The sequence below is a fragment of the Buteo buteo genome, chromosome 3 (genome assembly GCF_964188355.1).
Source record: "Buteo buteo chromosome 3, bButBut1.hap1.1, whole genome shotgun sequence".
NCBI classification, from domain to species: Eukaryota; Metazoa; Chordata; class Aves; order Accipitriformes; family Accipitridae; genus Buteo; species Buteo buteo.
The window spans coordinates 71,755,554-71,899,732 of NC_134173.1; positions in this window are offsets into that span (position 1 = coordinate 71,755,554).

Consider the following 144,179-nt stretch of genomic DNA (forward strand, 5'->3'; position numbering starts at 1 on the left):
AATTATATACTGTTATTTAGTGTTCTTTCCTTCAAAGTTCAAAATAGCTGCATATGTTAAAAAAATCTCTCTGCCTCCCTCCTGCTTACATGAATGTTCCTGCAGTGTTATGTACTCTTTAAATACAAAAAGTGACACTTGCTTGGGAGAGAAGAACCCCTCTGGTCCCTGCACTCTTGGAGGTGTTATGTACTGCTTATTAGACCTCCAGGGGAAGGCAGTATGGGAGACGCTCTCTCCCAAATTATCTGCTCAATAAAGAGAAACACAGGGAGGAGTAAATGAGGCAGGGAAGTGGCCCTTGCACAACCCCTCACAGGAAGCCTGTGTTGCAGCCCAAGCATCTTTAGCCTCATCTCCACTGAGGACACCAGCCAATGATGCTTCAAACTGCTTGCAGACCACAAGCCTGTCACCTTTTTCATTAAGATGAGGATGTTGATGGGATAATGCAGGTACTAGTGCTGGGGCAGAAACTGCTGAGAACAGATCTGGCTGCTGCTTTTTTAGCTCATCCAGATCTCTTAATCCTCTCTGGCATTCTCACTCACCAGAGGTGTGATGGTGGCCAGCAGGATATAATTCTTGATGATTTTCTCTGAATAACCTTTCCACAGGTCAGCCTTAGCAGAGATAAGACTGTCTCTCTAGAGAGAGACAACCACTGATATATTTGGGTACTTAGCAAACGTGCTGTCTGAAGCACCTGTCACTGATAGCAGTGGAACAACACTGGTGCAGAGCTGCTCAAATTATCTCAGGTTCTGAATGATTTTTCAGTGCTATCCACTTCACTGTTTTTTTCTCAAGAGGCTTTTCAAATGTCATATCATCCCTACTCTTTAGCACAATACTCTTTATGTTAAAACTAGCTATAAAAATCAGCAAGCTCTACCCGGGAATGCAGGCTGTGCATATTTCACAGGGGGGCAATACAAAATGAGAAGCAGTCAGTTACACTCTTGTTGTTGCAGCAGTGAGAAACTATTATTTAAAGAATGGAGGCAAACTGAATGACAAAAATGTCTTCAAAGGAAAGAAGAAAAAAAAGGTTTGCATCTCTGCTGGCTCTTTAAATGAAGACAATCTGTGGTATAAAATTCTACTTTCACTCCTTATTCATACAGAGGTTTGTACTATGTCAGATGTCTCAGATTGACTAGATCAGCACATCCTAATGGTCTAAATCTTAAGGCTAGATGCAGTAAAGGAATAAAATCACAGAAGATAGGACCTGCATGGCCTAAGTGGGTCTTGGCCTCTCGACCTGCCTGGAGAGCATTGTGACTGCCAGGTTCTCTGTGTGGGGAGACTTGGGGGCCTCAAAATGACAACCCAAACAGTCAGGCCCTGAGGATAGAGCAGCTTGGAGCAAGACAGTGGGAAACACTGATGTTAGAGATGATTTTAAACTGATATTCCTCTCCCAAATGCATGTAACTCATCCAGTCCCAAACCGATATCTCAAACTGAAGCAAAGCTAGCACAGGATTGTCCTTCTGAGGGCCAATATCTCCTTCTGCTTTTCCAGAATAAAAACTTCATCCTCCTGCAGAAGAGCTTCATGGTTTGAACAGTCATTTGGGATGTGAGGGAGGATGAAATTCAATGCCATTTTTAGGCTGAAAGTGTCTCAAACCCTACACTCACATGTCCCCAAAGAATACCTTGACGACTGAGCAATATGTACCTGTCACTGATGTTGAACTGAGGGCACTTGGGAGTGCCACATTATTTGAACCAACAAGAAATAACATGGGGCATAAGATGGTAAACCCTCGTATTAGGGCCCTCCAGGACTAAGGTACTAATTAATAAGTAAAGTTTAAAGAAAAATATGTGCAAGTTCCAGCCTGTTCACATCAGCATTTACTGCCCTGCAAAGTTACCTTTTAAGTCACACAGTTCCTGCCTTTGGTGATCAACCTGAGCTACCTCACTGCTACATCCCAATGAAAAGCCTCCTCGGGAAGACAAGACCAATCTTCGCAGGCAGAACCAAAACAATTCAGTGACCTGACCTCTGTGCTATGGGGATAAATAGGTCAGCTTCTGTAAGGCCACTGATCCTGTGGAAAGCTAGAAGACCCATTCCTGTAGTGTTCTCCACTGAAGATCTTTTAAAGCCATAGGAGAATGAGATACTTACTTTTGCCTGTGGACTGTAGCATGGTTTTGTATACCAAAGCAGTGGGTAGTTCCTAGTGTGAGTGTTCTCTAGAAAAAGAAGAAAACAAAGAATTACACTCTGAGTCCTTGGTTTGCATCATTGATGTTTGAATGTGAAACTGTGGCATTTTTTATTTCAGTGCCCAAGTTCTAATCACTGTTAGTGAGGACAGCGCTTCATCCATGAGGAATTATGCCATTGATTTACATGAGAGTTTTCCTAAGCTTTATGCTGAGCTGTATAATTTTTACTCCATAAATACATTTAAATCTTTTTCTTCAAAGCTAGAATATAATCCAAAGGGAAAACAAAATCTTTTGCAATGATAATTTCTTTTAAGAAAAGTTGCCTTCCTGGGTCTATTCAAATGATCACAGAATAAGAGATTGTCTGGCAGAATATAAAATCACATAAATTGTTATGCCTGGCTGGGGACTCTTCTATTTACTAGAGGATGAAAAAGTAAGAACCAAGGCTTCAGCATGAACTGGGAAAAAGTAACTTTTCTTCCTTTCAATATAAACATCCTCAAATGGTTTTTTCTCTTTACTGATGAGCATATGTCCCAAGAATATCATGGGAAGATTTGGTAGGATATGCTTGGATACATCTAGGGTATAAAATATATCCATGAAAAGATAGGTCTGTCTGTATTAGTACACATGATTCCACCTGGCTGAATCTTTCGTATGATGTGTAAATCCATTGTAAATAGGTATAACATTGACGTTCCTAGAGGGGTTCCAGTTCTTCTAAGTTAGGCAAATGCACCTTCCTTTCAGCATTTGTTTACATTCATGAAGATACCTCAGTGAAGTGTTTTAATACTGAATACTGAAATTCTGCAATTTCTCACAGCTAACAAGGCAGGCTGCCAGGATATATGTGAATCAGACGGTGGTAAAATAATCCCTCTCCTGTTCATTTAAAAAATGTATTTTCCCCTAATGTGGTTCCATCAGCTGCTACCATGAATAAATTATCATATGCCAAAGTACAATCTTCTTCTTGTTCCTGTTCTTTTTATTCCTAATTGGTCATTAATACAGAAACAATTCCTGTATGGAACAGTTTTTGGCGTTTTAATTGTAAAAGAAGAGATGACAAAAATTATCAGGTGCTGCTGATTTCCTACCAAGGGTTCTGAAACTCCCACAATGCTCTCCTCCAAATCCCTGGTCTTTAGAGGTTATAAAGTGATGTGTGACATCATCTCCTTCTAAGGTCAACAGAAGTTGAAGGCACTCGACATTTCACATAGTTGGGGTCTTACACTCTAAACAAATAAAAAAAAAAGAAAAGATCCCCTCATGTGTACCATGTCTTCTGTTCATAACTAGATGGTGAGCAATGAAAGATTCCTGGGCACTTTTCAGAAAGAGAGATGCACTGTAGTTATCTTTCAGAGGAACATACGAATGCAGTGGTTAAATAAAATATATAGTGGTGACACCAGTATTTTGTCTCAAAGACTGTTACTATAAAATATTGTAATTACTGTTTCCATGTATTCCATATACTTTACAGCTCTGGAAAAATCAGCTCTACTGTAGTAAGAGTGCATTTCAGCCCTTTTTCCTTTAGAGACTCACCAGAGTATTATGGATTATGAAATTATTATGGGCCACACAGAAAACTGGAACCTAATTTTTCTTTGCTGATTGACCTCAACACCACCATTGCAGGATACCTACAGAAAAGTTAAAATGACAGTTTAATAGCTAGGCTGATATTGATCCACAAAGATGGAGGTTGGAAAGCCTAAGAGAAGCAAAATTTCATCTGTTTCATTAAAATAGTGCAATGCTGACCTCCCCCCACCAAAAAAAGGGGCAAGAGAAGTCAGTATCGTTTTACAGTCATTTTTCCGTAAGAATTGATATTTCTACATTCTAGCATGCAGCCCCTTCAGAAAAAAAATTTCTTAACATTTTCTTCATACAGAAAAAAAAAAAACCACCAACCAAAAAACCCCAAACAAAACACTCACAACTCTTTAGAGAAGTGTGAATAAGTATTGGTGATTCTCTCTCCTTCTTATCACAGGAGACATGATTCAGGGTGTTCTGTGCCAGAAGGTAAGTCCCCTGGGTTTTGTTTTGGCAGTTATTGTCAGAAACCTGTGATTTCTTTACACACATTTAGTATTTTAATCTGTGTTTTTTTCTGGTTTTGTTTTCTTTGCATACTGAACAAAACTTCTTTGCTTCAGATATTAGAGGATTGCAGGGTGTATCTAAACAAATTTACATCCCATTTAAAAGAATCTCACAATAATCTAGGCAACAAGAAGTCAGGTGATCCAACTTCCTGCTCAAAACAGGTCTTGTGGCCTCTTATTGCCTCCTGTCCTATCACTGAACTTCTGAGAAGAGTTCCGCTGTGTTTTCTTTACACTTTACCCTTAGGTAGATGAAGACAAAACACAAGATCTTTACTTAGCTTTCTCTTTTTAGAAAGAAGGCAACAATTCCCACTCTTTTCAGCCTCCCCTCATATCACTTCTATTTCTTTTCTAGTTCGATCTTGACCCACAGTGCATGTATATTACTTTACATCTGATCTTTGATATGGAGTAAAATAAATTTTTATTTTCGATTATAGTTCCATGCATAAGGTATAAATTTCACAAGGCCTCTTTGAAGGGACAGTTTCTAATGTAAGCATCAACTATATTTTTTTCCCTAAAGAACAGGGGGAGTTGACTATTTCAACACTTCATAATAAAAATGTTATCTTGACTTGACTAAATTAATTTAATAAGCAAAATGTTTGCATAAACTATTACATGGCATTTTATTATAATTTAAAATTCTCTTGGTGAAAGACAAACAGTTAACAGTTGAAACACTGTGATAATATATTGTGACATAAGTATTAGCAACATTTTAGAAAACTTAATTTCAAAAATCTACAGAGAAAAAAAAAAATTTATCCAATTAGGGTCACGACAATTTGTTTCTTTGGCCTGTTCTCTGTCATATTTACCAGCAGACCAATTACAAGGAAATATTATTTAGAGAAAGCTGCCAAAGAAAATATTCCATAGTCCACTATGTGACTGTATTGCTGAGAGAAAAGTTGTGTGGAAAAATCGATGGTTTAGAGTTGTTTCCTAGTGATTAAATCAACAAAACAGTTCCCAGTCTCATCACCTGGGGATGTGACTATGAATAAACAGTTGAAAAGTTATATCCATTCCTTTTGTTTAAAATATATAATTTCACCTAAAGTTTGCTGCTTTGTAATGACTGCAAACACTATATAAACTGTGTTAGACTGGTATTTCTATATATTGGTTTCAAGCAACTCACTAGCCAATTTAATCTTCTTAGTATTAAAATTCACAGCTGCTACAAGCTAAGTTCTGCACCCCCTTTAATGGTCTCTGTTGCTGCAACTTTCTGTTGGGAACTAGGGAAATTATTTAATTTCCTTATGACCTCAGTTCCCAGTCTGTATGCTGGAGAAGAGAGTACCTTGTCACCCCTTTCTGCCACACACCTGCTCTGTTTTCTGCACATTACAGGAAAAACAAATTGCTGGAAGCCAAGAAGTTCTCCGACAAAGTCAGTCACTTTATTCTTTTTGTGTTATCACCTTTGTTTTCTAAGCTTTTTGTTTGGGCCATTGTCAGCAATGAGATATAGCATTAAATGGTCTGACACAACACAGCTACTCTCATCTTTTTATAATCCCAAATCATTGCCAACAGCAATGCCGTTTGGATTAGACTCCTGGTTTAAAAGCTTTTGAGGAAAGAAATGTGAAGAAAATAATAGGAGTCTTCTACTTGTACTGCCAATTACAACCATTACATAACTACGTAAAATTATCATTCATTATCAGTTTCTTGGCAGAAGTACACAAAGAACAGAATTATCCTAGACTTACTTTGGATTTACTGAGAGCAAAATTATATCTTCATTTCACTAATTTGGTTTGTAGGCATCTTTAAGCTTTCATACTGCTTAAACAGATAAAAAAGGCTAGCTGTATATTTATTCACTCATTTATTTATTTAAAATAGAACTTGTTTTCATCTTTTGGTTTTTTGTAGATGGAGAATACTGCTATATCAAAAAACACTTTAAGCCATATTTAATACTTGGAACAATTAGTCACATATAGTAATATTATCTTAAGAGAGGCGAGTGACTTTGTTCAAAAAGTTTTTGCCATTCAGCCTGTATTAGAGGGAACACGCAGGGCATTGCTGATAATGACAGGTCTGCTGCAAAAGCCATAGATTATCAAGATGAGAGTGTCCCCCCAGATAAATGGTAAGTGATTAGTATTTCATAGGTTCTTTGTCAACTTCAACTGTATTTTTTTTGAAAATTCTGTTTAGACAGGAACGTTAGAAATGCTGGATTTAGGGACCTAAGTGTTAATCACGTATTTAATATAAACAGATATCTGTACATCAAACAGCCTTAATGTTGCAATTACCAATTTTAGAAATATTCAGATATTCCTAGTCTTCTACAACAGAAATTAATTCCTCTAGTAAAATAAGGCCCCAGCAAAAGATGCTGTTATGCTGTACGTGCTGAGATTAGCCAGAAACTCCCTAGCACTAAGCCATTATTATTTACTAGTATGGATTTGAGGACAAGCTTTTCAAAGCCACTTAGGGGCTGAGTATGCCCAATTCTCATTAATTTTATAGGTGACTGCGTATCCAAATCCCTTGGAAAGCTGAATAGCTCATTTTCTGAAAGTCCAACAGACATCTGTGTCTGGATATTTCCTCTTGGGACCATAATTTGTATGTGCCCTAGACACCTGAAGAATGATTTTTTCCATTAACTTTTGATGCAAGAAGTCGGGACTTGACACTCATGCAATATGTATATGAAGCTAAAATGGAAACTTTTATCTAACAAGTCATGTGATATGAACAAAGATAGAAAGTGAGCAAGGAAAAGACAGGAAAGGATTTTCCTTTCTGGAATTTATTTTACTTCAGGGCAGAGAATCCTCTATTAGAAGGCAAAATGACCCCTGGTCATTAATACAAAAGCCATAAAATTACAAGTAAAGCCTGAGTTTATTCATTTGTCTGTTTTTCTCTCAGAACCCCACACTAAATCCACAAATTCTTACAAGTATCTTACAAAGGTGTTCTTAAGACAAGTTTTTCTACCTCAGAAGGGGGAGTTTTCTCACTTGCCTTTACCAGGAGATATCTTGGTATGAGTGAAAACTAAGAGTTGTAATGCTAAGAAAAATTTCTAGCAGATCTGTTATACTTTACTGTTAGCAGTAAGGTAGATTGCAGACAGAGTACTATATAAAAAAAAAATAGTGATTTCTTAGTATTAGCATTTTTCTGGAATTTCTGTGTTTGTAATTGCTGTGGTTTTGGAATAAAGCAAGGTTCATTTCAGTGGAGCAGGTGATTAATGAGAAGTGAGTGAATAGTATATTACCAGAAGTAGAGGTTCAATAATTGACTGTTACACGCTTGAAAATAATAAGATTATTTTATAAAATCATAACATTAAAAATAATAAAGGAAGGGGTTTTTAATCATTTATGGGCATTCTGGGAAACCTTTAATTTTTTTCTCAGTTATCTGGAATGTTGTTTCTTTTTTTTAATAAATGTCATAGTTATTTGTTCATAGAATTTGGTGCTTCCAGTAAATCCTTGTGGGGTGACATGCTAGGGGCTGTCAGTGCCCTGGCTATAGCCTAAGTCCTATCCACAAGCTGTAACTTGTCCAGCAAAGAACTGGCCATAGTAGATGACTTAATGAAGGAACATTTGGCTTGATCAATTAAGTGTCAACCAACTAGTCTTTCTCCCTGACCAATCTTGTTTCCTTGCAGGTATCACTAGATACTATACAAACCTGCAGAAAAAACAGATTAATTTCTGAAAAAATCTGGTCTTCTGACTCCAGTTTTTGCAGGCTGAAGAGTGGTTATTGGAACTTGGAACCACAAAAACAAAGATAGAAAAAATGAGAAAGGCTTATTTTTTTCTTTTTCTTTTTTTTTCTTTTCTCTCCGCGCCCCCCCCCCCCCCCCCCCCCCCAAAATCTGACTGTAATCACTTTGGGAAAAAGATTGTTTCTTTGTCCTGTATTTACAGGGAGATCCACATCTCTGCCAAGCATTCAGCTTCTGCACAATTCTTTGCTCAGGGCAGGGTATAAAGTGCTACTCTAACCCACAACCCACAGTGTGCAGTGGCTTTGTGTCTCCCACACAGCACATCAGTTTGCACACATTTCTAATTAACATCTAATTTTGGATTAATTTCTGATTCCCTCCTCTGGGCTTTTGTAATGAGATCATGAGTTACACTGGCAGAAGGTTTATACTTAAAATGTATCTATATGGTAGAACTTCCTAGGTAGTTAACTGACAATAGGATTTAAAAAATACACAAAACAAACAAGCAAAAAAAAAACCCCAAACCTCCCTATTTGTTAGACATCTGAAGTCTTATTTTTTAATTTCATAAGCTATAATCAAGGAAAGAATCTAAATACTTTCAGCTCCCAGTCATTTTTTCCTTGCCTCTCTTTCCATGCGTTAAGAATTTGGGTGTTATGATTAAGTTGTTCTTATTTTCCTTCAGTAAGCTGATGTGGGAAAGTGTACAATTTTACTAAATAAAAGGCCTGCAGTTCAAAATCTACATTCTTAAGTAATTGCTTCTAAATTATTTGGTAAACCCTGGAGCATTTGGGGAAAATACATACTTTAAATATAGAACAAATGCAAAAGTTAAACATTAGATGAGTTGTTCTTATTTACCTATCCATACGCAGGAATGCACCATTGGAAGTGTGGTAGCAAAACTGGTATTCTTCACAAATCTTGGTATAGATTTCTTCAAAAGGCCCAAATCCTGAAAGGTACCCAGTTACCTTTTCCACGTTCACACAGTTTGTTTAAAAAGAGATATAAGGCTAAAGTACGCTGGTGGATCTTGAAAAAATAAATGAATTAACACCTAAGGGCTTCAGTAGTAAAAGGATTTTAATGGATGTAGGAACCTATACTTTCAACTCAGGCACCCAAATCTAAAACTGACTTCATATCAGCCAAAGTTCATATGAGCAGTTAAACTTCAAGGTCCACCCTTAAGGCCATCCTTTCATCCCATTCACCTTGAACATATAATTACCAGAAACATATGAGGGTAGATATCCTAAGCTTTTTCCCACTTACTGTGGGGAGATTCCTTCAGAAAGCATTGCAGACCTTTTGTTGACTGGATCACCCCATAGAGACATTTACTGATTGCAGCGTAAGCCTGAAGTATGAATAGATTCCTGTCTTACTTGCCAGAGGGAAGTGTTCAATATTTCCTAGGTGCAATCCACATTTAGAATTTCAGTTTTTCTACAGTAGCTAGTTTCAGTGCCTAAAGTATCTGTCTGAGATACCAGAGACTTGCAGATCTGTGGTTTGCTGGAGCAACCAGTGGAGGCCAGCTGAAATATCCAAAGGCACACAATGACACTTGACATTGAAACTTGCCATTATCACATGCCCCTTGCACTTTTCAGGCACCTGAATTTGCCTAGGTTTTTTGTGCTGGCACTGAATATCTATGCTATTCCAATTCCTCAACACAGATGAAAGAGCTATTTCAGACAATGAAGGTTTATAGTTATGGGAGACGCAGCACAAGGTGTGTGGATGTATGGGAGACATATCCTGCTGGACCAGCACCTGGAGCCCACACAAGATATCCCTCTGTTTCTGAAAAACACTGGGCAACAGAATACTGCCCTCCATCTCCTTTGTCCTGACGTGAAATCTTCAATATTCAGCTCACATGAAGGCATTCATGCTTTGGTAGCTTATCATCAAAATGAATACCACCCTGCATATTTAAATATCTGCTTCTTTCCCTGTTTGATAGAAGTCGATAAATTCAGTAGCCCAACAGAGGCAAGACTGCCACAGATCCATGCCTTCAGGTCCAAACAATAGCAGTTCTCAGTAAGAACTCACACACAGAACACATATATACAACACATCTATACATATATACCCAGACAGCCAAAGAGGTAATACAGACAGACACAATCAGCACTCATAGAAACACAAACAGCACCCATGGCCTCATTTTGTTCTTCTCACTATCTGATCAGGATGGAGGTACATTCGTGAGAGTGTAGAGATACACACGTACAGTGTGAGTCCCTACAACAGTTCGTCTCGGACACTCAGTCTGCCCACTAGCTGCCCTTGGGTCCCGGTCCTCACAGCTGCTGGCACCTGGGCATTCAAGTTGCTCTACATCTTCTGTGTGCACAGCAAACCACACACACACACGGACACAAACACACACACATACGGACACACACACAGAGACACACAAGGATACTCCAGTAACTGGGCTTACATGCACAGTCCGTCTTGCAGCTGGTCCTGGATCCTCATTCCCCCTCGGTGCCTCCTGCACAGACACAAACACACGCACAAATGGGTCTCTCCGTTCACTTCCCGACAAGGTCCCGTCTCTCCAGGAGCTCTCCTGGACCACTGGCTCTGTCAGGTAGCCGGGTCCTCCAGGGGCCTCACCCTCAGACACACACACCCCCCCACCCCCGGCTCCCAGGTCTGCCTCCACACTCACCAGAGCTCACACGCCCGCGCTCGTCCCAGGGGCTGCACCACGGACACTCGGGTGCCGTCAGAGCAAAATGGACACAGATACTGAGAGACCCCAGGGTGCGGGGGCTCCGTGCCCAGGCGCCGGCAGCGGGGCTGCAGGGCGGCCTGTGTGAGGAGAGGCCGGGGCTGCCCCGTGCCGGACACAGCCGGTTCCAGCCGGTCCCAGCCGGCTCCAACGGCCCCACCGCAGGACACAGCTGAGCCCCTCAGCCAAGATGGGGGAAAACAGGTTCCAGAAAGGGCCGAAGGCGGCACAGGCAGAGGAGGAGGAGGAGGAGGAGGAGGAGGAGGAGGGCGGGCGGCGGTGCAGGCCCGCAGCAGGGATCCATCCCCTGCAGCCCTGGAGAGACCCCGCTGGAGCAGAGACCCCCCCTGCAGCCCGGGGAGGGCCCCACAGGGGCCGCAGCAGGGGGATATTTCCTGCAGGAGCTGCGGCCGTGGAGAGCCCGGGCGGGAGCAGGTTGTCCCTGAAGGACTGCAGCCCGGGGAAGGGCCCGCGCTGGAGCAGGGAGACGTGGGAGGAGGGAGGAGCGGCCCAGAGGGGCTGGGGGGGACCCACCGCAACCCCCGGCCCCAGCCCCTGCGCCGCCCCTCGGGGGGGACACGAGTCGGGAGGGAAGGGGTGAAGCTGGGAATGGGAAAGAAGGTGGAGGGGAAGGTGGTTTATTTTTCGTTTTGTTTCTCAGTAGCGAAATCTAGTTTGATTGGTGGTCAGAGCAATTAATTACACCAAGTCTAGTCTGTTTTGCCCGTGATGGTAACTGGTAAGTGATCTCCCCATCTTTATCTCAACCCATGAGCTTTCTCATCCTGTTTTCTCCCTGTGCACTGTAAGGAGGGGGAGTGAGGGTGCAGCTGGTGGGGTTGTCTGGCTGCCAGCCAAGGTCAACCCGTCACACGCATAAACACACATGCACAGGGAACAGACAGACCCTCATCCAGAAAAATCATTAGAAAGAGATTTAATAAGACAATAAAACTTCCAGGCACGGTCAGACAAACCTGCTGACAACCAAGTTGTTTACATGTGGCACTTTTATCCCCATATCCCTCGGTTTTACCATGCTCCTCAGATCACCTAGGCCTATCTATTTCCATACCTTTGTTTCCTTCCCTATACCCACATAGTAAGTCAAGCTCAATCCCAGGACGCTCTTCTCCTGCATTCCATAATGTATCCCATGACCCTGGGCAGCAAACGCACTTAGTCAGTGAGGTTACCCAAAGTGCTGTTCCTCTTGCCCCATAGTGTGGGTGCCACCCCTGGCCCATGGGACTGACGCTTTCCTTGGACAGCACTGCCAGGGGCCAGGGCAGGGACTCGTGTCTCTGATTGGAGTAATGGGGCTCTTCTGCCTTCCTTGTGCTTCTGAGCTCCTCTGTGTGTATGGAGACAAGCTTTATATCACATAACCTGACAGTGTTAAGCAGCTTGACTTCTTTCTCACTCCAAACCTCTAAGGCATTTACAGCTCAGACATCCCTCTGTCTTGCCCACAGACCTCAATCTCACAGTCATTTTCAGAGTATTCCTAGGAGATTAGACTTTGTGAAAGACACGTGGACAGTAAGCACCTTTATAAGTATTTCTGAGAACACTGTGTCCTTGTTGTGTAAGAGGGAAGGGGCAGAACAGATAACTTTGAAGCATGAAGAAATTTGCACCCAGACATACCAGGAGAGTATTCAACCAGCCTGACTATAGAATAGCATAATAGACTGGAAGTTGGGGAATCCCATTCCCTCCTCTTAGAGCTCTTCTATTTTAAATAAGTCTTTGATGGAAAATAAAATAAAAACTATGAGAAGCAGTCTATGGAACTGAACATACCTGTCCCATGACAGAGTTAAAGGGCTGAAGCCACCATCTTCTGCCATGGTCTGAAAAAAACAACTGAATACTATGATTTTTTGTAAGAGGTATATCAGATACCTGACTCCAGTAATCAGTTTAAGATAGAGGGCCAAAAGGGGAAAATCACATCTGAACTACAGAAACAGAATATATAAGAAAATGTCTATTTGTTCTTTGCAATTCCTATAATGATAGATGACTGACTTAAACACATTTTTCTTTTCCCTTAAGAACTAAATATAATGCCCAAAAATAAAAGTGTTTGTCTTTATGTATATTATGAAGGACTATGAATTATCAGAGATAATTCTTCTAAGTTTTTAAGTATCTGCCGTCCTCTGTGTAGATCTTCTGTAGTTTCCAAACACTATTGAATTCCACAGTGCAACTCCAGAATGTGGGTGTATTTCCATAGCTATTGTACGTTCTTTGAATCTAAAAGCAACGTTATCTTCCTGGTAGATCCGATGACACAGAGTCACAAAGGGCTGAAATGAAATGCCATACAGCAGGCCAGGACCATGACTGAGACTAGAGCTAAGGTTTTTGGTGTCATTGGTAAAGGTCTAGTTACAAGTTCATTATGCCCTCAAGATATGCTTTTAAACTGCACCTCTGATCCTGTAGCAAGTACTGTCTGCCTTTGTTTTTTGGCTGTTTTTTTTTTTTTTCTGAATGTCTCAAATTCTTTATTTTCTCTTTCCACTGTCAAGCAATTAATTGTGAACTCTGAACAAATACATATTGTAGGGGTGGATTACAGTGGAGATAGAGGAACTGTCTGCCATAGGTTGCTTTTTGGAAAGGCAGATTTATTATAGATATAAAACTGCTTTGCAACTTTTAACAGAAGGACATTTAGAAGGAAAGCTGAAGTGATTAATTATTACACAGTAGACAGTTAAATATTTATTAAATACAGGGGATGCATACTGCAGTGAACCAACTAATATGCACATGAATTGAGTTTATTATCATTATGGCAATAACTGCATGCTTAAATGGAGCTAGACGACTTGCAAGTATTTAAGATGCCTGTTCCCAAGAGAGTTTGAAGTAAAATGTGAAATATGTAAAATATTAAAGCACAGGTAAATCCATTTAAATAGTAGACTAAACAGTCTTTGCAGAAGGGACTACTTCTTCCTGCACCAAGCACATTTGACTTCCTCAAGCTGATATCAGAACATACAAACAGAGCATTTATTTGCATATATGTGTAAGACCAAACTACAAAATTCTCTGGAATGGCCTCAAACATATAACTAATGAAAGCCATGAACATCTTTTTCTCAGTGGCAGAAAAATTTTCACCAAAAGCCATCTTTGGCATCTACCTCTTCATCCCAAAAACCTGTAAAAACTTTGTGGGTCTTTATAGTGCAAAGAAGCAAAACACACAGATTACTGAATTCTAAAAGTCACTGGTTTGAAAGAAGGACTGATTTAAAAGCACTGCATAATTTTCTACCACTTCTTTAAATCCTGTTAAGCCTTTCCCAGAAACACTAGTTACTATCTCCAACTTTTCCAGAGGGACCAAGGTGGGTTAACTGTGGCTGGTTGCCAGGTGCCCATCAAAGCCACTCTGTCACTGGCTCCCTCAGCTGGACAGGGGAGACAAAATATAATGAAAAGCTCATAGTTTGAGATAAAGGAGATCACTCAGCAATTACTATCACAGGTAAAACAGACTTGACTTAGGGAAAATTAACTTAATTTTATTACCAATCAAAATCAGAGTAGGATAATGAGAAATAAAACTAAATCTTAAAACACCTTCCCCCCACTTCTGCCTTCTTCCCAGGCTCAACTTGAATCAGTTCATCACACGTTGCCTCTGCTGCTCCTTCCTTCTCACTCTCTTCCCCTGCTCCAGCATGGGCTCCCACCCACAGAAGACAGTCCTCCACAAACTTCTCCAACCTAAGTCCTTCACATGGGCTGCAGTTCTTCATGAACTTCTCCAGCATGGGTCCTTTCCATGGGGTGCAGTCCTTCAGGCACAGACTGCTCCAGCTTGGGTCTTCCATGGGGTAAACAAGTCCTGCCAGAAAACCTGCTCCAGCATGGGCTCCTCTCTCCATGGGGCCACACCTGCTCTAGTGTGGGCTTCCCATGGGGTCACAGTCTTCTTCGGGGGCATCCACCTGCTCTGGGGTGGGATCCTCCCCAGGCTGCAGATGGAGATCTGCTCCACCGTGGACCTCCCTGGGGTGCAGGGGGACAGCCTGCCTCACCAGGGTCTTCCCCACGGGCTGCAGGGGAATCTCTGCTCCGGTGCCTGGAGCATCTCCTCCCCCTCCTTCTGCACTGACCTGGGGGTCTGCAGGGCTGGTTCTCTCACATATTCTCACTCCTCGCTCCCGCTGCAATTGCTGTTGCACAGTAACTTTTTCCCTTCTTATATTTATTATCCCAGAGGCACTACCACTGTCACTGATGGGTTTAGCCTTGGCCAGCGGCAGGTCCATCTTGGAGCCGGCTGGCATTGGCTCTATTGGACATAGGGGAAGCTTCTAGCAGCTTCTCACAGAAGCCAGACCTCTAGCCCTCCCACTACCAAAACCTTGCCACACAAACCTGATACAGGGACTAAGGAATAGTCTACCTACAGCTCCATATGTTGTACAAGTAATGGATATGCTCTTCCCTCATGTTGTGTATAAGTTGACATAATTATCTCATCCTGGAATTTTTATCCTGAATTTATTTTTGGACTTGAGAATTGCTGTTCCTTCTTGTGACCTGAAGAAGATTTTGTGAAACTCCTGTGCTCTTCAAAGTCTGCTCACCCTTACTGCATGTATTATGTAATTAAAAATAGCATTACTTCCTACAAACTTTGCCTCTGTTATATCTTGTATACCACTAATACAACTGCTGTAACTGATAAAAATAATGAATGCAATAGGGAGAAAAGACATGATATAATAGCAATAAAATAAGCCACATTTGTCTTCTGAAGAGCTGCCAGTGAATGTGCAATGGCAGCTAGGAAACCTCGAAGGAATGATGCATCGCAGGCAGATACAAATCTCAGCAAAAATTTCTTTCCTAGCTTGAGTGTGAAGGAGTCAGTTCACAATAGAAGGGATAACAGAGAAAATAAGGGCGAGGAAGAAACATAGGCATCTAGTGCCACTTGGCCCCCCCAAAGTATCTAAGGTTTCCACACGTGACTGGCAAAATGACACAGAGCTTAGGAGGTGTTAATATCTGTCTGAACAGTCATCTGCAGGCTATGGTGAAATCTGAGACAGCCCTGGTTTTCAATTTTTAGCAAACTGAAATGTTGTCTCGTGACTGAGTAGTGTTGCACCATTCCATAAGTGTTGCTTGCATACTCTGGAGGTTGCCTGTTTTGGAGGGATAAAAGGTTTGATGTGAATCCTTCTCATTTTGAATTATGAGACTTCAGTGAAGGATTGTTTATGAGGTATAGAGAGGGGTATGAGACTGGGAAAGATACGGGAATGCCTGTGGGTAAAAGAAAGAAAGAGCAGTAACAGTCCAGCACTAGGAAGAACAAAGATAGAAGGACATTATATGCAAAGGGAAAACACCGATGTAGAGCTCAAGTAGGGGGAGTAGAAAATCAGTTCATGCTGTTGACAGTTGGAATTTTTCAGTGATTTATTTGGAATCCCAAACCCTTAACCTTTTCAAACTACTGAAAAGTATGTGCTTTGGTAAGTAAGAATAACTGCACAGTTCCTGTTATGGGATAGTTTAAGTAGTCTTTCCATTAAAAAAAAAAAAAAGAAAAAAAAAGAAAAAAGAAAAAGTGTAGCTTTTAAAAGATAAAGTCATCTTCATTTTGATTCAAAGACTTTTTCAGGAAAAAAAAGGTTTAAAATGTATTCCCTGTATTAAGAGTGTTTCTATGCTCCAAGAGGCTTTCCTTTGGGTACTGTAAGATGGTTTATTATCCATTATCTGTAACACAAAGATAATGAAAGTGGTTCTATTGTACTGTATGTGAAACCCACAGGAATACCAGGATTTGACAGTCATGATATATCTCAGTTAGTTTCTAATGTGTAAAGCCATCACAAATCATAGAGAAGACAGTCTGTTGGTTAAATAAGTCTACAAAGTAAGATGATAGAGTTCTTCATTTATCTTCATTGAAACAGCTTTGACTGCTGTGTAGTTGATAAAATAAATCTAGTCCTATTCAAAATCTCTCCTCTCTGCCCATTGTAAGCAAGCAGTTTCTATTCTACCGTATTAATTCTTATGCAGGCCTCATCACTCACAATATTGGAGTATCTTCCATTAGCACATTAAGTAAAGTGACTAACATGTGTCAACTGTAGCTCATTTTCTTGCTCATCATCTCCCAGGGGAGAGAATTGTGTATGCAGTGAAATGTTTTTACTGGAAGGTTTTTTCTTTTTTCTTTTTCTTTTCTATCTGTTCATGAAAGTGATGGTAGGTCAAAGAAATACAATAGGAGATGGAGAGGTTCATTATGATTGTCTACTTTTAGGGAAGCTTATTGTACTACTGAAGAATAATCCCATGAAATTCCATGAACTTCACAGTTATACAGAAAGTTTATTGGTGCCAGAGCTGTTGATCAGAGTCTCACAGCCTCTGTTTTCTGAAAGTGCCTGTTCCTCTCAAATGGCTATAAAGACACTTGAAGCCCATGAACACATATACGATGCAAATTTTAAGGTTAGACAAGACAAATATATCCTCTCTCCCCTGGGGACCATAAATAAGGCTCAAGATTCTGAATCTGATTTGGTGTTTAATTACAAGCAGTGATAAAAACAGACAATTATGTTTCTTATGTCTCCTGGACATGCCAGATCCAATGCAGACAGTATCTGCAATTAATGATTTCATTCTAAACTACATTTTATGGCTTTAACCCAGCCAAGAAGTGAGAAAATCATGAATATCACAGTCATTGCTAGAGTAGTGTTAAGTCTCTTTAGGTAACTGGTGACAAACAGAAAGCATCACACAGCAGTGTGGGTCAGTAAGAGTCTAAAATCAGCAAGGAATACAGAAAGAATAATAAACTAGAGACGGTGTTGCCAAAAGATAGATTTCAATTCTTCAGCTAATGGCTGTTTCTTAGTAGCAACTTTTTAAAGTGTTTTTCTTTGCTCATCAGCATCATCACTGACCTTTTTGGCTTTAATTTCAACAAACTGTTTTTCATCTCAGACCTGGACCTGCTTTCCAAGTGTTGTGCCATGTGTACTGAAGTGTTGTAGATATATATATGTTGAAAGGTTGCTGATATGAGTCTATATCATTTTACAACTGCATTTAAATGCCATACAGGACCAGAGAGATCATTGACCTTTGGTACCATTTTCCATCATGCTCTTTGGATGTACCTCAATATTAAATATTCCCTTGGAAATACGACAGATGTGTCAAATGACTCAGGGAGGTCTAAGATAAGAACATCTCTCTGTTAATCATCCCTGATGGTAGCAAACCATCTATCATGCCACCAAGACTTTTCATGTGCTCATCTGAAACTGGATTATATCAAGTCTAGAACATTAGATGTAATTTTGCAAGCTTGAGATTGACCTTGGACTTGCCTTTATGTGAAATTCCAGTGAAAAAAGAGATTTGATTTTGGCAGAGAAGAGAAGTCTTTCCAGAACAGAGTTTTCTTGAATACAATTATTTGTGTCCTAATCACTTGTTTTCAGGAAGACTTTGAATGGCATTTTATAAAGAGGATATAGAATTTAACAAAACACAAGAAAAAAAACAACAAAACCAATAATCAATTCTTAGGGAAGAGAGAGGGGAAAGAAAAAAAGAGTGCTATCAGAGTGAGACTGTGAGTTGTGAGGAATCAGCTGCTTAAAGTCAAGGTTCTTTATTGATCTCCCTTCCCACCTTTAGTGGCACTGAGATTTCTTTAGCGTGTCAATGCAGAAGATACGTTAACTATTCAGGTTTCAATAACAAGGATGAAAAATCCATTTATTCCTGAAATGGAAATTACAGATTACAGTAAATAGTTAGATTTCCACTTAGGCTGGTGTAGCAGCAGTGTAAAACACTTTCTTTGTTGTTTGGTTGGGTTTTTTTTTCTTTTTTTTTTTTTTTTCCCCTGGCCAGTCTAACAGAGTCCTCGTTAAAAAACAAACAAACAAACAAACAAACAAACAATCCACTGGCTGTCTGGCAAGAAAATAGGAGGGATTTTAAAAGGTTTACTGAAATAACAGACATGACTAGTCGCTTAGTGGACAAAACAGAGGTAACTGGATGGCAAACTCCTTAGGAATGTTTTTCCAGGCTATGCTTTTTCCCCTCATAAATTAGCATGACCACCTTGCTGTTATTGTTTTATATCAGAAATAAGAGGTGTGGTCATGAAAGATGACCCTTAGCTCTGGGCCCTCAACATAAGGACATGGACCTACTTAAGCAAGTCCAGAGGAGGGCCACAAAGATGATCAGAGGGCTGGAGCACCTCCGCTATGAGGACAGGCTGAGCGAGTTGGGGCTATTCAGCCTGGAGAAGAGAAAGCTCCGGGGAGACCTAGCAACCTTCCAGTACCTAAAGGGGGCCTACAAGAAAGCCAGAGAGGGACTTTTTACAAGGGCATGTAGTGATAGGACAAGGGGTAATGGCTTTACACTGAAAGAGGGTAGATTTAGTTCAGATGTAAGGAAGTAGTTCTTCGCTGTGAGGGTGGTGAGGCACTGGAGCAGGTTGTCCAGGGACGTTGTGGATGCCCCCTCCCTGGCAGCGTTCAAGGACAGGTTGGATGGGGCTTTGAGGAGGGGGAGTGAGGGTGCAGCTGGTGGGGTTGTCTGGCTGCCAGCCAAGGTCAACCCGTCACACCCATAAACACACATGCACAGGGAACAGACAGTCCCTCATTCAGAAAAATCAGGAGTGAAGGGGTGAAGGTGGGAATGGGGAAAAGTGGGTGGGAGCAGGTGTTTTTTTAATGTTTAACTGGGTTTATTTAATTGGCAGTAGGTGTAAATAATTTCATTTCAAAAAGGTAGAATTATTGCTTTTTGCCAAGGAGGACACAACCATTGGAAATCTTCTTCCTGACATACATACTTGCTCCTAGCTTTTTCCTGTAGTAGTTAATACTTTATAATCTTTCTTTTAAAAGGTGACTGAGTGGCGATTGATCTGTTTAGAAGAGTTTATCACAAGATACTTTGCTGATAAGATTTATAACTAAGCATGCTTTCAGCTTTTTCATGAGATTTATCTTCAGAAGAAAATAACTAGTTCTTGCTCTTCCTTCCAGTCTCCCTGTGTTTTACTATTAAGGGGATCAAGGAGCTTCGGCTCTCCAGGTGTGCAGCAGACCAGGATAAATTTCTGGAGCTTCAGAGAGCATCCGCCAACTCACTAGCCATAGCTAGCTCCACCTGGGTCAGTTTCTCATCCCTTCTTACCTGGTTCCAGACTCATACAGACTTATGAGTGGACACATGGTTTCTTTTTTCATTGTATTATCAAGCAAGTATGATGCCTTGTAAGAAGGCCAGAAACTTTTCTAAGGTTCAGCTGTTTCGCAGCTTAAATTCAAAAGGTCTGGTTTATGATTCACCTTTACAAACATTTAATCCCTTTCTAATACCTCATTTCATATATCCTCCTATTGGTTATCATCTTCTGACATACATCAGTCATGTTCCTTTTAATTGTCAATTTTTTACCTACACAATGAACTTGTTCTCAACTTTAAGTCATTTGCAGCACTCTGTTCATTTCATGTTCTGATTTTGAAATGCTATATTTAGCTATTTCCTGGTTTTCATATTCTCTTCCAGAAAGTACCAGAGGTGTCTTATGTAGATCTTCATTAGTTCTTTGATGAATTGCAGTCATCCTGCTCATCAGTCTAGTACCAGCTGCTCATCAGTTAAACTGCTGAGTTTTGCTGATGTTGACATTAACATCTGCAATTCTTTTAAAATCAACGGTTGCCCTGGAAGTCAGTCCCAAAGAAATGTATTTTAAAATTTAGGCATACAGTGTAACCTTGACTTGTTCTATAACTGATTGAAATGGGTACCCCAAGGGAAACATTTAATGTAAGATGAATGCTACTTTTAAAAGAACCACCCTTCAGACTCTGTGGACTATAGAGGGATCCTAGGTGATTAGCTTATATTTTCCTTTTAGGTGGCTTAAGTTAGGTAGTATAAATCCCAACCTGCGTGCCTAGAGTTTATCGATATTTAATCAACAGATCTTATTTGTATGCAGCTTTCTATTTTTAAACAGATGTAATGTAGTTAATGAAAATAAGCTGAGACAACAAAAGGAAATATTACAGTTGTGGTGCTAGCTCTAATGAAATCAATGGAAATTTGCACTAACTTCTCTACCTACAAGTAAGACTTTGCCTTTGGTTCCAACTCCTGACACAGAGGTATTGATTGCACATATGAGGACTGGACCTTTCTTACAGGCATCTCTAAATACTGTGTTATCAAGATATTTGAATACTTTTAAGCACTGAGAATTTACCTGTTATCCTAATTCAACAGTTAAATAATGAGGAAAAAGAATTTTCTTACTTTGAGACATGTAGTAAGATACAACTGCTAGATACTATAATAAGAGAAGGGGGTATGCATGGCTAAAAAAAACCCAAACCAAACCACCAATAACAACAACAACAACAAAAAGATATGCAACAAAAGCAATCTTTCATATATATTGATTTGAGCTGTTGACAGTTCTTAGCAAATTGCTGTCTACTGTAACCTTTTGTTCGGTCATTTTGTTCACCACATAACATGAGGTTTACAGCCCATTAAGAAAAGCAATGTCCATTGACCATTTTTTTCTTTGTAAATAAGTCATCAAAAGTTATTTTAATCAGAAAACTAAATTGTCAGAAGTTATGGTTATTGAAGAATATGCAACAATAATTAACCAGAATAACAAAATCTGCAGAATGACCATCTTGTCTACTTGGAATGTTAATCAGAATATTTAAGCACAAAAATTGGTCTAGGCACAGCCTGAGCTCCCTCGGGGAGTCAGATTTTCTGAAATTCCCACCTTGAGAGCTCCTGAAACACGTACTTTGTTGTGAGGAGGGTTAGGAAGTCAGTCAAACACCTTGTCTCAGGTCAGTTTATTGTCTTAAACCAATCCATTGTCTCATCCATGCTGAGAAGACAATAAGGATCTGACGAGGAAGACAAGCTGAGGACTTCCTGGGCCACCCTAGGGATTAATGGTGTAAGTGCACTGGGTGTGCACAGAGGGTACCCCATATTTATAACCTTAAGGGAAACTTAAGATTCATGCTTATAACTAAAATTCCATAGCTCTTACCACAATGGTGTTTTTGTGATTTGTGTTTGAAGGCCAAAAGAATGGGGCTGCAAATGGCTTTTTGCTTTACTGGTAGTCCATAGTCTCCATTCAGATATAATTTCTTGTTCAAAGTTAGAAGAAAGATTATTTTTTAGTTAGTATCTCTTCAACCTTATACGAAAGACTTGCTGAAATGAGATAAAAACTTTATTTGTGAACTGATTTGTTCGGAAGGTGACCCTCAGTTTTAATTCATTAATTAAAAAAAAAAAAGTAAAAAAAAAAAAAGTAAAATATGGACTGTTGTTTCTCTCTTTTTTAATTAAATTTCTGGAAACCTTTTAACAGATGATTTATTCTAATTTATTATCTGCCTTGGCCTCTTACCAGCAGTGCTAGGTTCTATACAACATGCTTTTAGTGCCCAATTGAATACTAATAAAGGGAGTTCATACTCATTGTCTACAGCTGGAACTAGCTTAGTATATTATCAGTCATTAAAAAATTCTAAGGTGCAGTATCAGCTTTCAAGTATACTGGACTCTGTTTAAGACCAGACTAAACAAGCTATTTTCATTAGCTAACCATGGAATGTATTAAAGAGATACAATAATTAATAAACAGAATTTGGCAGTTATATGCAATGTAATTGTTGATGTCAGTAGAGCTAAACGAGTAGCAAATGAAAACTATAGCCAAAAGAAGGGGGAATATCTTCCAAACAGTGAAAATTAGTATCTCTATTTTTGTCTGAAAATTAAGAATAAGTACAAGTGTTCAAACTTAATGAGAAACATGGAAACACCCAAGACCAAGAGTCCGCTGTTTCCATTGCAACAGATATTTGGTTCAAACTTTCTCTTCTTGAAATCAGTGGAAGCACACTCAACGCTTTCCACTTAGAAGATAGTTTGAGCTCTTGGTTATTTATATAGACTATATAAACTTTCTGACTGCGCCTCAAAAGAGCACTAAATGGAATGACTAAGTTGAGATCTACTTACAAAACATGTATATGCATGTGTGGTGGGTTGACCTGGCCGGATGCCAGGTGTCCATCAAAGTCACTCTATCACTCCCCCTCCCCAAACAGAGAGAGGGAGAAAATTATGATGAAAGGGTCATCGGTTGAGATAAAGACAGGGAGAGATGACTCTGTAATTACTGTCATGGGCAAAACAGACTCGACTTGGGGAAAATAGTTTAATTTATTACGAATCAAATCAAAGTAAGATAATGAGAAATAAAACTAAATCTTAAAAACACCTTCCCCCCAGTTCTCCCTTCTTCCCAGGCTCAACTTTACTCAGTTCCTCACACATTGCCTCTGCTGTGCTTCCTCCTCACTCTTTTCTCCTGCTCCAGCATGGAGCCCCTCCCACAGGAGACAGTCCTCCATAAACTTCTCCAACATGGGTCCTTCCCATGGGCTGCAGTTCACAAACTGCTCCAGCGTGGGTCCCTTCCACTGGGTGCAGTCCTTCAGGAGCACACTTCTCCAGCGTGGGTCCCCTGTGGGGTCACAAGTCCTGCCAGAAAACCTGCTCCAGTGTGGGCTCCTCTCTCCATGAGGCCACAGGTCCTGCCAGGACCCTGCTCCAGCATGGGCTTCCCATGGGGTCACAGCCTCCTTCGGGCATCCACCAGCTTGGGCGTAGGGTTGTCCCTGGGCTGCAGGTGGAGATCTGCTCCCCCATGGACCTCCATGTCCCTGCAGGGGGACAGCCTGCCTCACCAGAGTCTTCCCCACGGGCTGCAGGGGAATCTCTGCTCCGGCGCCTGGAGCACCTCCCCCCCTTCCTTCTGCACTGACCTGGGGGTCTGCAGGGCTGTTTCTCTCACATAATCTCACTCCTCTCTTCCCGCTGCTGTTGCGCAGCAGGGGTTTTTCCCTTCTTAAATCTGTTCTCCCAGAGGCACTACCACTGTTGCTGATGGGTTTAGCCTTGGCCAGCACTGGATCTGTCTTGGAGCCGGCTGGCATTGGTGGTATTGGACATGGGGGAAGCTTCTAGCAGCTTCTCACAGAAGCCACCCCTTTAGGCCCCCCACTACCAAAACGTTGTCATGCAAACCCAATACAGCATGTTTCATTTGAAATGCTTGTTTGGGTGATCTGAATTTTCTTCTTTAAATAAATATATTCTTAAACACATTGCTGTGTAAGAGTGATCTGCTACCTTTTAATCTAAGACTATGCTAGATCATGCAAGCCATACCTGAATGAATAAGTAAATGTATTTCATTACTAATAACTTGTTCGAATACTCACAGGATATAGGCTCAGATACACTTACTTTAGCTTTTGCATTGGAAATGTTACAACCTCAGATTCAAGAAGAATAAAGAAACAATTTGCCCAGATTAAGAGAAGATTTTTAGTGCCATGGTTATTTTTTTATCCTTCTGACATTTATAGATGGAAGAGTAAAAAAAGATTAATGCAGTTGCTGTTTTTTTCCAGGTGATAGGCCTTTTCCAAAACCAGCTGACTGCTGTGATAAACATGTTTTGCTCAAAATATCTTTGACTTATTTGGTGAAATGTCAGAACAATAAAGCATTTGTCCTCTGGAAGCTGGCCTGAAATTATCAAAACCTACTAAAACGCCAGGTTCTTCAGCTATAGCCAAAATACCCTTCCTTGAAGATGTTGTTTCAGGAATCTACCACTTACTGGCTTTTGGCTGGAAACCTGCTATTTTCTAGAATGTCTAGTTTTAATTGATGCTACCAAAGCTACGAGTCTCCTTAACACAAGGCAAGACTGGATTGCAGACAACACAAAACTGGGAGGAGTGGTTTGTTCACCAGATGGTTGTGCTGCCATTCAGAAGAACCTTGTCAGGCTGGAGAAATGGGCTGACAGAACCCTTGTGAAGTTGAACAACAGAAAAAGCCAAGTCCTGCACCAAAGAAGGAATAACCCTGTACCAGTACAGGCTGGGGACCAGGCCTGCAGAGAAGGAGCTGGTGGTCCTAGTGGACACCAAATTGCACATGAGCCAGCAATGGGCCCTTGAAGTGAAGAAGATCAGTAGCCTCTCGGTGTGCATTAGGCAGAGCATCAACAGGAGGTCAAACCACATAAGCTGGTTCTGTAGCACCATGAATGGACTTCAATTCATGCTTTTAAATATATACTGTGTAGATATTTATCTCTGCACCCTACAGTCACCACAAAGCAACCATTAACAGAAAGAAATAAGTACTATTAGCAAACAATTTATCTAACCAGTTTTAGATGCACATCTTCAAATAATTTAACTGAGAAGTACCTATTTATCTCCATGACTATCAGGTGAAGACACACACACTTGTTCAAATAAGTCCTATCTCTAGAGAATTTATTCAACAAGAAAGTGGGTTAGCTTGGATACAGAACTACACAGCTGCAGTTAATATGCTGCAGCAAGCTAATCTCCACACGGTGTTGCATTGAAATTTATAGGCATACTAGTTTGAGCTGCCCTAACTCATGGTCTCCGAAATCTATGCATCGTTACACAAATATTTATTTTCCTAGTGATAAGTCCCCAAATTAGTTGCAAATTGATATTTTGGGATTTCTTTATTTCCTGTGGGTAAAAAATTTTAAATAAACATGCCAGGATTCATTGAGAAGACATTTTGAAGTTAAAAGGACAGTCTAAAGGCACAGTGTGTTCTGGTTCACCTTGTATCAGTGGCTGTGTTTGTACAAGATCCAAGTTCCCAGGTCTTTGGCTTTCCTTTGTTGATGCCTTGGTTTCTGATGGACATAAACTCAGCAGAAGCCAGAAGAGGGCCACTGCCTTCTTTGGATAAGTAATCCACACATAGATCAAAGAGGTGACAAAATATTTAGCACCTCAGAATGCCAGGTCACTTTGCCAATTGACTACTGTGAATTTGGGGATTTCACCAATTTTTGAAAATAGCAATTTAAGTTTATCCAAGGTCACATGGATCTTAAGGACTGTGATTTCCAGTACCTCACTACATGTTCTTCATTTCAGTTACCCTAGTTTTCCTTTAAAAAGGCTGGTGTTCTGCTTTTGCCTTCTCTGTTCTCTTCTGTTTGTATCTCCTGAACTCTGTAAGGATAGGGAAGTGAGTTGAGTCCAGAACATTTAAAAGGTTAAAGGCTCTGTTTTTAATTCCATTAAGAGTTTATAGTTTTTAAACAGACTGTACTGGCCATTAAAATTCTGATGCCTTTGCCTAACAAAGATTGTAATGAGAATAGAAATGGCATTAAATAGAATCCATTCTGAAGATGATTGCAAAAGATACAAGCCTAACTCATTCTCATTATAGCTTTGTGTTGGTATAATTGTGAGTGTTACTTGGATACCTGAAATACTCTAAGAGAATTTTATTGGGACTGTAAAAAGGAGCTACTTAATTTGATTTAAAATTGGAACTGTAGTTGCCTACTTTTGCTGTACTGCAAATGGGATAGGAGCAGCTGACACTGATTTTGCATAGGCCTGCAGGAATATTTTTCTCTTGCTTAAGCCCAGCCAGATTTCATTACCTCTAAGAGGAGTATAATCAACAGCCAATAATTTGCAATACAAATTAACTCCTTTCATTTAACTACTACTAACAGGAACAGTAGAATAAGGAAACTGGAAGCAGAGATAGGGGATGACATTGTATTTTGGTGAAGAGGAGGTTTGGAAGCCTGCTTTCACCTCTTCCCCTTGTGTGGCCTAATGGAAAGATTAGTTGAACCAGAAATTCAGTGTGATAGCTGTATTATTCTGCTTCAAGTATCATTTACCCTTTGAGAAGTTAGATGCAAAACAGAGTACTAGGGAAGGAACTAGTGGGTTTCTCCGACACCTAGCAAAAACTCTGAGGAGTTTGGCAGAACACTACGTTATTTTGTAAAATTTCTAAGAATGAAAGAAAATAGACTGCAAATTTAATAGCACTTAAATAATTGTTTCTTTTTCAATTTTGTTTGGTTTGGTTTGGTTTTTTTAAAGAAAATAATGTAATTTCTTCTAGATGAGGGCCTGTTTTGAGAGTACATTTGAGTAAGTAAAATATTAGTAAGTCTCATCATCACTTTTTCCCAGGTTTCATGCACAGCTACTTACCTGAGGAATAATCCACAAAGAAAGAAAATTTGAACAACATTTAAATAACCTTAGGCTTTTAATTTAATTTGAGGCACATCTCAGATCAACAGAAGGTCATAATCATGGAGAAATTTTAAGCAGTCTGTCCTGCAGAGTGAATAATTTGCCAAAATCCTCCAGTTTCACACATTCTAAATGCTTTGCCTTCCACATTTGATTTGGATGGGGTTTTTTTTTGTTTTTGTTTGTTTGTTTGTTTGTTTGTTTTTTCCAGAAAGGCAGGGGAGAGGAGAGAGAGAAAATATATAAAAATTATTCAAATTCTCTAAAACCAAAAACTTGTGCCTAGTGCACTCCAAAATTGACCACAGTGGACAGTGTCTTCAAAACTAATAAAGGTTCTTTTCTATTTGCAAAAATAAAATATGAGTTCTACTCCTCAAATCAGCTGTTTCTTGGTGTTGATCACACAGGTCAAAGCTGATGATGGACACTAAAGGTGCTAAGAAGACCTCTGTCTTAATACAGGTCCAAAATGCTGTTAATATTGCATGAGAAGAGTTAATCCTTTCAAATCATCTATCTTGATTCCTTTTACCCCAGTGTGTTATTGATGAATGCCAGTATCAGCTTTTGCTGAGTGGCTATGTACTAAACTTGCTGCAAGAACAAATTAATCCCATGAAAATTCTTGTAAGATAGTTAGAGAGATCAGTTAGCAACTGGCAATGTAGCATTGACTCTGAAGGAAAGAAAATGTCATGAAAATATTACAAGCAGCAGGAAAATGTGGAAGATTCAAAGCTGACAATCAACTGAGGAGAAAAAATAAGTTTTAGGTTACAGAATCACATTTGTCATGTGTCCTTATCAAAATATAAAACTTAATTAACCAAAGTCATACAAGGTAGAATACCTACAGATTTCAATAGTCGTTCTCCCTTGTCACAGTCTTGATAATTTCCATAATACCAAACCAGATGGTTGGGGAAAAAAAGAAAAAAAAAAAGAAGACATTGTTGAAGGCAGAATCATTGCTTCTGTAACAAGGAAAACCACTTTTTATGGAGAAAAGTCACAATTAAGTCTAATAATAGACACAGAATCTTCCCACTGGGTCCCAGAAAACAAAGGAGACATGGATGTTATTTATATGTCACAGCATGCATGTGTCTAAGTGGATGCCACTGGCTAAAATTGATTATGGAAACTTGTTTATCCCTTCTCAAGAAAATATTCTGCCACTTTATAATGGTGTATATGTATGTACATAAAATATATATACACTGGTGAATGGAGATAGAAAGCCTGCCTTAACACACAGTCTGAGAAGAAAAAAAAAGATAGTTGTGGACTGTAACAGTAATCTGAGGCCCATATTCTTTTTTAATTGATTAAGAATCAATATTTCATACAGATACAATTGGTACCAAATCTAAGAGAAAGATAGCCCAGCCAAGAAACCATTGATCTGTTTTGTGCAATACATGCTGTTTATGCAACTCTGTGTACGCGTGTGCATGTGCATATGTATCTTTGTGTGTAAACACACATTTGTGTATATTATTTCCCAAGAAATCAATATAATGCCATGTTTTTGCTTAAACTTCTGTTTTGTAATATGGATTCTCAGAAAGTGAGATTCATGGCCTGCTAATGTAGTGCAAATTGTCTTACAAGATTCTTAGCAGTGGTCAATATGTTTACTGTTTTAGAGAATAAAGCATTACCCTTGAGAGATATGGCTCATATCCTAAAGAACAAAGAAATGTTTAGTGAACAGAAAGCAGGGAATACAAATAGAGCATAAACTGAACATATTAATTTTAAATGATGTGGCCACATTCCTCAGCACTTGCTCACAGCAGTTTTTCCTTACATAGTACAACTGCTTCTGATTTATGTCATGTAAATTATAGGAGAATCTATCCTGCCATTTAAATATGCTTCATTGGAAAACAATGAAAACAATTCTAAAGGCATGCATTTTTGAATAGCATAAGCAGTTCAACTGCACGAGAAAGATATCTATATTGATCCAAACAAAGTCACTTTAGACTTACTGCGGAGAAAATAGAAATGGAGAAAATCAACTTTCTCTTTAACATGTAGGCAAAGTGAGTGCAATTAGGTGTAAGAAGCCTTTTTTATTATTATTTCTTTATTTTAAAGACTACTATATACTGTTTTATCATTACTTGCATAGGCTTTGTATTGACCTGATCTTGCAGATTGCATGGCTTGTCTGGACTTGTCTTAGCCTGTGCTGATTTTAGCTTCTTTCAGTTGTGACAACAACCATCTAGCGATCAAGTAAGTGTCCTCTAAATTTGCTTAAGTTTTAGTTTAGCTTTGTGGAATTGTATGCTGTACTGCTTGTTGTTCATGGGTAAGTAGTAAAGCAAGTACTCTTTGCAAGGTGAACTATCTTATGACCCTAGAATAAAAAATGTAGGGTTTAGGTGAGGGCAAGCACATGACACAAGAAGTACTAGGACTCTACACTGTGAGAGACTGAAAGAGTAAAAGTCTCAAACATTGTGGCTAGGCAAATTCTGCATAACAACAAACCTGCATAACAATGAAACACAGTTGAAAAGAAGGAAGGAAGGAAGACTGAAGCTGATGACCTTCAGAGACAAGGGAACATTGGACAGGTGAGCATCACACTACAGAATAATGTATAGATCCTAGAAAGTTTTTATCAGTCTTAACTGTGTTATTAACTAACAGTGTTAATATCTTTGTAGTTGGACTGTAGTAAATGTTGTGCTTTGATTGTATTGCCTCAATTTTAAATGCAGTAACTATAAATTCTTGAATCTGTAAGGTGTGTTTCCTTTCATCCAGAAGAAGAGTTTAAGTGTAATCTTTTATACATGTAAATGACTCAGATACTTGCAACTGAAGCTTAGTTATTCTAAACGTAAGATCTTTTATGCCAGAAATATGACCAAGGCCCTCCCTCTCTAGAAGAGTCTGGTAGTGGCTGGTTAAGGAAAGAGTAGAGGACATGGGGAAACAGGGAAAAATTCCTGCCCCTGAATGTTATCCGACTCATTATCAGCCTGAAATTTACGAAATTCCTGTGTCAAATAAGTTTAATATCGTCTAATTGAACTAGTCCTCCATGAATTTGTCCAAGCTGTTTCTGAAGTACTATAGTGTCTTTTGGACATAGCTACCACAAATCAATTATGCATTTGGTTAAAAAGATAAACAAAACAAAACAACCCATTACTTCCTTCTTTTGAATGCATAGGAGTTCTTCTTTATGTCAGCATAACTGACAGTGAATCTTACACTGTATATTTTTTAAATAGTCATCTATTAATGTTATAGCATAATTAATAGCTATGCTTTATGGTTATAAACATGATGTCAGTTATTATTTTGCACTTCACTAAGAGTTAATGAATGATACAGGAGTGATATTAATTCAGACTGCTTAGGAATAAATTTAAAAAAAAACATGAAATACTTACTTTGCAAAGCCATTGTTCTGTTTTGCTACTGCCAGCTGAACCCATCTGCTTCTTTCTTGGGACTTCAGGGAGTGTAGGCTGTACTCCAACTTAAGTGCAAGAACAGGACAACATGGCTTATACATAACATTCTACTACTTTGTGACCTGTTAAACCTAATTAATTATGAGATGGTTTCTAGATTAACTTAATCTCCTTACACAGTTTACACTCAAAATTCTATGGAAATTCATCTCTTTTCATTATTAAGACATAAAATGGCCACTACAAATTCATTCCTTAAATTCACAGTTAGAACAGTTTTCCGAACAGGTCCCTCTATCAAAACATTGAACATTAACAAAGAAATGATTTTTTATTATGAGCATGGTTTTGAGTCTGAACAACCTTACTTTAGCAGTATGACAAAGATGTCCCTAATAGCTTTGTTTTTATGACTGACATTCATCCCGGGTGAACTCAACTGATACCAAGGGATTTATAACAGTTATAATAAACAAGTCTTGGCATTTCCAAAGTTATTTCCTTGACCTAATATAGAGACATAATCATAATCTTGGGTCTTCTTGCAAGAGAGTTTCCCCATTCCCATTAGGGCTGAAGCAAATATTAGCAAAGTTTAGGCTGTTATTCACACTGGAGAAAATTTTGCATTAATTCATGCTCAGTGAGGGCAGACTTCACTTGCTTATGTCTATGACAAAGGGGTGTAACACGTACAGCAGTATCTACAGTAGTAGAATAGTTTAGGTTTCTTCCTTTTGGGGATTTCTTACTTTTCAAATCAATATGTGAGTGACTGCCTTCTACTACAGTGGATCTGAGTATATATAAAGGATTTTCCTGCTAGCAGGGATTTGCTAGCTAGTTTGGCTCTGGCAAGCAGAAGCTTGTTGTTAAAGAGCATCAGATCCCACATTCAGAAATGCTTTCTGCAGCTGTGTACAGCTGACTGGCATCCCCAGTACCTGTGTATACATGGCCACAGATCATCATAATTGACTCTCTCTGCTCTATTGGTTTAATTACCAGGAAGAGTTTGCTTATAAAACGAGTAGTCAGGTTTTATACCTTATTAACTTTGTTACATTACAGTGTCAGTGTTGCGCAACTCCAGTTAATGTGTTGTCTGTCTTTTGTGACCTCTCTGACTTTTTTCCACTCCTCCTTCCAAAAGTTATTAATTTTATCAACAATGTGGACAGAAGATTGCACGGGATGTACCACGGTTGGCTGAAGATGACAGCAAAGAGCTCTGGACAGTCTAGAAATACAACACAAGAACTGGAAGACCAGCTGAGGCAGCAGATGTTGCAAATTTGGAGCATCTCCTGAGGACTGAAGATGCTCAGAGAGGACCTGAGTAATCTTAGACAGTCACTGAGCCACAGGATGATGCTATTAAAAATAATTTATTTCTGCATGGGAACACATTCATGTGGAGTAAAGGAGCATAATGCAGAGATCTTTGACTCAGTAGAAACCTAGGAAAGTCCATATAATTTGGCACAGTATTTATGATTTTACCTGATGGACTCAGAACACTAGCTGTGTTTGCTGCAAATGGTGTCCTAGCTTATAAATCCGCTCTGTTGGCAGAGATGCAATACCACACAAATACAGCAAAGAATATCTTTGTGCTCTTTTCATTTCCCCACCTTTCTGGTTCAGAAAAGTATGCAGAATTAACTGCTCCTTGTATAAACCCAACAATGCTTTACAAGGCAGAGCATCAGAAGGTTACAATGCTTAGCACAGCACTTCTTCAGGAATATAATTCCCCTTTTCTTTCTGTCCCAATCTGTGGTGAAAGGTTAATGATTTTAAAATTATTCCTGTTTCACTTGGCCTTACTTGTACTAAAAGCTTATGAAAACAGCATTCTTAATGTGTAAATGAGCTGCATGTGTCCTATCCAGAGCTTTGCAAAGCTTCATGCCTCCTCAGGCCCTCATGCTACTTTCCTCTGTTAACGGTCATGACCAGCTGCCCTGTTATGAACTGAAACCACAATTTAATCAACATGGATTTTAAGAAGAAATGTGTTCCAGATCTTATGTCATGAACCATCATAGTTCCCCAGTGATATACTGTGATATCAATTATAGGTGCTTTCTGGTCAGTAGCAATGTCTGGAATTCCTGAGGCAGTCCATGCCAGGAACATACTACCACTTGTAGTGTCCGACACTACTAATACATGTTAGCATTGTCTCTTGAGGTTGGCTGAGCTGTTCCCTGAAAACAAAGAAACAAATCCTGAATATTACATGATCAGAGTGGATTGCTTGAATCGTCCTATACAACTGAGTTCAGTTTCAAAGAAAAACAAGACTTCTCTGAGACTACAAATATAAACACTATAGAATCATAGAATGGTTTGGGTTTGAAGGAACCTCAAAGATCATCTAGTTCCAACCCCCCCGCCATGGGCAGGGACACCTTCCACTAGACCAGGTTGCTCAAAGCCCCATCCAACCTGGCCTTGAACACTGCCAGGGATGGGGCATCCACAACCTCTCTGGGAAACCTGTTCCAGTGCCTCACCACCCTCACAATGAAGAACTTCTTCCTCACATCTAGTCTAAATCTACCCTCTTTCAGTTTAAAGCCATTACCCCTTGTCTTATCACTACACGCCCTTGTAAAAAGTCCTTCTCCAGCTTTCTTGTTGGCCTCCTTTAGGTACTGGAAGGCTGCTAGAAGGTCTGCCCGGAGCCTTCTCTTCTCCAGGCTAAGCAGCCCCAACTCTCTCAGCCTTTCCTCATAGGAGAGGTGCTCCAGTCCTCTGATCATCTTCGTGGCCCTTCTCTGCACCTGCTCCAACAGGTCCATGTCTTCCTTATGTTGGGGCCCCCAGAGCTGAACGCAGTACTCCAGGTAGGACTAGTTGTAATAGTTGTAAAGCAGGGAGCAAAGCAACATAAACCTGGTGAAAAAGAAATTCACATGGATACATATACACCCAAACACACAATTTTCTCTTTGCGAAGCTTAAATATGGTTCAGTTCCTTTTCTCTCTTTTTCCCCATTTAAGGCTCAGAAGCAACAAATAAAAAAGAGAAGAAACACTGGGAAATCTAAATGCTACCTTGTCCTGCACTGTAAGAAAAGTCACCATACGAACTACCAGATAAAAGTGATCATGAAATGTGGGTTCTGGCTATCGTGGACTTTCTGTTGGCATCAGCTTTTCCATGTGTAAAATAGATGATGATATCCACCACAAGTTATAGGAAATTTGGGAGTTTTTATCAGAAAGTGACAACACATCAATATGGAAACAGCCATGGAATCACTGTAATTTCACTGGTCAGATACAAGAGAAGAAGGACTAAAAAGCCATCACTTAAATTGCTGTGCACTCTAGCTAAATTAAAACCACAGACCAGTAGGGCTGTATATGAATATGTATATAAATATGATTTTTTTTCAGATAATATCCAAGATTTGGTGAAAGTCTCCTGTCTTGGCCCCTGTGTTCTCTGTGTATAGATGTGCAACAACTTACTTGAATGTCTTGGACTTTCTTACAAGATCTACTAACCTGAATCAATCAAAATAGAACTAAAATTAATCTTTACTGAGAATGCGTTCCTGGCTCTGGTAATCAGTCTTTTTGCACCCTTGCCACTGTTTAGCTATACATAATCACTTCTTTAGGTTTCAAAGGAAATAATTGCTCCAAGGTAAAGTAAGGCTGAATTCATGAAAATTTTCACCAAGGATGTTTTGCAATCCTTAGATAACAACTACCATATTATGGGAAAGTGTATACCTGCATATCTCATGATATATTGAGAAACAGATGCTTCCTTGGACCAGTTGGAAATATTCTAGTCAGTTGAGAAAAGTGCCAGTAAAAATCATTGTCTGTCTTTAATTATTACACAAGAATGTAGGATAGGGACTTCACCTAACTGTTACCCTGATAATAAGATGGAAAGTAGACTGAGATACTTTATGGAACATCCTACTCATTAGCCACGACTTTATACTCAGTGAGCAGAAGTTTTGTAGTTCCTGATAACAAGGGGTCAGATCATAAGTCTGTCATTCTAGTGTTTTGCCTGAAGCACTAAACAATACCAGGTAACTGATGACAGTTACAGCAACTCAGTCTCACATTTAAGTAGGTTCGTTATACTACAGGTCACTTGCATTAAATCAGACAGAAAGGGAAAAGCTCTTGCCCACACAGAAATAATAGACTGCCCGCTGCATCATACAGACACACTCCTTGTCAGCCCAAGCTGCTCAATGCAAGAGTCGACATTTTCCCACAACTATCACCTGATGACTAATGCAACAATTAAGGATCTGTCACATCACATGCACTTGGCAGGAATTTCTCTTGGCACTGTATTGCCAGGATTTCAGGCAATTTTCCATGAGGTTAATAATGGTTCAAAATATAACTACCATTCAGCAACGAGATACCATTTCAAGCTGGTGTGTAAAAATGGGAAAGTTATATAGAAGACATGGGAGACAGTCAGTCAGCTGTATTTTGGTATTGAGAACTTACTCTGAGAAAAGCAGAAATGGCTTAAGGCAGAATTTGTGGGGTTTTTTTTTAGTTTTGAAAAGAAAACATGGAGAGGGAGATGATGCTCCAATAGGAAAAGGACTAGTAAAATACAAATGTTGATGAATTGTCTCCATTGTGAAAAAAATAAAAAGGAAAACAGAAAAATTTGAAAAAATACTTTTGGGACTGCAGTTTGTAAATATTTTTTTGGTAAGAGAAGCTTCATCTTCAGCAGTCTTTGAGATCAATTTAGATTAGCAAGTCAGAGGTGTTGTATTGTTGGCCCAGGTAAGAGGATGGGACTATGTTAAACAAGTTCTTGAACCGACTTCCATCTCTTCTTTTCAGTGATTGAGGCTTTTTCCTAACTTTGCTATCCACACGCCTGCCTCCTAATTCTTGCTTTAATTTCCAAGGTTGTTCCAATCTGGTTCTAGAATGAAATTCAAAATAGAATAAAATGCTTATTTTCAAAGTTTAAGTTTCCTGCATTATAACTCCAGACAGATTTTTTTTTTTTTTTTAATTTCGACAAGAAGCTCAGGTGCCTACCTTCTAAAGTATTTACATATCACACTGTGATTGCCATTTTCACCTGTGCTATGCTTCCCACAACATAATAATGGTGAATTAAATAGCCTCCTCAGCCATGGATACTTCAAGAACACAAGCCTGAAGAGAGTTTGTGTGATGGGTTGATCCTGACTGAACGCCAGGTGCCCACCAAAGCCGCTCTATCACTCCCTATCCTCAGCTGGACAGGGGAGAGAAAATATTACAAAGGGCTTGTGGGTTGAGATAAGGGCAGGGAGAGATTGCTCACCAATTACCATCATGGGCAAAACAGACTCGACTTGGGGAAAATAAACTTAATTTTTTACCAATCAAACCAGAGTAGGGTAATGAGAAATAAAATCAAATCTTAAAACATCTTCCCCCCACCCTTCCCTTCTTCCCAGGCACAGCTTCACTCCCAAATTCTCTGCCTCCTCCCCCACAGCAGCACAGGGAGACAGGGAATGGGGTTGGGGTCAGTTTATCACACGTTTCTCTGCTGGTCCTTCCTCCTCAGGGGAAGGACTTCTCATTCTTCCTCTGCTCCAGCGTGGGGTCCCACCCATGGGAGACAGTTCTCCATGAACTTCTCCAACATAAGTCCTTCCCATGGGCTGCAGTTCTTCACGAACTGCTCCAACATGGGTCCCTTCCACAGGCTGCAGTCCTTCAGGCACAGACTGCTCCAGCGTGGGTCCCCCTCAGGGTCACAAGTCCTGCCAGAAAACCTGCTCCAGCGTGGGCTTCCCATGGGGTCACAGCCTCCTTCGGGCATCCCCCTACTCCGGCGTGGGGTCCTCCATGGGCTGCAGGTGGAGATCTGCTCCACCGTGGACCTCCCTGGGCTGCAGGGGGACAGCCTGCCTCACCAGGGTCTTCCCCACGGGCTGCAGGGGAATCTCTGCTCCAGCGCCTGGAGCACCTCCCCCCCTCCTTCTTTACTGACCTGGGGGTCTGTAGGGCTGTTTTTCTCACATATTCTCAATCCTCTCTCCTATCTGCAGTTCCTGTTCTGCAGCAACTTTTTTCCCTTCTGAAATATATTATCCCAGAGGTGCTACCACCATTGCCGATGGGCTTAGCCTTGGCCAGCAGCAGGTCTGTCTTGGAGCCGGCTGGCATTGGCTCTGTCAGACATAGGGGAAGCTTCCAGCAGTTTCTCATAGAAGCCACCCCTGTAGCCCCCCCATTACCAAAACCTTGCCATACAAACCCAATACAGTTTGCCAACATGAGCTCCAGAATCCTTCAGCATGTTCTTCATCACAAAGCTGTTTTTCTTGCAAACTTATGTGAACAATGCAGGTTGGGGGAAAAAAAAATTACACTTTCTATATCATTTGAGAGTGCTTTCTCTATTAATTGTCTATGCCAGTCTATGCAAAACATTCCATTTAGTACATCTGTTACAAAGTACAAGACAGACAAAGATTGAGACTTTTTGTCCTCTAATGGAGTATCTTTACTGTTAATGAAAAAAGCGTTTCTTAAAATAAAGTGGATTCTATGGCCTCCCCAGCAAAATACCTTTAAATTGTTTTATGTGGTGTCTGTGTTATCAACACCAGTAAGTAAAAATTTATTGATTTAATTTATTGTCCTTCCTCTTTGACTGACTGCAGGGGTACTCAGTGTGCTAGCTTTTCTGGTATGGAAACTTCATATTTTGAATCAGGACTACCAAATGATTTCACAGTGTGATTTCACAGTGTGAATGAAAAAGGCACCATATAACTGTTTTTCACTTCCAAACTGCACTAGGCTCAACACAGAATTTTAAGGTAACTCTGTCTAAAGCTCTCCAGAATAAGACTGGGACCTCCTGAAAGTCTGTTACCACTCTTTTTGGCAATCCCTCCTAGAGTTTCAATTCTCATGCAAGCTCTGCTTTGCACTAAAGACATAATGAACAATGAATTTCTTGATATGTGCATTTGGCACTTCCATGTTCCCTTCCTCCCTCTGCAAGAAAAGTCATCAGGATTTTTAGCCTACTAGAGCCCTGTGCATAAATGTTTACTAAGAAAATCTTTTCAGCAAATTATTTTCTTGCTGCTGGTTTTTTTCCCCATTTATCAGAAAATGTTGATTAATCCCAAAGACAACTTTACTGGGAATGTAATTTCTTGGTTGCATTTGGGAATTTCCTGAGGCTGAAGGTGGAAATCTGGGTCAGAGGAATTCCCTTCCATTGCTGAATACCCCAAATCACTATGGAGTATACACAGCCCAAGTCCTTTGTTCCTCCTTTACCTCATTCAATACCTGTTCAATGAAAGTGGAACATAAATTTCTTCATCAGAAGTTATCATATGAATAAGTGGAAAATTATTCTAGGATTTTCATCATTTTTTACCCTCTGTAATGAATCTTACTGGCAGATTGGTTGGTTTGTTTTATGTTTACAGTAAGGGATTAGGCTACATTCTGAATCATGTGAAAAGAAGTGCTTAAACTTAAGTCAGTTAATATACTGGATAAGAAAAGGGATATGTTGTTACTTGTTCATGCTAATTTACAAGTTCATAAATCTTACGTTTTTGTGATGTATTGCTAACAGTTGGGGGGTTGGGGGTGGGCAATATGTTAGGGAAGAGAATAAGAACAGAGATTTAAATAAATAGTAAGGATAGAAACATTCAGTGTTCTTTTAGCAAGACACACCTGAAAGAAATTCACCTGACTGCAAGAAAATTAAGGAAACACCTACATATCTTTATGATGTGGCTGGCAAGAATGAGTAGTGAAACCTCAAAAGGCTCAGTTGCTAAGCTGAGACAAATCTCCTAAGAGCTATGGAAAATTCTGCCTTGAGTTACGCTCGTGCAGTCAGACTGACTTCACTGCATGTGAACAAAGGTACTCCTAGACCTTTCAGAGTTACAGGTTGCTCACATGGGCTTTATTTCCCACAGATTGCACTCTATTCCTTCAGTCTTGCTGGGAACACTAAGACCATAACATAGAGGACTGAAATAGCAACACTTTGATGTTCTATTATATCTTTTCCATCAATGCACAGAAAGAGGATTCTGGGCCAGTAGGAAAGGAATATCTGAGCTATATACCTGATCTTTCAGATAGCTCAAATAACATACCTCCTGCCTCTCCCACTTGTGTGTGTTAGTAACTCAGGAGGAAGAGAAGAGCAGAGTGGGCCTAAAAGTCTATGGGAGTCTGAAAGGAAAGGGTATTGAAAGGAAAATACCGAGCCTTTAGAACTTTAAAATATTACTAGTTCACATCTGATACCAAAATTGACATACACTTGTGTAAGAAGGGAGGAAATGCCATTTTGTTTTTTTTCCACTTCACTCATACTATTCAAAACTCATCATTTCTCATCTTCATACTGTATTGCCGTCCAAACCACCAGCTATTTGGGAAATGTTGGAATGTATGAGTAGCTGCTACAGTATGTTTACAAATTAAACTAATCTTTAGTGATAATAGCGCTTATCAAGAACAATCTCATGGATTTGAAATATTTATCTACTCTTTACCCCTCTCTTCTTGTATTAGCATAGTAATCTGCCTTTCCAGTTCAAATATAGCCTTTATAGTAGTATTTTGCAGTATGTTTCTGATGTCTTCTGCCCTTGTCTGTGTAATTCATGTTTGAAATGCAACAAAAGATTCTGGAGAACAACAGAACTACATAAATCCTTCCTTAAATCCTTCAATCTTTAGATTAAAAATCCCTGCATTAATGTTTGTAAACCCAATAATGGGACTAGGTCCAATCATTTATGGCTACATTTGCAATTCAGTTCTCTGCTAACATGAAGATTAAAGAAAGGATTAATTTTCAGCCCAAAGAGCCACTGTTTAGTAGCCAAAGTATGCACTGATCACCGGATATGCTAAGACATAAAAATACAGTAAAGATCAAAATGCTCATTTTTGATATCTCTTCTTTGAAACAAAGATTGAAACCATTTTAAATGCACTAATGTTTTTTCCATGGATTTTTAACAGGTGAGCTGCCTTGGCATTCTGTAGGACTTGCCAAAGTAGTCTTCCTGACCCTGCCTTACTTAAGTTAAAAATTACAAAGGCACCAGCTTTGGCATCTTTATGCTGAGGGTAATTTGACAGTGTTACTGGAGGTGAGCTGCTTCTCCTATGCACTGACCCAGGGTAGCAAAATGGCAGTCTGATCTGGCAGATAAACAAGTCTGTGACAAATAGCACTGACATTCCTATCAAAAGAAAAGACATGACTCAGGCCCGATATCTATAGGCCAACCAGAGCTAGCTTTCAGTGACAAATGGTTTTAGTCTGACAGCGTGTTTCACTGCTTGAACTTTCATCTATCAAAACAAGACACAGAAGCGTAGGGACACACACAAGAAAAAGGGAGCATAAGAGAAAGCCACAGATACAGGCAGGCAGCTTGGCCTGCCCTCTCATAACAGTACTTACATTTTTTCTCAGTCTTTTAGTACCTTTATCATTCCATGGTGATTAATATACTTCCCCTCACTGTTTTACTAAAGTTAAAAGGAAAAAAAAACAAAAGAAGGTTTCATTTCATTTCTTGCAGATTCAAGCAATAGAAAAACAAAAAAGAGAATGTGATTTTTTAGTTTAATCTCTCTCCACACAGGACACTAACTTTCACTCCCCCATGGGCAGAGTCTAACAATTAGTATAAGACTAAGGGAAACTTTAGTTAACTTCCAGCCAGTTATCCACTCATCTTTGAAGGCATCAACAGGTGGAGAATCAACACCAGGCAGTTCATTCTGGAACTTAATCATCTTTTAGCGTTAACAGTTTAGATCTGGATTTCTATTTTTGATTTGCATACCTCCAATTTCCAGCCATTAATTCATTCAAGTTTTTCTGTACTAGAATAAAAAAAAATAAAAATCAATGGACCATTGTACTGAGTGTCCATGTCTCGGTGTTGGCAGGGGGGCTCTACAGATTGACCTCTGTGAGGCTGTGTCTGGCAGAGGGGTCTGCCCCGTGCCGGATACAGGCAGTTCCAGCCGGTCCCAGCCGGCTCCAACAGCCCCACCGCAGGACACAGCTGAGCCCCTCAGCCAAGATGGGGGAAAACAGGTTCCAGAAAGGGCCCAAGGTGGCACAGGCAGAGGAGGAGGAGGAGGAAGCCAAGGAGGGAGCAGCAGCAGGTGGAGGAGGAGGAGGAGGAGGAGGAGGAGGAGGAGGAGGAGGAGGAGGGCGGGCGGCGGTGCAGGCCCGCAGCAGGGATCCATCCCCTGCAGCCCTGGAGAGACCCCGCTGGAGCAGAGACCCCCCCTGCAGCCCGGGGAGGGCCCCACAGGGGCCGCAGCAGGGGGATATTTCCTGCAGGAGCTGCGGCCATGGAGAGCCCGGGCGGGAGCAGGTTGTCCCTGAAGGACTGCAGCCCGGGGAAGGGCCCGCGCTGGAGCAGGGAGACGTGGGAGGAGGGAGGAGCGGCCCAGAGGGGCTGGGGGGGACCCACCGCAACCCCCGGCCCCAGCCCCTGTGGGTAGAGAGGAGTCGGGAGTGAAGGGGTGAAGCTCAGCCTGGGAATAAAGGAGTGAGGCAGGTGGATTTTTTACACATTTCTTACATCACTTAACAGTATTATGGCACCAGCTGTTACCATGTTTTCCTACATTAAATGATTAACTGTAGTGAGAAGGCAGATTCATAAGTCCAGCAACAGAAGAATCTACTTATGCTAAAACCTGAGAGCTGTGCTGTACATATACACAGACTGGGACTGTATGGCAGATTGATGTCACAGGCCAGCCTCAGAACAGCCACTTTCTTAGAGCTGTCGGTGATATATTTGTTTCTGAGGGTGCTGTTAAAAAACATCAATAATTCCCTTAACTAGCATAATAGCAACACAGCTCCAGCGTATAAGGTGATCTGACAAGGCCCGTGGGTCTCAGAAGCAATCAAAAGTAGAGAAGTTCAAGAGGAACAGAAAAGAATAGACAGTGTCAGCTAAAAACCTCTTTTGAAACTCTAAGAGCAAATCAGATTAACTGAAGCTATTTACAGTGAAGGACAAAGATACTGACTTCCTCAGACAGCTGATTCAAATCTCAATTGCACCTACTTTTTTCAGTTTTAACTTCATTGTTTGCATATGAATAATTCACTCATTTTTGAGGAAAGTAAATGTTTTCCATGAAAAATATAATTTTGATTATTTTTTTTTTTTTAACGTAAAGATGATTCATTCTTTAAAGCAAAAAGGTGCTCTTAGATTGCACGTATTTCAACCCATGGCCCAATAGTTTGAGCTTGGTTAAGGGAAATACTTCAGAAAGTCAGCCCATTTTTCATTTGCAGACAGAAAGCCATGGAAATTATCTCCTTTGCTTTAGTAGCCTGTCCCAATACTTAACCACCTTTACTGTTAAGAAGTCAACCTACTGCTTGGTGAATTTTTTTCTGGCTTTGGCTTCTAGTTTTTGGTCCTTGTTATGACTTGCTCCGCTACAGTGAGGTCGTCTCCACTGCTTGTGATTTTCTGTCCATGAAGATACCTCCACACTATAAGCAAGTTAACTTTCAATCTTCTTTTGTTTCTCCAGCTTAAAGCGAGGCATTTTCTAATTTTTCACACTTCTGACTTACTTATACTCTGTATTTTTTTGAAAACCTGACGTCCACACTTACACATACTCTTCTAAGCTTAACCAGTCTCCCAGTCCTTTACAGAATGAAAAAAAAAACACAAAACCAACCAAACTTCAGAGATGAAGATATAGTTTTCTTATTCCTGTGTCCAATACCATAACTAAGCCTTTTACTTCAACATCCCTGCAACCTCTGTCACCAGCTTATTGTGGAGAATGTTCCTTTGCAGACCCCTAGGTGTGTTTAGCAGGTGCACCTCCCTTACAGGTAAAAGAGGGATTTTATCTCTCTTCCACATCTGGTGGAGCCTCTGGGAAAACATGCTTTAGGAAAAGTAAAACACCGCACAGGCACAGTGAGGAGGAAGGAGAAAATGTGTGAGAACCAACCCTGCAAACACAAAGGTGAGAGGAGGAGGAGGGCGGGCGGCGGTGCAGGCCCGCAGCAGGGATCCATCCCCTGCAGCCCTGGAGAGACCCCGCTGGAGCAGTGCACCCATGGCTTCATCTTGTCCTTCTCCCTGTCTGACCAGGATGCAGGTACATTCGTGAGACTGTAGAGATACACACGTACAGTGTGGGTCCCTACAACAGTTCGTCTCGGACACTCAGTCTGCCCACTAGCTGCCCTTGGGTCCCGGTCCTCACAGCTGCTGGCACCTGGGCATTCAAGTTGCTCTACATCTTCTGTGTGCACAGCAAAACACACACACACACGGACACACACACACACACATACGGACACACCCACAGAGACACACAAGGATACTCCAGTAACTGGGCTTACATGCACAGTCCGTCTTGCAGCTGGTCCTGGATCCTCATTCCCCCTCGGTGCCTCCTGCACAGACACAAACACACGCACAAATGGGTCTCTCCGTTCACTTCCCGACAAGGTCCCGTCTCTCCAGGAGCTCTCCTGGACCACTGGCTCTGTCAGGTAGCCGGGTCCTCCAGGGCCCTCACCCTCAGACACACACACCCCCCCACCCCCGGCTCCCAGGTCTGCCTCCACACTCACCAGAGCTCACACGCCCGCGCTCGTCCCAGGGGCTGCACCACGGACACTCGGGTGCCGTCAGAGCAAAATGGACACAGATACTGAGAGACCCCAGGGTGTGGGGGGTCCGTGCCCAGGCGCTGTCAGAGGGGCTGCAGGCGGCCTGTGTGAGGAGAGGCCGGGGCTGCCCCGTGCCGGACACAGCCGGTTCCAGCCGGTCCCAGCCGGCTCCAACCAGTCCCAGCCGGCTCCAACAGCCAGGAGCCATTACCTGTATCGACCAGCATCATCTCAGTAGTTTTTTCATAAAACCGATATTCCAGAAGGCTGTTAGTACTGACTAATTACATTCCTGTCATTTAACTGTCCGTAACATGAAACTTGAGTGATAGTTTTCCTTACTTTAACAGGCTTACACTCACCAAGTCAGCCCACATACTCTTTTTCTGTTGTTGTTTTCAATACTGGGGAAATGTTTCTATTCTCCCAGCTTTTGTAATGTTCTATTATTATATCCCTTAATAAGTAACTATATCCAGAGATCTGCTCAACAAACTCTGTAAGTTGCTTGGGCACAATTTTGGAGGCCTCGTGTTTTAATGAAGAGAAATAGTGACTTCTTCAATTGCCAGTAATTCAAAACTAGCTAGGTGGTGCAATAACAGGTTTTTTTTTTCCTGAATACAGAAGAAAACTTCTGGGTTTTCTTAACAATTATTTATAATATCACCTGTAACTAGTAGACTTATCCTCAGAACTTGTTTCTCATATGCATAGTCTTGGTCATTGTTCATTTGAGCCATTAATTTTCCTTTATGTGTTTGGCTTTTCTTATCATATTTTACTCATAATAACTTCTAATTTCTATCAATTATTATCTGTGTCTCTTTTCTTCCTTTTTATATATATATTGATTTTTATTTTCCAATTATTGCCTTCATTTTTCAACTACGACAGTTTAAGTGCTAGACAAAAACTTCTTTACAAATATGGAATCATTACTTCTCAAGTAAATAGCAAAATAACATCAGGAATTCTTTTCATAAAGCTCCATTTTTCAAAGATACTGTTGCTTCCTTTTTTGTTTTTTTTTTTTTCTTCCACTTCCCATTTAATTCTCCTTAGCTTGGAAAGAGCTTGCTGAAATGCCATATATAATTCATACAGACAAGCTAATCACCAGCTTGGAAGCTGGTGGTTTCCTAGGAAGTAGTGGTCAGGACCATCTTACAATCAATGAAACGAAATAAAAGTGGTTGGGACTATCTTTTATCTGCTTATATTAAATATAAGCAGGTTATAATCACCGGTCTCTAAGCAACAGCCAGATACTAATCCAGCAATTAATTCATCGTTATCCATATAATGAGGTTCAAAATAGAGCTAGCTTGTGTTAAGCGTGACGCCTCTAGTGTGAGGGAAAAAAAGAAAAATGAATCCACCCATATATGCATGTATTCAAGAATTCTAATGACTAACTATTGCCTGTGTAAGACCTTTAATATGTCTCCAAAATTGAAATCCTACTTAGTAGCACAGTTTTTCTTTCACTTACATGCAGATATTAAAAAGTAAATCCTCTGTTCTCTGCTTTAATTTAGGAATCTTGAATAGACTCCTTTTCCATTCTTTGTTATTTAGCCCTTTGGTCCTTTAACATTGAAGTCCCTGTACCTATCAACCCTAAAACTGGTACTGACATTGCTACTACTGAGTGCCACTTTTTCTTCTCCTCTTCACCCTTACTTTTCACTTGTTCAACACTCTCTGTCCTTGCTAAACACATAATAAACAGAGCTGGCAATGCCAGTCATGGAAATTAGCCCAACATCGACATTACAGTGATTTCATTTGTACCTCTCTTTTCTCAGAAGTGGGACAGTCAAGTCTGGTTCCCAGTTTTTTACCACACATATATGAGCAACTCAGGGAAAGTGGGAAAATTTGTTCCACTGTTTGTTAGATCTATTTAGTCTGCATCATACAGATTTTCACTTTTATGCAATTTTAATCTAAATTCAATCTGTTCACTCCTGACTATTTTAGCTACGCTCCAACTGAAAGAAAGCCGCCATATGTAGGCTATCCCGTACACACAATGCATTAGCTATGGTGCCAAAAGGGTCTTGCCATAGCTTGTTCATTGGTCCTGTTGAACCACTAGCATAAACTGGCAACCAACAGTGCTTAAGAGACCTACCTTCAACAAAACTAGACTTTCACAATAATATAAAAAAGGAATTTTTAGTCTTAAGCACACATGGCTAGCTATCAGTTAGCTCCATGAGGACACCATATATGCCTTGTGGCATCTTAAATAGCAATAAGACACCTATGGTGAGTCAAATACAATGCACCCCAAGGAAAGAGTCAGTATAAGACTTACATTTAGGTCACTGCTTACACATTACTATTTCTAATCACCAGTGGTTGGTTTTTTTACTTTTTTTTCCTCCCCATCCCTGTCCCCCTGTGATTATAAAATTTCTTAATAGAATATAGCATAGTATATTATATATATATATGCTTTTTATTAGTAGTATGTTATTTCTTAATAGTACAACTGAAACTAAGATAAGAATGTACTGAGAAGATATTCATATTGCCTGCAACTTTTACTTACTCTCTTACGTTGCTAAGAGTATTCAGGTGTAAGACAGCTGCCCTTTTCTGGAATAAGTTGTGACATAAGAAAAGGCTGTAATTCTTGACCACTCATTACTGCTCAGTGGATCGAGACTACATCCTGCCAAAATCTACAGACTACTTTACTTTATTTAAGTGCTAATTCATTGCTAAAATTACCAGTTTTGTTGAGACTAACAAGCTATTGCAGTTAACCTAGGTAATTTTGCCTGAATTTAATCAAGTACTGCTCACAGAAGTTTTTGAAGGCTAAGGGAAAGGGTTGGTAATATGAAGGGGAAAGGTAGTGAAGAAGGGGTAAAGACAGTAATCTCTTTTAGCTTAACAGATCCTGAAGTGAATGTCTGTCAAGGGCTTCAGTTACCAGGAAACAGGCTGCAAATGTTACACATAATCCCCACACAGACTACCCTGGAACTTAAAAACCACCACCTATCAAAAAAAGAGAAATGTGCCAAATTAGCACAGCTGCAAACTCCTTTGCTCCTGGTCAAGATAGCAGATCCTTTTCAACACTGTCATTTGTTCTTCCTGTTTCTTAGACCCCTTCAGCTAGACTTTAAACTTACCTTGCAAACTCATTAGGAGAGAGCCATAGTGAAAGGTCAGAAACAATCAGGGGAGTCTCTGAAGTGTTCTGTTTTTCATCTGGTTCCATATGGTCTTGAACCACTGGCTTCAACGTGTGATGCCACCATTAGAGATTCTATATTTTTGCTTTAGAGGCACATTGCCAGCTCTCTCTGTGTTTTCTTCTGGATATTCTGGACACTTTAATGCTTTTTACTGGTAATATTCAGATCTGTCTGAAATCAGAAAGAGTTGAGAAGACTCATCATCTGCTGCTTCAGAGTATAAAACATTGAGTTTGGCCTATTATTACAAATCCCAAGAAATTTGGGCAGTTAATTCACATTATCAAAAGTAGAATTTGTTTTTTTGTTTAGTTTGGGATTTAATATCCCCAAAGTAGGAATTATTTAAAAGAGTCTTAGTCAACTGAAAAATAGGTGTTTAACTGAATCAACCATATTGGCTCCCTCTGCACTGAATGAAATATACCTCCAGAAAGCAAGTAATTAAATTTACCTTACACCTTTATTTTAGAATGGAGTCATCCGATGGAGCTATCCACCTGCATTCACTAAAGAGGAATCCTAGCTGTCCGTGTGAGATATATCTCCTTCAGATAGATACAATGAAACTAACCTTGAGCTACCTTGGAGATCATCTGAGATAGTCCACATGGACAAACCTGGTGGCATGATAACTGCTTAGGAGAGAATCTACTCTGGAAGGTGAAGCCACGTACTGGGCGAGTTTAACATTGACAGACACCTCTGGGCTGTCATCAGCATTCATGATAGATATCTCCAAGAAAGATTAAAAAGAGATAAATAAAATTTAGTATACTATCTCACTCTTTGTTAGGGTGAATGCAGCTTAATTTAAACATTGTTAGAAATGCATCTTCATGTCGGCAGTTTTAATAAAATATATCCCCATACAAAACTGGTCTACATGCCTCTTTGGAATATTAAACTACTTCTATTTTTTATGTGCTATTTAAACTGACATGGAGATTTGTGGATATTCAAAGCCCAGAGACTATAAAAGGACAGTCATAGAGATGTAGGATAGGAGGGATTGGTTTGTTTGTTGTTTGTTTACTTTCTCAATGTAAAATATTTTTTTTTTGCTAACTTGACCCTCATCACTTACTAGGTTCATTAATTGCTTACCTATGTTTGAAAATATTTCAGTTCCATCTTAGCACTTCATTTTTGTGCAGAGATTCAGCACTGCTCTCAGTAGTTGCTTCTTTTGTCAGGCTCGGATTTACAACATACAAAAGTCTCTAAAAATTCCAGTACCTCATATGTAACTGAATGAACTCTAAGGTCTTTTAGAAATGTGTCCTAAATTACTAGATTCTAAGCATCTTGGAAAATGAAAGCTTATGTAAATGTCATAAATTATATTTTTGTTTAAATGTAAGCAAATTTTATAGTTTAGTGTGTTAGACCAAAATTCCAGACTCTTTGTAAACACTAAAAATTACTAAGTAGTTATTCAATATTAAGGACTGATCACTTTAACTTAGTGTGAAATGAAATCAGGTATCTTTTCCTGAAATGGAATATGTGAAACCTATTTTCCTCCTTGTAAATTCCAATTCCCAAAATGTCAGTTATTAACTAATGCTGCTTTTGTTCGCTAAATATAAATAAACTCTTCAAACTGTTCCTATACTTACAAGAGTTTTTAAACATACTGTGGTTCAGTTAGAGGGCAGGTGTGTCATGGTTAAAATGTTCTAAACTGTATTTACAGAAGTCCCCACTTTGTCTTCTGTTTGAAAAATGTGGTAACATAACTTCCTATCAGTTCAAATTTTTCTGAAATTCAGGGAAACATGTTTTCCTTCTTCCATGTGAATCCATGATTTCACCTGTAGGTGCTTCTACACATGTGGCTATTATGGAACTGTGAAATGGTGCTACAACAAAGGAATGACTAGACTTTAGTGAAACTTCTGCAATAAAGCTGGAAAACAGAAAATGTTCTGATTTAGTGTCTGAGTCAGATCTGAAAATCACAGTCAGTTGATTATCATTTAATAGTTCCAGAACTGCAAAGAATTAATAGGACTCATCTGACCAATGCAGACATCTGTAATGTAGACATCTAACTAGCCACCTGGCTATCACATCTGAATCTAGCTCCGCTAGACATTGGACAAAACCTGGCATTTTTAGGGAGCAAGTCAACTACCCTGCTCTAGTTGTTTATTATACAATGAAATAAAACAAATATTTGAAGTGCCAATTTTCTTCCTTGACTATATTATGAATTTAGATAGTAAGCTTAGATATACATCTCTAGACTGTCAATTCTTGCAGCTGATTCCCTCTCAGTGGGTAGGATTTATCCCATCAGTTTCAAGCTCTTATTTTTAGATAGGTTTTGTCAAAATTTGGCAGAATTGTGCTCTCTCTATTCTCAGCAGAGAGGGACAAATGTTTGGCTTTTCCTGGGATCTTGACTTTTTGCCTATTTAAATCTACAGAGAATGAATCCCACCCCTAGTGTTGATTTGAAAGCTATTCAGGTTCAGCTGACATTTGTATCTAAACTCTGAGTTTGAACCTGAATTGCAAAGAAAAATTTAAGGACATGTATCTAAGCAAAGAAAACATCATTCTGAATTACATTGACCAAAGTTATTTGAATGTGGGCATTTACATTGGGCTTTATTAAAATAGTTACTCTGTCATTCAGCTGATGTAAATTAGGGTTAACAGAACTTTACGGGTATTTGAAAAGTTACATTGATTTACACTGTCTGTGTTATATCACAGAGAATATCTAAAATAGACAAATAAATGTTTTGGGATTTAAAACGGATTGTATGACTGAAATTTTCTTTCTGTCACAAAGCCTGTGAATATTTTTATTGTGCTGATCAGTATCTGACAATTATCTCCTATTTATTGTATTTAACTGTCCCTTGAGTTATACCTTTTGTGTCTTTCCCTTGATAGATCCTATTTAATTCAAGACATGTAAATGAGGTTTATAGGCTTGGAGTTTCATTTCTCTTCTTTGCTAGTCAATAGAGCTACACCTCAAGAAACAAATAAAATATGAAGTTAATTTGATTTTTGGAGTCTTCTTTCTCTACAGTGACAGGAAAACAATGACACCAACTAAGATTCTACCTTTTGTTTTTCAGTCAACTGCCTCCAGTTAGGAGGGACTAAATTTAGCTTTTGTGTCTGCCATAATAGTAGTTCCAGTTTGGAGGCTCAATATACCTCTGTAGTGGTATAACCATCTTAACAGCACAGAACGAATCTGTTCTGTTCACAGGCAGTTCACATGAACTATCACCTTTAAAAAGTATTCTTTCATCTGATGCTGCTCCATTTTAAGACTGAGATTGGTAGGCTTGTTTTTCAGTTGTGCCCAGCTCCATTTCCTGCTGACTTCTTTTGGAGTTGAGTGCACTCTGGTCATACTATTAGGGACTCTTACATGGTATCACTCAAGCCAAAATGGAATAGCTGGGCTCAAAAATATGGAATTTTATTTTCCAGTGACTCAGTTTATCCTTCTTATTAAAAGAACTGAGTAGTAACGTATTTCTTTTTCACATAAATGATAAATGCTTGAATTCACTAATCCTTGCAGTTGTGCTTAGAGGCCATCTGGTGGATGATGTTTCATACAGAAGAACAAAAGATTTCATAGTTTGTAATTTTTTTCTTCTATGGTGTGAATAAATATATATATATATACATATATATATATAATGAAGAGATTTACATGCCAGCCACTGAAATTCAAAGTATTCTTTCATCATTTCCATGGAAGTTAGATGAAGTCCCTTTAAGGGGAGGAAAAGGGAGAGAAACACTCTGAAGTAGTCACCCATTATATCTTTTCTCTTGTACATAAATGTAAAAAAATAAATTATCATTAAAAAGCAAGCAGAAAGTAGTCAGGGAGTAATTAATTACCACTATGAATTTCAGACTTTTATTCAATTATGCACAATTTGTGATAATAAAATTATGCACTGTTCCACTGTTATAACTCCTTAACCACACATATTCAACAAAAAATGCTAAGCTCAGGAAAAGCAATGAAGAACAGAGCATTACAATTACTGAAATTATATTTGAGCATCAGAGCAATATGAAAAATAATAATATCAGTGGTCACTATATCACAGAAACACAGAAACAAAGGCTGTTGAATCTGAAGAGGTCGTCTCATCAGTTTGGTGTGTTGAGGGAAGAGACACATGTCTTTTGTAGGCATCTTTCTCTGATTTATTCTTAGTAACTCTTGTTATGGAAATTTTGTTCCAGGAACTTTGCCTGTTCCTGATATTAGAAAATTTTGTTTTCTTGTTTACTTAAGCGAGTATCCTTCATCTTAAAGTACACAACTGTTTTCACCTGGGTGGTTATTTCTTTTTCTATTCCCACAGGCTACAGACAAAAATTAATTATGATCTTGCCAATATAAAAATTCTTTTCATATAGGAAAATGTTCACTTATTATCTTATTCAGTCATTTCTTTTGCAGATTTAGTAAACTCAGATTTTCAACCTCTTTTTAATGGAGTGCATTTTTACACAGAATGGAGAATTTAAGAAGCTATTGCCATAATTATTTGTCCTTCTAAGGATGTTGTCATGTGGACATGTGGACATGTGGAAGGAGGGCTTATTTTCAGCCTAATCCAGTTTACTCTTAGCAAAGGAAGAGAAACAGAAGTGAGTAAAACTACGCTGGAGTACAAAATGGAGCAATCACCATAAGAAAGAAACATTTTTTTAGGAGTATATGGGTTTTTAGCTGCTTTATAGGGAAATAAGCCTACAGGACTTCAACTAAGGAAAATAAGCTACATACTAAACCAGGTTTTTCAGGAAAAAAATGATTCTTTCTGTTTTACCATTTTTTTCCCAGATGCCTGGGATTCAGTGTAGCAAATTAATACATATTTCTAAATGTAATTTTCAGCAGAATTAGGCACTGCTCTGCCTAAATCCCATCTCTACCCAGATACACTGACATCACCATGGACAACAGCAATCTGAGGGGTCTGGACCTACCTCTGTGAGTGACTGTGTCTCTTGTAGACCCTTTGCCTAGTTCCCACCCATGACACCACAAACACTCTGGGTCTCCATCAGTCTAAGTTCTCTGGAGGACACATTTGGCTTCTTGGTCAGAGTTTGTTTCTTGAGCAAGCAGCCCTTTTTCGTCTGAGGAAAAAATGTTGAGTCACAACTGGATCCTTGCTGAATCATATTTCTTCTCATAGTAAAATTACCCCATCATCGTGCATTTATCTTTTCTTTCTTTTTTCTTTTTTTTTTTTAATGAACAAGTAAATAAAGAACAGCCTTATACAATAGTGATGCTCCTCTTATTTATTCACTTCCTTGTCATTGGGTTTTTTTTGATGGAGACTCATGCAGGGAGAAGGAGATCCAGGTTCAAATTCAGTGTGAGCGAAGATCATACCTTAGCCACCAGACTTTAAGATGAATGGAGGGTACTTTTGTCCTGACAAAGTTGTTCACTGTGCAAAAAGGAGGTGTAGATGCCTTGGGAATAGGGGACTGTCATTGGGAACACTGCTTCTCCACCTTCCAGCTGGACACTTTATTTCCCTGAACTTTTTATACCTTTTGCCCAGTTATAGTTTAATAGAAAACTTGGTGCTCTGACTTGGGCGAGTGCTTTAACCTTTCTAACCTTTGTGGGTTTTTCTGTTGTTGTTGTTGTTATTATTTTGTTTTGTTTTTTCACAGAAAAGGGGAGAGTTTGTGTTACCATTAGCCTCTGCTCTATGTATGCATAAAAAAAAGAAACCCTGCCTGGAAAAAACCTGAAATAAAATGCATGTATATATCTGAAAGGTATGTCAGATTTCATATGTTGCAAATGGATGGAGTAATATTTTAGATCTCTTAATGACATGCCCAATATAGAATTGCAGAGTTTTAGACACCGTCAGGTAATGTATCCTGCTGTTATCCCATGGGCATGTTGTGAGATTTCCCACTGTGCATACTATAGAAACATAGAATCACAGAATGGCTTGGGTTGGAAGGAACTTCAAAAATCATCTACCTCCAACCCCCCTGCCATAGGCAGGGACACCTTCCACTAGACCAGGTTGCTCAAAGCCCCATCCAACCTGACCTTGAACACTTGCATGGAGGGGGCAGCCATAACTTCTCTGGGCAACCTGTTCCAGTGCCTCACTGCCCTCAAAGCGGAGAATTTCTTCCCTACATCTAATCTAAATCTACTCTCTTTCTGTGTAAAGCCATTACCCCTTGTTCCATCACTACATGCCCTGATAAAGAGTCCCTCCCATCTTTCCTGTAGGCCCCCTTTAGGTACTGGAAGGCTGCTAGAAGGTTGTCCCGGAGCCTTCTCTTCTCCAGGCTGAACAACCCCAACTCTCTCAGCCTGTCTTCATAGGAGAGGTGCTCCAGCCCTCTGATCATCTTTGTGGCCCTCCTCTGGACTCACTCCAACAGGTCCATGTCCTTCTTATGTTGGGGGCCCCAGAGCTAGATGTGGTACTCCAGGTGGGGTCTCACCAGAGCAGAGCAGAGGGGGAGAATCACCTCCCTCAACCTGCTGGTTACGCTTTTTTTGATGCGGCCCAGAATGTGATTGGTTTTCTGGGCTGCAAGCGCACATTGCTGGCTCATATTCAGTTTTTTTCATCCACTAATACCCCAAAGCCCTTCTCCTCAAGGCTGCTCTCCATTCTCCACCCAGCCTGTATTTGTACTTGGGATTGCCCTGACCCAGGTGCAGGACCTTGCATTTGGCCTTGTTGAACTTCATGAGGTTCACATGGGCCCACCTCTCTATATTGTTTTCAACCTTGTTTGCCAGGACTTAATTTTCCTATACACTGTTAAAGAGACTAGGTTTTGTGTCCCTCTGTAAGAAAAAAGGGTTATGCAGTTTATCCGTGTAAACTAAATTCTTGGTTCTTTACTTATGCTAATAACAAAGATTTCACTAACTTCAGTGGATATGAAATTAAGCCTTCACTGCCCTAGAGCAATGAAATCAATGTTTCGTTCATCATGAACATGTCTGATTGAATTAATTAGAAATAGATTGCTTTGGGATTTGATCTGGGTTCTCTTTCATGTTTTTTAATTAATTATTTGAGATCTGATCCTCTTTTTCTAGATTTAGGGTTTTTTTACTTGATTTGTGTTCAACTAATGTCCAACAAAGTGTAAACTTCAGTTTATCATATTGCATGTGTGTTTTCTATATGCTGTTTTAAACATTGTGTCTTTTTTGAGAATTAACTTTGGTTTTTTTTGCTCATATAGTTTTGTTTACACAGGTTATACTCTTTAAACTCCAGATTATTTTCACAATTTTTGCTGTATCTGGCCATTTTACCAAGTCAAGCTGCACTTTTTAAGAGAGAATACTGATTAAGGGCATGTGTTTGTTTTGCTAGGTTTTTTTGTTTCCTGATGGAATGAATAAGAAAGTATTAGTGAGAAAATAATATCAAATGATGAACAACTCACTTTCTGTTAAATTTTAGATGAATAATCACTTGTTCTTAAACTCTGCAATATTTCTGAGCTTCCTGAAACTTAAAATGAGTACTCAGCAGGTGCTTGGGAAACAAGGTTTATTTGTTGGTTTGGGATGTTTTGAAGCCAGTTCTGTCATAAAGCAAATATTCCATTTTTGTGCAAATCACCTCATAAAATTTTAATTGCACTAGTGAAGTTAACACAAAAAGTGATTTGTTTTCCATGACGTGCTAGTAATACATTACATGAGTTGAAGTGAACTAGGAGGTTTTAATTTTTTTGTATTACAACACAAAGGTTTTACTGTGTGGTCACTGTGTGGAAGCTGCTAGGTACCATGGTGGAGGACACTATGGAAAATGCACCATCAGACAGATTATGACATATGCAATCATAATGAATGGGAGAAAGGACAGGGCTGAAATAGAAATAGTATCCATTACACTAGTAAAATGTTCTAAAATTACTAAGTGCCAGACTGAACCTAATATGCTATGAAACATTCTAATGACCAATGAGTACATAAGTCTAAGTGAATTAGGAAGTCCACCTAAATCAAATAAATCTCATAACTTAGTATTCACAGATTATTTTTAAAACTTAATTTGGAGGGTAATAAGGGCTGGTCAGGAAAGATTTCATCACTGTGACTCCATGGCCATAGGTGACTTACAATTCCCTGTAATAATCAAAGACAAATTATCTTTGGATTTCTAATAACTGCTTGAAGTACTTTGTAGTTTGCCTTCACTTATAATTTCCATCATATGCAATGAGAATACAGTGGTGGGACAATTACAGCACATTGATGAACACAGGTCATGGATTTCAGTATTTAGTTAGAAATTATGTGCAGTTAGTAGAACTGTTTGCAAACATGCTTCAAAGAATAAAGAATTATTAAGAAAAAAAATAAAGACAAAAATAACAGATTTTTATGTGGTTTTGTATTTCAGTGGCCTTTGGTTCCAAACAGTATATCAAAAGAAAGTGTTGAAGATTCAAATTAACCTCAGACGTTCGTGGTTCATCCCTTTCATGCACATACTTTAAAATGTTACCAGTTTGGAAAGTAACTGCTAGTTCTAGAGATGGCATTTTATATCCTCAAGTGGCTTAAGTTAGCGTATTTACATTAGCATGAAAACCTATGCCATTTAATACCTGTTGAGTGTTTCGTGGCAAGTTTACATTCAGACTGAGTCTCAGTTTGGCAAAGGCTATCCAATTCTCTGATGATGACCTCTGGTGAAGACTAGCTACCAGATTCTGCTCTCTCTGTTAAGACAGTGGTTAACACAATCTCTGCTGTTAAACAGGAGCAACACAAACAAACATATACACACATCTGCACACACAGAGGAGTCCTTCACTGACACAATAACATATGGTCTTTGTTTCTTATTTGGGATAGGGGTCGTTTGCCATGAAAGACAGCTAACATTGGATGTTCTCCTGCTGCCGCTCACCACAGCACATTAGTTGGACAACTGGCACCTTGAAACAGTATAAGAACTTATTACTCACAGATGCCACTGTCTTCTGAATCAAGTTCCTGGACTCTGCCTTTCTTTTCTCTGATATATTACATTCTGAAAGTCGTCTTTCCTTCATTTCCCACATCTTGTTTCTCTTTCTTCTTTGCTTGAAAGACTGAAATTGCTCATTATCTGCTATAAATTGGCTTCAAAGGAGTTATCTCAATTTATACCAGCTGGATCAAAGCAGTGAATGGCTATAAAATGCTGTTCTATTTTATGATAGAGTTGGTTTAGATTTAACCTATTATTTTTATTTTACTATCAGGTTTTCTTGCTCTCCATCATCTTGCAATAAAAGTATTTAGTAAATAAACATATTGAGCTATAATAGTTCTCCTTAACTTAAAGCCCTCTATATTTATTGTACCAAGTTCATATCAACCAGACTGGTTAAAATATGTTTGAAAAGCTACTGAAGCAAAGAAGATGCAATGTTAGGTTATGTGATAAAAGCTCATGTACAAACCCACAAAGGAGCTTAGAGAGAGCAGGAGGGGGCGACCAAGTAATAAGTGCCTGCAGCTTCTCTCAGGCCCAGCAGAAGAGCCATCAGCCTCTCAAAGGCCCATCTGCAGAAGCCCAGAGGAGCGCTGGAGCTCAATGGCAGGGGGAAACCCAAATTAAGGACTCAGAGGAAGGGACACCCTGTCTGGGCCCCTCCCAGGGCTGTCCCAGGAGACCCTCAGACCTGCTGTCCAGGTGTGAAACCCATCGTGATGAGTCAATGGTAGAGCACCCTTTGGACTGAAGGGGTTTGCTGCCTGAGGGTATGGGGCACATTATGGGATGAAGAGGAGCATTTTGGGATTGTAGAGTATTTATGGGATATTTAGGGATTAAGGGCAGGGAAAGACGCAACTGCAAGCTGTGGTGTGATGTTACAGCCCGGTTCAGCTATGCACACAATGTGCAGTTAAATAATATGCATGTTAGTTCTAGAGCTCATTTACTATTGATGTAACTCTGTACTCAAGGCATTTGGGCTACTAACTCGGTCATAACCCTAAAAGGAGCATATAGTTTCTTAAAACTGTTTTGGCTATGTTCAAAAACATGAAATCCTCTTGGTCACCTTGAGTTTTCTGGTAGGTTTGACTCAGATTGGTTTCTATTTCATCTAGATGTGTTCACACATTTCCACCTGCTTGCTTTTTTTTCCTCTGATACAGTAAATGCCAGTCAGTTTGAATCAGGATCCTAATGGATCTGCTTAAAAAAGAACAAATCTGTCAGTGAAGAATAGGTGGGAATAGCATTTTCTAGCATTTCAGTATAGATTTTTCCCACAGTACTAAGCAATGTCTCTCAATAATTTAGCTGGCATTTAACTATAATATTGTTAACAGATAGAAGTAATTATAGTGCTTTCTTAATATTACAAATCTCTAGTGCGCAGTGTGGAAAGTCACTGAATGGTATAAAATATGCAAAGGACTTTAACTAAAAGTTCTGAGTTCATTTAAATGCTGAGTTGAAATAAGAATATATAAAAAAAATCATAACAGGATCTACTTTCTAAATTCAGTCAAGAAATGGGACTACAGGTTATCCAGACGCATACAAGTATAGCAGGAGAGCACATGTGATGAATCAGAACTTTAGGTTCTACACCGCTGAACAGCATCATGCTGATTTATACCCTCCAGAAATATATATATATATATAAAAGGCCAGTGCAATAGATACAGAACAAAGACCTATCCATTTGTTCCAGAAGTATTCTCTATAACTTTACCTAGGAAGTTTGATGAACTGTAGCACTGCTCTAATTAAAATGTCTGCAGTGATATCTAACTAAAGCTGGTCTTACATGGAATCAGATTCCCTCCTTCAATGTTATGGGTTCAATGGCAGCAGAAAAATTCAGGCTAAACATTTAGAGGCTCTGTTGAAAAGCATTTTGGATATTGATGTTCTATTTTGGATATTTAGATATTCTGTTTATCAAGTATTGTCTTGCAATTTTCTTTTTTTCTCATGACATTGGAAAAATAGTATTATCCTAACTAGTCCTAACACTAAAATCTAAGGAAGATCTGACTTTTAAATCTTAAATTATTGTATGCGTTGCTGTGCAAACAGTGATGGGGTTTTATTATTCTGATCATTTTTTCATTAAAAAATGTATTGAATATTTAATTAGCTGTCAGATTTTAGAAATTACACAAACTGACTTCCTACCTATTATTGGCTAATTTAAAATGCTTGTTTGTGTTAAATTCTTATATCATGTTCAGTTTAGCTTTAAAAGTATGGTGCTCATAATGATGCTAAAGAAAAAAAAAATCTTTTTTCTGTTAGAATATTTCTCTCAATGAACATAAGTGAACTCTTCATTTAAAAAATGTTGCATTTCCAACTACGCTTACCAGAAATACATATAAATATATAATATATATCTATACACAGAGAGAGGCATGCACATATATTTAAAATTAAAGAGGATTCATGAAAAAACTTTCAATGTATTTGATTAACATTTTAACCTGGCCTGTTGTTTACTGAGAAATAACATAGAAGGTTAAATCAATAAGGTTGTTGGTAAAAGGAAAGAACTGGAGCAATATCTGTAGATGAGCAGTCCTGCAACCAGCACTTCAAAGTGAAGAGGAAAATAATAAAGCTATCATTTGAAGCCTTGAACTCTAGGATGTCATTAAGTTGTACAACACTTTTGCCATGCAAATGAAACTTGAGTATATTCATACACAGATATGTGTGTGTGTGAGCTGCTTCATAATTCCTGTAGAAAAGGAGTCTAGGATTTCCTAATAAATTATTTTTATCCATCCCAATTATTATTTTGTGTTAGCATCCAGAATGGCTGGACATTTTTTTCCCATCAAAAATCATCCTGATGCTAAATATGGATTTTAAGAAAAATGCTGGATGTTGGAAGGTATCATGCAAATCCATTGTGCATTAGTCCCAAATAATTTGTGTCTTTTTATAAACCCAAAATGCAGTGTGTATGTCAACTAATAGAGCACATTAACTTTTTTTACCATTTTTCATCTGTGTAGTTATTTATACTTTGAGAAGAAAAAGCAAAGATGATGGATGAAGCTAATAACAATTACAATAATGATTTATCTTTCTCTTTTATTTCTCCTTTCTCATTCTCATTCTCATTCCCTCTCTTTCCCTCCTTCCCCGCTCCCTTTCTCCCTTCTTCCATTCTTTCCTTTACTTCTTTCTGAAATGCAAAAAAGAGGGGGAGAGGGAGGGAAGGGGGGAGGCAGTACAGAGAAGAAAAACATTGGTAGATAAATTTTATTTCCATAACAAACTCCACATTTTCACTCTTGCCTTGGTTCAGGATGAAAACTAAATCTCTCAAACACTAAAATATCAAAATTTCATGTGAAACTAAAATCTTATTTTCAGTCATCTTTATTTATTGACAAAACTAGTGTCATGATTGTAGCTATGCAATAATTGAGCTCGTGGTTTTATTACATTTTTATTCTACTCTTGAAGCTTCATCTGTTGGATTTGCTTTTAACCATAATGAATCTGAATATTAAGATTTCATAAATCAGATTGTTCTAATAATTTATCTGGGTGGAAGAGTGTTTGGTTGGATCCTACTGTGATTGAAATTATGGATTTGGGTTTAGGACACTGATTAGATGTTCAAAGACTGCAGCTTTTCTCTCTTGTCCCACCTTGTATAGGTATAACTGAGAAATTAAAAAAAAAAAAAAAAAGAATTGTAACACCAGCAGCTAGCGGAAAGATTCACATTTCCTGTATCTTCACAGGGAGTTCAATTTATTGATCCAACTTACCCAGGTTAACATAAAATCCAAATTATGGTTGTAGGTTTCATGTAAATCATCTAACCATAAATTGTATTTTTCCCTCTTGAGAAGCAGAGCATTTAATGGAGCACAACAACCATGTCAATTTTGACCGTATTTCAGAGTATGTTGTAGGTTTTTGTCGTGATAGTGTTCTGTTTGTCCATGTTCTGTATTTGCATAACAATTACCTCTTTTAAGGGAGAAACAGCTCAGAATAACTTTGATGACTCATTTTTTCCTGATTGGTTTTTCTCTCCATGTTTCTTTCATCCTTGATCTCAGGAGAAGCATCTACTCAAACTTTAATTCAGTCCCTTACTTACCCTCTGCTCAGCATTGGTGAGGCCATGCCTGGAGTTCTGTATCTTCTTCTGGGCTCTCCAGTACAAGAGAGACATGGACATAGTGGAGCGAGTCCAGTGAAGGGCCACAATGATGATTAAGGGACTGGAGCATCTCTCCTATGAGGAAACACTGAGAAAGGTGGTAGGACTGCTCAGCCTAGAGAAGAGAAGGCTCAGGGGGATCTTGTTAATGTGTATAAATACCTGAAGGGAGGGTGCAAAAAGGATGGAGCCAGGCTCTTTTCAGTGGTGACCAGTGACAGGACAAGAGGCAACGGGCACAACCTGAAACACAGGAGGTTCCCTCAGAACATCAGGAAACACTTTTTTACTGTGAGGGTGTCCAAGCACTGACACAGGTTTCTCAGAGACGCTGTGGCATCTCCATCCTTGCAGTTATCAAAAAATTGTCTTGACAAGGTTCTAGGCAACCAGGTCTGGGTGGCCCTGCTTGAGCAGGGGGGTTGGACCAGATAAATTCCAGAGGTGCCTTCCAACCTCAACCACTCTATGCTTCCATTATTCTGTATGAACAAACATTCTCTTTTTTCCAAATGTGGATGGTCTTGTTTCTATGTCTTCATGTACTGTCTTATTAAGGGAAATGTGATAAATTTGCTAGAATGATAATTCCTAAGGTAGAGTAGTTTCACCTGGAATAATTTAAAAAAATAAAATAAAAAATAAAAAATGGGAGAGAATGGATGGAAAAGTAAAATATATCAGCAAAAACTAGTTTTTGACATTAAGAGAATTCAGCTTTTCAAAATATATTATAGACAATGACTAAATTATGTGAAAATAAAAATTAACTTTGGGGTGGATCCTAAAAAACCCTGTCTGCAATGTCATCTAATTATGTTTTCTCCTGCTCACAAAAACGTCTTTTGAGGCTTTTCCCAAATTTATTTTCTTCCCCCTTCATTTTCACACTTTTCTGAGTTATTTGCAGAACATTCCTTTGCTCTCAAAGATTAGACTAAGCTGCTTAAAAAAAACCCAAACAAATCAACCAAGCAAAACTTTTATTTGTTCTTAGCTGTTTTTGGGCATTGTTTTTTGTTGGGTTTGTTTGTTTGTTTTTATGATCCTGACTAGTTGAAGATGATCTCTGTAGAATCTAGGGAATTTTTAAAATAGATATTCTTTTAATTTAAAAAATGCACCTGTGAGTCCACTATCTCTCTCAACGACTTTCTATTTAATAAGGGTATCTCCTTCCTTTTCAAAAAGTTTAATATTTAGTAGGATTCCACAAAGACATTGCAGTAAGTAGAAATTGTGATTGGCAAAATTTACTGTCAATTTTATATGATTAAGGAAGTTTTGTTGAAAGATCAGGTTTAAAATGTGGTTTCAAAATAAGTATCCACACATAATGTGACAACACACTAATTTAAAAATGTTAGAATGCTGGCAAATGTCACTAGATTTACATACTGCTGCCAGCAAGACTTAAGAGCTGGATTAATATTCGTGTCTGAACTATGCATGCTCGCTTAATGCTGGTCCGTGAAGAAGAAGATTCAGACTATTCACAGAAGGAGCTAAACTGGCTGGAAGCAGGAATGTCAGAGACAGGAGGTCTTGCTGTAAGGGAGTGAAGTTTCCCTTGGTGATGAGATTAATAGCTGAAGCATCGCCTTGTAGCCACCCTGCCCTGCGAGCGCTCAGGAGGCACCATTGGCCAGCAGAGCTGGGCTGAAGGATGGACCCAAGGCTGAGCTGAGGCATCCCATGCAACTCCTCATGGCATTGGTGCTGGTGCAAGGGCATATAAGGAATCAGATCATGACACATCTTTGCAGAGTCCTTGTAGAACCACTTACGATGGTACGACCCTGCCCAATGTTCATTATTTATATATATTTTTTTAAAAAAAATTTAAACACAAACTTGTGTTTAATTCACTTCAAGGGGTACCAAAAAAAATTCCCAGCAACCTACAGATAAATATTTTAATATTCCAACTCATAGTTCTTACCTATACTCACTTTTCTCTGAACACAAAAGGAAAAGTAACAAAACAAGTTCTGCTGTTCTCCTGTTTTGCACATGCTACAAAATAGAAATAAAGAGCAGAACGAAATACAGTGCTTTAGTACTCCTGTGGATCTTCTCAAATGTTGTCCTGAAGGCAGATTGCAGGGACATGATGTGTACCACCTCTGCTTGACACTTCCTGAGTTAATTGGACACACACAGCATGAGTTTGCATTTACCTTTTGGTATTTGCTCTTCATGAAAGGAACTGGGCAACCAGTCGAGGTGAAGAAACCTTATGCTCAGGTGCAGAGATAGATACCCCATGCACAGTGGTCTGTGTAAAAACAGTCTTGGGAGCACATGCCTGAGTGCTTTTGCTCAAATTATATCTGGAAAGTTGGGTTTGAGCCTGCTTCTATTGTGTAAAAGCAGGACTGGCCAGTACAGAACAGTATATTATGGCTTCGCTTACACTTCTGATTATACAACTGTGATATCAGTTACTGTCAAATGCAGCTAATATGAATATTTTGCTTAATATTCAGTTCAAAAGAAAGTTAATGTGCCATTCTACTGAGTCTATTGATCTACACAATGATATTATGATGCTCTGGTGAGATTCAATTAGTGCAGGAAAGTGCAGGGGTAAGGAGATGGATATAAGAGGGGATTCAATTTCTCAGGGAGTTTAAGATGTGAGAGTGGCATATCTGGGATAACTTAAACAAATAACTGTTTGTACTGACACAGCAGAGACAAAGTAGTGTAAACCAACAACCAGCTAGGAATTCAACTTGTTATTAAACACAGCCAGGTACCACAGTCCTGCAGCATTGCAATGTGCTCGCTGTTACTGGTACAGCCCCCAGCTAGCTGGTCACAGTGGCACAGTCTCACCTTCAAAATGGTCTACAAACTTAGCAGGTTCACTTCACCTGATTTAAGCATCCAGAAATTGGCAGCTAGTCCTAAACTTGCTGCCTAAGCTTCTTTCTGTAGTCAGTGGAGAACAAGAAGTATTTCCTGAAAAAGACATTTCAGATAGATGTCATGAATCACTTTCTGAAGGAAGCTCTCACACTCTCTACTGATTATGTATAGAAACTAGATTAATAGCTTTGCCACCTAATTTAGAGATGGCTAAACCGAGATAAGATGAATTCCTTGCATTTGAACTGTATCAGTCCTGGATAATTAACCTAAATTAGAAGAGGGCAGACATGGACATTAATTTGTCAGCTCACGGCATATCTTTGAATATCCCTTGTGCCATAGTGTTTAGGGGTCAGAAGACTCCACAGGAGAGGTAGCTTGTTTAGGAATTGGCTACTCTATCCTGTGGCAGTCAAATGCATAAGCTGACTGCTTTATTGGCATTGTATAATGATCTTTATTTGGAGGTCCAAACATCAAAGAGGTTGGGCTTGGCTATCTTTGCATTTTGAAATTTTCTCCTTAGAACTTGATATATGAACATACTGGGTAAATTATTCTCTTTTCATTTCAGTAAACAGTTAAAAAGAAATAAATACAGAAGCAGCTGCTTATTTGGGATTGAAGACAAGTTTGTATTACATCTTGTGCTCTGTGCTGGGTGCCAAACATCTTTCCACATACTGGCTCATTGTATAAGAATCTGAACATCTGGCCCCAAATCCAGCCAGACCTTTCTCTAGGGATTGCAAGGAAAAGAAGTGATAACCTTCCAATCTTCCAACTCTCATTTCCACCTCCTAGTTTCTTTCTGTTAAGAAATCATCTCAGTAATTTTTTCCTTCTTTGCCCTGTATGTTTGAACTACATAAACACTAAACACAAAGCAATAGCTTATAAACAATCCATCTCTATATCATGCCTTGATCCTCATCTGTTTGTCCCCTTGCCTCCCATGGGACATTTATTTTGGGAAAATATGTCAGCTGTGGATTAGACATCTCTCCATGCTGCATAGACTCATAGAAGAATCCTCCAAAGCATCATTTGCTTTTAACCTTTCCATTCCTGTGCCATGTAATCACTAAATAATTTGATGCATGACAAGTCTGAGACCAGATCCTTGTAAAAATGTGTGCAAAGTTAGAGCAAAAGATGAAGACGGTGAGGTAGCTCCTGAGTTGGTAGAAAATATCAGAGTCCCTGACCTTGACGGCTTGCAATATCAAAAGTTCTAGTCCAACCTTTTCTACTTGTATTGAGATTTTCACAGCTCAACAGATCCCTGCTGCAGAAAATTACCATCATCATTTGGGAAGGGAGAAAGCAGAGGTGTGTAATCAGACTTTCTATTGCGACTCCAGATTTTTATTTCTTTCTTATGTAGTTTCCATTTGCTATCCACCTAACTTTTTCCAAACCCTACACCTTTTTACAGACAACAATTACTGTTCACCTTTCCAGGGTAACATTAACTTAAATTATTGACACTTTAGTGTTCTAGTTCAACAGCTGCAGTGTCTGTCTCCTCTGTTTCTAAACCCTGAACAAGTTGAACCTGTATCATAAACCTGGTAAAAAATAAAATTCAAACACTGACTTATCATAACAAAAATCTGTCAGAGCGGACTCACTTTGAAATGTTGCCTTTCTCTTTCTTCTGCCACATGAATCTCTGTCCTGTCCAAAACCTGAAGAGTATTGAAGAACATAGCACAGATACACCAGCTAAGGGCAGTAGGCAGTAGTGGGTACTCAGAAAAAGATGTTAGAACAGGGCAAGCATACAGTGATACTTTCTCACAATTCTATTTCCAAGTTACAGCACCCTTTGGCTTAGTGGCTTTTTCAGCCAAAGAATTTATGTAAATTTTTTCTGTTCTATATCCTTTGATGGGCTTTATTTCCAAAGAACCATATCACTGACGTTCAGAAAGAAGAAACTGTGGTGCTAATAGATGAACAGACAGAAAGCAGAAAGGTGGCAAATAAGTAAAGAAATAGAACAAACATAGGCAGTCCATAGATGAACTGGATCAACATGAAAATTATAAACTCTCAGACTGCATTGGGTTTACGTGGCAACGTTTTGGTAGTGGAGGGCGGGAGAGGTGGCCTCTGTGAGCAAACACCAGAAGCTGCCCCCCGTATCAGATAGAGCCAGTTTTAGCTAGCTTCAAAGCTGAGCCCGTCAGTGACCTTGGTAACGCCTCTGTGATAACAAATTCAAGAAAGGTAAAAAAGGCTGCACAGCAGCTGTGAGAAAAGAGTGAGAGAAACAGCCCTGCAGACCCCCAGGTCAGTGCAGAAGGAGGGGAGGAGGTGTTCCAGGTGCTGGAGCAGAGATTCCCCTGCAGCCCGTGGTGAAAACCAAGGAAGATGTAGCTTGTGGGAACTCCATGCCAGAGCACGGTCCTGGAAGGAGCTGCAGCGGGTGGAGAGGAGCCTGCACAGGAGCAGGTTTTCTGGCAGGATCTGTGGCCCCTCTGGAGGACCCAATCTGGAGCAGTCTGTTCCTGAAGGACTGCAGCCCGTGGAGAGGACCCACACTGGAGCAGTTCGTGAAGGACAGTCTCCTGTTGGAGGAACCCCACACTGGAGTAGGGGAAGAGTGCGAGGAGGAAGAAGCAGCAGAGGTGAAGTGTTATGAACTGACTGGAACACTTATTCTCTGTCCCCTTGCACTGCTCGGCGGGGAGAAGGTAGATGAGTTGGGAGAGAAGACAAGCATGTGAAGAAGGGAGGCATGGGGGGAAGGTGGTTTTAGTTTTGTTCTTATTTCTCACTAACCTACTCTTTTATTAATGGGTAATAAATTAAATTAATCTTCCCAAGTCGAGTCTGTTTTGCCCATGACATTAATTGGTGAGTGATATCCCTGTACTTATCTTGACCCATGAGCTTTTTCATTGTATTTTTTCCCTCTGTCCTGCTAGAAGGTGGAATGATAGAGCAGCTTGGTGGGCACCTGGTAGACAGCCCAGGTCAACCAAACACACAGAGTTATTAACAGTCCCATTTTGCAAGCCCAGATCCAACTTTCTTTGCTGAAGACTCCTGTGAAAGGCAGTTAAGGAAATTAGTAAAAATGTCCCTTTATAATTGTGTTAAGGTATATGGCTACAAAAGAAACCAAGATATTACTGTGTGTTTCCCAGGGATTCCTTTCTTTTTTTTTAGTCTACTACTTTTTAAGTCATTTTGGACAGTTTGAGAAAGTTTTTTTGGACTTTACAAGAAGCAGGTACAACCTTAAGTAGAAATGGTAATGGAGGTGTTTATTTTGGACAGAAAAAGCCAAGATTTTTGTCTCACAGTCCTGTTGTCTACTTCCTAGAACACAGTTCCCTTTCTTTCTCAGTTTATGAAGAAGTTTCATATCTTACAAAGCCATAATCATCCACTTTAAAAAATAAAAAAGAAATAAAGAAAACCCGCATAATGAATATAAATGCAAGCCACTGGATTGCCAGATCAGTGAATTTGCTAATTCAGTATGTACATCTCTCCAGGCACTCTCTCTTACAGAGAAATTAATTCACTCCTTGTTCACTCTTTGGATAATCTATTGGTCCATACAGTTGACTGCACTGCAAGGTAAAGATAGTTGATAACATCTTGCAAACACTGGAAGACACGGTCTTGCTTTCTTCTTCTGCGTGAAGGATCAAGGGATAAAGTTTTAAACACTTGACTTCTTTGGAGAACCTCCTCTTCATAAAGCAATATGCTTCTAAAGCAGAAGCATGGCTTTTCTAAGTATATGATCACTGTACCTTGACATGTATAATCTCTTAGACGTCAGAATAAACTTAACCACAGCAACACTAATTTTCTTGGCATCAGCACGAACAAACATAGGTCAATGCTGTGCATTTTTTAACAATAAAAGACCTTGAGCATTTTTTAGAGGTCTTCTTCAAAATTTATAGTATGTACAGATTCCCAGCTCTGGCATACTTTTCTTTCTTAAACAGGTTCTCTGTAATATATTCATATCTGAGTTCAAAATAATAACAATAAAATTTTCCACAAAAATATTACTTACATGGGGATATCAAAGCTAATTTCCCTTGTTCCGTCTTGCCTTACAATATGTCTGTTTGTTCTTTCTTTGCCACATTCTCCTATACGCTTGAATGGAAATTATTATTTTCTAGATTTATTAATGTTTTCCAAGAAATTTCCTTTTTTCTTTTTTTTTTTTGTTTTTGTAGCTGACATGCTGTCACAGGCACTCTTCATCTGGTACATCAGTTGGCTCCTGAGGCAATGAACATCAGCCAGGTTGTGTTTGGCAAGTGGAAGTAGTGAGCTCACACAACAGTGTGGATCCCAAGCAGGATCTTCCTCTCACTAAACTGCATCAAAAAGGGTCAAATTTTCAAATGAGTCAAATCAATACACTTACCCCTCTAGATCATATCTTTAGCTGAAGGGTCCAAGCAATCAAGATGTCTAAATCACCATCGGAGAGGTTAATCCATGACACAGACAAGATAACATAGTTTCTGTGAACTCACTGGGAGGGATCAAGTTCCTCATCCTGATTTAACTGTATTGACATAAATAAATTATATCCAGACTCCCTTGGACAAATCCATTTGTTGACAGGCATTTTCAAGATTAAATTATTCCTGGCACCATTAATATGACTAAAACTGCGGTTAGTAGTTTATTATAACTACCAATTATTGTGGGGTTTGGAACAAAAAACGATGACAAAATGAGCAAAAAAACAAAAATAAAAAGAGAAGGAAATAAAGTTGTATTTAGATTCTACATTCTAGCTTCAAATTGCAGTTCTACTATGATAGAACTTTTAATTCACCTCCTCAAGTTTCAAGTTTCCCAGATGTTAAGAGTTACATCCACACAGGTGGCAAGGATCACTTCAAGTTTGGCAGAGCTGTATGCCTCTCAACTGTTTAGGATACAGAAACTAGGTTTACCTTTTAAAATCCTTGAGATATCCAGTAATTTAGAAATATTTTGGTAATGTCTGAAACTGTCTCTGAAAGGACAGATTGCATAAAAAGAGTGTCATCTGCTCTCTTTTTCAATTTTTGCTCTCTATGAAGTCAGAAAAACCACCCACATATTTTTCTAACACCTGAGTGGTTATAGCACCCTGATTTAATTCCAGCCTCATCTTAAAGGGTTTCGGATTTAAAATTCTCCATTGCCAGGAATGTATCCTAAATGCTGACTTGTAAGTTTTTCAAAGACAGAGCATACTTCAGCCCTTCAGTTACTGCTATGTTATTCTGCAGAAAATAATTTGGATGTGGTGTTGAGAAGACAGAAATAAAGAAAAATTCTCTGTCTCTAGGTGGTTAAAATAGTCACTTGAATATGAAAAGTCTAGGGGTTTAATCCGCTCCCCCAGAATTCATTTTAGCCTGCTAATTTTTTTTTTAATTTATTTATATTCTTCATTTATTTCTAAAGTAACAAAAATTAGAACTATCTGTCAGTTTGTTAAATTTTAAGCTCTGTTGCTAACATCAGCCAAATCATACTTTCAGGGAAAAATAACATCTGAGTAAAAGGAAGAGAGCAAAATTCATACGCCTTCTTGAAAAAAACAAAAACAAAACCAACAGAATTTTCTTAGATTTCTTTCTTTTGGGCTCTTTGTTAGAGAGTAAGCACATATTGGCTGAAGAACATACATACAGCTTCGAAACAGCTCTGCAATGAGTGCTGCTTCTTGCCTTACAGGAGAAAAGAGGATGTGGGAGGGAAGCAAGAGTACTATGTCATTTAGAGAACATCCTGGGAAGTGCTGGTGTTAAAATACTAATCTAAAAATAGAGGGCAGAAGCTCTTAGAAAAACAGATCTGATGTGTTTAGGTGATCTACCAAATAATTATTTATATTCTATCAAGTGGATGAGTAATATAAGCTAGAGAAGCTGTTTGCAAGAAAGAACTCAGAGCAGTTTTTCCCTCTTCTTGAAAACTGAGACTCTTGAATATAGTAAAGGTATATTCCTTTTCTCAATGTTTCATTCATTTTTTTCTTTACAACGGCATAAATTGAACAGGAGGGTAATAAAACCCTGTTCTTCCTTCTTCGATCTCACAGCAGACTACTTTACAGACTGCTAGCAAGAACATGCTTCAGGAAGGAAGTGATACCATTTTGAATATCTGAAGTGAAGGAAATAAAATGTTGATCTGCTTTGTCTGAAGACAATGCTCTAAGTACCTGTCTATTGCATGAAAAGAAAGTTGGTTTTTTTTTTAATTTGGCTTAAACTAAAGTGGATATCTGCTACATTTTGGATGGATTACTGTCCAGTAGTTCTGATGTTAAGGTTTTTGGATGAGACACAAAGGGAGGCACTCAGTCTGAATCCCTAAATTTGGGTATCTGTATAGGTACTAGGTGTTTCTAAACTCCATTTCGCTCAGTGAATATCATGTCAATACAGTGCAGGGTGAAAATCCATTCAGATATTAAGCTAGCATGGGCTCAATTCTGTTATCTGAAGATAGGCATCTGGTGGCATAAATCTGCAACATCTGCACAGGACTCGCAGATCTGACAGAGGAAGTGCAAGAGACCCACATCCTTCCAGATCAGACTTTGGGGAACAGATAGGAATGCATAGGGCATGTCAAATGGCGTTAGACATGTTTAGTATGTGAATCATGTCCTGTATGTCTACCTTTGGGTGACGTGAATAGCTCACTAAGCTCTATGGATGGCAGTAAGTAGTACAATAGTAGCCTATGCAGGCACAGACAGGTAGATCAGCCATTCAGCTGCTTAAAGATATGCATCCAGTCAGTACCTTATAAGACACTATATATCCTGGCTGGCCTCCAGCTGCTGTTGCAGAAGGACATAATTCTTGTGTAGGTATTGAACATTATCTTCCAGCCCAATTAAAATGTCTTTAATACCCAAAGGTACCTTTAGCAACACATGAATCCTACGTTTAGGCAATTGAACTGAGGATCTACACTAAAACTGAGTCGCCTCACATTACAGTAGCTTGAGTGGACTAAGAACAAAAAATGCTAAATTTCTCTTAGAATGTTCTGCAAGAACCTTGAAATGAAAGTACAAAGGAAGAAACAAACAAAAGTTGAAATAACTCTAGCATTAGGTAAGGATTATAACAATTTTAGGGTTGTATAATTTTAAGAAAAGTACAGTTTTAAGGATCATAATTTTGTACTTGGCTATTTAATTCTTTAATTGCAAATTCTCTGAAGCAGGCTGCTATTACGCCTGAATATTACCTAGCATGGTGTTGCTCTCAAATGCATGTTCTGTGTTTTGTCATAATAGAAACAGTGAAGAACAATAAAAATGTATGAACTGCTAGACAATATAGCCCACTGCCTAGTAATTTCCTTGTATATTTATACATTAACCACATGGTTTCAATGCCAAAAGCTCATATATTAGAGTTTTACAAAATATTATCCTGGTTGTCCCAACAAATTCCCAAACCTGAGGCCGTTTCCTTTGAAGAGGTACCTTTCTGGGTCAGAATTCAAGACACGTGTCTGCACACATTTCAGTGTCCAGGTTTAGGTATAGTCTACGTTGAGAAGACAGCCCCATCTCTTCAAAGTACACAACTCTTGTTCTGGTGCCATACCTTGTCACAGTGCTAGCCATGGACTTGTCATAAATATTTATGCTTTCAACAAATGGAACAGCCGTGCCAATAAACACTGGTGTTTTGTCTTATTTTTCAATATTTCATGAGTATTATGCAAAAGCTGGACTATGCTGTGACAGGTAACACAATCCTCTTCAGCAGCACTGACTTGGAATTCAGAACCATGGAATGCTCAAAAAAGTCACAATTATATCATTTTAATGTTTCCATTTCATAATCATTCTCCTGTGTCATCAGGTTTGCAAGAGGAGATGCTCTAACTGGTCAGGAGGTACTCTAGCTTTTTCAATTACTAACAAGAGGCAACAAAGAGAGCTCATTTTTCCACAAACAAGAAATGACAAAGAATTTTAAGGCTAAAAAGGCTTTGGGTTTGGTTTGGGTTTTGTTTTTAGATTGTGTCTAATAATCAGTTAGGACAGAATGGAAGTCCTTTTAGGCTACAGAACCTGCATCTTTCAAATACATTCCTTTACCTTTAAATCTAACAATTCGTGCTGCTTTTATTGTTTTACACTTTAGAAGTACAGTTTTCAGGAAAATATTATAATCACACAGCTAAAGGTAGCCTTCTGTGTTTATATATATAGGCATCCATGTCTAAAATCCTTCCCAGACTCTTTTACGTGTTCCAAGGCACAGTGCCACAATATGACATTTTCATAATATTGTAAAGGATTCAATAGCGTCCCTCTCTTAAGCTTTCCTTGATGTAGCAAGGAGATTCTCAGACTAATGGAGGTAAACAAGGATGGCACAGTAAGGCCTGGACAGCAAAACTCTGAAGTTTATTTTATTGTAAAGTGATCCTCTTATATTTGCTGTAGAGTTCATTTTAAATGCCGCTGGGGTCAAGGTTGTGCTTCTACAACCTTCTGTGAATCAAGGTTGAGAGGAAAGTTTGATTACTACTAAAATCACAATAGGAAAAGTACAAGACTTTGAAATTACTTGTGTTCACAGTTATATTGTTGTTAGGCCAGAAATCATGGGCAGTACATGAAAGAGTTCATTAATGAAGGATGAGAGATCTATTTTGGGGTAAAGAGTGAAAGCTAGCTAGAACACAGATCTCTGGATACAACTCAGTCACTCAAAACACTTCCAGTTTCACATTTCTTAGCGTGTTGTATTTTGGTCTTCCCTACAGTGAAGAAAAGCAGGAATACATTATTCCAAGACCAAAGGGAGGTCAGAAGTGATCTGATGTCTACTTCTTTTTCAATACACTAGAAGCAAAACTGATGTCTGCAATGACATTTAGAATCAATCTGGAAGTTTGTTTCAACTACACCAAGATACCTGAGTTACCTGTCACCTCTATGTTACCTCTAAGCTGGAAATGGTTCTTTATGTCGAAAATTTATTTATGTATAGAACACACAAGATTAGTCCAAAGTTCTTGTGCAGTAAGGAAGTGCAGCCACCCTCAAAATGGGTCTCTGGACTATTTCTGTATCCATGGACTCCTCTATATGAAAGGAAATATAAGGCTGCAGAAAAGTTTCTGGTATTACTGGACATGTTGCACAGCAGCTGGCAGAATTTCCAGTCTCAAGACAAAGAGCGTGACAGTGATTTGCAAATACATTGCAGAAAAAGTAATTGCAGGAAAAGTAATCCTATAACAATTTTCAGCAGAACTTCTCAGCTCTGAGAAGCTGCTGCAGGTTGAGCCTAATGCCTTGCAACATAGCTGGTCAATGGGCATGACCTGAAATGTGATGTAAAACCCAAACCTAGTAATTACAACTATTTTTACACAAAACCTGACAGAAAAGAATTTTAAACTTGACTGTGATCTTCTATGAATAATGCCATTATATGCTTAATGAAAAGTGATGTTTATATATTTTAAGTAATAACAAAGAAGAAATGGTTACAATATGAATAAAGAGATAAGAGAGATAACATTACTTGTATATTTATATACATACACACATATATGCATATACAAAGAGCCTAGTTTCATCCTGTATCACATTGTGTCCATATTTCAGGTGTGTACATTGAAAAAAAAAATTCAGTTGATGATTTATCACCTCTATACTATACACTTATCTTGGATGAATGGCTCTTTGGTTCCTGTATCACTCCATTGCCTACAAAGCAAAGATGTAACCAGGTCAGCTTACATGGTTAACTTTAATATGATTCATTGCTCAAAATTAATTAGCCTCATTGGACTTACTTCCTGAAGATAGTAAGAACATTACGAAGGTGTGGAAAGTTGCAATGGGCTCTGAAATGCTGGAGCTCTGCAGTGGACATTAGCATAGTGGTACCATGATGCTTGATCTGCCTGGCCAGCTGTTCTCTCATAGACCAAGGAAAATTATCTTTTCCCTTGGTCCCTTGACTACAAAAGTGCTTTTGACTTATGTGGTATGGGTTAAAAAAAGGGGTTTGGCTTGACATTTCACATTAAAGTACCCGTTAACCACCTGCAAAATTCATGGCATTATCTGTATCTTTTGTCAGCTTCTCACACTGTTATTCGTCACATTCAGCAATTTCTCATGTCCCATCCAGCACTTTCCCACATCCTGTTTGTTTAGCTTAACCTCAGGTCAGGACCTAGTCAGCAGCCTAATCATTTGCCTGCAGCCTGAACAAAGAAGTAATCAAATCTGAGGCCAGGCACTGACCATCTCCAGAAGGGATATTCTTTATGGCCTTCAGATTCTGGGATCATGCATATGAGACATAAATGAGGCAAAAGTGTTTAGCTTTTCCTAAAGAGGTAGATGAATGGAACTCAGTAACTCTTATATCTGTACTATGGTGTGTGTGAACATAAAACCCGCTACAGAGCTTTAATGCATTTTGCCAAGAGCAGCAGATACTACAGGTGCCTTATAACTTGTAGATGAGTCACATTCTTGCAAATTGCTAGAATTGTAGGAATGTAGTTAATTCATGCTCATCTCGTACATTTTATACATTTGCTTGAGTTGGAACATTCTGTCTTCAGCTATTATAGCATGGATTTTCCTTGCAGAATCTTAGGAAGCAACATACAAATTGTGCAGATATTAGAAAAAAAGAAAAAATCTCCTAACAGATAGGATTATTCTACAGAAGTATTTGTCTTTGGATCATATAGCTTGCAAACCATCAGTCTTTGGATATTAAAGTATATTGTTTGTTCCTAAGAAATTCCCAAGCTACTTGACTTGTTCTCAGAATCTAAGGCTCAGAAAGACAATTTACAGTTCACCTTTTATATTACAAAGAATACAAATGTTTTGATTAAACTTAAGATCTTAAAGCATAATAGGTCCTTCATTTAGAAATAAGAAGCATTTACAAGATAATTCTGGACAGCCAATGTTATCTTTTCTCTTCTTTTTTTCTTTTTTTTTTTTCCCCTGTCTCAACATTCTTGAAGGTCATATTTGCATAACAGTTCAGATTGCCCACTCATCCAATAAAGATAGATTTCAGTTAGGTTGGAGATACACATACTGACACCAGAAATTTCTACACATCTTAGAGAAATATTAGTCAGATAGATTTATTTCTTCACTTTTAAAATTGCATTGATATTTATTATGGTGTGTAATGACTGAATTATATGGTTGATTGTTTCCAGGTATTAGTACAATATGAATATATTAGTAGTCACTTTCGTACTGCAATAAAGTACAAAAGCAAATGATATAAAACAGATTGAAATGGTGCAATATGTATTTACAACATCCTACAAATTAACACCCAGCAAGTATGGAAAATATAGAGTGGTATGTAATGCTTCTTAACCTTGTTTCAACAATTGTGAAGGGCAGTTCTGCCCTACCTTTTCAGTGACTGAGAAAATACATAAGGAAAGATAATAGGCAGCTTTGTTTCTGTGCTCATAAAAAGCTTTATATCAATAGATTAGGAACTTTATATTGTATCTTTGCTCTCTTCGATAGCACTCATTTGGTCAATTTGTCATTGAAATTAAATGGTTCAAATAGAAGAGAAAAAAAGAAGTGCAAAAGAAATGTATGTTATAGTGGAAAGTAGATGCCTTACCATGTCTCTGAAAGTGTAAAATATACTGACTTCTTTTAAGAGGTTTTTCATCACATTTTATGCTTTAAAACATGAAAGTTCAAAGAATTATTTTTGTGACAGCACAAAAGAAATATGAGATGTTAAATTCTGAATAGAGATGTGAACACTAATAGCATTAATTGATCTCTAATTTGATGTCTCTATCCACCAATGGGGCCACTGCTATAATGGATCAGTCACAAGAACAATCACGTTTCTGTGATCTTGTCTTTAAGTATGATTAGTTCCACCTTTTTCAAGAGGAAATTTGTGATATTTTTCATAACAGGAATATGAATTAATCCGGCCCTGTACAACTCATGTCAAAGTATTCTGCACTCAACTTCCCGTGAAAAAAAGTTGTTGTTGCTTTTTTTTTTATAGTTTTGAAATTGCCATTTTGTAACACTATCAAATATACATCTGAAGACAGGTGGAACAGATCTTTATCTGCCTTTTCTGGATCATGCTTCATTTTAAATTTTTGATGTTGTTGCTATTATCTGTCTTTTGTTTCATTGCGTATAAAATTCCAGACTTTTCAGTACCTTCTTTTTGAGAAACTTCTGGGTCAATTTTAGCTACTGTTCTCTTCTGAGATCCCTCTAATTGTGGAATACAGCTTAAAGATTTCGTTCCTTCAGTCAACTGTATCAAAGCACTCTGAAAAAAAGGGGGCGATTCAGCATATGAACTATTCTTGTAGCATCATGTTTGCTGGTGACATGAAATTCACCTATGTGAAAAGAAAAAAAAAGCCAAATCTGCAAATGAAGTTGGGTGAACCAAGCTGGATTGCCTAGTAAACTAGACCCAGTAAAAAAAAAAGTTAATTTACCACATATACTATAAGATAACTACTTTACTCTAAGACAATGTATCCATCTAGTAGAAAGCAATACAAGCTTATTTACACATGAGGGACAGTTCATCACTGAAGGAAGTTGCTTAAAAAAGGATTCAGGTGTTATAATTAAGAAAAATATGCATGGTGGGTTTGACCGTGGCTGGACGCCAGATGCCCGTCAAGTCACTCTGTCACTCCCTCTCCTCTGCTGGACAGGGGGAGAAAATGTAAAAAGAGGCTTGTGGGTCAAGATAAGGACAAGGAGATCACTCACCGATTACCATCACAAGCAAAACAGACTCGACTTGGGGAAATTAATGTAATTTACTGCCAATAAAATAAGAGATAATAATAAGAAATAAACCGAAATCTTAAAACACATTTCCCCCACCCTTCCCTTCTTCCTGGGTGCAACATCACTCCTGAATTCCCCACCTCATCCCCACCCAGTGGAGCAGGGGGACAGGGAATAGGGGTTGCAGTCAGTTCATCACGTTGTCTCTGCCACTCCTTCCTCTTCAGGGGGAGGACCCCCTCACTATCTTCCCCTGCTCCAGCGTGGGGTCCCTCTGAAAGGAGACAGTCCTCCATGAACTTCTCCAATGTGAGTCCTTCCCATGGGCTGCAGTTCTTCACAAACTGCTCCAGTGTAGGTCCCTTTCATGGGGTGCGGTCTTTCAGAAACAGACTGCTTCAGCGTGGGTCCCCCATGGCATCACAAGTCCTGCCAGAAAACCTGCTCTGGTGGCCGCTACTCTTTCCATGGGGTCACAGGTCCTGCCAGGAGCCTGCTCCAGTGTGGGCTTTCCCATGGGGTCCCAGGCTCCTTCAGGCACCCACCTGCTCCAGCGTGGGGCCCTCCCCGGGCTGCAGGGGGGGTCTCTGCTCCAGCGGGGTCTCTCCAGGGCTGCAGGGGATGGATCCCTGCTGCGGGCCTGCACCGCCGCCCGCCCTCCTCCTCCTCTCACCTTTGTGTTTGCAGGGTTGGTTCTCACACATTTTCTCCTTCCTCCTCACTGTGCCTGTGCGGTGTTTTACTTTTCCTAAAGCATGTTTTCCCAGAGGCTCCACCAGATGTGGAAGAGAGATAAAATCCCTCTTTTACCTGTAAGGGAGGTGCACCTGCTAAACACACCTAGGGGTCTGCAAAGGAACATTCTCCACAATAAGCTGGTGACAGAGGTTGCAGGGATGTTGAAGTAAAAGGCTTAGTTATGGTATTGGACACAGGAATAAGAAAACTATATCTTCATCTCTGAAGTTTGGTTGGTTTTGTGGGGTTTTTTTCATTCTGTAAAGGACTGGGAGACTGGTTAAGCTTAGAAGAGTATGTGTAAGTGTGGACGTCAGGTTTTCAAAAAAATACAGAGTATAAGTAAGTCAGAAGTGTGAAAAATTAGAAAATGCCTCGCTTTAAGCTGGAAAAACAAAAGAAGATTGAAAGTTAACTTGCTTATAGTGTGGAGGTATCTTCATGGACAGAAAATCACAAGCAGTAGAGACCACCTCACTGTAGCGGAGCAAGTCATAACAAGGACCAAAAACTAGAAGCCAAAGCCAGAAAAAAATTCACCAAGCAGTAGGTTGACTTCTTAACAGTAAAGGTGGTTAAGTATTGGGACAGGCTACTAAAGCAAAGGAGATAATTTCCATGGCTTTCTGTCTGCAAATGAAAAATGGGCTGACTTTCTGAAGTATTTCCCTTAACCAAGCTCAAACTATTGGGCCATGGGTTGAAATACGTGCAATCTAAGAGCACCTTTTTGCTTTAAAGAATGAATCAACTTTACGTTAAAAAAAAAATAAAATAAAATCAAAATTATATTTTTCATGGAAAACATTTACTTTCCTCAAAAATGAGTGAATTATTCATATGCAAACAATGAAGTTAAAACTGAAAAAAGTAGGTGCAATTGAGATTTGAATCAGCTGTCTGAGGAAGTCAGTATCTTTGTCCTTCACTGTAAATAGCTTCAGTTAAACTGATTTGCTCTTAGAGTTTCAAAAGAGGTTTTTAGTTGACACTGTCTATTCTTTTCTGTTCCTCTTGAACTTCTCTACTTTTGATTGCTTCTGAGACCCACGGGCCTTGTCAGATCACCTTATACGCTGGAGCTGTGTTGCTATTATGCTAGTTAAGGGAATTATTGATGTTTTTTAACAGCACCCTCAGAAACAAATATATCACCGACAGCTCTAAGAAAGTGGCTGTTCTGAGGCTGGCCTGTGACATCAATCTGCCATACGGTCCCAGTCTGTGTATATGTACAGCACAGCTCTCAGGTTTTAGCATAAGTAGATTCTTCTGTTGCCAGACTTATGAATCTGCCTTCTCACTACAGTTAATCATTTAATGTAGGAAAACATGGTAACAGCTGGTGCCATAATACTGTTAAGTGATGTAAGAAATGTGATCGCCTCCTCCAGCTGCTCCAGCCCAGGTTCCTGCTGCCCAGTTGCCGAAGCCCAGGCTGGTGCCTGGGACTGGGTTTCCCTGCCCAGGCTGAGGTATGCGGCTGCCACTTTCCCAGTTGCAGCTTCAACCAGTAACGAAACAGAGCACGTTTCCCACAGTCAAAGGCACAAACAGAGACACACAGACACAGACACGGAGGACACTGACATGGCTGATCACATGGATTGCCCAGACGAGGCAGTGCCTGCGGCAGCGCCTACAAACTGGACTCACACCCAGCACAAACACAGCCAGCCAGGTCCCCTCCCTCCTCTCCGGCTGGTGGAGATGGACGGTCACACACTCTAGGTTCACAAGCACGCACATATTTGCGGTTCCTTTGAGCATCAGCACACATCCTCCGTTTGCCCGGCAGCCCTGCTTGTATCCCAGGCCACCTTAACCCCCCCGCAGGTCTCCTACTTGCCAGCTGGTCCATCTCGATGCTCACTGCGAACACACACCCACGTACACACACTCATCCCTCATGCATTACACACTTGCAGGTCATCCTGTGCGTACCAGCACAGACCCCCCACCTGCCTGAAATCCTGTCCCAGACCCGAGGTCCCCCTACCTGCCAGGTGGTCCAGCTTGAAGTTTGCTCGTGAATACACATGCGTTGCCCATACACCCCAGGATTGGGGGCACACGGGTGCCGGACACTCTCCTTTCACATACTCTTACAACTACCTTTAGTATTTTTAACAGTGGTTTTGCACCTATGTCAAACTGCCAAACGGGGGATTGACAATTTGTTGTGCTAGGGACAGTTCACACCCATAATGAAATTATATTCCCACCTATCATGATTTTATAGTTTAGTATTATAAGAAGATGACAAAATAGAGAACTCCAAGGAATAGATTAGAGTAATCCAAGGTAAGAATAAAATTACTAAATTTGTTACAATAAACAGTGATTGTAGTGCATCAGCTGTCGAAATGAAGTCAAGTGTACCAGTATCAGGGAACATTAAGGAATAATTTATATCTCTGTCCTTCTTATGTGAGGCATATTTAAGAGTGGAACTAAAGCAAAAGAACAAGGAGCATGCTTTTTTAAGTAAAGGAATCAGTCATACTTTGAACTCAATGGTTTTATACATTTGTAGCTCTATTATGTTGATAACAACTGAAACCAGTTTCCGATTTTATTGGAAGCCAAAGAATATTGTCTACCCTAAAAACCTCTGATAGACTATACTGAAGCCTTATCATAATTTAATTGCTTGATTATATTGCTATTTACATCACAGACCAATGATGAACCTTATATTTGGACTTTGTATAAGTACCAATTCATTGATAATAATCCGTGGTACAAGTTAGATGCCCGAGCTTCTTTGTAAATGCACATTACAAGACTCAGCCTAAGGAGCTGATAATATAAGCATACTTTGACCTGAAGTACAGAATTTCATTCTTTCTCATCTACTGCTTCCATAAACACTGAAGAGAACTTTGAATGATCAGTTTCCCGAAAGAGATATTAAAGGCAAGTCACTTAATTACCTCATACTTTCATCCTGGATTACTTCAGGAAAAGACTTGTAAGATACTTTTTCATGTAGAGCTAACTTAAATTGTGTAATGCAAAAGAAGGCAATTGTCATACACTCAAGTATCAGGAACATGTATAAGCTGTGACAGTGACAGACATTAAAGTCATTGCAGTAGAGAGCCATTGGCAGTGGTTGATTAACTCTTAAAAAAGCTGCTTGAATTATTAATTGGTTTTCATTCTCTATATAATTAGTGGGTATATTGTCAGTACCCAGATGCATATAAAGTGATATACACATGTCTCATTAAAAAGCTTTAAAGTTCATTTCTTTCATAGCAAAAGGGAAACTCATTTAATTTAAATGAACAAACCTCTCTCCCCAAACATCAACTGACACCCAAACCTAAACAAAACTGTCTGTAAAATTTAAAACATATCTGAATGTCCCACTCTCCTTTACTACTTAAATTTACTCACATTTTGTTTTTTATCTCTCTTTGTCTTTCCTCTTTAATCCAGTCTTCCCTTAATTTAATGGCAAAGGTTTCACAGATCTCAGTGGTGTTAGTGATACAAACTAAACATGCCTAGGCAACTTGACACACAAACATACAAAATGATCCTACCTCTACTTCAGCTGTGTTTCCAAAATGCATAAAATGACAACAAGGGAAGGAACTATTCATTCATCCTTTTCGTTATCTCCTCCTAAATCTTGTTTCATAAAAGTCTCTGAATGATATAATTCAGCTCCATATCCAATTGGTGAACTCCGTTTCAACATGTTTATCAGAAATAATGGGTTTATTTTGCTTAACTTCAAACATATGCAATCTAGGGATTTACATTTGAATTAATGTATATAGGTTCCCTTTACAGTTAAGAGGCATTTTTAAATTTAAAGTCAACTTCTTATTTTAAGCATGTACTTAAGAATAAGTAGACTTTATTTTACATTTATTTGTCTTAATTTTTTCCTGATAATAAATAACTCAGTTGAAAAAGTATGCAAGAATTGTTTAAAAATACTATCATATTTATGAATATTCCAATATCTTAAGTATCTTAAGATACATACTTATATATAAATGTATGTAAATAAAAATGAAAGTATATAGAGTAATTTACAAATATATGCACAGGTATTTTTCATAAGGTGTTAAAAATTCTACTACTGAATTAAAAAAGAAGCTGGTATAGAAAATTATATTTGAGGTTTGAGAAGTTCTGGTATAATTGACCAAGATATATTGTCTAACGTTTCAAATTCAGTATAGCTCTTTATATGGTGATATGACAGAATCAGTTCTGATCAGGGCTTCTTTACTGTAACCACTTCTTCAACTTCATTTCATTTTTCAGAAAAACAAAATATATTCTGTTGCTCTTTGTTCCGTTCATAGCACGTTCAAGCAAAATCAGAACTGGCATCACTAGATGAGTAATCAAACAGGTGGCATCCAAACTAGTTTTTGATGTGTGCCCAGAGAAGACATGATGCAGCTGGCGGATTATTTTGCATGCCAAGTAAGTCTGATAAAGAAAAGCAATCCTTTCAAAACAAAAACAAAAACCCCAAACAGATGAAAAAAAAAAAAAAGAAAAAAAAGAAAAAAAAAAAGCAAGGAGCAATTTTTGAAAACAGAGGAGGCTTTGTTGTTGGAGATTACAAGAGTCCTGGCCCTCTTGGCTAAGCTTTTTGAATATTGCTCATGATAAAGAGCCTAGTTCCTGTCTTGGCAAGTTTACCTCTGTGACCTTTGAGGAACTGCATGATTTTATGGCTTAGAGCACTCTCTGTGGCTTTTTAGGCATCATTATGTCTATCTGAATTTCCACAGTAACTTAGCCAACAGTAAATAGAGAAATATTTGATATGATCTTAACAGATACAAATGCAGAGGATAGAACAATGCTTTACTTAAGTGGAAGATTTGGAATCAAATGTGTTTGGAAGGAAAACAGCCCTTCTCCGATTTATTTTCAGAATGAAAATCCCAATCTCTTGAAGAAATATGATAATAAATTTTGTCTTTTTATAAATTTTCTGTATGCATTGGACATCAAAGTGTCCTGTACTTAGTATTTTCTCTAATGTTATACATAAAAAAAAGATATCTTATCATGAGATCAGTTCTTCCTCCACAATCCATTACTGCATGAAAACGCATCCCAGAATTGTCATGAAGAATGAAAAAATTTCATACCTTTGGTTTCATGTCTCTGAGGATTTGGTTAGAATTGAAATGCAAATACCTCCACAATGAACAAATTGAAAACAACATTAAAATGACAGCTCTTCTGAGGTCTATCTTGCTTTCAAAATTTCTGAATAACATGGCTAAAAAATTCAAATTGTCAAAAAAAAATAAATCTAAAAGTCTATTTGCAAAACCAAACACACAAAAAATGAGTACTTCAAGTATGTTTTCATTTCAAAGGAGAACTCTAAATATATAAATATATATACATATTTTTTAGCTTTTAAAAGTATGACTAAAAATAAAAAATTTTACTTAAAACTTGCTTCTCAACTTTTAATTTACATCAATCTGATTTTGAGTAACTAGTAATTTTGAGTACTAGTAATTGCACTTTATTTTCATGGTCACAAAGTGCTTTCCTTTTAAAGGAAGACCACCATATTAACAATTTATTTAACAATTAAATAATATCTTATTTAACAAAGAATTCTAGTTCCTAAGGAAGTGTGTTATTTTTCCATTAGTACATTGTCTTTTACTATCTTATATAGTAGACTTAGCTACATTTTTTGTATTTTTTTAACTCATGAAGAAGAAAAGCACTGTCAGTAAGAAATTATCTGACATTACATATAGTCCCAATAGTTTAGATATCCACACAATGGCTCTGAAAAATGGTGTGATAAAATGATCTGTTAAATATATAAAAATAAAAACACACACACACACACACACAGGGCTTCTGTGTCAAGATCTCTGTTACAAACTTATATTTTGTTGAATTCATAGACCATGAAAAGCAGATGTAAAAGTCCTGATTTAAACATGACTAAAAATTAAAGAATCTTCTATATCATGAATGGTGTTTCTAAGGTCAGTTTGGTAGGTGGTCTTATCTTCAATCCTCAAGCCTCACCTTGTGTCTAGTTATCATACCCTGCAGTTACTTTTCCCAAAAGGCTGTTAATCAAATTCTACTACCAAAAGTAAAGTTTTTCTTTCAGAGGATATGATGGCATCCCATGAGTGCAATGATAACAGTCCCAGCTGAGATCCCAGGGACTGCTACAGAAATAGTTATCCTTTGTAGCACAGGAGAAAAAAGGTCTTCATATCTGGATAGCAGCTCTTTGCATTTCCTTTGGACAATTATCAATAATCCAGTAACGTACAAAGCAATGAGTAACCGGACTTGATATGTGATGCATTCCTTTAAACTGTATTTTCTAAATATAGACTGAACTTTTCACAGAATTTATATTTCAATACTGAAATGCAACTATTTGCATGGAACACTATCATCAGCACATCAGCCGTCTATCTGAAAATAGTGTCATTAAAATAAAGACTGTAGGTGATATTAGGAAAAGCAAATGTTTCCAGACATGATTAAATTATACTTTTTATTTGTTTGTTCTGTAAAGAGCACTGTCAACTGTTGAAATAACCAGGGACAAGGACAAGTTGTTTGACACCTTGCATACTGATTAAGAATTCAAACACTGAACACTTTATTTAATATAGACACTGATATCCACAACACATCTAACAACACATATTCTTTTATTTCTCTTTCTCTTTGTTCTTGCAAATTATTTTTGTGCAGAACCTCACTTTCCACAGGATATTTATTGCTTAATATTCTTAAACATCGCACTGTCTTTAAATCTTAGGGAACACAAGCAACTTGCTTCTTCCTTTGTTGGTACTCTGGAGGTAAAAAGTTTGAGGGGGTGGTTTTGGCTGCCACCCTATTATATCATTTGAAGCTGTTCAGAGGTTTGTCTTCTTTACATTGCTTAGTGGGTGGTTCTTTAGCACTAAAGATGTTCTTTAGTGGTTTGAATTTGTGATGTTTCATCCTTCTTTGGGTAGTACCAGAAAAGCTTTCAGAACCTTTTCATCATTTGAAAATGGCTTAGGTACATTTATATTGAATACCTGAATGGAACACTGCTAAATTATATGACCTAATGATCTGCTTAATTTTTGGTCCCTATTATATATATTGCCTAATTACATTAATACCACATATTTAGGATTTGTATCCATGTGATATACTACTTTTCTGTGAGGATTCATGCCACTGAAGCCACAGGTGGAATTGCGTTAGTGGTTTGTAGACCATCCAGTCATATTAGTCACTATAAAAATGAATACTGGCTCAGTATGCTGGCTGGGGTTAAACCACAACACTTCACTTGGATGTCGAAGTTGTAAGTGACTCCAGTGAGATGAAGTGAATCCCATCTCAAAAGCAGGAAAAGCGAGTCAGGCTCCTTTAACCAGGCCTTACCTGTAACTGGCTGTCTGTACTTTTCTAGTCCTTTCAGAGAAATTAAAACCAGATTCACATAAGTCACTTGTTTTGTTTTTTCCTGTAGGGCACTGAGATGTTTAGAAACAGCTTAGAGAAGGTCAAGAGAACTATCACCATGATAGTACACAGTATATTGTTGCCCCAGAAAATGTGGCTAAGAAGTCAACTGTGGATGAAGACTTCTTTTTAGTGGGTATTCTGTAAATGTCTCAAGATCAGATAAAAATTACCAGTGTGACTATTTACCTCCAGCATGCCATACAGAACTGATGATCTTCCTTTCTTGCATTTAAGCAAACACCATTTTCTGTTGTATCTTATTTCCACTACAGTCTTTTTCAGTATGTTCACATTTCTGTATCCTTTCTGATGTAAAAAGTAAGGCTTTCCATAAGAGCAGAAGGAGCTTAGTTATTTAGTGCCACATTCAGAGCTTAGGTACACCTATATAAATTCAAACTAAATTACCAACATCATCAGGGTTACTCTGAGAGTAACCTGATGTCACTGTGAGGTGTACTGGTGCTCTCCATCTAATTACAAGAACACACTTTGACTGTTTGGAGCGCAATTGCTTTAATGGGAAACAAATACACCTTGTTCTTTCTACTTAAGCAGTGCAATAAAGATAGGATTATTAGAACTGTGTCAAGTTGTTATGACAATCTGAATTTGGGCCCTTAAAAATTGTGTCTGGTTTCACTTGAGTATTAATAAAAACTTTCCAGCTGAGGAATGCTGCTTAAATTCTAGGTAGGTGAAGCCTTTGGAGAGTAGCTGGTGTTGTCAAAACATGTAGCAGTCATGATGATTGTGAGTAGTAGAGACTCATTGCTCCGGTAAAGAACAGTGGGAGAAATGGGCAACACTCAAGTTCAGCTTCTGCACTGGTTGAGTGATATATGAGGCCACAGCTCTGCTGGAGGTGGGTTGTTCAAACGAGCTATTAGGATCTTCTAGTCCTTCCTCCCTAAAATCCAGCCTTCCTCCCTCCTGACAAGCTTCAGGGAAAGGTACTGCCCTGCCTCAACTGCAAACTTTCTCATCCATGCTCAACATTTTCTTGCTCAGGGCCAAACATCAGAAGATGGTATGAGGGGCCTGGAAGTTCTAGTAACCCCACCAAATAGAAAGAAAAGGTAAAGAGACAATCCTTTCTATTTCTTCTCCTTGTCCATGCTCACACTTTCTGCCATGTCTTCAAAACAGTGAGCAAAAAGCCACCTATATAATCCCTGTAGTTGTAGTAGGAAGACTTCTTTTTTCCCTGCAGTGTAATATAATAAGACGAACAAGTAGTCAGAGAGTAGGAGGTCCCATATTTGTGTCCATCTTTCATTCAAAAAATGTGTATCTAAGGTCTGATCCTTAAACTACTGAACATTAATATTAGGTAGCACTTACCTTCTTTTGCACAAAACATTTTTCTTTGGCTTAAAATTCAAAATTAGGGCATCTGAGTAGTTATATTAAAAGTTTTGAGATTTGCATCAGTTTTCCTGTATATTCTGAAGCAAAATAAAATAAACCATGATAGGGATTATTTACTTCCTATTCTTTAACAAAATCTTTAGGATTTAACACTTTGAAACAATACGTTGCTTCAAAATTTCCTTTGGCTGGTATTGCAGACAAAACTGACTTTTTTTTTTTTTTCTTTTAAATTACAATATTTCATTTGAAAAAAGTACTTGCCTCACCTTTTCATTTTTCTAAATAATATTATTTTTAGCTATAACATGCATTTTTATTTTTGTGTTGTTGGTGAATAAAGAATTTATTATTTCCCTACTTCTATCCATGAGACTTAATTACTAGATTTTACTACAATAATTCAAAATAAAACTATTCTTTCTGGCTAAAGTTATTTTAAAATTTTAGTGACCAAAATTAGAGTGGAAGCATCATCTTTTTAATATCATTTCTGTCATTTGAAACTGAGGTAATTACAGGAATATAAACCCCAAAAGTCTGGAGTGATCAAAATGGTTTCCATACAAATATTTACAGAAAAGTCATTTTTTTCACTGGATGGAAATTTGTCCTTTTTCTGGTTTGCATTTCTGAAATGTTATACAGAACACTAAAATTTCGCAGCTGTTTGGGATAGCCAGCGTGACACATTTTTAACAGGCCCCCCTAATGCGAGAGCTGTAGTTGTACTTATAATTCATGCCTGGTCAAGGTAGAACTCCAAAAGCAAAACCAAGCCATGTTCAAAATGAACAAGTTTCTATACTGTCTGAGTTTTGAAGTTGTGGCACTGAACTACTATATATTATAAGTGAAGATGATTGCACAGAAACATGTTCCTCCTGATTACTGTACCTGTGGAATCCATGGGAGACCGTGAGCAATTTACTGCACTTCCACTCAGTGCAGCACAGTAAATTGTTTTCACCGTACACTGAAGTTGTTTCCTATATGAATCATCAAAGGGTTTTGCTGATCCTCAGACTATGTTCTGATGGGGCTAATTAGGAGCTCCCCATATTTACCAGAACAGAAATGCTGTCAGCTATTGTTGCTGGTTTTTTTGTCATTTATAGAATGAGTAATGTTTACATTGCTACATATAGATGCCTGTGTGTATACACACACATATATGTAAATGTCCATATGTATATAAAATAGGTACATATTTATTGTATAGGAAAAAACCAGCAGATTTTTATATGGGAGTATGCAGAGGTATGTGTATATATATGCACATGTATATGCATATTGTATGTGCACATATTTCTCTATATAATAGGTGTCAGCAGGTTTTCCTGTGTGTATGTCTGTGCATGCCTTTTGATTTATTTTTTTTCTCTTTATACAGATATAAGTTCAGTAATGAAGCAATACAGCAATAGTAACAGGGCTTCCTGTACAAAGAACATCCTTAGCCCATCAATAAAAAATGAGCACATAATTGCTCTCAATCTTCTTTTCCGCTCTGCTCTTCTATTCCGCCTGCTGCCATGTCTCTTCTTTGGCTAATTTTAACTCCTAACTTTTGTCCTTTGAATCACACTACATCAGGTTGCTAAACTCTCTAGACAGTGCAAATATCTGGTTTTGGATCCTCTGCTGGTTCAGAGGTACAGTTTTACTACAGATCTACATCTTCTCACAGAGAAGGGTTACATCTACTAGAACTAGCACAGCATGGGAAACTGAATATATATTACAGGATAGTTTTCATTCTCCTGGCAAGATTGTGATCCCAGATTGGTTCAACAGTCTCACAAGTTGAGTATTATAACTGTTCAATATAAGGTCCAAACCCAACATAGTTCTGAAGTCAAATTGCATTTCTTTCAAGCTTTTCTGTTGGCAGCTTCTAATCCTTACATGAGCTGTTCACAATGGCAGCTCAGCCATTGGAAGAGTTGGCTTCCCGGGCTGCGTACACATCTGTGGGATATACGTGGTTTGAAGCAGACATCTGATGAGAGAGGCAACAATCTTCTGCAGCTGTGAGCTGCCAAGAAGTAACAAGCCCTGGAGCTGTTACCCCTCAAGTAATCTGTCCAGAAACTGGGCAAGCCTCTCTTGAACATGTTTGTTGTTTTTTTTTTTTAAGTTCACTAGAATTGTTCTGTTTGATGTGTTTTCACAAAACATTTTGATCTTAAGTAATTGCCCTTGTCACGTCCAAGCCTTATCTGTTTGAGATCTTCGAAGTAGTTCCAGTTATAAAATCATGTCTCTTTTTTTATTCCTACTTTTTTATTGGTGAATTGGTAAACAGGTTGTAACAGACAAAACACAAGAATATTTCTACACTGTCACGATGTGCATCTTTAACCTTGAGATGTTATAAGACTAAAAGAGTAGGAAATGAATAATCACATTTTCTTGGAAGTAATTTCTTCATTTACAGCTGTAGACTGAGATTTGCTAAGATGATGATTCAGCTGGCAGGGTGGAACATGATGAGAAATTATAATGAAATGGCTGTAGGCCAAACCCATAAAAACAAGGTAGAAATTTTCCACAGAATCACATTTCCAAGACAGACATATGCATAGTGCTTTAGACTACATGTAAACATTTATTGATATTGGTATCCAGTAATCAATAATTGTCAATGCTGGAAGCATTTTGGGCAGAGAGATTCAAGCTACAACAAAATTTTGTTTTCTCTGCATGGTTAGAAAATAAAAATATTGCCTCAAGAATACATTGCAAACTTTTCCTCCAGGAACTATTCATAAATAGTAAAAAAAAAAAAAAAAAAAAAAATCTGTTGAGTCCTCCTAATTTTAATGTGTGTGGCATTAACAGAAGAGCTAATGAGTATGGGAAGACTGTTGTTAAACTTGGATTTTTCTCTTCTTCTTGCCCTTGCTTTCCATCTGCTACCTCAGACTCATAACTTTTCTGTTCCTGTAACACGGAACACATCTGTAGGCCAGTTTCACAATTTACCCAAGAGACTTGTGTCGTGAGATCTTAACTTTTAGTGGAAGAGCTTTAGATGTTTTGCCAGGATATTGCACTACCAAGTGGAAGATCTTGCAATAGAGTGGAATGAATAATGGATATCACAGATCTTGTCTATTTTTATTGTCAGTATCGAGAGAGAAAGGACTAAAATCTATTTTTGCCTTTCATTATCACCTTATGGTTACTGCTGCCTAACACCTGTGGGAAGGGTATCTTGACGTTTTTGCATAATAGGCAAAGTACCTCAGCATGGACTGCAGCTGCTTCAACACTGGATATGTCACAGTATTCATTTAGTCTCTGATCATTAGTACAGATGTTGCTACTTATCCTTCAGTGAGATATATTCTATTGCAATTGCTGTGGAATATGTTAGCACAGCTGTGATTTTCTTTAAATTTCTCCAAATATTTCCCCAAACTAAACACAATCAGAAACACTCACATACATGTAAATGCACATACATACATGCATAAATATACGAAGAGTCACAAACACATCAATGCTTCAGTTGCTTACAAATCCCTCTGACTCTATGGAGGTCTTATGAATCAGCAAAATTAGTCTGATTTGCTGCTGATCAAATGGACAAAGTGGAGTGAAAGATTTTATAAACACCTTAAGGAAATATAATTATATAAGGCAACTCTGTACCTTCCTTTATTGTATAGATACAACCATCAGGAATAGTCTGTTACAAGTATCTCATAGGCCAAAAACGTGATTACATCAACCAAAGCAAAAGAAGATATTAAAAAGAAGCAAAGGAAACCAAACCAAAAAAAGCACCCAAACCCCAGTAATCATCATCATCATCATCATCATCATCAAACCAAGGTAACATAAAATTCTTGCATTTTTAACTTTCAACATGAAAGATATTGTTAGCATGTCAGGGAAGAAACAAGTGACCAAGAGGGAGGCAGCACTATTTTTCACAGTAACTTAAAGTCCTGCTAAGGGTTGAGGCATAACACTCTGATTAAAATTTGAACAACTCTATATCCAGTGGAGGAAGACATGACAAAGAGCTAAGGCTGGAACTGAAACTAAAACACATTAAAATTATTAATCTGAGATATATTTTCAGCACTGTAGGTTATTAATACTTAGACCAAATCATAAAAAGTTTGACACATTTTCTGAATTTTGGTGTCTTCTTTAGTGTTCTTTTGTTGTGAAAAATTTTGATTTGAGGCTTATAACTAGGATGTAGCTGTAATATGAACAGATTTGTTATCAATTAAGTGCATAAGAAAATCTCAAGACAGGAGATCTGTATATCACAGCTGATGTTAGTAACTGATTTTAAGTGAAGAAGTTATATTCTTTTGAAAGAACAACTGCTCTAATAGCTCTTAATGAGACATGATGAGGAGCAGGTTTCATTTTATTTTCCCTAACAATTCTTTTCAGTATCAGTAACTGTAGGCAGGAAATTCAGCAGGCTGAAGATCATAGGGACCTATAGCTCAGAACACTGGTAGACTCAGTTTGCATTTCCTCAGAAAATCAGTAAAAGCTCTGTCTGCAAAAAGCTACATAGAGGCATCCTTTGATGCATGATGCAATCACATTCCCATCCATTTAATATAGACCATGTTGATTTATTACCATTCTAGTTTCCTAAAAAACTATTATGCACTACAAAATCAAATGCCTCACAGAAATCTAAGAATACTTCAGCAATATTACCTTTATCAATGTAATCAACAAATGATTATTAGAGTCATCAAAAGCATCCACAGAGAGTTTGCTTGTCCTAGTTCATTGAATCTTTCACATTGCAGAGACTGAGCTGTGAATTATCATTAGTGTGTCAGGGGAAAACTCTATTTACACTTCTTTAAGCAATCATACAGTCTTTTTTGTCTTTCTCTTACTGTCTCTTTCTCATTTTTTTTGGTTTTGGTTTTGCCTGGTTTTTTTTTCTGTGGCAAGTGAAGAATTCCCTGCTGCTATCATTATTAATGCACACAAGGACCATACAACAGTGAAAGCCAGAAAGCAGAGCTGCTGAAAGATGTTTCTGATTTTTGTTTTCTCTAATGATGTGGAGCAGCAATGAAAATAATGTCACCCTCTTCACACTCATTGGAATCCAACCTGAAATAGTGTGAATGTTTAGAAGTCATAAAGGATGTTGTTTACTTTGATGTAATAGTGTATGTATCCATAAATTAAAAGCACCAGCACTGTGTACTTTTCAAAACTCATTTCTCAATTTTCTCCTGTGCAGATAAGCAGCTTATTTTGTTTCACAGGAGTATAACAATATAACCTTTTTGTTACTTTGGCAAAAGAATAGAAAAACACACTGCCTGTAACCAGCCTTATTTTTATATTTACACATACTTATTAGTATGTTCTCCAACACAGAGTTCTAAGGTTCTCACATCCGGGGAAGAGAAGAAAGGGGTTTTTATTTAGGTTTTGAGGCTTTTTTTGGTTGATTAGTTGGTTGGGATTTTGTGGTTTGTTTGGGGGGTTTTTTGTTTTTTTTTAACATCATTGTGAGGGCTGTTACATCCTTCAGAATGACATAGAGGAAGCAGTGAATGAGGAAACGTTAGAGGTCATTGCAGAGGGAAACTGCAGCAGCAAAAATGGGGAGAGGTTTTAGTCCTCCCTCTCAGTGTGCCAGGAGCACTGTGGCGGCTCAGCAACTCAGATTAGATTCCCAGATGATGGCATTTTTGCATGTTGGTGAGAACTGAAAAATGCCATAAATTTATAAAGACCCCAATAAAGTTTGTTATTAATTTATTCATTCATTTTCAAAAGCTAACTTCGGGATTTCTGCTAGCTGATAAAAGTTCCCATTTCCCTTTCTAGTGATTTCTTTAGGATGTGTTTTTAGTCATGAAGTTTGAGAAGCTAAATCACTGCACAGACTTAGGCAAGGGCAGTTTCACACTTAGTTGTGTGTTTCCTTACCTATTTTGTAGTCAGTCTCACGGATTTTGGAGTGCAATGCATCCTTTAGGCATGTCTCTATGGTAGAAGAGAACACCATGATGGAGTCCCCCAAACAGGCCTTAGCAGAACTGCTCCATCCCCAAGACCCAACAAACTGACTGGCATTACAGGGGTCCCAGAAGAAAGGTTCCTAAATCTCCTCAGAGGCACTTTATCTTCCCAGCGAAGGCCTGTCAGTACATGCTCAGCACCGCATTAACATGACTATGCTGTTCCTACTCCTAGAATTTTTTGTTTAGCAGGAGTAGGGAGATCTCAAGCCATATTGGATGAAACCCCTATTATACTAGGCAAAGTACATAATAGACCTGCCCTCTGGCACTCAATGACATGTCTTTTGAGGCCCTGTGAGGCAAATTGATTTCCTAAGGGTATGCCTTGAGTGACATGACTTGCTTTTTTTCCTCCACAAAAGGATGTTTCCTTGCAGTGCTCTTTAGCCCAGTGGGACTGAATGCCGAATAAAGCATTTCCCATTGTAAGAACAAGAGCAGAATCTAACCTTTAATCGTTAGCACATTGGTGCTACAGACAAGTGTCTACAGGAATACAAGAATTTTCCTGTGAAAGTCAGGCTGCCTGTTATTTGGCTGAGACTAAAGCAAAGAAATCTTCCATTTCTAGATAAAACACTGTGTATGAGGTCAGACTTTTTCCCCTCCCCCTCCATCTCTTGAGATGTGTTGGCAGCTGGGAAGATAATGTGTGTCACTGCAATATCTGCAACATTATCAGAGAGAGCAAGGGAATGGTCACATCCCCATCACGGTAATAATCTGAATCTATTCCGAAGGCATCAGCATCCTCACCCAGTCTCTGCCTGAATGACAGCTCAGAGTCTGCAAAGGCATCACAAGCTATCCTGGTACGCTATGAGCAGTCAAGGAGGTTGACAGCTGTTTATAAAAATCAGCATAGCTAGCTGCTTTTTCCAAACTAGTTTTCAATCATTTTTATATTTATGTACGTGTATGTATAATATCTATGTGGTAGCCTGATGTGTTCTGTACAAATTAAGGAGGATTTCCATCTATGACTTTTTGTGATATCTTTTTTGTTCTTTCTCTCTTTTTTTTTTTAATAGAAAATCTGTCCGTCAAGGATGAGGTCCCAATGTGCTAGCTTCCATGTGAATATTCACTAAGAAGATGACAGAGTCACAGTAAGGAGAGAAAATAAAAGGTAGGGGAAAAGTTACTATCCCTAAGGGGAAGAAGTAGGAAATTATTAGATGAATATTGTAGGACTGAGGAGATCAAAATAAAGTAGGAAGTCTGTGACAGGGCTGGGGAAAGTCTGAACTTCTTTTGTGCTTGCTTTTCTTAGGCCAAAGTTTATAAGAAATGTTTAAGCATATGCTTTCTTTAAGCATATGATAATTTTCTTTGAAGACCTTTACTGAAATTTCAGTGGGTCAGCCTTCTGTTGTTGCAGATTACGACTGCTCACATGCTTAGGGTGCTGATATTCTGTTCACATTTTAAACATCAGTTGTTCATATCGGAAAGCAGTATCAGACCAGGCGCAGGGGTGACTCTAAAGGCATAAACCAAGGAGTATTAAAGGTCAAAGCTGAAGCAAATTTCCAAAACTATTAAGGGAATCATCCTTTGCTTAGCTTCTAGAAGGCCACAAACAGCTATCTATATGTCTTTTTCCTTTTTTTTACATCTTTGGGGTGAAGTAAGCCAGTGTGAGAGAAGTGACCTGTACTGAAGATTAGTTTACACACAGCTCAGGTGCTTGGGTCCATAACCATGACTTAAACACATGCATGCTTGGCACAGGATAAATTCTGTGCAATAGGCTACATCCTCATTATGAAACAGAGGTTTGCCTCTGAGTTCCTTAGCCCATTTCCTGAGTAATGTCTCAGGAAAAACTTGAGCATCAAGCACAGGTTTTAGGGCATACAAGACAGAAATTATCTACAGTGCATTTAAACAGCTGCTCTGTTAGTTCAGTGGAGGGAATAAGCCCCCAAAACACTTCTCAGAAGGTGAATATGGACAGTTAGAGAGCATTAAACACTTTGAAATGGGGTCCACAAGGAACATTAGACTAAGCATAAGCTCTCAGAGTAAATGGAAAGAATAGTTGAACTTAAAGTCAAGAAAGCCCTCTTTGCTCTAAAGCTTAAATTCTTACAGTCCAAGCACTCACTTGAACCCCTTGTATAGTCCCTTGAAGATTAGACTTCAGCTCTGGTTGATGTGGCTTCCCTTACTGCTGGCTAGGTACTGTTTCCACCAACAGTTTGGCTTCTCTTGTTGAAGCTGGTTTACATTTTCTGGATTATTTAAAGATTACTTGAGAAAAAAGACTGAGTAGACATGAAAATCTTAGAGGAACAGAAATGGTAGAAAATCACATGAACTGCTTCAGAAAGGAGGAGACAGCTGAGCAAGGAATTTAAGGTGGTCAAGTTCACCATCAAGATTAGTTAACAAAGTTAATTACTTTCTCATAGGAATAACTACTATGTATTCAGGACTACTTAAAGTATTTTCTGACTATAACCTGGAAAGAGATGTGTAGACAAGGAAACAGATGCCATATCTCAAACTTTGGTGATGTTAGAGGAATATTCTCTCTTCTCTGTCTGAATTTACTTACTTCAGTAAATGATTTTACATTAACACTATATAATGAACTAAGACACTTATCTGTTTTTTTTTAAGAACCAAAATTCAAAAGGAACCAAACAATTTTCCCCATTATCCTGAGGTTATTTATTCATTTCCAGGTGACCAGCTTTTGGCCAGTAAAATGTCTCAGACAATCCCAGTTTTGTTACTTGAACATATATGCAGATATACATTGTCAGTACTGAGTCTCCTGCCCTAGGTTACTCAGTGTCATAACTTCCATATGTAACTCATGCAGTATGTGGCAATGAACAAATAAATGCATGCCACTTATGGCTATAGATAGGATTGACTTGAGAAATGCAATTCACTTTCTTCTTTAAGGGAATATAAACCCACTATTTTGAATTTCCTGAAAACTGGGGTCACCATCAAAATGTAAGAAATTATGAACTCTTGTTTTTCTTTATCTCCTTGTTGAAACTGGTCTGTTTTGCCTGACGTACCTGACAGAGGCAAGGACAGAGAGTTTCCACTTGAATACAACAACCACTAAGCTCTAAAATAATGGAGTACATTTCTCTAAGGCTATTAAAGCAAAATACTGCAGTTCAGCTAAGAGGAAGAGGAAAATCATCATTCTCAAATACACTGTACCTGCATAGGACATTTTGCAAATACTACAGTGCGGAAAATAGTCAAAAGAAGCATATAAAACTCTTCCCATACATCAGCTGAATGTTTCAACCAATGGACTATTGAATACAGTAGGATATACCCTATCTGCTGCTTCTTCCCTCTTTCTTTTTTTTTTAATTACAGGCAAGGAGACACTTGATTAGATATTTAATTAAAAAAAAAAATCTTGCTTGTGAATATACAGTGGAAGAAGTTGGTATTTTCCTGAAAGAGGAAAATATTCACCATGTGCATTTTATAAAGCATGTCCTCAAGACTGGAAAATGTGGACTTTACTATCTGGCTAGAAATCACAGATTTAAGCAGGAGGAAAAAGTCAGTGCAGGTTTTATAAAGGGAAATTATGCCTCACTATCGTACTGGAGCTCTATGACAGTGTTCAAGAAGAAGACTAAACACACTAGATATTGGGATTTTCAGAAATCCTTTGAACAGTGAAATTGTGAAGTTGCAGACAAGAACTTTCTAGTAGTCAAATCCTGTGTGCCCAGACTTCACACAACTAAGTAAGCAATACAGTGGCAGATAAGCTTCATAAAGTTAGAGGTCAGGTAGTTCGTCGTGGGAAGATTCTCCTATTACAGCTGTTCACATAAGTGTGCGTTACAGGGTCAGACTCTTGCTTCCAGATAAACTCAAGTTAATCAAGTAGCCTGATCTTTTCTGGAATGCAGGAGAGCATGAAATACATGTCTTCTTTTGGCATGCAGTCCGCAGCTCACTCTGGCCTGTTGTCATCAACAGTGTGGATACAGAGTTCAGCACTAATTTAGTTGATTATTTTGTACATCTGTGTGCTTTTCTACAGGTTTATTTTCTTAACTATTGTATTGGGTGTCCGTGCCCAGGCGCCGGCAGCGGGGCTGCAGGGCGGCCTGTGTGAGGAGAGGCCGGGGCTGCCCCGTGCCGGACACAGCCGGTTCCAGCCGGTCCCAGCCGGCTCCAACGGCCCCACCGCAGGACACAGCTGAGCCCCTCAGCCAAGATGGGGGAAAAACAGGTTCCAGAAAGGGCCGAAGGCGGCACAGGCAGAGGAGGAGGAAGAGGAGGAGGAGGAGGGCAGGAGGCGGTGCAGGCCCGCAGCAGGGATCCATCCCCTGCAGCCCTGGAGAGACCCCGCTGGAGCAGAGACCCCCCCTGCAGCCCGGGGAGGGCCCCACAGGGGCCGCAGCAGGGGGATATTTCCTGCAGGAGCTGCGGCCGTGGAGAGCCCGGGCGGGAGCAGGTTGTCCCTGAAGGACTGCAGCCCGGGGAAGGGCCCGCGCTGGAGCAGGGAGACGTGGGAGGAGGGAGGAGCGGCCCAGAGGGGCTGGGGGGGACCCACCGCAACCCCCGGCACCAGCCCCTGCGCCGCCCCGCGGGGGAAAGGAGTTGGGAGGGAAGGGGTGAAGCTGGGAATGGGAATAAAGGTGGAAGGGAATTGTTTTGATTTTGTCTTTGTTTCTCACTAGCCAAATCTATTTTATCTTTTCCTAGTCCATTGCCCATTTTATTTGTTTATTTAATTGTTTGTTTGCTTTTTGGAAGGAGTGAAGGAGTAGAACCTCTGATAAAAAAGGGGTGGCAGCAATGTGTTGGTTTAATATTTTGTTTGATTGTTTGTTTTTCACTACCAAAATGTATTTTAATTGGCAGTGTCCTGGTTTTGGCTGGGATGGAGTTAATTTTCTTTCCGGTAGCTGGTATAATGTTATGTTTTGGATTAAGTATGAGAAGAATGTTGATAACACACTTATGTTTTCAGTTGTTGCTAAGTAATGTTTAGATTAAGTTGAGGATTTTTCAGTTTCTCATGCCCAGCCAGCAAGAAGGCTGGAGGGGCACAAGGAGTTGGGAGGGGACACAGCCAGGACAGCTGACCCAAACTGGTCAAAAAGGATATTCCATACCATGTGACGTCATGCCTAGTATATAAACTGGAAGGAGTTGGCCTGTGGGTATGGCTGCTCAGGAACTAACTGGACATTGGTTGGTAAGTGATGAGCAACTGCATTGTGCATCACTTGTTTTATATATTCCAATCCTTTTATTATTGCTGTCATTTTATAATTGTTATTATTATGATTATTATTTTCTTTCTTTCTGTTCTATTAAACTGTTCTTATCTCAGCCCATGAGTTTTACCTTTTTCCTTCCAATTCTCTCCCCCATCCCACTGCATGGGGGAGTGAGTGAGCAGCTGCATGGTGCTTAGTTGCTGGCTGGGGTTAAACCACAACAGGCAGTAAATCAAATTACTTTCCACAAAGTCGAGTCTGGTTTGCATATGACAGTAGCTATTAAGCAAGCTACCTAGCTACCTGTCTTGTTCTCAACCCATGAGCTTTTCCATCCTTTTTCCTTCCTCTGTCTTGTTGGTGGGAGGAATGAGCGGCTGGGTGGACATTTGGCAGCTGGCCAAAGCTAACACACCATGATTACCTACTAGTGTGGGGAAATGGGAGGTTTGGGAGCTCCTGGTGACAATGGGAGAAGATTCTGTTCACTTTGATAAGTGGACGTTCCTTTCCCTTTTTCAAGATAACTATTACAGTAGTGGTATCAGAGTTATACGTTATTTAGTCACTGGGAATTCCTGCAGAGAATTGAATCCAATATTTTTTTCCCCTTTCCCAAGTACATTAACTTTTCCCAGCTTACTTGGACATGGAAACACTTTCTAATAATTGGTTTCAACAGAACTGTCTAGCCATGCTGAACACTAATGATAAAGCGTCTTAGTTTTCTAGCCCTAAGCATGAATTTAAAATCACTGTTGCTATGGATGAAGTTTAACATTGAACAGGATATCACTGAAGAAAATTGATCGTATTAAATTTTCCTGTTTCACGGGTGAACCATTTTATAGCCAGGCAGTAATTCTTGAGAGATAGGTTGTTAATAACACGTAGGATGAATCTCTTGTTTGCTTTATTGTATATACAATCTCCTGCAATGGCAAAGTATCAGAAATATTTGCAAATGGTGCAGACTAGTGTAGATGAGATGGATGACAAATAACTTGCTTTTGCAGGGTCTTGCACACAGACAGACATGGACACGAACACACAAACACACACACACATGTTCACATGCATCCAGGAACACTCAGGCTAAAATCTGACATTCCCAAGAAATCAAGGAACTTAATTTTATGTTACTAATTACCATTATGAGAAATCAGAGCATCATGGAAGATAATAAGTAACATTTATTATTCTGTTTCTTTTTTAAGGTGTGTGTGTTTTTTGTTTTGTTTTAATGGCTGTGTCAGAAGATAAAGAAATGTGTCATTCTATGTTTTTGAAGGGTACTGATTTTACTCATGCTTTTGGTATGGATAAAAGGAAAAAAAGTGAATGTAGTCCAATGTGTAAACCACAGTAAGAGGGCTCAACGTACTACATTGTCTTAACATAACAGTGAGTTGCTTTGTGTGCTCAAGCAAACTGTGCTGCCTCTCACTCCTTGTCTGCTCATTCTGGAATTCTGCCTTGAGTATTGGAGCCTAGTGGCTAAATGCACTGCAATAGAAATAATTAGTAGACAGAAAGTAAATATATCTTCAGAATTAAAAAAAAATAAATAGTAAGAAATGACAAAACAATAGTTGCTCTTTTGGTCTCTGGTAAGCTTCTGAATATACCCAGAAACAGGCAGCCTGAATAAAGATCTTCTGTATTTTTGAAGTATAACTGACATAATTATATGGTTTGCAATTCATACCTGTGTTCTCTCAGTGGCTAGTTCACTGTGGGTATTGCAATATTTGAAAAGAGGGTCTAGAACTGCTTATGTCAGTAGAGGGAAATGAACGCTCTTTGTCTTTATTCCTTCCTGATTCTGTTACTGTCTTCAGTGCAAAATGATGATCTGAATCAAGTTAAGAAACAGGACATGAATGTCTTCTAGAATGGAAATCATTTATACCAGTTTTGGCTGGGATAGAGTTAATTTTCTTCATAACAGCTCATATGGTGCTGTGTTTGGGATTTGTGTTGATAACACAGTGATGTTTTCATTACTGCTGAGCAGTGCTTACACAGAGCCAAGGCCTTTCCTGCTTCTCACCCCACCCCACCAGCGAGGATGCTGGGGGTGTGCAAGAAGTTGGGAGGGGACACAGCTGGGACAGCTGACCCCAACTGACCCCAGGGATATTCCAGACCATATGATGTCATGCTCAGCATATAGAGCTGGGGGAAGAAGAAGGGGGGGACGTTTAGAGTGATGGCATTTGTATTCCCAAGTAACCATTATATGTGTTAAAGCCCTGCTTTCCTGGAGATGGCTGAACACCTGCCTGCCAATGGGAAGTAGTAAATATATTCCTTATCTTGCTTTGCTTGTGCATGCAACTTTTACTTTACCTATTAAACTGTCTTTATGCCAACCCACAAGTTTTCTCACTTTTACTCTTCCAATTCTCTCCCCCATCCCACTGGGAGGGAGTGAACGAGTGGCTGTGTGGGGCTTAGCTGTCGGCTGGAGTTAAAATACGTCATCGTGTCACAGTTTGACAGCTCCACTGAGCTGATCACCCTAGGCTGTCCTTGTAGTAATTGGAGAAATACGGACATGAATCTTAGGAAGAACTGAACTGCACCTTAACAGGGCCAAATTTCTGTCAAATGGATATAAGGAGATCCTAAGTAACTTGGATATAAATATATAGACCTGTAATGGAGACAACTCATTTGATTAAATTCATCCAAGTAGTACAGGAACAGTGAAGGCTCCTTAATCACTAGGCTATAAAATTATCATCTTTAAGATCAATGCATACTTAATATCCAATTCCAAATCAAACAGCTTCAAAAGGTGAGACTGTGAGATTTATTCCAGATCACTCTAAGGTGGTTGGGGCATTCTCTTAACAGATAAGCTACCTTGGTTCTAACACAAATAATATCTATTTGAATACATGAATTTCAAGTGAAGGAAACCCCTTTTCCTGTAAAATTGTTATCTCAGTGTTATGGCCACTTCCATAGTGGGTGAACACTATATAACAGACAAAGAGAGGCTTCATAATCAGATCTTTTACAGTTCATTCTGTGACAGTACAAGGCTGCATTTTAGGATGGTAGTTAATGCCTCCTCAGTTGCTGTGTGAGATAAAGTGCTATCAGCTACAAGTCTTGTGCTTCCATTGCAGATATTGTGAACTGAACAGCTTCATGTATTAGTTTGGAAGCAAAATATTTTGCATAGTCTGATAATGAAATGAAAACAACATGAGAGAGAAACAGACTGGTAAAAGCTATGAAATGCCTCAGAAATATCAGTTGATTAATTTTTATTCTTGGCCTAGTTGCCAAACCATTTATTCAACTTGATACTCTATTGTCAGGGTCCTGAGCAGGCTCCAGCCTCCTGGGAGTTTAGGTGGCTGAGTTAGGGATTCAGCTGGCTGAGGCCAAGGACCGTGTTCTGAGAAGACCAGTTGTGATGTCAGCTGAAGGGCTGGTTAGAGCTGATTTTAAGCTGATCCCTTACTACAGGCTCCTTCCTGTGCAGCATTTACATCTATGCCTGGTCTTCTGCCTCCCCAGTCCTGACCTGGACCTCCTGCTTGGGCTTTCTGGCTTGACCTGACCCATCTCGTGGCTATAGACTTGCACATCCCTGGACTGTGTCTGACCCTGACCACTGTCCCCAGACCTGATCCTGAGCCTGACTTGCTACCCCACACCTGGGCTTCATGTGAGTGAGGTCCACGCTCCACCCAACTTGCTGCTGTGCTTGGCTTCTGGCTGCCCATCCCTTGTGGAACAGCCAGACATCACTGCTCCCAGAAAAAAAACACAATTCAGCATGAGAAAATAAAGCAGCTTGTGGGTCACTGTGCCAATTTGCATCCAACATAAATCTCAACAAAAATCTCAACATAACATTACATATGATGCTCCGTAATGAGGGATGTTCTTCACTTAAGTCTTGACTTACTTAAACTGAAAACTTTACATTCACTTTGTCTCATGAGACATGCTGTCCTGTAGACTGTTAGTTTTATTTTCCATCATGTAGGTTGGTTTTGTTGGTGGGGGTTTTTTTAGGTGAAGCACCAATGATTGCCTTACATGAAGTTGGTACCAAGACTCCTTTGATTCTTTTATGTATCTTAAATTCCATCAGAAGAAAATATGTCCTTTCATAAATATTGAGGAGGCATCGTAGAATACTGTATTTGTCTTGCCTGTAAAAGACCTGGTTAAAGATCTGTCTGTCACAATATGTAGACAGTAGATACAAATGATCTCATACCAGCATGTTTGACATTTTTTGAAGAGAAGTATGTCAAATGACTATATAAAGCATCATTAGGACCAAATTCATTTAAAACACTCACTGAAAAACTTTTCTGGAAGATGAGTGCTGGGTCAAAGACTGTAATTCAACTTCACATCTTCTGACATTTTTATATGGGACCTGGTTTACCAGTACTTCACAGCAAGCTGCCAGTCACCAAACTGTATTTGCAATGAAAACATGTTGGATTGATGAAGTGAATCTGTTTAGAGACTTCTATGAAATGATGCAAAAAATGAAAAGAGGGATTATGATGATGATGGGCAGGCAGGGTTGGCTCATGAATATCTGTGCAGTTCTCTGAGAGTTTGATAACGGCAAAGCTAGAGAAGTTGAGATTAAGTGAACATACTGCACTTGGCAAAGACCACTATTAGGAAATAGGCTCAAATATTTCTAAAAGCATATTTGGAACTTTTTTTTTTTCAAAATGTTTACAGGTTCGCAGACTGAAAATGTTGAAAATGCTGTCCAAATGAAGAGTTGAAAACAGGGACTAGATTTCCTCCTTTACACTCTATTAAACCATGTTCTGTTCATTGAATTGCTCCTCAGTTCCCTACCTCCAGCTGGGAGGGTTTGCAAATCTGGACATAAAGTGCAGTATGACTTTAGAAAGACCTAAGTGGGTTGGTAGTTTAAAGTCCTTTAGTAACTCTCTTCCCTCTCCTACTAAATTTGTTCCTGGCTTGATGTAATATATAGCGGGCTTTCTAGCTTTGCTCCCAGTAGAAATGTAAATGTGACTCAGAATTACCACTTTATAGGCCATTTTTTTCCAGTTGCAGAGTAGATAAAGTGATGGACACCTTATCTCTAGAGGTGGTCTCTCCTAGAAGAGAACTGGACACACTAGCAACACTGTCAGGGCTCAAAAGCTTTTTCATCTCTTTTCAACAGGAAAATTACAATTCTGGCAAACTATATTGAATGACAATTTCAGCTGACATATGTTTTTGCCCCCCTTGCAGGGAAATAGATGACAAAAAAATATGATCTTTAGAAAATGGTCCTGAATTACAAGCTCAAGAAAAAAAAAATAAAAATCTTCTGGCTGAAAGTTAAATTCTCATCTCAGTTTCATACGTTCAATTTCTCTGAGGTGGACTTTGAGAGTAAATCATGTAACTCCTCTAGTATTCACTTCTTCATTTAGAAAGACACAAGAGGTTTACATTTTCAGAAGTGATTAATGATTTTAAGTAATCAGTCTGAGGGACTGAGTTTTCCAAATGTGACAGTGAACATCCCTTTGGAAAGCAAAAACATGCCAGAAGTGACCAGCCAAAAATGAAGGTACCTAGAAGTGACTACTTACATGTTAAAGTTTAGACCATTGGAGTCATAAAATTATAAAAGTTTAGCAACAATTCTACTTTGGTGATCATCTGCACAGTCTAGTCATTTACGTCAGTGTGGTGTAAATTAACGGCCAGTAATGGCCAGAAGTAGCAGCGGCCACCCCCCACTCCCACAAAGGGCAGCCCACAGGAGCGCAGTGACCAGGAGTGTGGTGACCAGAGTGGGCAAATAGGGCATGGAGTGGCAGTTCGCGAAGGAAGGGCATTCCACTGGCCGAGTGGAGAGACTTGAACTCCACATAACCCAGCAACCGGGCACCATTCTGCGACCATCTGCGCAGGTCAAGGGCACTCATCCTACCTGACCCTCAAGACAGACTGGTGGGCGCCCATCTGAGAGCAAAGGCTGCAGCTCCGGCTGGGGGGTCTGCACCATCTACCCCAGCGGTGGTCAATGCCTCCACCCAGACGGAGCTGCTGAAGGAAGAGGCTGCAGTGCCGGCCTCAGACCAAGAAGGTCCTGGACCTTCCTCCTGGGGCAGGGAGAGGCAGCAGAGCTGCCTGCAAAAGGTGTGCCCAGGTGGAGGACCTCCTGCAGCAGGTAGCTGAGCTGCAGGAGGTGGTGAGAAGGCTGCGTAACATCAAGGAGGCTGAGAAGGAGTAGGATGGCTGATTCCAAGCAGTCTGCAGCAGACCCACAGCCCACAGCCAAACAGCCAAAAACTCCCCCACCAGCACACATGGAAGGGACGGGGGCCAATAATGCTGAGAGAGTTGGGGTTGTTCAGCCTGGAGAAGAGAAGGCTCTGGGGAGACCTTCTAGCAGCCTTCCAGTACCTAAAGGGGGCCTACAGGAAAGCTGGAGAAGGACTTTTTACAAGGGCGTGTAGTGATAGGACAAGGGGTAATGGCTTTAAACTGAAAGAGGGTAGATTGAGATTAGATGTAAGGAAGAAGGTTTTTACTGTGAGGGTGGTGAGGCACTGGAACTGATTGCCCAGAGAGGTTGTGGATGCCCCGTCCCTGGAATTGTTCAAGGCCAAGTTGGATGGAGCTCTGAGCAACCTGGTCTAGTGGAAGGTGTCCCTGCCCATGGCAGGGGGGTTGGAACTAGATGATCTTTGAGGTTCCTTCCAACCCAAACCATTCTATGATTTTATGATTGTATGAAACAGCTTAATTTTGATTCAGCAGAATTAACAGTGTGTTTAAATGTCCTAAAATCCTCTTGTTGAGAAGGTCATGGGAAGAGAGGAGGAAAAAATTCAGATTTTGCAGTCTATAAAACTGTTTCTTATCTTAAGCTTTTTCATAGCTACATTTTTGCTATCTCTTGTGCATTGATTTTGCAGCAGATCTAGTGAGAATATGCAAAATGAGATGAGTGAAGTTGGGCAGAGGAGATGCTATTTCACTGGCTCTTTTCAGTTCTCATTTTTGGTTTCACTTTGCATCTGAAAAAGAAGAAACTTTCTGAGCCAGACAGGATTTTGTCAAAAACATGGGTTTGGGTTCTAGTTCATTGTACTCCAGTCTGAATCACACAGGAAGGGTCTTGGAGCCAAACTTTTCTGTCCCAGTTAGGCACCTGATCACCCTGCCTGCTTCAGTCCTTACTTACCTGATACATTCTTCTCCTGCACAGTGTACAGAAAGATGAATACACATATCTGTGTGTGAGCATATATATATATATATTTATACATATAAATAGGTATATTTTTCCCTGGAAGCTTGTGGAAAATAAAGCAGTGAATGAGTAACAGAATTATTTCTGCTACTGTTAGTAAAAAATAAACCCTAGCAGCTTAAAAAGCAGAAGGACAATAAAAGGTACTTTTATTTTTAATATTTTCTTTATTTAAAATTATATTTTGCAATTTTGGAGGTTCATAATAGCAGCAAGTTTTTTTTCTCAGTGCATATGGATTCCTCACATCCACATCAGCTCAACTATAGATAATGTCAGCTCCAAGTAAAAGACTGTGTCACATCTTAATGGATGATGGGTGTTCGTGTTTTCCTCACATTTCAGTTGTTCCATGGCAATTTGGCCTGCCAGGGCAGAAGTATTACAAAACTTAAAAATTCTAAATGGGACATGTTACCACAGTACATCTCCACAGCCATACAGGCAACACTCTGCTCTACACTGCCTCTTGTTAGAAAATAAATGAAGTTCAAGGTCTTGCATGTTCTCTTCAAAGTATTCCAGCACTTGGCTTAGGATACTTAAGGAAAAAAAACCTCACCTAAATCTTTGAGATGAAGCATCTGTTTGACAGTTTCTGTCCCTCGGCACAGGGGAGCTGTCTGCAGGTACAGGAGAGCAAATGGGAGAAAAATGGAATATTTTCAGGGGGCAGTCCAAGGCTGTGAAGTAATTCACTTCAGAATCTTGGAACTGTCATAAGTGTCACCACTTCTCACTCTAAGTGCTTTCTTTAACAATACCTAGCGAGTCACATCATTTCAGGTACTTCTCTCTCAGGGTGGTTGAGAGAAAAATCAACAGTTGAGAGTTGTTAGTCTTATTTAAAACACTGTGGAAAACCTTTGGATACTAGAAGGATGGTCTGAAATAGACTAGAATAAGACTAGACTAGACTAGACTAGACTAGAACTTGAAAAGTTTAACTGAATATATGGAAAGGGTACTATCATCTCATGTGCAGAAACATAAACATTCTATTTATTGTATTTAATAACCTTATACCTGAAGGCAAAATATGCACTGACAGCACTAGATGATGGGTGAATTCATAAATATTTTTCAGTATTTTCTTGTGTTCTCCAGTCTGTCCATGTGCAGCCACCTGTAATCACATGCCTTATTCTCACATTACAATTTCTTTATAGTGAGATTGCATTTGTTGCGGTGCTTGTACAACACCCAGTTTAATAAGCTTTTGTTTCTGCAGTGGAATTCCTCAGTCCTACCACAGTACAAGCTTTGTGGCTGCTAAAAGCTGTCAACCCATATTTTGTGTTCTTTGACTGTAACATATAAAAGGCATAGAGTTAAACTAGGTCGGTATAGAGTTCAGTAGCGTGACCTGTTCAGATCTAAAACATTTACCTCCTCCTATCTGAAATAAATGTGGACTGCCTCCTTATGTAGCTCCAGCACTGTCTCTGTCTGTTAACAAGTACAAGAATCATTGCCTTGTTTCCTGCCTACTTCTTCAGTGTTTGTTTCAGAGCTTTTTTTCATGTTTTCTCTCTGACTAATGAGCCACCCTTTTCCTATTCCTTTGCCAGAGTTCATTTCTAGCTTGTTGTCTTCACTTTAAACACAAAATTACTTATGGCAGTGAGATTTATTTTTTTTTTTTATAATTCTTTTACAATTTCATTGTACATGGACACAGACATTTCAGCTTTCTGCTCTCACTGACAGCTCAGAAATGGCTAACAATGCAAGTCTGCCGAAGAGGAAAAGAGGGGGAGGCACTTTAGAAGCACTTGGCTTGCTGCTTGACTTTTTATTCGGTTTATCTGATGTTTGTTGCTGTGCCAGATAGGTGTCAGATTCAAGAAAACTAAACTTATCTAAGAGTAAAAAGCATTTTTATGAGCAATTTTTTTTTGTTTGTCCTCAACACCACAACACTGCTCTGCTCTCACTGTCTAAAAAAAAAAAGGAAGAAAGAAAATTCCTTATCAAATCCCAGACTTTACACTCAATAAACTTATTTCCTGGAGAAAAGCTGAGGAAATAAATATAATGTTAAGAATGGGCATGTTGTTTTCTGTGCTTACACTGCCCTTTTCCATCTGTAAGGTAAGCTCCACTGCTGAGGCACAACAGTAGCATAGAAAGGATGAAAGAGCCACTCTGCTAGCTCCTGTCCCCAATCCTCCCTATGACTAGTACAATAGCAAAGCATATATGAAGCATATGAAGAACCCATAACAGATTGTAGTGAAGCAAGCATGAAAAAGATAGAGGAACACAGCTCTAATGGAAGAGGTGCAGGTACTAAGGCTAATCATGTAGTGGTAGAGAGAGAACACAACGTAAGACAAATTATAGAAGTACTTTGTGTAGGAGCAAAGCAGTGTGTTTGTTGTGCCTTCTTTAACTGTTGTTTTCCTGTGTTTGCATGAGGAATGTTTTGCTTTCTGTGCTTTACTCAGAACAAATAATACCAAAAAAGAACGCAGTTGTATCCTAAGCAAGTTTACGAAGTATATGCAATCGTGGGAGACCTACCTGCGTAACAAGTGCTGCACTTGCTCTCAAATAGTTGTATTTGGGTTTTGGCAAGATGTGGATTGGGTACAAATGTAGCTGGCAAAAGAAAATATGTTATAAAACATTTTCCATTGTGCATGATCCCTTTTTTAGCAGGAGCTGCACATTGACTATTCTCTGATATATAAAGATAGTTGCCATAAGTTATCATGTGTAGTGCTCACCTGCCTGTAAATCACACATTACAAACCTCCCCCTCCAATCCACACTCCAGAGAAATGGAAAATTGGCCTGAAAATTTCTTATGCCCAGAGACTATCATGAAACCCACCTGCAAGCTGCTGTGACACTGCCATCTTATAGAGAAGATATTAATTGGAGTGACCCAGGAGGGGAGACACTGCGTGGGAATCATATGTCCTTGTGTTTCTTCTCCAGGCCTCAAAATTTACTGGGCTGTTACTAATACTATTTCACACTGGGAAAAAAAAACCCAAACCAAAACAAAACAAAAACCTAAAAAACCCTCACAAACCAAAATCATAACACATTCTTAAGCTATTTGTCATGGAAAGTAGTCTGCAGGGGACAAAAAAAAAAAAGAAAAAAAGACATGACATTATGAAGGCTTATACAGCAATCAGCTAACTCATCATAATGAAATCAGATTTGTTTGCACACATTGCCATTATTACTCCCAGAAAAAAAAAGAGTTTCTCCATCAAGGGCACATTGGCAACTTTGGGCAAGAATTCTGTTCAGCTGAGCCACTCCATATTTCTGAAAAAATTTAAAGACTACTGTATAGGCAATCATTAAGGCAACAGACACCCACTTAGAGACTAATGAGCTGGGATGTGAGTTTTGTCCCACAAAGCTAAGTATGACAAATGTAGCCTCAGGAGATGAAGCAGGAAGTGTGAAAGACATGACAAATGTCAGTCTGGTATTTTTTTCATTCTCCAAGCAAATGAAAAGGATGTGTTTAGCATTTCTAGGTTCTGTTTAACATGAGCAGTTTCAGCATTCTCTCTGCAAAGAAAGCAGACTTAGCTCTATGGGTCTGCTTCTGGAAGGGGAATGCCCTGAAACTGATGAACAGTTTTGTTATGAAATATTATGAGTGATAAAATGAAGAAAAGTAGGACTTTTGTCCATTGTAAATTCACCTAGAAATTGTCTTTCTTTTAATTGTTCAATGGGTGGTAAAAAGAAAAATATCATAAAGTCATAGAACAGATTGGGTTGAAAGGGACTTTCAAAAATCATCAGGTCTAACTCCTCTGCCATGGGAAGGGACATCTTCCCCTAGATGACGTTACTCAAAGCCCTGTTGAACCTGACCTTGAACACTTCTAACGATGGGGCATCCACAACTTCTCTGGGCAACCTGTTCCAGTGTCTCACCATTCATACAATAATAAATTTATTACTTATGTCCAATGTAAATCTACCTTCTTTCAATTTAAAATCATTGCCACTTGTAGTGTCACTACAGGCCTTGGTAAAAAATCTCTCTTCATCTTTCTTATAAGCCCCCTTTATATATTAAATGGCTACAAGAAGGTCTCCCCGGAGCCTTCTCTTATTCAGGTTGAACAACCCCAACTCCCTCAGCCACTCTTCACAGGAGAGGTGTTCCAGCTCTCGGACCATTTTCACGGTCTTCCTCTGGACCTGCTCTAAGAGGTCCATGTCTTCCTTTTACTGGGGACCCCAGAACTAGAAAAGTCATCAGCTCTAAATTTTATCTTTAAATACTAGTGCTACAGGAAATGATCAAGAATAATTCTGTAACCTATGGGTAAATGATAACTTTTTAAAAGTTAATATTGTGTGCTATAAACTTGTACCTCAGAGAATGTTCATCATCCTGTGGGGTAAAATTTTGGTATGTACCATTTATACACAGTCAACATGAACCTTGCTCACTAGAAGCTCTCATCTTGAGCACAGGAAAAATTTGTTTTGTTGTGTAGTTTAATCCCCAAAAGTGTAATTGTTATGCACAACTTGATTACCTCCAGAGCATTTCCCCAGAGGAATGGTGTAACTTGCACTATTTTTAGCAGCAGAGTTGGTTTAAGGTATTTCCCCTGCACCCACCTGTTAATTATCATCTGGCCCTGTAGTTTGCTTTCTTGCAATAGTGTTGCAACAAATATTGTTTATAAAGTGAATAAGTAAAATGATTTGGAAGTCTTTTGGGAGAGAGGACAGGAAGGATCATTTTTAATACAGAATGCTTCACAAAACCAGTTTGGCACGGAGCACATCCTCACTCACATTTGTATTGACAAGGAAAGAGAAAATCCTGCAAACAGCAACAAAACAGAGTGTAAATTTCAAACTCACCTTCAGTGCATAAGACCATCATTTATAAAACTGTAGTCTTGAGTAAAGGATTATTTTCTATTGTAGGTTAATTTTCTGTTACCATTTGCCTTTCCAAAAAAGGAATAGATAAGTATAGACACCATGGTGTGGTTCAAGTTTGCTGCAAGGAGGAAAACCTGGTCATTGTAGGCTTTCACACAAAGTGGTAAAACGTACCACAAAATAAGCACAATGGATGAGAATGTTTGTTCGAGAGAAAATGAAGATAAGGCTGGAAGCCTCTGAGTCTGTCACAACCCGGGCTGGAAAGACCAGGGAGTCCCGTTGAGTTCGGAATTCCCTTGGGCTAAATTAAGGTGATACGACACTAAACAATCAGTTAAACATTTTGTTCATGGCAGAAGCAAACTGAACTTGGAAGGTGTAACAGTAGGTGGCGGGGACTCTCACAATAGGAATTGGCATGGAGATACCTCAGTGACCCGTGTAACCCGTGGTAAATGTATACATGAATTCAGGGAATTGAAGAGATCCCTCCCGTTGGGTCAGGAGGTTCAGAGCAGACCCCCTTGCTTTCTAGACTCCTCCTCAGAGAAGGACCCAGGGGTGGCTGGATCCACTCCTAGTCCCAGATTTGGTCAACGGTTTTATGTCTAAAGGGATGAAGTGTGGGGATTGTGGAAAAGGAGGGAGAAAGAGAGAGTGACAAAGAGAGAGGAAGAGGAAAAAGAAAGAGAAGGATTTCACCAGTCCTGGGTCCAGCCAACGCTGGTCCAGCCAGCCAAGAGGTCTAGTTCCAGTGGGCGCGCGCACATGGGGCTTCACTTTGTGTCCTTTTACCATCTCCTTGCCCGTCCTTCAGGTAGGCACTCGAACTCATTAGGCTAATTAGCTGTCATGCGCGGTTTGTGCTTTCAGAACCTTCAGGAAATCGGTTGATGGGCTTGGGGGTCGTTTGAGGAGTAACTTCTCCTTCCGTGCAGGCATGACTTTCGTTTGATCTTTGGCCATGCATGGTGAGCTGCCCTGCTCAGCATGGAACAGCACATCAGACCACGGAGCTGCGCACCCTCCTGCATGCCCTCCCTGTTGCTGTTGTCCTGTGCTGATGTGTGCTGATGGGCTTTTCACCCGTGGTTCCTTGCTATGCAGCGTTCCTTGTTATGTAGAGTTCGTCCTTAGGCAGAACTTGCCCCACCACAATGTTTGAGATATTAACTTTCAGTCTCTCACAGTGTGATCTTCAGGACTTGTTTCAATAGGGGAAAATTGCATACAAAAGAGCAAGTGATATAAAAGAACAGCATGGATAAAGAGGAAAGATGACAGAAAAGAAGAAAGAAAATATATATATATAAGAACATCTGCAGAGCAAGCAGTACATACAACGAAATTTTTGTACCTAATCCAGCTAGGAAAATGAATTAAACCAGCGAGACACAAGTGAAATATTTGTTCACTGAATCAGGAAACGTGGGCTACACAGTGACAAAATATGACTTGCTGATACAGCATGTGAAAACTGCTATGATGACATCACAGGAACATGGTATACTAGGAGGTATGACTGTAAAGCAAGTTGTGATAGGTTTGTTATGTTCCTTAAAAATATAAATAATCGAGGTAGTCACAACAGGCAACATTGTTTCTTGATGTGATACTTAGAGAAGAGAGAAAGGATTCTGTAAATTAAAGACAGTCTGGACAACATTTTTAAGGAGGCTCATATTGGGGATTCTAGTGGCCATAAATCCAATATTGGTTGGTTTCTGTTGTAGAAGTCATTAGATCTTTGTATGGACAGAATTTTTGGGAATATCTTAAAAAATGTTTCCCTAGCATTGATATAGATACCAGTATTGTTTGGCAATTTATGAGATGTGGTGGTGCAAACCTATGAGGAACTGTCAGCAAACAGAAGGGTTAGAATGTCTTACTGGCAAAATGGATTAATTCAGGGACAGAAATAATAAATGCAAAATGAGCTCTGGTCATATAAACTGTAAAGTCAGGCAATTCAAGAATAACAAAAATAATATCTACTACAAAGCATTAAAATTAGAGAGGACAAATAGTGAGAAACTTGGAGCAGCTGAATTTAACACATACATAAAAGAGGACTATCATCAGCTGAATTATGTAGCAAACTTCTTGTGCCATTGTGTTAGGCAAGGATGAAAACTCATTCAGAATAGTGTATATCATTCTGATCATTCTTTATTTGCAAAAAACTGAGTTGAAAGAGGATCTTGTGGAGATAAAGGTTACTAGAGTAAGAAAAATGAGAGACAAGTACTTGCTTATCTGTATTGCATATAAAAATAATTGTTTAGTTCTGTCAAGAGATGCTGACAATATTATCCATGAATATACTGGGAAGGAAAGCATTGGAAGGGGGGAGAGAAGCCTTTATATTAGAAGGTGCTGTTATCAAAGGAGACAAATCACTAGAGCATGGCTTTGAACCCTACAATGATGGTTATCCCCAGTCAAATTATAACAGTGAATTAATAAACCTTGGTGAATGTCAGAGGAAGATACATGCTGTTTTCTGTGTTGAATTTTGAAAGCTAATGCTGTTGGGATATTTGAAATGGAACAACTATCTTGTTATTTTCTGGTGCATGCTGGTTCCAGAGCCGTTTCACCGAAGGAAAAGTAGACTTGCAGAATATCCACAAAAATCCTCTCTGTACTCAGAGCATGATTGGGTTTTTGCTTTTTTAAACAAAATATTTCAGGGTACCTCCATTTCTCAGTTGTGCTTGCCTGAGTGTGTTACCATGGTGATTAGGAGAGTCTGGGAATTAACTTTGTTTTATGATTATTGTGGAACATTCATATGTGAGCTGATGAGCTGTATTTCAGAACCAGACCTTGAAGAGAAAATAACCAATTGGGGATTAGCAGCTTTTCCACCGTAAAAAAATAAAGAGAAACCTAGATTAAAGAAGGCCAGATCTGTAACTGATGTATTGAATTGTTAGTGATTTCACTCAGGTCACACCTATTTAAATCAGCCAGAAATCCAACTCAGTATGCTGTTAATTTCCCACCAAAAACCAATGGGATATGTAAACACTATGAAAATGAAACAGCAAAACCAGTTAAACAAACTAGCTGCCAAATTGTATATGTTCTGCCAATGACCACTACCCTGCAACACCCTCATCTGTTAATGAAAATATTCCCTTTGCTATTTCACAGTTACAATTGTTATTTCATTCTTTCAAGTGTGGATAACAATGACAACAATAACATTTTCTGATTATATCTAGAGAATAAAGATTCCTCCTTACTTGAAGTAACGGGGGCAACTTTTTTGGAAGTAAAATAGCAGGAATTTAGTATATGTTATTCAGATGGATGTACACTTCTTATTATAGTTAGACATTTGTCTGTTCTTTATACATTTGTTACGCCACTGACAGCTGAAAGAATCTTTAACAGTATCCTTGTAAATGGAGGAGACTATTGATGTGAAAAATGCCTAATTAGTGAAAAGGTAGAAAATTTGAAGTGGGAAATACCACACCATGAGTGTTTTTTTACCTTGGCTGTCTGCCAGATGCCCACCCAGCTGCTCTCTCACTCCTCCTACTCAGCAGGACAGGGGGCAAAAAACTGGTGGGTTAAGGTAAGGACAAAGAGATCTCTCAACAATTACTGTCATGGGTGACACAGATTTGACTTAGGGATGATTAATTTAATTTATTGCCAATTAAAAATAGAGTAGGACAGTGAGAGGAAAAAAAAAAGCCACACAAAAACAAGCTAAAAAAAACCTTTCTCCCACCCCCCTTCTTCACAGACTGAACTTCACTCTTTCATTCCCAACTCTTCTACCTCCTCCCCTCTGAGTGGTACAGGGGCGACGGGGAATGTGGCTTGTGGTCAGTTCATAACACTTCGTCTCTGCCATTCCTTCCTCTTCATGCTGTTCCGCTGCTCCAGGAAAGCCTGTCTCCCCAGGGTGCAATCCTTCAGGAATGGACTGCTCCATCTCGGGTCCCCCACAGGCCACAGGTCCTGCCAGAAAACCTGCTCATGCCTGGGCTCCTCTCCACAGGCTGCGGGAGCCTGTTCCAGCGCGGGGTCTCCACAGACTGCAGCTTCCTTGAAGGTGCATCTGCCTGCCTGGGCATGGGGGTCTCCACAGAGGGCAGGGTGGAGATCTGCTCCCCCGTGGACCTCCCTGGGCTGCAGGGGGACAGCCTGCCTCACCGTGGTCTTCCCCACGGGCTGCAGGGGAATCTCTGCTCCGGCGCCTGGAGCATCTCCTCCCCCTCCTTCTGCACTGACCTGGGGGTCTGCAGGGCTGTTTTTCTCTCACATTTTCTCTCTCCTATTTCACAGCTTCTGCACAGCATTTTCACCCTTTCTTAAATATGTTATCACAGAGACACTACTGACAATCACTGATGGGTTCAGCTTTGGCCAGTGGTGCAGGCACTGGAGCCAGCTGCAGCTGGCTCTGTTTGCCATGGCAGCAGCTCCTGATCTTTTCTTGCAGAAGCCACCTCTGCAATGCCCTGGTACCAAAACCTCCCACGTAAAACAAATACAATGAGTTATCATGTCAGAGAATAAACTAACTTCCCTTAACATTCCTTTTCCTCACATGTCAGACCCTTAATCCACTTAGTGGCCCTTTGCTGGAGTCTGTCCAGTAGGTCCGTATGTCTCTTGTATGGGGAGCCCAGAACGGGACACAGCACTCCAGGTGTGGCCTCGCCAGCATTGAGCAGAGGGGAAGGATTGCCTCCCTCAACCTGCTGGCCATACTCCTCCTAATGCAGCCCAGGATACTGTTAGCCTCACAGGGCAAGTTCTTCCTTCCCAGGTGTAGGGCTTTGCATTTGTTCTTGCTGAATTTTGTTAGGTTCTTATTAACCCATTCCTCCAGCCTGCGAGGTCTCACTGAGTGGGCAGCCCCCTACTTTCAAGAATATCGACTGGTTACCCCAGTTTCATGTCATCTGCTAACAGTGAGAGTTCACCCCATCTCTTGCTCCAGGATGTGGTGTTAAACAGGAGATGTCCCAAGAGAGACATCTGTGGCTCTCTTCTTGTAACTGTCCTCTAGGTGAGTATGATCCCTTAACAACTGTTCTCTGAGGCTGAGCACTTAACCAGTGTTTTATCCATCTGGTTGCCCAGACATGTTAACTTAAATAGCAGAATATTTTGAGAGACAATGTCAAAAATCTCTCTAAAAATCAAAGTAAATGACATTTACCACACCTCCCTCAGCCACAAATCCAGACAGCTTATCACAGGAAGCAACCTGCTTGGTCATGCATGATTTACCCATGATAAATTCATGCTAATCGTTACAAATTGCTTTCTTTTTTATGTGCCCAGAAATGTGTTTCGAAAGGATTCACTCAGTGATTTTCTCTGGGACTGAGGTGACTGGCCTTTAGTTTTCTGGATTGTCATCTTTTGAGGATGGGTGTGACAGGTTCTTTTCTCCAGGATCATCCCCAATCTCCACAGCCTGTTGATAGTGACAGAGAGTGGCTTTCAAGGACATTGGCTAGGTCTCTCAGCAGCCTTGGATGCAACTTCTTGAGTCCCACAGCTTTATAAGGGTTGAGTTCTCTATAGAAATCCCTGACTTGCATCCATTGCTAGTACCTGTCCTTGAATCCTCTCTCTAATCAGGGATGTCTGAGCAGAGAGCACTGATTACCTCATGTGTCTTATATGTATGTCTTAATGGTCTGGTTGGAAAATTACCCATTCAATTGCTTTGTAGTCAATCACTGTATCAATAACCAATGCAAGAACTAGAGGACAGGAGCATTTGGAAAAAATATAATAAAATACAACGTAGATATTGTTTTAAATTTTTAGAGATTTTTATTTCCATTCTGCATTTTTTTCCCTTAGATTTTCCTCCTTCAGACCCATTTTTCCCCCACCTTTTCTGCCTTGACATTAAAAGAAATACAGTAGGGCTTAGAAGCATGCTGAAACTGATTAAAAAAAAAAAAAGTAAAATTCTTCCTTCCCCATACCACAGCCAGAAAAATTAGTTTAAATTAACTGTAATCTGATGCTTATTTGATTGTTCTTTTTCAATAATCAGGATACTTGAACTCTGATGCATATGTATTGCTCTGTTTTGAAGTACTCTTGAGGAAGAAAAGAATTCAGACCTTGGTTCTTCAAGGCTGAACACATCTCACAAAAGCCAAAAGGTTCCACTTTCACAAATCTCAGCTATGACTGAGAATCTTACTAATTTTTAAAATACAAGATGAAATGGGGTTTTTGATGAGATGCATAGGACCAAGCTTTCAAGCAATCTGCCATTGCAGAAAGCAATTTATATGTTATTAGAAAAAAATTCTAATGATGAGGTCAGTGTTAGTTGTGCTTGACCGGGAGCAGGGTTCAGAGGAGAGTGACAGAATATTTCTTGATCTGTAAAACACTCCTTTAAGTGAGGGAATAAAGAAGCACAAGCACAAGCTAGTCTATTTATCAGTGAAATGTAAGAAGCAAAGACTACCTTGGGACGTTAAGGTAGAAGGTAAGTTTCCACATGGTGTGTTATAAAGGGTAGTTTTCATTGTCACAATGCTGGGATCTGTGATTCACAGCAGCGAAAATCAGGGTTTGCATACCAGGGAAGATCAAGGTTTTACCGTGGGATGAAGAAAATAATTCTCCAGACAAGGAAGCTTAGGAACAGACTAGGGACTAGTACATTTTTATATATCATGTTTTAACCCAAGATGCCAACTAAGCACCACGCAGCCGCTCGCTCACTCCCCCCTGGTGGGATGGGGGAGAGAATCGGAAGGGTAAAAGTAAGAAAACTCATGGGTTGAGATAAAGACAGGTTAATAGGTAAAGCAAAAGCCACGCACACAAGCAAAGCAAAACAAGGAATTCATTCCCCACTTCCCATGGGCAGGCAGGCGTTCAGCCATCTCCAGGAAAGCAGGGCTCTGTCACACCTAACGGTTACTTGGGAATACAAATGTCATCAGTCCAAACATTTCCCCTCTTCCTCCTTCTTCCCCTAGCTTTTATTGCTGAGAATGATGTTGTATGGTCTGGAATATCCCTTTGGTCAGTTGGGGTCAGCTGTCCCAGCTGTGTCCCCTCCCAACTTCTTGTGCCCCCCCAGCCTCCTCGCTGGTGGGGTGGGGGGAGAAGCAGAAAAGCCCTTGACTCTGTGTAAGCACTGCTCAGCAGTAACAAAAACATCTCTGAATTACCAACGCTGTTTCCAGCACAAATCGAAAACATAGTCCCATACTAGCTGCTATGAAGAAAATTAACTCTATCCCAGCTAAAACCAGCACACTATATCAGGGAATAGTACATTTCTCTATCCCACTTTTATGGTCTGTGTGTAATCTGGCCAACTTTGCTGACTCATCTTTCTGCTAAACTGAGCCAGCTGGCCCAGTGTGCTCTGTAGCATAGCTATCAGAGAGTGCAGACAGAACCATAAAGTCAGTGGAAACGGAGATACTACACTAGAGAAATTAAATTAAACTGTTCTTCTGAACTTCCCATGGAAGACCTTCTCTCCCTCTTTAGTTTATAATAGCAACCTAGATAGATGGGAAGACACGTGAAGGTCTCATATTATAGGGATGATGAAGATCCTGAAGGAATCTTGCAGGTAAAGGCAGAGTAAAAGACAGTGACTGGAAATTATTTTCAGCAAAAATTTAAATTTTTTAATTTTTAAGAATGTGTAAGGGGTAATGTTTGGGACAAAGATTGTGGGTGGTTTTCTATGCTCTACTTCAAGACTAGTAAATTTTTTGTCTTTTTCAGGCCTGTGGTATTTATCTAGAAACAAGAACAGAATTGGATAATCATAGCTCTATTAAATCAGAGCAAAGATCTGTCTTGTCTGAAATGTTGTTTACCAGCAGCAGATACCTGCAGAAGTGTATAAGAACACAGGAAATGTATGTGGTATCTTCCCTTTTCACTCTCTTATAATATATTCTTTCCCAGCAATCTGTAGATGATGGATGAATGAGTACATATAGGAAGGATTCTGTTATATATGAATATACTCGACTGCAAATAATCTTCACAACTTAGATTTCTGGAGATTTTGGAAGAAATTCCTGAACTGAGGAAAAAAACCCTGCAACTCATTACATTTCATGAATTAAAATTTTGAAGAAAAGTTCATGTACAAACCATGGTATTTTTTGAGCATTTTAAAAACTTTTGCTTCAGTAATGATCTTTTGTATGTTTTAACCATCAAGCAGCCTATAAAGCCAGTTGTTTTTCAGTATTATTAAGAACAAGAATGTTTTTGAAAAATAACATGGTTACTCTTTATGTTTTTCAAGCATTTATATTCTCAATTTAAAACAAGGAAAATTTATTGAAAGGACTTCTCCAAAGGAAAAGATTTGGATAGAAAAAAAATAGTGGGTTTTGAAGAATGAGTGGGTTTTGGGTTTTTTTTACATTCTCGATAAGGACACGCTTCCTGAAGACTATCACTACTTAATTATTCCACACTTCCTCCCCCCAAAAGAACTTCTACCAGAATAAAAAGAGAATTGGTAGAAATATGGGTGAACATTGAAGAAGGACTGATAAGGAGAAGAGTGGAGAATAACTTTGAGGAGGAAAAGCAGAAAAGATAAATTGCAGAGTAATGTAATACTCCCCATATAAAACTCACAATGCAATAAGACTGAATTATGAGGAAGGTATGATTATGATGTTAAAGAATAAACACCATTATGCAAACTGCTAAGAAAGAGAAAATGATATGTGACTACTGAAATAGATTCTGTATACACTAAGTGGTGGTAATAAAAAAAAAGTATTCATTTAATATTCCTAGTCTAATACATTCCACATAATGTTATTTATTAAACCAAAATATTGCATACTATTTTCTCATTTTTCTGTTCAATCTGTGAGACATAAGAGACCATTATTATTGAAAAAGTAAGAGGTTTTAAATTCTTGAAAACTACATTCTTTAATAATGAATTTAATGTAATAGCATACAAAAAGTCAATTATGATTTTTTAATACAAAAGTCAGTAAAATTTAAAGGAAGAGAAGATCAACAAAAGCAGTTATAAGAGGATGACATTCAGGGAAAACATTGACATACAAACTAAGAGAAGGAGTCCAGCTTCCTTCACAGCTTGTCTCCCTTGTGTTTTCCAAAGGAAGTTTTTCATCACTTCTGCAATTTGTAGTATCAGAAAAGAAAAAGAAGTTGTCATATCAGTCAAATTGTTTGTGGTCCTTCATTCCAAGTCACCCTCCAACCCTTTATCTGCTTTTCTGGGGGATTTGTCAGGCACTTACTGAAAACTGTTATTTAGGTGTGCAGTTAGTGCAGCTCCTTTTGATTTTCTTTTTTAACTCCCTGTAGTTTCATGACCATATGTTCTTTGACATTCTTTTTAATTAGTGACAGATGGATGAAAGAATTTTAGATCCTAGACTGAGTTTCTTGCTGTTGTGTTTTTTTTCTTTTTTTTTTTTTAAATGAGACTTTCCATACTCTATTCATTTCTTAAAATACTTTGACTTCTTGTTGGTATTGGCTCCCCTTTCTGCTTTATCAGTCTCTCTGTGTTGTCTTCAGTAAGCAACAAAGGAAAATAAAGAAAAAAGAATATTTCTCATTTGAACTGTGGGATTTTTTTATCCTCTCTTCAGTGACAGCTGATGATCCTGTAGGTATGGTCTGCTTCTCATTCTGTTTAGTGTTGTCAGGATTTCTGAAAGAAAAGTCTGGCATTCAACTAAGTGAATTATGAAACAGTTATAGAGAGTTTGATACTCAATTTTAAAAGTATGTCCAGGAGACAAAACACAGCAAAACACCACCAACAAAAATGCGAAGCAAAGATTAAGGCATTCTCTCTGGTATAATAGGACAAACATCATTTCATATTTCCCTTTACTTTAGGCCTGCACAAATGCTCCTTTTATGTCTGTCATTCATACACCTTATGTTTTCTTGGTTTGTGCTTTTTTGTGTGTGTGTGTTCCCCTCCCCTCACCTCTCCACTGCTACAAGTAATAGAGCCCTTTGGGCACTTAAGGTTTATATAAATTTCTTGCAATAGCCTCTCTTTCTTTTGCTCATTAAATAGTACCTTGCTTCCAGTGAATCTGGTACTGTGAGTGCTGTGATTTTACAGGCATTTTCAACACATCATTTCTAACTTCTGTTAGATAAAGGAAAAAAATAAATTAGCACTTAGCCCTTCGTTTGATCTACTAATCCTCTAAAATTTATTTCTTATGGGAAAAAAAAAAACCACAACAAAGAAGACCTAGTTTTATACTTAAGAATATGATTAGTAATGACAAGTAAACAGGCTGGAAATTTTAATCTTTGGCAACAGAGTAAGTGCTAATTGTGAAAGGTTTTGTTATGTGGATATATCTTTAAGTCATAACTTTGATATATATCTACACAATAATACCCTCCACAACCACCCAAACTTACCCGGACCTCCAAAATTAAGCTTTTCAGAAGCAGACAGTTTAGTATGACAGGATGGTAGCTAGTGTAAATCTTAACAAACATCTTTTCCTAGTCCTCAACTGGATTGTGATGTTACTGGCCAGCAACACACCCAAAATTGCTAGATATGATAAAGTGGATATATTGTGCTGCATATTACTTGGATTAAACTAGACATTAGCATCTCTTTGCCTTGCACAGAGAACAGATAATGTTTTTTTCATTGGTTGACCAGAAGAAACGATAACAGAAGATAAATTTTACCATCATATTCCTTGGAGGATTAATGTATTAGTATATGAATCTCTCTGCTTCTATCTTCTATTAATCTATCTGCTGATTTATATACTTTCTTTATTCATGTTTATCATTTTTCTGCATTGCTATGGTCCTTTATGATGAGGAGGGGGATTGGATGTACACTTTAAATATTGCTTCAATTTCCTCTGTCAGAACCCCTACTAGCAAACAAGAAATAACATGTAAAGAAACATATTTATCCAGCAGGACACACAGTGATTGACATTTCTTATCAAGACACAACAATTGCTTAACTTCCTATACTTCTTCCCTGAGTAAAAAACCCTGAAATATTGAAGAGGATAATGTATTTTGCATAAAAAAAGCCTTTCAGATGAGTTCCTTGAGTATTTACAAAGGAGAAAAAAAAAGTTTTTGTTGCTGAGCTCTTTGGGAAGAGCTGATTGGAGGCCTACAGCACAGTAGCAAACTGCTGCACCTGTAACTGTTAGACAATTATGAACAGCTGGTGATGATTAGCACAGCAACAACCAATCTACTCAACATATTTCACTCTGATAAAGAAAAGAGCAAGATGCAAAAAAACATTACAGGCTACAGCCTTCACTTTTCACAGTGAACCTTAGGGGGGCAGCCTTTTAACAAAGGGATCTCAAGAATAGAAACAGTGTGCTGTGTATTTATGTTTGCTCTCCCACTCTTAATCAGGGCAAGCTAAGAGAAAAGGTAAGAAGGAAGCTGACACCGCTATCAAATTGTGTAAGTGAAGTGCAAAAATATCATTTTACTATGGAGATTAAAGATGGAAAATACTTTTCACACGGTATACTTCTACAACCCTAAAAAAAATGGGTGGCTGTACTGTGTGTGTGGATTTTTCTGTGTCTGACTTCATATTAGTGTATCAAAATACTTCTTTAAATAACGTATAAAGCAACACAAAGAATAACAACTGATGTCATATAACTTTTGGATCAAGGATCATTCAATTTACTTAAGGAGGGGGAAAGTTAAGCTTCAAGTCTCAGTTTCAAGTTCATCCCCTGAAAGCTGCCCTGTTCAAGCCGAGATGGATACCTCAGTTATACCTGATGAATCACTCTCAAGCAATTAACTGGTAATACAGACTGACTACAGTGATCTCCCTGTCTTTATCTTGTCCTACAAGCTTTTCCACTCTTTTTATCCCCCTTTCCCATTGAGAAGGAGTGAAGGAGTGGCTGGGTGGGTGTCTGGCAGCCCACTGAGCTCAGCTTATGCCAGGGAGCTACTGCTGCTCCTGTGGTTGCAACAAAGCTTCTTCATTTATTAGTTCAAATAATGATGTCTATTTAGGATAGAGTCAGGAAAATAAACAATCCCAGATCTTGCACAACTTAACCCATAGGTTCTGGAATCCATTCTGATTTAAAACCTACAGTGCTTAGATTATTTCTGTTTCTCCAGCTAGGTGGTTTGGTGGCTCAAATATTTGTATGCTAACTTATAGCGTCTGTCTGCAGTAGAGACATGGTCTTTAGGGTGTCTGTACAACTATTTCTCAGGTAAATCCATTATACTTGTAAAACTAGGATGACAGCTTGCTTGAATAAAGAGTGTTTGCTGCCATAAAGGTCACAAAAGTAAGATAATGCTGGGGTGGGGGGGAGGCAGAAAGAAATAAGCCAAGTTCATCAAAGAGTCAAAATTTATCAGAAGGTGACATTGTGTAATACTTTCAGATCAAATGACAGTGCTGAGACTAAATGGACTCAGAAACAATTTAATCACAGATATATGCAATTTTACAAATTCCATAACTTCCCCGTTCTGTGGTAGAGATAAAACAGTCCAGGAGAGAACTGAGGTGGGTGAGTGTAGTGTGGCCATGCTCTGTGTAGTCTTAGTAGCAGTAGTGTTAAAAATAAGGTTGTAGGGTCCCCTGAGATTCCTCCCCAAATGACTCTGGATGTAGTAGATGTTATAGAATTGGATAGAAAATACCCAGTTCTTATTCAGCTCATTCAAATTCACTTGGCATCTAAAACAGACTGTCACCATCACTGATGCTCACAATTTGCTCCTCTCCTTTGCAACTTTCACAGTGACTGTCAAGTTGTTTACCCTCAAGGATCTCCTCTGTTCTTGTGAAAAACCTAATTCCCCTTCCTGTAGGGTTAGCTAAAGTTCACATGCTAACACTCCTGTCAAATGAGCCTAATTTATGCTAACTGCTGAAGTTTGTTAATTCCTAATTCCTAATATGAATAAAATTGATAGGTGATAGGCTCTGGGCCAGGCTTGAACTCAATTCTAAAAAGAGTGATGATTTGACCATTTTCTGAGTAATCTTGGCCTTTGCCCCCAGCAGAGTTTGGATGGGTAGATTTGACAGCTTTTTGTATTAGTACAAAATAAATAACATAAAAGAATTTATGAAGTCTCCATTTTGCAGTCTGAACAAAGCTCTTGGCCAGAGTTATGTGAATAATTCATTCTTGAGTCTGCAGTCCAAACTGCAATATCTTATTTCTAATGAATCAAAACCTCTGAATTTCCTTCTTCTAAATTGAGAGTAAGGCTCAAATGATACATGTGGAAATCTGGGTAATTTTTCCCAACAGATCATCTTTATCTTTGGGAAGGTTCTTGAATCACTTTGGTTTCCTGTTCTAGAAAATTATACAAACAAATTAACAATGAAAATGTGTTTAAAGAAAAATCACAAATAAGGTCATGCAAAGCACAAAAAAGACAAGCACAAAAATCACATATACAGTCAGTTAAATGATTTATAACACATGATAGTGTCTGAGTAGGTACCTTAATTTGGGAGAAGTTGCTAGAACAGTGGCTTTTTAAATACAGCTTAGAAGGTTTATGAAAATGCATTGATTTACTGACAGAATAATAGCATAATAGACAAAATGGTTACACACAAGACCTTGTTAAAAATGTGTCAAGTGCTGCAGTTGTCTTAGTGAAAGACCTTCAAGTGGAACTCAGATGAAGCTGTCAGACGCTGGAGGGCTTTTTATTCCTGAAGACAAAAGTATCACAAGTTCCTCTTGCCAGCAGCTGAATGCAGCTACATTCAGGTAAGAAATTAGATGGGAGTAAGACCATACACTTATTGTAACCTGAATAAGATGTCAAGATAAATAACCATGGAAGAGATCAGCCAAAGATATAATTCACTCTTTGTGCCCGAAATCTGTAGGCTTCAAGGGTGGTCTTCAGAAGTTTTGATGTCCAGCTTGAAGTGTATTAAACTGTAACTTAAAGGAAATCAAATAATCAAAATTTAGATGAAATTTTAAGATAAAAACCAAACACAGAATCACACAATCACAGAACGGCTGAAGTGTGAAGGTACCTCTAGAGATCACCTAGTGCCATTCCCTGCTTAAGGCAGGACTAGCTAAAGCAGGTTGCCGATTGAATGTCCCTAAGGATGGAGACTGCATAGCCTCTCTAGGCAGCCTGTTCCAGTCTCTTACCCAGCTCAAGGTTAAAAACTGTTTTTTCTTCTGTTTAAATGGAATTTCCTGTATTTCAGTTTGTGCCCATTGCCTCTTGTCCTTTCACTGAATGTCGCTGGGAAGAGGCCTTCCTTCTTCCTTTTGATTGTCTCAGTACTTTAAAGTAAAAGGAAATCAGATTTATTTTTGTCTGAACAAACGCACAGCGCATTGAGCAAAGAGGAGCTGTTTCTGCACAGTTATTTTTGTAGCTGTATTTTAACTCTTGAAAAATGTTGAAGTCATTAATATCATTTAGTATTACAGTATCACCTAGAGGTGCCAGCTGAGAATAGTTCTGTAGATAATGTAAGAAAGAGATCTTGTTATTAAGATGTAATAATCTACATAGGCAAGGAGGAAAAAAAAGAAAGAAAAAAATGAAACCGAAAAAAGCTTTTTCATTTGCACGATAGACAGTTGTCAGAACTAGAGAAAGATCCTGCTTCTTTTCATTCAAGCCAGACTGCAATTTTTTTTGTTAGAAGCATCCACACCATTTAAATTTCACATTCTGTAATTCCGTGCTCTTCACTAATTTATGATTTTTTTTATGTGAGTGAATATTTGCTTATTAGAACCATTCATTATTTAAAACATCTTATTTATATACAAGCTCCTATATGAGATAAGCTAAGTATATGTTTTTATTTTAGACTATATTTATTTAATTTTTAGGCAAGATGATTAGTTTGCTTCCAGACTATAATCTTTCATATATGTGAACAAGTTAATAAAGCCTCATGGAAATGTGACTGGTTTTTAATTATTTATTCTTATGAGACATGGTGTTTATTTAAAAGAGAGAACAAACAGGTTACTACTTCAGTGATTTATGGGAAAGCAGATCTACAGTAACTACACCGTTATCTTCTCACACGTACTTCTTTCTAAAATTAGATAGTGGGCTTTTATTTCAACTACTTAGAGTTAACTTAATGAAGGTTTATCATATACTTCTTAAAAAGACCTTTTAAACTACCACAGCAGAAATGTATAGATCTCCTTTGACCCATGTGAGATTTTTACTCACATCTTAAAGACATTAGGTGAAATCCTGGCTCCAGCAATGTCAAGGGACATTTTGATTGACCCATTAGGATGCACGGCTGAACTGTGGTTCACCCCACTACATAGTAACAGTGACAATCCAAACTATTTTTGCAAGCTCTTGACCATAAAATTACATCGTATTAGCTACAAATGCCATGAGAACCATAATTCATTGAAATTTCTGCTATTACTAACAAAAACCCAGGGAAATTCAGTCTGTATTTTGGGTTCATAATGAAATTCAAACATGGAAGCTTTAATCCTGAAGCTCCTGAAGACAATATCTATGAACAAACAGTAAGTATTTTAGGAGACTATTAGCACATCTTTTTCTTTATGCAAACGAGAGGAAAGGCAACTTCATGTTTAAAACTTGTGTGTTCAAATCCCAAGTCTATTAACAGTGGAGTTGTCTTGAATTGCATCAGAAAATTCATCAGAAAAAAAAATTGAAACCATTTGAATTATTTATTGTTATTTACTTTTATGTTTAGACATGCTCCTAGTCTAGACAGACTTTCCATTTCCACTACTGATATTCTGCTTTTGTTTCAGGGCATGCTGCAAAGGTAATAGATATTACTTTATTTTACAGAATCTGTTGATTCAAATAAAAGTGATAACTGGAAAATATCAACACATTCATTGGCTATGCTCAGTGAAAAAAAAAAACAAAACCAAAACCCCTTAACATTGCTGAATCAAATTTATGGTTATTATTGATATCATCACCCATGGAAAGAAACAACCAGGAAACAGTGGAAAATGGAGTTTTTTCACATGATAGGACACACAGAAAAGACTGAGTCAAATTGAAGTCTTTAGAAGAATAGCAACAAATGAACAGATGAAAATTAACGTTTAATCTTCCATGAGTACAATTGCTCTGTTTTGTTCTTTTAGCATTAAATAGTTTATTATTCTCACACAAATTTTAAATTTTTGCTGGTCTTGTCCATTGTGTGACAAGAAATATTTTCCCATAACTTAAAAAAAAAATGCAATTTTATAATTCTTTTCACCGGGCCCCTAATCTCTTTGTTCCTCTGTTTCTATGATGGATGTAACTTGTGACACTTGTTACTTCACTGAAAGATTTTGGGAACAAGTTCACATTTGATGCATTTAGGTTTAATCATTACTACAGGCCTGCTTATGTACAGGACAGAAATCTAAACTACATCTGCCTAAGGAACTTTGACCAGGAAGCTTTGGCATTGGTAATACTCTACAACTGATAGGTCACAAATCACAGAGCACTTACTATAGCTAAGTAAATGTGAAACATTTTCTTGTTTTATTCTGTGGTGTTTTGATAAATTTATCTTTTGTTCTTTACAGAAGCAGTTTAAATGGTTTTGAACTCTCTATGACCCATAGATGAGATTCCTCTTATTGAAAAACATCAGGGACAGAAGAAATGAAATGCAAAAATGTGGAAGGACCTAGGGCTTACTCTTATCTCTTTGTCTAGTAGCTTCCACCTTGAACTCTTTACTTTGTACAAATTTGTGTTCTCAATATGCAAAATGCAGGATGAAGGGGAAGGGAAGGGAAGGGAAGATTTCCTTTTTGCATTCTGGGAAGTGTTTAATCAGTATTCCTTTATATGCTGATACACTTACTAAAGACTAAAACCCAGTTCAGTTTAATTTAGTAATTGCTTTTCAACTCCCCAGGATTCTTTTAATTGAAGTTATCTTACTCTACCTATAAAACAAGTCAAGGTGATGACTATAAAAATCTCTTACCAAAATTTTTTACAAAAGGGTCACATGTATCAGCCTGATTTCCAAGGTAGCCCATTTCATTGCAATCGCTTCAAATTGGCTATTCTCACAGTGTGTCACCTTGCTTCCAGTGTTTACACAAAGCATGTATTTTTCTTCAAGGTCAGGATGTGACTTAAGATGAATTTTTATCTCCTTTGACCTTCTCCTCCCTTTCCCTTTGTCTTGTAATACATGAAGCTTCAAAATTTTTAAAATTGCAAACTAAGTAAAGTCCTTGCAAGATTTCATAGCACATCTCAGTTTAAGAGAGATAGCAGGTTTGTGCAGATGAAGCAAATGTGTATTTTTCTCACCTGTTGCTTGCACTTCTAAGCCTCTGCATTTGTTTCTTTGACAGAAACAATACCTCTGTAAAACTGTGCCTTCATGGCCTAATCCTGCTAACCCTTTTTACGTGTAACTCTTCTGGAAGTCAGTGAAGGCTCCATTGGCACAGAACCAGCCATCTCTGTCAAAGAAGATAAACATATTTCAATTCTGTGTCATGCAGAATAATATGTATCTTGGCTCAGCTGACTTTGCTTGATTCATTTGAATTTTAACGTTTTCAAGAAGTAACTGCCACATTGGAGCTCTTTCTTAGGTGTACATAAGTGCTAAGTGGATTTTAGCAGCAATACATTCTCCTATTCTGTCCTTCTGAAAGCTTAGTCTTTCAAAGGGTATTTTAGATGTGATGAGGAGTATATGCTCTACTTGAGTTCAGAACATGCTAGAATCAGAAATTCGTAGGTTCACAATCTCTAGATAATTCATGTGTATCATTCTTCATTCAAATCCATAGTCCAATTTAAGACAGAAATTCCTACAATCTTCCACAGCACAAACTGCAAAGTGTATTACATAGCCAATGGGATTCAAATAGTGTTGTCAGCCCCAAAACAACCTGGGCAGAATGTTGCCAGGAAAGGAACTGAGAAAACACTAACCTCGTAACACAGAATGTGTTATTTGTATTTAACCTAACTCAGTGATAACATAAATTAGATTGACAGAGTTTGGAAATCACAAGTGAAAGGAAATGTGAAGTGAGACTCAACCATCCATGACGCATGTGATAAAGTATCTTGATGGAAGAAAATGGCTCTGCGTAGCACTACAAGACTGTAAAAAGTGCCTTATGGGTGTAAAAGGAAAAGAAGAAAACAAAAGAAACAAAATTCTGAACGAAGAGCAGCAGGAATCAACATAGGACCTGAGCAACATAGGGACCTGAGAAATTACACAAGGATCCAAACACCTCTAAAGTGACACTTACGATCTCATTAGTCTTGCTTAAATGAAACTTGGCTTTTTTGTGATAGAGCTTCAGTACATTATCTCTAGTTTTCAATAATGAAGTCACATGTTGGATCTAAATTCACTTGTGCTTTGAAGCCTCATGGTAAGATTAAATACTTAGGTGCCTTCCCTGTGAACATTCCCCTGTCCAACCTCTTTAAGAGCCGGCTGCTGAGCAAACGTAATCTTTCAATCAGCTGGTTTGATTGGTATGTGGCAGCAGCCTTTGGGGCATAACAAACACAGAAACACTGTGTGGAAAAGTAATAATTTTCTGTTTAGTCTAATAAGCCCCTTTTCCTCATGAGATTTCTTTCAGTTTAAAATCTTTCTGGGAAGATGATGCTTGCCATGCACATTGGCACTACCATGTGCAATCAGGAGAGTGTTTCCTTTGCAAATGGGGTGTACTATAGTATGCAGTGGATTAGGAGTAGCAGGCTTTGCACAGCTGCTCCCACATTGCTCCTGGGCAAGCATAACTTTGCTTCTGAGCTGTCCATAGTATAATAGCAACATTAGTAACTTCAGGATGTTCCAAACAGTTAGCAGAGATCTGTAAGTGTTTATTCTCTCCCAAAGAAAGAGGCAAATGGTAAGCAGATAATACGTTTTTCTGCTACAATCACAGTTCAGATCTGACCTATGAACAGCATAACGATGACTCTAGGCTGCATCATTCAGGATGTGTGGACACAAAAATCCTCCAAGATGAGGTTAGTTAACACAATTATAGTAGAAATTAAGGGAGAGATTTTGAATGCCATATTCATTTGTTAAACTAAATGAAATACTAGAAATTGGGGTGAGACTTCATGTACATAACAGATGAATCATGAGGGCCACAACAGGCTTCCTGCATTTTTCTTTAGCACTTGGTACTGTACAGAGTTAGGGTTCTGGAGGAAGTAAACTTTTCTGTCCAATCTAGTGTGATTATATAACCATAGAAAAATGTAGGTTTGAGGGGACCTCTGGAAATTTTAATTCAATCCATGCTCAAACTAAGATCAGCTCTGAGGTGAGATCAAGTTGTTATAGGGCCTTAAGAAATTGAGTGTTGAGGATCATAAAGTATATTGAAAATATTCTCCACAGCCTCTCTGGGCAACCTGTTTCTATGCATAAATATCCTCATCTGAGCACAGTCTGGCTTGAACTGCTCTGTAACACCTCATGAGCTAGTAGAAAACAGCCATTAGATGCCCCCTGAGCCTTCTCTACTCCAGCCTAAACATACTTAAACATGTCATTTTTGCTAAATCCACTCTGGCAATTCCCAGGTACCTTGTTCTTTTTGTCTCTGGACATGATTTCTAGGAGGATGTGCTCCATATTCTTTCCAGGGATCGAGACTGAGCTGACCAGCCTTTAGTTCACCACAGTCTCCTCACTGCCCTTCTTGAAGATGATTGTGACATTTTTTTCCAGTCAACAGGAACTTCCTCTGATTGTGCAGCCTTTTAAAGATAAAATTGGAACAGTCTGGCAGAGACAATACCCAGGCCCTTAGTACACTTGGCTGTACTTCCATGTCATCTCTTCCTACGGCTCTCTGCAAATCCTGTTTATTTGAATCATCTCTTGCTAGGTTTTCTACTACCATGAGTAGTTAGTTCCTCAGTCCATTCAGTTTGTACAGAAGGCTCAGGGATCCTGGAGGTCATCAGGAAAACTGAGGCAAAGAAGACATAAGAGTTAGCCTTACTAGGTGTGCTTCAGGACTCAGCAGCAGAGGGAAGGAGTGAAGAGTTGTCCTGCCCCTGGCTCAATATATGTAAAGATGCTGTGGTTCCAGATGCAGACAGTATCGAGACTGAGGACATTTTGCCACGTACACACACAGACCAATGTAGACAGAGAGTAGTGCCTTTATTGACACACATCTAACCACAACCAGCACTTGCAGAAACATCAGCAGGGATGGTTCAATCCTGCTTCTCCCCTTTTTTCGATCAGGATTGAAGGCTGTTGTTGGAATATGCATACATTAAGAAGGTCTCTCCAGCAGCTGGTCTTGGATATCCACTCTGCCCAGTGCTCGGCTCAGAACCTAGTCTCCTCCAGCTGCTGGCCTCCAGACATCTCTTGCTGCTTGTTGGCTAGTCCTATTTGAATTTTGCATAGATTTCACACCAATACAAAGTAGAAAATTCATGCACATGGAAGATAGTTACAATTAAAATTTAATGAGAATACAGGCTAGACTGACATGATAAGGTACAAGGCTTAGCTAGACAAGAGTACTGACCAGCAACCTGCTCACGCAAAACCACCTTTCTCTTTTTGCCTTCTATTTTCACATGCTTGCCCCTCCCTGATCCACCTTAAACCTTCCTTTTCCCCATCTTTGGTCCTTTTCATAAACTTTCTGCTGTACATTTCACATCTTCCCACAGTTCCTTAAAACTTAGAATAATAAGTTTTGCACAGTCCCAAAATTGCCCCTATATTCCATAGAAAGTCCTGTAATCTTCTAGGCAATAACTACTTTAGTTTGCCTGGCTCTTGTGGGAAAAATTTCATTTGCTCATTGATCCTGATGGGTTTCATACTAGGGACAATGATGTAATCTTTGTTGGTAGTCTTAGAAGCAGCCCATTCAGCTCACTCTAATTTCCATTGATTAGGTTTCGAATGATTAAGCAACAGGGGGTTCTTTGCTTACTATTGCTCTCCCCATCCTTTCCAGGTCTATGTTGAATTGGCTCAGCCTGTGCCCAGACAACTGAGCAGTAAGTATTTATCTCAGGTATCCATTACCATTAGAATCATAGAATCATAGAATCATTTAGTTGGAAAAGACCTTAAAGATCATCGAGTCCAACCGTCAACCATGCCCACTAAACCATGCTCTGAAGTGCCTTGTCTACGCGCTTTTTGAATACCTCCAGGGATGGTGACTCAACTGCTTCTCTGGGAAGCCTACTCCAATGTCTGACAACCTATTCAGTGAAGAAATTTTTCCTAATATCCAGTCTAAACCTCCCCTGGTACAACTTGAGGCCATTTCCTCTTGTCCTATCACTAGTTACTTGATAGAAGAGACCAGCACCCACCTCACTACAAGCCCCTTTCAGGTAGTTGTAGAGAGCGATAAGGTCTCCCCTCAGCCTCCTTTTCTCCAGACTAAACAACCCCAGCTCCCTCAGCCGCTCCTCATAAGGCTTGTGCTCCAGGCCCCTCACCAACTTGGTTGCCCTTCTCTGGACACGCTCCAACTCCTCAATGTCTTTCCTTAGGTCCCTACCTCTATTCTTTTGCTGCTGATATTCCTGTAGAAGCTGTTCTTGTCCTTCACATCTGTCACTATTTCAACTGCAGCTGAGTTGGTTTTGTTAACTTTAAGCCTGATGCTTGGGCAATGTCTCTGTGCCCCTCCTGGGTAGCTTTTGCATTTGTGCTAACTCAGGAGCTCCCTTCTCATCCAGTCTGGTTTTTGACCATGCCAGTTCAATTTAACTGCACATTGGAAAGGACAGACCTTTTTGATTTGAGGAAGCTGTGCGTAAAGATCACTGAACTCTACCAACCTTTTTGTCCTCTAGAGCAGTCTTCCAATGCACATGGACTACCAGTTTCCTGAGCAAGCCTGCTATACTGAAGTTCTGGGTCAATTTTCTGCTACCGTGCTGCTTCATTTATGCTAGGATCTTGAACTCCACCACCTCATGGTCACTGTAGACAAGTCTGCTATTGATCATTGACCACTTCTTTCTTATTCATGAGTGTCAGATCCAGCAGGGTGCGACCCTTGGGCTGTGTCTCCAGTACCTGCAGCTAAAAATTCTCTGTGGTCTCCAGAAATCTCCTGGATTATTTATGCCCTGACAAGATGCTTTTCTAGCAGATCTTAATTTAACCATCTAGCACTTTTAATGAATTAGTGCCATTGTTGAAAGTGAAGGAGAAATGGTGTTTTACTTTTAAATGTAAATGTATTGTAATGTTCCTAAAGAGAATAGGCATAATGACTCTATTTATATTCTACTTTAATTTAAAGAAAATATTGTCAATGAGCTTCTATTATACATTATTTTGGTTATAGACCTAGCAAGTGCCTTCTCTATCAGCTGTTACATGAGCTTCGGTCTCAGCAGTCTACTTCTAAAATGCAGATTTTTCCTTTTTTTATTTTGTTTTGGTTTCAAAAGCATCCTAGCTAAAAAGTAACGTTTAAAAGAGAAGGAAAAGCAGTCCCAAAGGGCTATCGTGAGTAATGTAGCAATTATTTTCTGTGCTACAATTATATTTTCTGCCCTGAGAGAATGCAACAAAATATTGCTGCTTTAAAAAAAAAAAAAGTAAAAAAGGAAAGAAAAAAAAAAGAAAGAAGCATTTTTGTACAGAGGACTATCACTGCAAATATTAACCATTCCATTCCACTAGGAAGTGAACTATAGAACACTCACATTTCTAATTAGCACTCTCTAGTTTCAATACAAGTTCATCCACATAATCATATTTACAAACATAAAAATGGCCAAAAGCCTTCACCCACAAGTTTCCAAAAGTTTGTGGAAACTCCTGGGTCTAAAAGGCCAATATCCTACTACTACAAACAGTTGCACCATAAAATTATTTTCTAAAGCTTATCAAACAATACATTAAATAAAAATATTATCTTTCTTTATGCAGTATCTTTTCAAAAGCTCCAGAGTCAAGATCTGGACCATTCCTCTCAGTTCCAATTTAAGCATGTTTAGAAATTTTATTCTGGTGCAAGAGATGTTCTTTTTATATTTTTCTCTGTCACGTTTACCTTCATTTTTATATTTGCAGAGAACACCAATGTTTTGTCTCTGCCAGTGATATTAGAGGACTTTGTATTCAACAATGTTTCTTTCAGCACAACTCTGAGCTCTACTACTTCTTTGTGTATCAGTTATTGTCTGCACTCCATCTTTCATAGCTTGATTAATATTTGCCTCTATGGCACTGTAACAAATCTTTTTCATTCTTTGTCCAGAAAATCATGAGCTTTCTAAGCACAAGAGGTGCCCATCTGATATGACCTGCCTTTATTAAAAGAATCTTCCATTTTCCTCCCTGATGCGGTCAAAACAATTGCCTTACAGTTGACTAATAACATGTTATTTCCTTTTATACATATATATATAAGCAGTCTCTTTGGATAAGGAATTGCAATTACCACCACTGTGTTAGAGAAATTATAAATACTGATATATATTCCTCTGAAAGACGTATTGAGGTGATTTGTTAATTGTATCCCAAGGGTACTACATCCCAGTGTTCCAGGCTCTTACACTGAAGGAGTTTCTAAAAATGAATGGGGTCCTTCAGATCCTTCTCACTTTAATTAGGCTTATGTCGTTCAGTCTGTAATCCAGGAAGTCTTGAACTCATTATATATTGGCTACATGTTCCTTGGACTAACAAGGGACAAAAGTATTTGAAAAGATAATCCAATCCTGAATAAGGTCAGAGAAGGCGGGGCGGGGTGGTGGGAAGTGTAAGGAGTTTGATCATTACCTGCTTTTGTCAAGTGTGGGGAGGCATAGAATCATCAAAGTTGGGTAGGACCACACAAGGAAAGCTTAGTTGTGGCTCCACAGATGATTTGATCTTGCTTGATATTAAGCAGCGTATTCTCAGTCCAGAAGAATACATAAGCATTTGATTAACTTTAAACAGGAAAATTGTTCAAAGGATTTAAGCTGTCCTTTAAAAGTGTTACTTATATGGATTATTGGTGTGTTTCATGGTAGTAATACAAAGATTAAGCTGGAGGAGAGAAGCAAAGGACAGGGGATCTACTTAAGTAATTCTAGAAATGTCAAGCTTAATTAGAGTCCCATGAACTGGTAGAGATCCAGGCAAGAATATATATTGAAAGAAATTAAGACATTTTATTTGAAAGAACCTGCCTTGTCCTTTCTTTTAATATTTTTTCCATGGAAAACTGCATTGTTAACAAAACTATCATAAACATATCCAGAAATGCAAATCAAAGCTTTTATAAGATCCTAAGGAAGAGTTTGTAGGAAATATTGGACAGTTAACTCATTAACTGGTTCTGTTAGTATCTCTGACTAATTGCCTAAAATCAGTTAGTCTGTTAGCAAAAATCAATTATATTTTTCCATTCATTTGTTTTCAGAAATAGAACTAGGAGGAAAAGTGCTCGTATTTTGAATAAAGCATACATGGAATTTGAGAAAAAGGTATTTGAAAATCAGTGTAAGTTTGTCAGAAATACAATCTAGATTGGTTAGTTTTAGTTTTCCACTTTCTTTAGAGAATTACTGTAATTCTGAAAAAGAAACAGAGAAAAGTGATTAGAGTTTCTTTATGCTAGCAGTGAGATGACAGAATATATGTTACAGCAGTCATTCAAAATATAATTACACCTGTTTAAGTTTGTTTTGACTAATATGATAATGCAGGTAAAAAGGCTTGAGTTAATTGCTATGAGTGAAAAGTTTGAAAATTTTGTATAGGTTTCACAGTCTCTCCAGGGGTATAGCTGCTGCGGCATAGACTTAGCCACAGCCACAGTCGCTTTGAGCTGCATCTGTTCCAGCATGGCCTTACCTGTGGGCCACAATCCCTTCAGAGCTCTACCTGCTCCAGCGTGACCTTACCAACAGCCACAGTGCCTTCAGGAGGGAACCTGCTCCACCACGGCCTTACCATGGCTGCAGTCCCTCCAGGGGTGTACCTGCTCTCTTATGGGTTTACCCCTGGCCACATGCTTTGAGGTGCTCCAGCATGACCTCATGCACAACCACTGATGCTTCAAGGTGTACCTTCTCCAGTGTGGACTTATCCTTGAGCCACAATCCCTTCAGAGCTCTACCTGCTGCAGCACCGACATAACCACGGCCAGACGCTTCAAGGTGTACTGCTCTGGTGTGGACTTATTCACGGTCACAGATGCTTCAGGGTGTCCTGCTCCTGAGTGGATTCATCCACAGGTCACGCTCCCTTCCACTCAAGTTCACGCTGGAGTTCCAGCCTGTCCGGTACAGCAGCACGGAAACAGCAGCGATGCCCTGGCCATGTGCCAGCCCAGGTGCATCACCATTGCTGTTATCAAAATGTTCCCAGGCACAGCAGAGTAAGATGATAAGCGGTACAGCAGTACAGCAAGCAGCAGCAGCAAAAAGCAGCCACTAATGAGCACAAGACTCCAAAAGGCAAGCAAGCCCCATGGCAAGCACAGGAGCCTGCCAATTAATAGCTGAACAGCAATAACAGCTATACATTCGATCTAGCACATTCCAATCAAATCTGTCCTTATCTCAAACACTTCAAGCCCCATGTTAGGTGCTAAAAACGACTGTTGTGGTTTAACCCCAGCCGGCAACTAAGCACCACACAGCCGCTTGCTCATTCCCCCCCCAGTCCCCACATCCCCAGTGGGATGGGGAAGAGAATCGGAAGGGTAAAAGTGAGAAAACTCATGGGCTGAGATAAAGACAGTTTAATAAGTAAAGCAAAAGCCATGTACGCAAGCAAAGCAAAACAAGGAATTCATTCACCACTTCCCATCAACAGGCAGGTGTTCAACCATCTCCAGGAAACAGAGTTCCATCACACCTGATGGTTACTTTGGAAGACAAACACCATCACTCTGAACATTCCCCCCTTCCTTCTTCTTCCCCCAGCTTTGTATGCTGAGCATGACGTCCTATGGTCTGGAATATCCCTTGGGTCAGTTGGGGTCAGCTGTCCCAGCTGTGTCCCCTCCCAACTTCTTGTGGCCCCCCAACCTACTCGCTGGTAGGGTGGGTGAGAAGCAGAAAAGCCCTTGACTCTGTGTAAGCACTGCTCAGCAGTAACAAAAACATCTCTGAATTACCAACGCTGTTTCCGGCACTAATCGAAAACATAGTCCCATACTAGCTGCTATGAAGAAAATTAACTCTATCTCAGCCCAAACTAGGACATTTGAAAGACCAGTTTGCATGCAAATAGGAATATAGATCTATTCCTTGTACAGAATTAGGGCAACAATAGCCCTAGGCTTCTCAGGTTGACCAAAGCTGGTTAGGAAGCAGATGATTAATTGTGGCAGGTTTTGCGTACTTGTCTCTTCACATAAGGATGAGAGTATAGGTCAAGTTTCTGCCACTTTCTGATATTTATGCTACATTCCAGTAGGGATTCACATCATTCCAAAAATCCCTTCCTTACCGATGAGACAAGAAAAGAAAAATGACCCCTACCTGTACTAACCCATTACAAATGTCAGGAGAGACAGATCAGTAACTGTGGTTGTAATGGTGTCGGAGTTTGAGCCAGCTCAGCTATTCCTGTCTGCAGTCCTGTACTTTTGAGCTAGAGGCTACTACAGAAGAAAGGAACTAGAGTTTTGGCAGCATTCAGAAAAGCTGGAATGAGGCTTTTTTTTTTTTTTTTGTCAGAAGATGGAGGTGGGCTTCATTTAAGTTAATTTTAAATTAGACATCTACAGCTAAGCTAATCAGCTTAGTTTCTCATTCTAGCCAGTAGAGAGATGATTTTTTTCTCGGAGTGATTTTTCTGCCCTATTTTTAACCATTTACTTCAGTCCAAGCTGTATTGCACTAAGAAGGAACTGTTTCTCTCCACTGACTATAAAAGGATGTGAGATATTTAGTTTGGCTATGCACATTGTGCAAGATGAACCGAACTCTAAGTTCCCAATTCATTTTTCTGCAGTAACGGCTAAAAATAAGTTAATATCCAGCCACAAACACACCCTAAATCCAGGCTGCAGAATTCCATTCAGAGAGCTCTGGAAATGAAAGTGATGAAGCTGGCTTGAGAAAGACAGCAGATTTGTCACAGTTGGCAATGGAAATAGATATTTGAAAGAGGCAACCTGCATCCTAAGTTATATCCTAGTGGACAGGTCAATGCAAAGGGAAGTGTATCAGATTGGGGGCTTGCACAAGTATACCTTAGACAGCAGTTGGAGTCATTAGTTAATGAAGACCCTATACAAATTGTTGTTCACAATGTAGTAGTGTTCCTGGTAATATCCCTTCCGTAACAGGTAGAAGGCATTAAAAATTGTTTCATTCAGAATTCACAAGGAAATCATCCAGCAACAGTTTGATCTCTGGTCTTATTTCAAAGATGTCAGCCTTCCACTGGGTCTCAGCGTCATATAAATCTCCTACTTCGACGTCAGTCTGTGACACACTAATTGGTTTTGACTGCTTTTAAAAGTCTGTCACATTGTTACTCCTGGTAATGTACATAGCTCATGCTTTTGCCTTTATAACAGCTGTGTACTCCAAACCTGAAATCCTTAGGACTTGGTATATCTTGCTTTAGGGGAGCCATTTTGGTGTTCCCCTTCACCCCCTAGCTTCAGGTGTGTTTGTTATTGTTTCAGTCTTGCTGGGATGTACAGACTGGTCAGGCAAAGCTAGCACCTTGACCATGTCACTCTTAAGAAGGAGACAATTACAAAAGATATGAGAGATTCAAATAGAGGCACTGAATCTTGCTGAGTTATGGGGGACCTTTAAATATTTGTTACTTCTTCCATTAAAGTTACAAAAAAGAGAAACGAGAATGTGTGTGTCAGAATGGAGAAAGGGGGAGGAAAAAAAACACATTAAAGCTTTGAAACATATAGAGTATTGAGTAAGGATTTCATTTTAACAATGCCCTTAATTTGCTTTTTGTTTAGCTGGAGAGTGATTTTGTAAGAAAAAAATAAAGGGAGATAAACTATTTAATAGTTTTTAAAAATTATATTTACCCTCTCTGGGAAGAAGTTAGCTTTTCAATAACCCATGCCTTTTACTTATTGGAATTACTTTTTTTGTTTTTCTTTTTTTCCCCCCCTTACTGTATTTGATGGTGGTACAGAGCACATAAAGTGCCTTATTTATTAGTTATAAATTAACTGAGATTGTCTGAAGGTTTTGGTACTGTTGTTATTAAAGTCTAATGCTATTTTCTTGAAGACAAAACAGGAATAACAATGAAAGTGGGGAACAAGAGGAACAGTGGAGTAGCAATAGTTCTTTCTGCTGATGATGCTTACTTGTAAACCTCACTGATAAGGATAAACAGACACACATACAGTTTTATTATGCACTAAAAAAACTAATAAACTTCTGCTACCATCAGGATGTTTAAAAAGCTTTTAGCTGCTTTGGTGGTTTTTTGTTTTGTGGGGTTTTTTTCTTCATTCTTTCTTTCAATTTTTCTCTGATCATGGGTTCACAGCAGAATTGTAAATGAAACAGTCGTGGTGGTCTACATCTTTTTAACCAGAAATGTAAGAAAAGAACTAGAACAAGGAGGGAAAAGGTCATTAAAGGAGAGGATCAAGGCAGCATCAGGGTTTTCCCATCTCTGGCAGTGTTCGGAATTCACCCAGAAGTAACAGAGAGATCAGTTTTAAAGATCAGTGTCAGATTATGTGATTAAAGACTCATCTCTGCAGGCAAAGAAGAGCCCAGAGACAGAAAGCCAGGCTAGGGACCCCCAGTCTTAGACATGAGCCCCTACCCCAGTTTCTTCTAGGACTTTCTGAGGAAAGCCTAAGCCCCATGGTCTGGGGAAGGCACCCACCCAGTGCGATCCTGGAGTAGCTTTCTGGGTCACCTCACAGACCAAGGAGGGGGTCACTGCCTGGGTTATGGAACCCATTATGGGATGCAAGGGAAGAGCACTAAAATGGTGATGGTCTGGGAAGTGTACAAGAGAGGTGTCTGTCTTCAAGCTGGCTACTGGAGGGGCCAGGAGGTCCAAGCCAGCTACTGGGGAGTCTGTGAGGTCTAGGGATCAGCTGAAGGACCCGTTTGCATGTGTGTGTCTGTCTGTGTGAGAGATATCTGGAGGCCCATGAGGGTCCAAGGGCCAGCCTCTGAGCAGACTGGGTGTCTAAGGACTATTAATGCAGGGACACACAGTGTGTATGTGTTGATATGTGCAAGTGGGTCTGTGTACCATTGCCTGGACTGGGAACCTTATGTCCCAGTGTTGGCAACTTTGAGGATTTGAGGTGCAGGGCCAGCTATTGGGCAGACTGAGCACCTGAGGTCAATTACTGTAGGGTTCCGCATTGTATATATGTATATATGTATATATGTTCTCCACTAAAGGACTTTCATCCTGATCAGTCAGAGAGGAGAATGGGATGAGGCCTTTGGTGCCGTTTAGGCTTATGTGTTTGCTGAGCATCTTTGTCTGTGTTGACCTGTGTGACTACCTGCATGCATGTGCATACGCATATGGTATATATCTGTGCATGTGCCTACTGGTAACACACACTCAGCCTCGCTGCTGGCTGGACTTGGGGCGTGGAGCTGTGACAACATCACCTCTACCAGACAACATCTACCAGATCTGACAGCACCCTAGCAAATTGGACAACTGGAATCAGGTTGGAGATGCTTGCTCTACAACTGCAGGGACCTGATGGGAAGTGGCAAGATAGCAATTTTGTCTATTGCCATAGTTCATACATTTTCAGGACTGTAGGAGTCTCAGCTGCACCAAGAGACAAGATACCATCCTAAGCAGCAACAGCTCTTCTGCTTTGCAACTGTTTTCCAGCTCCAGGGAAATTCTTGCCCAAGCTGTGGAGTAAATCTGGGAACCGTTGCCTAATGGGGAGGTGAGTTGCCACCAAATTGCTATTCTATGCATGAGCTGACAGCTTTTCCTAAGGTCTAATTTCTACAAAACAAGACTATTAATAATTAAGGAGTGAGTAAAAGCCTGTGTCACTCCTCAGCTATTTGGTATTGGCATTTGATGACAGCCACATTTTTAAATGTGACTTAGATGCTGGGCTTTCCATAAAGCAAAATAAAATATGTCTGTCTAACTGAATTTAAACAGTCATCTACTTTCCACTATTCCTGATCATTCCCCATGAAATATTTACTCCCAAGACAGCCTTCCTATCTATTCCCACATTTTTAATCTTATATGGGTGACATGTGTCAAGTATGATGCCCCATGATGCCTTTCTCTTTCAATTTCTATTATTCTATTAATCTATAACTAATTATTTTGTTAACTGGTTTTTCCTAGGTTTTGGCACGCAAAATCTGGCCTGCTGCAGCCACTCCAGATTCTTGGAGTTTCCCCAATATGATCTATAAAGATGTTCAGGTTATATCGGTAGAAGACTAATTGGACTGTTTATCTCCCAGAGTTTGTTTTATGAACAGCTCTATGTAGCAGTTCACTTAGGCTTTTGCTTTCCAAAGTAAGACAGTGGGTGGGTCTCTGTTGCTTGAAAAACAAGTGCAAACAGTAAGAAAGAACCCAACACGTGACATCTGTGATTTATTTCTCCCTGAGTCTGACATCTGAAAGAATAACTGGAAACACAGGGAGTGAGGAATGCAATTCCACGCTTCTGGAATCAAGGACAAGCCATGAAGCTTCATATGAGAGCAGTCCTAGGAACCCACACCGCTTTTCTTCCAGACAACTACCCAGGCAGAAATTCTTTCTCACTTTTTCTCTCCATTCTCGGACCTGATCAATCCTGAGTTCTTTTCTATAAACTGAAGAAAATTCAACAGGAACTTAACCTCCGCCTTGATCTTAATAAGGTCCTTGTTAGGGAATATGTTGCAATGAGGAAAAGCTGTGTGTTTGAAGTTATTCAGGCATAAGGGTTTGTTCTACGTGCATCCTCTAAAAAGAAGTTGATCTGTTTGTACTTTAAAATAAACACTAAATGTTGCTGTATTTTCTCAGCAGCTGAACAAGAATTTCTTTATTCTTTCTCTGAAAGCCACCAGATTAAACTGCTTAGAGTTGATGCATCCTGCTTCCAGATCCTGTTTTAGCTTAGGTGGTAGAATCTGAGATGTTTCTGGGCTGGTAGATTTTGACCTCTCCATTAACAAGCTGTACATCCAGGGGGAACAAATCCACAGCAAGTCTGGGGTTGACACCAAGCTAGTAGAAGCCGTCATTACCCTGGAGAGTGGGGCCACTGTTCAGAGGGCTCTTGCCAAGTTAGAGAGATGGGCTGACAGAAAACTCATGATGTCCAACAAGAACAAATTAAGGACCTTGCCCTTGGGAGACATAGGGCACAGTGTCTGATTTAACAATTCCCAGTAGAAGGGACATGTTAACAGACTGGAGCAAGTGCAGCAAGGAGGTCTTAGTATGGTTAGGGTTTGGAGCAAAAAGATACCAGGAGAAATTGAGTTGGTTTAGGTTGGAGAAGCAAAGGCTGTGAAGGGATCTAGCGACTGCCTTCAACTACCTAATGGAGCCAGACTCTGCTCAAAACTGTACAATGAAAGGACAAGAGACAATTGTCACAGATGTAAAAGGGAAATTTCTGAGAGACATAAGGAAAAAAACCCTTTACAATGGGTGTGGCTATCCACAGCAGAACAGGCTGCCCAGAGAGGCTGTGGAGACTGTTCGTGGAGACATTCAAATCTCAGCTTTTCACAGACCTGAACAATCTGACCTAACTTCAAATTTATACATGCACAGAGCAGGTGGAACCTCCAGAGGGTCTTTGCACCTTAAGTTTTTTTCATATTTCTGTATGTATACACAAAACTTACATCACTCTGGCAACCTGAACTTCCCTGGAGTCCAGATAACTGTTAAGTAGGAGCTTTGTAGACCATAATGTTGTTTTTTTACTACTGCAGACCTACCTTAAGTCCTGATCCCATGACTCTCAGATCACTTACCCACCCATCCTGGTTCTAAGAACTGCATGACACATCAGCAAATGCACTGAGGAACAATCTAAAACAAATGGATACGCTGATGCTTCTACATATTGTGCTCTGTGGGCTTCCCTTCTGGTAGGGCAGGTTGGGCTGTCAGTTTCTTTGTATCAGAAGACCAACAATCAGCTTAGAATCTCAGACTTTTGTTGTTCTCCTTTCTCCCTCAAAAATAACTTGGCCTGATGAAAATTCAATCTGTTTTTAACAGCAAGGAAAAATTTAACGGCAATAACATCTGAGGGCTTATAATGGGTCTTGGCAGGTAAGTGAAGGAAGAAGAAAGTTTTGAAATTATTTTCAAGGGTAATTCAATTCCAGAATTTGATTGGGGATCACAGTCTATTGTCTGAGGTTAGTATTTATTCCTTAAGGTCTTCCAATTCACTGCTGAAGTAAATGCTAGGAAATGGAACAACTGTCAAAATACCTTAGCTTTAAGGCCCACATTGCTAATCACGACACCCATGCCCCAAGGCCTTGAACCTGTAAGTTCTTGTTCAACAAGGACAGCAGGTGGGAGGGGAAGCTGTACATGAACACAACTAAGATTAAGCACTAGATTTATTTCTCTGCACAGAGTGGAAGTGAAATGTCAGTTTTCCACAAAACTGCTTTCTTATTTGCAAGAATGGGAAGGAAGAAAGGGCTATTGTTCGCCAAAGAATGTCAGATCTGACAAATTAGTGTGCCACATCCACAGCCAGTTTATGCTGATTTACACCTAGTAAGGGTCTGGCCTGTGTGCTGAAATATAAAACTCAGCTCGGTAATGAGACATTTACTCATGTGGTCCTGTGAGCCCCATTACAGCTATTCAGGAATCAATTGGTGGCTGCACAGCTCAGGTTGCTTTCCACTCTCTGTCCTGCTTTTTCGCCTCATGCTTTCATATGAAACAACTGGCATCTGCCCAGAATGAAGGATCAGCTTGCTAAATCCATTGTGTATGTTTTTGTTCACTTGCCAGAAAAAGCTTCCTGATCTTCTGGATTGATCAGGGTATTCAGAGCTTCATTTGCTAAGCAAAAGCAAAGCAAAAAAAAAATACAAATGTTATCTGGCTACTGTCTCAGGGAACATTTTTACTGATTTGGAAAATCTGGCTCTGTTTTTTAATGCAAATTTTCATTTTGTTCATTGCATTGGGAATTTTACAGAGGTACATACATTGTTCCCTTTGTGGCTTCAGTGAATTTCATGGGCAATTATTGCTGGTCTGTGGGTGACTTTGGCACCTGTTGTTTAGGTTTATTTGAGTTCTTCCCCATCAATCAAATGTAGAGCTGGTGTAACTAGGTCTAACTTCAGTGAAACCCTTAACTTTAAATGATTTAGTGATATGCAACAAAGCACGCTTGCAATGATTCCTGGTAGGGGCTGATTTTGAGAAAGATTCATGTACTTTAAGTTAGTGCCCAAAGGAACACTGTATATCAATGATATCCTAAGAAAGATGTTTTTAGGGACCTCCCAGGGGACTCTACCATTTTTCATGGGGAAGCCTGAGCACTCAATCTGCTGTAGGCACCTAATTCTATACATCCCATAGTATCTATACCTCACAAATTCTGCTTCAAGTTGAGAAACTATTCATAGCATCAGTACTAGGAATTGCATTGGCTGAACATTCGTGAAGATTCGTACTAATCACTGGTACCTAATATATGCAGGTATTAAAATGCCTACAAAAGCTAGGTTGCACAAGAAATAAATCAGAAAAGAAGCCTTGGAATGTTTTTATAAATCTTTTATGCCAAGAAGAAGAGATGAATCTTGAGATTGGATATGAGGACAATTGTTCAGTTAATTAGCCGCGGAAAGCATATCATTTAATTATAATGTAACTGTTTTATGGAGTTTGCTGGTTTACATCAGAATCTATTGAAACAAAAGTCTAGGAAAATGAAATTTGCTAAGATTATAAAGTAACCTGAGGCCCTTCCAGATCAAACCCTCTGAAGTGAATTAACTTCAGCATTGGGCTTTTTTAAGAGCATTTGTTACACAGCAAGACATGTTCCTTCACAATGATGCTTCCGTGGGGTGGAGGAAATAGCTAAAGGCTCTCATTTGATTGTGATTTGTCAACAGAAACTCCAGTTTTTCACCTATGTATTGAAGAATTTTTCTCAGTGGTGATGGAAAATCAATGCACTTCCTGGAAGGCAGGATTTGATTTCACAACTTTGAAAACAAAACAAAACAAAAATCATGTTTATAAGGGAAGCAGACGTTCACCACCAAACACATTCAGTGATTTCCCATAGTTGGACTTTCTCTCTACAATTTAATTTTATGACACAACCTGGGCTAGAGGTGTGTCTTTGTTTCTTCCCAGATCTGGAGTGTCCTCTGGTGCTACTCTGCCCTTTCCTCCCATGTAGGAAACACCAGTCGAGTAAGAAGGCATAGAATAATGTGAGGAGAAAGTGGAAGGAAGGGAAGAAGGGATTACGAGAGGAAGGGAGGATGGGAAGGAAAGAGGAAAGGAAGCAAGAATCAAGGATGGAAACAAGTCTTGGCTGTTTCTCAGTTCATTTTCTTGCATTCTTTCTCCAACATGTGGAAGGAGGCTGTGACAGTACACCTTAGCCTAGTTCATGGGTGCTGCAGTTCATCCCCATCACCCAAGCCTTTACTCTGGCTCAGGGCATGCCCACTAGCACAAAAGGTCCAAAGAGGTGAGGCAGTTCTGGGAAGTTTGGGACATTTTTCACTTTTTGGCAGTACCACAGAGAAATGGGAAAGCCTGTATATTCCCCCTGTGCCCTTGCAGGAGAGTGGCTGGAATGAGTCCCCAGGGGCAAGTACAGAGTTTGCTTCAAAAGAAACAACCTTCTTTTGCTTCTTACTCTCACGTATCACTTAAAAAAAAGCAATACTGAGTCTAAAAAGAGACTTGTCCTTCCATTCAATGCATTAGTTTTGACTTCTTGATTTTTTTTTTTTCTTTTTATAGTTTGTGGCCTTGCGTGCTCTTAAAGAGACTTTTCTTTAGTGATTCAAGGACAAATACTTTCCCTTTGGGTCTGATTGAAGTTGGGGCTCCCCATTTCTCTCAAATAAATTGTATAAGTTCTTCAAGAAGATATAGCAAATATTTTTATGTCTTTGGGATGTGGGGATGATATCTTTAGCAACAATTCTCTGATTTGGGGAACACTATCATTTTATAACCCCTACCTCCCGAGGCAGACAGGAAGAGTGAATTGAGGAATGTGACTTTTTTTCTATGTAAAACTCAGTGTCTTCTGTGGAGAAATATCTAGAAAAATGACATTACCATTTCACTACCAGCAAAAAAACACAATGTATGTAGGTTTGGTGATGTGCTCCAGTGCAGTGGAAAATGAAAATAAAACCCTTTTCTATATAACTTTTCTTTCAGGATACTGAGAAAAAGACACATCTAATTATTGCCCATAGTCAGTAAGGATGCTTGTAGAAAAGCAAGACAAGCAGGTTCAGAACCGAGAGTCTTTTTCTCAAATGAAAGTTCTGAAAATTGGCATATTCAGCACTTTGGGACTGCTTTCTCTCTATCTTTTTGTCTATTCCTTTCCAAAAATTAGTCTTTGGGCTTAAGAATGTATCATTGGGAGCACTGTATACCCACATATTGTTTTAGTTAGACCAAAAAAGAGAAGGGGATAAAAAAAAAAGGG